This window comes from Mya arenaria, chromosome 11, assembly GCF_026914265.1.
Source record: "Mya arenaria isolate MELC-2E11 chromosome 11, ASM2691426v1".
Taxonomy (NCBI): Eukaryota; Metazoa; Mollusca; class Bivalvia; order Myida; family Myidae; genus Mya; species Mya arenaria.
This window is the reverse complement of record NC_069132.1, coordinates 59,101,600-59,240,172: the sequence shown is the minus strand read 5'-3', so window position 1 is coordinate 59,240,172 and position 138,573 is coordinate 59,101,600. Positions and strand designations below refer to the sequence as shown.

Below are 138,573 nucleotides of genomic sequence, written 5' to 3'. Positions count from 1 at the left end.
AGATTGAAAGAGGAAGATCGACGTTACAGTATTATGACTTGTCTGAAGGTACAAAACCCAGATGACATCAAATGGCTGGTAGACTAATGTGTAAGAAATTGAAAACAATCGATACTTGAATTAAGTGCATATAAATAGGTAATTTATCTACTCGTTATACTCTTTTTCACTAATTTAATAGGCATATTTACTCATTTATCGAAAGATACTTTCAATAATGTCACTGGGATATGAAGAGATAGTGTGTTATATCATAAATAATGTTAGTAATATATGAAGAAGGAACAAATACACGGCAAAAAAGAAAATCACAAAAGCATCCTATTCAAGCTTTATCAATTAACTGTTTGTTGTATTCATAGCTAACCAAAATCTCAAAACATGAAAGAATATTAACAAAATTTTTACGGATGAGAAATTAGGCAGGTAATTTAGCTGTGAATGAAAAACCTTCAAAACACTTTTTAAATTTATGTTAATGTTATTCATAGGAAGTTAAATTTGATGCCTATAAATATCCAATATTGTCTATCAAACAACAAAACCTTATGTAGCGGGTTGTGTTAATTTTACATGAGAATAAAAGGCATGCTATACATGATCGGTTTAACGAAATAAATTAGTTATTAGAGGATAGCATCCGATAGTTGATTTCAGATAGAAGACTGTACATTTTGTAAAAAGGATTGACTATGATATGTCCCAAGAACTTAATTTGATCGAAATATATTACAAATATGTATCTGAAATGGGGTGTTTATAATTAAAGATGCTGTAGCAATAAAACACAATGAACATTTATGGTAACAAGCGTTAGGATTTTCGGTTCAAAATAATGTGTTTATATTAAATGACACGACTGGTGGGGTGGTCACAATTATACTTAAAGCACAATTAGACATAGGGTTAGGGTTGCTTAAACAGCCATGCTTAAATATATTGAACGAACTGATATGCGTTTGTTCTGTTCAGTCATGTCCGACGGCCACTGTCGGATTTATTTTTCACTTTTTACAAACACCGCACATATGGATAGCACGTTAAACTCAAAATGGCTGGTTAATCAAAAAATAAGTTCATTCAATTGATGTCGTAATATAAGATATCACGCATAGAAACCGCATATGACAATAAGTTATCGATACAGTGTCAGTGAAAAATGTTAGTAAACACACTATGATTTATAATGGTAGATCTAAAGATAACACTCAAAATTCAACGAGCAGTTCGGAAATGCCAGACAAAAGTTTCATAGCGCAAAATGTATCAATAACAATTCATGAGAAACGTAAATTGGCACCAACAATAACGTTTAAAACAACACTAAATAGCTAATTTAATTAAACAAAGAAACGTAAACAAGTATAATTCTAGATTCATGTTTTATTGGCAATATCGGCAATACAAAAGCCGTTTGGATTAGATGTGCAAATTGAAAAGGTGCCAATTACAAAAAAAATCCCACGTATATATTAAACAGCGCTGAAAAAGATATCTACTTTATTGTACTATTTTACTATAAAGCAATTGCATCAATGCTTGCCGAAGGACGTAGAAAAACACTACTTACTAGCAATTTTGTACAATTTAAGTGGTTAAAAACTTTAAAAAGTAGCCACCCTTCGTAGATGACACAAAGATATACAATACTTGTAAATTATTTAGTTTATTTCTGATTGGTTATATTTATTTTCTGAAACCGAGGTTGTTCATGCATACAAATGACTCGTATTCCGCAAAAGAAAGTAACAAGTAAAACAGTTTTTTAGAAACAATCCCATAATATTGTATTGTAAACTGAAGTAATATTCATTTAACGTTACAAGCTTACACTCGAACAAACACTTGAAGAACGTCAAAAGGACAATACTATTATGCGAAGGACGATAACCCAAATGCACTGCGAGTCACTGGAAAGACCTAACCCTTTCGTTTAAGTTTAAATACATCAGGTCCATAACCTTTTTTAACCAGTGTTCAGGTACTTCTCAAACATGAGATAATTCAATGAACTTATAATTTAACTTTGAGTAGAAATTGATGTTGATATAACTTTATTTTGTATATTTGTTAATGTGGTGCTTAGTATTATTGATATGATTAAGTGTTAGTTTTAATTAAATGACAGAGAGTATAGTTTTTTATCATTTGGAAAAAGATTTTAGCAAATATTTATATTTTTCATTTTAAAATTAATAATATTTTCTTTGTTTTTACCACGATACCATGTTGGTTTTCATTAAGAAACTCTATGATCACAAAGTTGTATATCTTCTATTAGCTAATGCATACTGTTTTGTATTGTTATATATTCAAACAATAACTGCATGATAACTTTGAGAAGTTTCCGCATTAGTTACTCTTAATTGCATTTTCGTCTGCAGAAAGGGTCGGGATCCCTAATCATAGAAATACTTGAGGTTTACCTAGTAGTTTATCAATTTGTTTTGTTTTTTATAATGTTTCCCCAAGATAATGCATACTTTGATAAGATTAACTATTTACGTTTATACTTTATTTGTTATTGTTATGATAAGAGTGAGTTGTTCAAACAAACTAGTTTCACTCCCAAGTTAATTTACATTTTACTGACCGTTCCAGAGTGGTACCTAACAATACTTGATAAACATCATTAGCGTTTTATATATTACATAAGAAGTGTGTTGATTGTGGAGTTTTGTGCCGATGCGTTGCCGTGTGGCGTTAAACAGGGTTTATGTTTAAACTTTCGACTACTGTTCTTGTTTCTGTAGTTTTACATGTACATATTTATAAATGGTTGAACCATTGAAATCCATTTATGTGGCGAAGATGTTAAACGGTACATATGCTTTTTTAAGGCAATCTCAACTTCACAGGATTCGGTTTATTTGCAGAGACTTGGTTGTATCTCGTTCTCTCTACCATACACCGAGTAAGTAATGCTTTGTAATATTTTCTTCAGAGTAAAACGATCGGCAGAGAAGTTTAATGAAAATTATGATACATCTTTTATACTTTATACAAATAAGTCTATATTCAAATGATACTGATTTTTAAAAAGAAACACCACTGAACTTAACTAAGGTTTTAAACCTTTTAATGTATATGAATTTCAAAACTAAACAGAAGTTAAAGTGACGCCCCTATAAAGCAGAAGACAAAAGATCAGTGCACCGTAAAGCTAACTAATCGTTATGGTAATTAATGATGATTAGTGTTTGCCCTACATTGTCAATCAACCAGGGCCGCTAGATTTTCTTATTTGTGAAGAATCGTTAAATTATTTGTGTAGACGAGTCTTCAAGTTCAGGTAAATTGCTTTTCCTGTGCATGCACATGTAACCACTCATTCTGTTGTGTCCGTTAAGCAACGTGGCTTTTGCGAAAACAGTGGTCAGTCAATGTAGTCTATAGGGCTTAAAGAGCGTGCGTGTATTGTTTCCCACTGTTAAGTTTACTGTATCAAATCTGGTTTATCATTCACTCATCTATTTAAAATGTTCCTAGTGTATCCTTTAAATGTAAAGCTTTGCAATAGTTAATGTTGATGTTACCAGGCCGCCGACTAAATTGTTTCGAAGATCAAAAGCAAAAGCTTACTTTCTGCAAAATGATTTACCAAGCATTTTTTTTAAGCTAATACATATGCGTCAGCTTTTAGATTGCTGACTGATTGACTAAATGAAACAATTGCGATTGTTTTCTTCCGGAGTTTTTTTAAATGGTTAAATGTAAATCCCACCGCCCAATCCTGTTTGCAGTGACAAGAGCCTACACTTATAAAAGTAAGTTGTTATTATACGACATATTGAAACAATAAGATAATTATACCAATTTGTTCCCGATAAAAATGAAAATCGTATCCATCCGTGATATTTACACGGCACATGAGGGCGATAATGGCAATATTACCGAAAATAACTTGCCCTTGGACATCATTTTTACTAAAATACAACTGGCCGAAAAGTAGAAAAAAAACATTTTCACAAGCAAACCTTTTTATGCGAACTACTGGCCAAAGTGTTGTTTATTTATGGCTTTTAAACTTATTTTTTCTTAGTGTATTATTAACGGGTGTATTCAATTTAGATGATTAGCTAAAAATGAGCATTCTTGAGATATCACAAACTGGTTTATTCTTGTTGTACACCATGCGAACACCGTATGTGAACCGCATGAGCGCCGTTCCAACACAGGTACATTTTACGAGTTACATCCGAGCTCAATGTGAACTCTTCACGCATTGTGTGCGATGTCTCTGCGTATATTCTACTATTGCATCCTCCAAACTATCGTGCCTTGCCCGTCTTCATTTGACCATAAGTTCAAATATCACGGAGACTGTACAGATGTCAACAGTTGGTGGAATTGCAACAACTTCATAAACCGTACGGACATCGTACAGAAATGTGACCTAGGCATATAAGGTTTGTAAATTATTTCAGCGTGATGGCCAGGGTCATTCAGGCATAGTTTCTTTAAAAAAATGTGTATAGACTTGATCAACCCAAGCTCTCAAATACTTATACATCAAAATCATTCGAAATTAACAATACATATTTGAGTACATATTGACGTCTAATTTCAAAAACTCGTAAACATATTTGCTAGTATAAGTACTTATTACACAGTTAATGTTTTGGTAAGCCAATGCCATTCAAAAGCAATTAGTAATATCTTATTTGTTTAACCTTTACGGACATCTAACTAATGCAATACAATATTGTTCCAAAAAAGTACTTTTCTTAACAGGGTCAAATCAATCTCTCAGTGATAAAAATAGTTATACATATGTATTATTCAGAAACTAGTCATTATTGACCCTGGTTTGTGGTTGGTACATATTGGGATATCAAGGAGCAACTATTAACTTTTCTTTCAACTGAAAAGAAATGAATTTGTTGATCAATCATGAACTAAAGAATTTTGGTATTATTAAACAGTCTTAACATTCATTTAAAATTAAATGGTCATGAAATATCAACGTCCTTTAAACAACATTGTTTTCTCAATTAAAAAAGTCCCCATAATAAGATTTGTAATAAATCATAACAAAGGCTTACACATACATAATACACTTATAAGAATCTTAGTAAAACAACTTACATATTATACAAAACTTTAGTATAAACATATATGAAATTTGAGCATTCTCTTTTCTATATGTTTTATGTCCTATATCTAGATATATAGAACAGAGGGATACGTGTTTGTTATGTAGTTAAATACATTTAATGAGGAATAGGAGGCAAATGACATTATTTTTATTGCAATACAAGTGTTATAGCGTTTATGATCGCTCTTCAACAACAAAATGAAACAGTCAAACCGACGACTCAATACGCTAAACTGAAAATAGCAGAGCACACATCGCCCACGTGAGGCGTAACTTTTATTTCTTGTTCTTTCATTTCAATCTTCACCCGAACATTCTTGTTAAACAGCTGTCGCACGCAAGCAGGCATGGACTCTTCCGAAATTGTGTCAACAAAGAGCAATACAACAGGCTTGTTTACTATAATCGCATATTCAAGTTCATTTTTGCAAAATAGGCTTTCGCAGAAAGCATTTGATACAACTGCCAAAATGACTGCTGTGTCATTAAAACATCTGTTCACTTCGTCCATTATGCCGTATCCAGGACGAAAGTGTCTATCACCAATTCCGACAAATTTTAAACCTTCGCCTTCAATATCACCTACATTTGTCTTAAAAGTGTCCGTTAATAAAGGGTAGAGGTGTTCCAGCACTATCCCTGAATCTCTATCGCTGTATATAAGAAACGACAAAAAATTCATCTTGAAACAACCATTTTTGAGCTGTGTGAGGACAATTTTAGCTTTCCTTTTGGTGTTGTGTCTATTGAGCAATCGTTTTCCCAATTTGGCGGCCATAAAAGCTACAGATAACGTAGCAATTGTCAACGTTGAGATTATGATATATTTGATGTTAACGTTGCAGTCGTTTTGTAGCTTTGCATAGGTATCTTTGTTTATTGGCACTTGTACACCGTCTAACTGACATTTTAAGCGTTGATGAACAAAACATTCTGACATCAGCAACCAGTGGACAAAATTTCGACTGTTACATCTGCATTGTAACGGATTGGACTCAATGCGTAACTGCATTGACCCGTTACTTTTGTCGTTGATTCTCTCAAACCAACGAATATTATTATCGTTTAATACGTTTATGTCATTCTTTACTAGATCAATTACTCTGCAGGGAATTACAACTGTTTGATAGAACTGCTGCACATAATTATAACTTAAGTAAATCTCGCGTAGATGTGTGTTATATTTAAACAATGCCTTTGGAATGTATGACAACTTATTGTACGAAATATCCACAACTTGTAGATTGTGCAAATATGTAAACATTTCAGTAAACTTCTCCGGATTGGTTTCAAGCATAATATGCAGATTGTTGTGCGCAAGTAAAAGAGTAGAAATCATATTAATCAATAAATGTGGAGTATCGAAATATTCAAGGTCATTGTATCTAAGATCCAAATGTTCAAGTACGAATGTTATATTAGTTTCGATCTCAAAATAAATCTTTCTTAATTTATTTTCTTGAATAGTTAAGTTTTTCAGGGAAAATGTAAATCTTGATGAAGGGATGGTTAACGTGCAATTAAAAAGACTTGTTCCCCTCTGTTCGCTGTGAAAATCATTTGCGATTAATGTTTTCAAATGCTGTAAACGTTTCAACACTAGCATGATTACATATTCATCTATTTTGCAACGTTGTTTGTTCTCTGTTACCTGATGTTTCTCTTCTTGTGGTAAGACGCTTGAAAGAGGAATACGACCTGATGAAATATCAAGCGTGTGCAGTGATTCGTAAACCGTTTCGTCTCTCGGCTTTCCATAACAAAGGTTATAAACTTGCACATTTCTCAACGACAAATTTTCGAGATAATTAAATATCACGTTTGTAGGATTCACGTCAAGTACATTTAAAATATTGTCATTTGCTTCTAGATGGGTTAAATTGCGTCTTCCAAGAGCAGTCATAACACTCGAATTGAGGTTTATTGGAATATTTGCATATCCTTCAATACCGAAACCATTCATTAAAAATACCTGTAGCCTTGGAAATGAAGTCTTCGTTTGTAGTATTTTGGACAGTATATTAAATGAAAGTCTTTCATTGTAGGAAACATTTAGTTTAAAAAGATTCTCCAAGCCATTGAAAGCCCCGCTTTCAATTTGTTGGTCCATTATTACGAGACATCTTAGAACATGAACACCAAGATATTGCAAATTCTTCATTGTCAGAAATGATGCATTTCTGATGATCAAACTTTTGTTTGAGGTTTGTTCTATTTCTTGCCATGAAATATCAAGATTCATAATTTTGCTCCATGATTCATTATGAAATGTGTCCGACGATAAACCGTCTTCGCATTTCAAATTTTCCAGTTTCACCCGTGATATTCCTGTTGGAATGTATACTGGTATTTTTCCATTACACTCCATTGTATTTCCAATACAAAAACATTCCTGAACAACACAGTTTCTGATTAAACGTTTTGCACTATTTAGTCTGACGTGTTTCAAGCCATCAGAGTAGTCCGTCATGACCAGCATAAGCCAAAGGTAAGACGATACCATACGCAAAGACGCCATGTTCTTCTGCATGATTAACTAAATGAACATCTGACTGTTGAGTCTTAACTATCAACCTGTTATATTTTTTCCTGCTTTCAAACAAATATTTCAAAAGGAAAGTTATGTTTGATGTGAAACTCCCCTTTAGTTCCTGGTTTGAAAATGATAATTAATTGGTAGCGCTTACATGTACATACGTGCAGAGTTCGCATTTACAAGTACATGTGAATGTAAAGGGAAGCTAAGGTATGATCAAAATGTAACAAATTACATTCCTTACATTAACCAGCCATTTCGATCAGAGATCATAGTTCTACATAGCGAACAAATATGTGTCTTCAGATCTGTTAATTTTACATAAGTTATACCACTTGGAATATACATTGGAATTCCATCTTTGCACTCCATATAATGTGCGAAGCATATGCATCAATTCACTTCGCACTTATTTCCTTAGTTAACATTATATTCAGCCTCCAGGAAACATTTAGAGAATAAGGTGACACACACAAGCAACACAAAATTCGTAATCAGTTGTGGACCCATCATTTTGTCTATGTACGTATTTAAAAAACTTAAATCAGAAAGGTTAGAGATATATACCAGCAGTGTGAATGTATCCCATCAATGAGACTGTAAGAGGATGTTATAATTAGACGATACAGTTAATGTGTCAGTATTATGACTTGTATTAAGGGCCCGTGGGAAATTGAATAATTGGTAGACAAATGTGCAGTTTGTACTGGTTCAAAGCATATTTTTATGATTAAATAAAGTTCAAATAGATATAAATTGTCCAGACTAAATCTTTTTATGTATTTAATTAATTTTGTTGGAACATTCATCAATTCTCGGGCAACATCCATTCATTGAAAAAAGATTTTAAAAATAATGTTATGAAAAATGTGAAATAAATACAATAAACCGGATATTTAGGCCGTATAAGCCTTCTAGACCGGACATTTAACGCCATCTAATCAGTGCAATCTTGTTCATCAAGAATGGTGCAAAGAGATTTCAACTTACTATCTGCATTTCCCCATGACAGAACATGTGTATTATATCAATATTACTAAAGAAGTGAAGGAAACGGTGGAGGACGTGCACGCACATATTTCGGACGGACAATGCACAGACAGTGCAGTACACTATTTTTATAAAGATGTCCAATCCCACGTCGGCACAGACGAATGTAAAAGAACACATTAACAGCAGTACCGTTTACAATTATACCAATTTGATGAAAATAATATCGTCACGTTGGCTTCATTTCATTACGCCTTGTAAGGCCAATGTTACCAATTTGATTCTTATGATGTTGTAAATATGAACAATAAAATTTAAAGTATGTTGGCAATATACAATGCTTGTTGTTGTTTTCCAAATCATTCGCTTTGCGATTAAAAATAGCGTCTCATAAGCAGTCGTTGATCTCCAGTACATTCAGTAAATTTAATGAGTCCCAGAGCATCGAATTATCAGAGGCCATCTATTTATGCAATTTAAATTATTTAGCATGTCACTGACCCACTGCCCTGAATACGAGGTAGCCAATTTGTTAGATTATATTTTATAACCATTTTGTTATGTGCTTTGAAGTTAATAGATTTACCAATGAAATACAATTCATATTACACTTCGTTAAACAGTGAAATTGTTAATCTTATATTTTTAACTGTATTTAAGATTTAGCCCGTTTTTAGTCCAAATCAAACGTCAGTGCGCTCGTGGCTGGGTCACAAGTACTTATTTCCGACATTACGTTACGTTCACATTCAATTCGGCGTGCTTTTTTAACTTTTTGTTGAATAATTCGCATAATTATTTTATATATATATATATGTCTTTTTACAAACGTTATGGTCATCCTAGGTTAATAAGTACCGATGTTTATATTATCATGAATTCTACATTCATAATGATTTGCCAACTGCTCTATATCAATTACTGTTTAAAAGCCAAAGGATCAAAACCTGACTATATCATTTAAATGAGAAAATACCACCGCTTATTCGATACTACATTAGTATGAAAAAGCACACTGATCTTTTCTGACGATATCTTAAACAAATCTTCATTCAAGCATATAAAGCTTTGCGGGATTTTACGTCCGGGTTTAATCCGTATTTTTAATATTAATTCACTTCGTCACGGATATATTCGTTCAGTTCATTTTAGTGCACTGAGTGTATTTTTTCATATATTACAGAGCTTTTAAAATCATTTGAAATACTTTAAAACTATGCACTATTACACAGAATTTATTATCGAATGCTTAAAAGGTGATTATAAAGTTTGACATTAAATCAGTCGCGCGTCGACGAGACGCATCATTGTATTTGTTTGTATATGTATATTTTGTTTATATTTCCCAAAGGGCTACGATGAATCAAAAGGTGACTTTCGTGTGTTTCCGTTTAGAGACAGGAACAGAAAAGAGAATAACATGCAGAACGTGGAAGATAAAAACACCGTAATATCATATCTGTAGATTGTCTGTCTGTCTGTCTGCCTGTCTGTGTGTCTGTTTGTTACAGAAATTAATGCACTAAGGTTGTAAGACCCTAATGGTCATCAATCCAATCTATGATCAGCTTGATATTATCTGAACGTGTATCATTTACGCCAAAACAAGGAACATCGACGTTTTAAAGAAAAATCAATAGGTTCTGGAAGACGACGACGAAATTTAAGTTTCTAAATTTATGTGATTTTAAAAGAATGTTATAAACAAGCGTCTTCATATGAAACATATGTTTATCCTTCTTTCATTGCAGAAACTGTTCATCAATACAGCAAATTCCAGACGTTGCAAACGGCATCCGCAAAGATCCCGAGTTTCGTCAACTACCTCAACGGGTAGCTGTTCTTAGGAAGCAGATAGAAGATATGAAAAACGACAGAAAGAAATATAGTGCCTCCTTGAGGAAGACTCGAACAACCATTGTTGATGAAATCAAAGCAATCCGTTAAAAGATCAACGACAATCTTGACAAGATGGAGAATACAACCGTTCAAGAATTAGACAGTCTGGTAGCTCATCAGGAACTCTTCATTAAGAAAGATATGCAATCCTGCACTCAGATGCACGAAGAATTAAAGAGCATTATGGATGACATACAAAGCAAAGACTCATCAGGCGAACCACCCCTTTACATTGGGTTCAGAAAATGTGAAGAAGTAATCAAACAAACGAACGAAATACTGCAAAACATGTCAAATGTTGTCAAATACAATATCACTTTTCGTAAACATAATGGAATAGAAGATGTTTTGTCCTCGATGAAGAATTTTTGAGAGTTAAATGAATCGAACGATTTTGGTAAACAACCAGGAACATCGCTATTCCCCACAGATCATGTATTCGCTACCGAAGGTTACCAGGAGTACAACGTAAAGATTAGTTCAGACAAAAGTCTATGTATTATTGAAGGGATATCTGAACTGCCTGGTGGAGAGATTGTTATTACAGACAACAACAACATGAAAGTGAAACTCCTGGACCAGAAGTACAGGGTTGTCGACCACTGTGATGACCCCGACTATCCATGTGACGTGTGCCACATTGGCGGGAATGAGGTTGCCGTTTGTGTTAACAAAAAAAGTGATAGACGTGAACTTCATCTCATTAACATTACAGAAAGGTAAACTTGTGACTACGAGAGAATTAAGTTTCACCCATGAATGTTACGGCGCAGCTCATCACGGGAACAAGCTTTACATTTCCTCATACACCGCGCTATACGTCTATACGATGACGGGGCAGCTGGATAAGAAGCTGTATGAGGACCAGTCCGGTGATATCACGGTGATGAGAATTTCAATCAGCAACGCCGGGAGGACTATCTACAACATAAACCTCACAAACAATCAACTTATCACCCTGGACAACCTCGGCAACAAGATGGCCACATTCACTGATCCTGACTTGAAGGGACCTACCGGAGTACACGCGACAACTGCTGGACACGTGTTCGTCTGCTGTATTGCCTCCAACACAGTGCTGCAGGTTGACAAGGACGGAAAGACCAAGTTGGCTACACTGGCAAGGGAACAAGACGGAGTGTACTTCCCTAAAGCTTTGTACTTCAGCAGCCTTACTTCCTCTCTTGTTGTCGGTGGAAATAAAGACACGCTCCTCGTCGTCAATGTACGATGAATAACAATAGATCCACTTACAAGTGACAAAAGAGCTAATTAACAGAACTGTTGTTTTTTCTTTAACCGTTTTCGTTTTAGTATTAACACGGATGAAAATGGTTCAATATAATACAAGAATCATATTTGCTTAAAAATACATATACATTTGTATGTTACGTATTACGCTTCCTTTTTGCTTCAAGGTTATAAATTCTATCGTGCGCATGCTATTCAACTATATCACTGTTGATTTTAAAATGTTAATCACATATTTTATATATCTGGTATGAGTGTGTATGTATACGGATGAATTATTCTCTCTTTAATGTGGAAATAAATAAATATTTTACGGGTCGTTTTGTCCATGTGCCTTTAAAAAGCTTGTATACTTTTACTACACATACGAGAGAATCAGTTATATGTTTACTTTTTTCACTGGACACCCAGATCAACCGTTCATGCAAGGGTCGTCGTCATAGGTGGAAGAATCAAGCAGAGATATATTAAGTATAATGAACCTCGATCAATGTTCTTTTTTTCATTAAACGCGCACAATACAGGTTGATGCAAAAACATTTTTTTAAATAAAATGAAGAATTATGTTAATCTCATTTGACTGTATGATCAAATAAAAAAGGTGTCCAGTTAAAATAATATTAATCCTTAAAAAATATGTTGTTGTTTTATATTGATAGCTACGTGGCCCTTAAAAAGCGCTAGTCATCTGTACACGAATCATGTTGTTTTTTTAATCATTAAAGTCAAAAAGTGTTAAACGTAATGTTTTTTTAAAGGCTTTGAACTAGACCTTTAGAGACGTAAATTCTGACAAATATTTAGTAAGATCGGTTTAAATGTGAAGCAGACCATTTCATCTTTCTGCGAAAACGTTTGAAATGACGTTTTGCCCATCTAATGGCGGTTATATATGTTACGACAACGCACAACACCGTCATTTGGGACAATCAGAAAATTGAATCGTCGTATGACGTAACATATATTCTCGCCTTTTTGTCAGACTGACGGGCATGTACCCTTGACAATACGCACTTTTAACGTCATTTTTAACGTTTCTATAAAAGTCAATTGCTAACGACGGACAAACAACAAAAATCCAACAATCCTCACAACTCCACATGTGCTCCTTGTGCTCAGATGAGCTAAGAATTATTTCAATGTCAAGAACCACTGGTAATTATGCGATTGTGAAATGTATTCATGTCTAGGTCATCAGCTTATATATCTGGTTACCAGGGCAACGAAAGGAAAACTTTTGAAAATGATATTGTTTCCAAAAATTTCAACACAACATTAGTTTTGGGCAGTTGAACAAGAGGACACAGATGACTGATATAGGGTCATCATGGACGTCTTTCTTTGATTGATTCCATTCATCATTCCCGTATTTTTCAAAATGACAGAAAATCCGCTTAGGCCAACTAATAAGAGTAATACCTAATGCGTGTTGCATCGTTGAAGTGAAAACATCATAGAGAAGAAAGTTTGTGTGCCTTAAGTACATTTTGAATTTGGAAATCGTTAAAAACACCCCTAACTTGTTGAATTATGACAAGAAACAACCATTTAAATCGATATTTGTGAAAATGACAAAATTGGTGAAAAAGTTTATTTTTGTTACATTGTAATTAGTTAAGTAGCAAAAGCCGACGTTTCTTTAATAACAAAGATTAAAGAACACAATTTTTTTGTCATTTAAACATGTTATTAAATGAATCTTGAAAGAAAAAAGGCTTTTAAGATGTCTTATTTCGTGTAATAGTGTAAGCAAAATTTAATTTAAAATAAAATGTCTGTTCAATGTTATGTATTAAGAATTATATTTATATTTCAATGCTTCTTTATATTTCTGGATACGTTGTTTATTTCAGTACTCAATTTTTCATGTATGTATGACATGAGATAACTGACTAAATACTCGAACAAGATAATGTGTAGCCCTGATACTGATTGTTTAGTTAGTTAAAATGGTGAATAGTCGACGATATCCTCTTCGATTGACGTCATATCAAAATGATCAGTTTTCGATATAAATGTCAGACTTATTATAATCAATCTTAAGAGGTTGCTCTACTTCAGTCGAAACCCGTTGGCTCGATATGTCAGGGATCGTCTCAAACACCCGCAAATATCGAGCTAAGCGGGATTTCCTACTGAATGTATATTTTTCTTTGATTCAATAAATAAGTAAATGATACCTCAGAGTGGTGCTGTGAGGGGAACCGGAGAAACCGGAAAAAACCCATTTGTCCGGCTGGGTGAACATCAACAAAACTCCCATGCGCCCAAGCCGGACATCAAACCCGTGTCGCCTCGGTGAGGAACGAAAGCGCTTACCATTGCGCTAACCGGGCAGCTGATAAGCCCCGACTTATCTGGATGCTGATTGTTTTTATGAGTATCGATCGGCTGGTTTGACTTGCAGGCCACATCAAGTTGATTTAAAATTGTTACGTGTGTTGCCAGTGACAATACGCACATGTATATCAAGGCCCATAACTCTAGCCATTATTAATTGTCGACTATGCCCCTTGATACTTTGTCCTTTATACTTGTTCAATGCCTCTTTATAATTTGAAAGTGCAAAAAAACCTTATACATGGTCCTAACTTAATAATAGTTTGTGATATAAATATATTATATACATCGGAGTTGATCCATACATAATGAATGCGTTATATTGTGTTCTCTACCCAAACCTACAGTAAAAGCTCCCGATCAAAAAAGCCAAGGGCGGTACTAGGATTGGACGTAAGACTAAGAGGGGTCGTATCTTAGGGGCATCCCCTAGAGTGGGGTTTTGGGACACTCGACCTACAACGTTTTATTTTAATTTTTCTAGTCCGAAAGTGTTCATTTTGGGCGTATTTTATTACCTTTCCACTCCTAAATTGAAATAAAAAGTAAACTTGGACTATTTAAGGCGGGGGGAGGCAGATGCGCCCCCCCCCCCCTACATTAATCCGCTATTGAAGGCTCTCCACGCACAAATAGCTTCAATTATCTCTTCGTCTCTGTTTTCTCTTCCGCAACAAGCAACATCAGACCATTATCTCGGTCTGGTAGGTTTATGAGTAAATAGATCAGCAAATAATTCTACTTTCTGGTTACGTTAATTACAAAGGGAAATTTGCCACATATCAGTTACGCAGTTTAAACTTGTCACAGCAATGGCGGTTCTTAAATATGTGAATTGTAATATTTAAAGCTATGTTTTCTTTGTGACGGATTATTTAAATTGTCATCACCGTGGAATGGTTACAATGATATTGATTGTTTTAACACAGAATGGACTTTAAATAAACAGTTATTTCACTATAAGAACAAAACATGGCCTCCAAAGATTCATCTATTTACATGGGATCTGACCTGATTCACGACTATAGTTGCTCCAAGTGCGAGGAAAATGACCTTAACACTGAAGCACTGCACTTCTGTCCACAGTGTGAACACTATCTGTGTGGCAAATGTGTAAGAAATCATTGGGCGTATTTCAAGGAGCACGTTGTGTATGGACGTGGAGAAATTCAAAAGTGGGCGGGGTTCTCCATTGATATATGTGAACAGCATGGCAAAGAGCTGGAGGTCCACTGTGATGACCACCAGGAATTTTGCTGCAGTGTTTGTGTGGCCCTTAACCACAGGTGAGAGTTAAACCACGGGTGATTACCAGTCTAAATATAATCTTAACAATGTTACATGTAGCTGGACACCTTTTCTCTGCTTTTCACCATTCTGTGTGCTTGTAGGGTTTAACGATTTTAAAGGAAAATAAATATAATAGGTTTTATTGCCCATAAAGTAAAGAAAAAATAAAGTAGAAATGCATGCAATATTGCAGGAATATGTTGATAAACAGAAATGCATCATTTTCTTCCTTTCCTGAAATGGTGAAAGCAATTAAATAAATGAGTACATAATTTCCAGGCTGTGTAGCAGCACCAGTCACCTCTCTGACCTGGCCAAGGGCTTCCTGAAGACAAAAAGGTTCAAGCAGCTGCCAGCAGCAGTGGACAAGATGAGGAACAGGCTGAATGAGCTCAAGACTGATAGGATGAAATACCAAGACTCACTGAAAGACTCCTACAAGAACATCCTGGTTGAAATCAAGGCGCTCCGCAAAGAAATAAACCAGATCTTAGACAAGCTGGAGAAGAAGACAGTTGAACAGTTGGATAGCATGATGGAAGATTTAGAGAAGTCTATAAAAGATGATTTAGAAGCCTGTGGCCATATGGATGACCAACTCAAGACCTTAATTGAGAAGCTCCAGCAGGCAACTGGCAAAAACAAGGACACCATACCTTACATTGGATTCAGAAAATGCCAGTCTATACTGAGTGAAGCGAATTGTCTTGTGCAAGAAATAAGAGTAAAAGAAGAAATGAAGTTCAAATCTGATGAAAGTGTATTACCATTTCTGAGAAACCTAAAGCGCTTTGACATTGTTGAAAGTGTTTTTACTTATGTGTATAGGGTTCAGAGTTTAAGTCATTATAAGGTAAGAATAAAGAAGGACAAGAACAATTGCAGTATTAAAGGTGTATGTGGGTTGGCTAATGGAGAGATGGTTATTGCTGATTATAACAACCTAAGAGTGAAGCTTCTGAACAGGCAGTATGCGGTCATTGACCACTGTGATCTGCCTTCTACTCCTCAACACTTGTGTCACACCACAGACAATGTTATAGCAGTAGCTGTAAGTGACTTCACTACTATAAATGAGGTCCACTTCCTCACAGTGACCAAAGGAAAGATACAAGCAATGAGAATGTTCACCACAGACCATTGCTGTCATTCCATTGCTCACCACAAGGGCCACCTATATGTGGGCTCCAGTGATGGCCTGTACCTATATTCTATGGATGGAAGACTCCTTAAGACGATATATGAAGCCTTGTCTTGTGTAAGGACAGTGTACAGTTGTGCTGTCTCTCCTAGTGGGAAGAGAATATATGTTACAAATGATTATATCTCTAAATTATTAACACTTGATAAAACCGGTCAAGTGTTATTTACAGTAGAATACCCTGACCTAAAAAATCCAACTGGACTATTTGTCAGCCCCATCGACTATGTGTTTGTGTGTGGGCGGGGGTCTATCGCTGTTGTGCAGGTAGACAAGGAGGGGAAACAGAAGGTGGCCACAGTGGCAAGTGAGGCTGATGGCATTATTTGCCCTCAGTCAGTTTGGTTTAGTGGACAAACCTCAACTCTCATTGTTGGGAATTATGAGGATGACGACATAACTGTTATCCAATTGTGTTGAATTAGAACTACAGCATCAGATTCTGGTATGCAAAAACGAACCTTGATAGAAGATGTGTACGAGTGTTTCCCCCTTTGTTTAATCTAGTATGGTAGGCATTGTTTGTTAAATGTAAGCACTGTTTTCTAGAAGTTGTTATAAGCTAATAAATCATATCAACATTGTGTATTATTTCTTGTATAAATGTTGTATAGAAATGGAAAATATTATTTTTTGGCATTAATAATGTGTCGTATATATATATATTTAATGTATAAATATTCGACTAAGCAAGGACGTCTTAGCTATTTGTCTGCGTGGGATTTATTACTGTCTAATCGAATTATAGGATATCGAGCGGGAAACTAATTGCCTAGACTATTCGTGAAACTGTCCTCTGCTTTAAAAATAGTATTAAACTTTTAAAAAGGTCTCAAGGTTTCGACAATATTGTTAAATTTCATTTTTCATTGGTAAGGAATTGCTGTTGTGTTGACATAAAAGATAGTAAAACTGATTTGAACAAGCGGATCAAAGTGGGTAGGTGAGGGGAACACCTGGCTCTTCCCGAACCCCTCAATTTTCTGATTAACCATTTACTTCATTAATCGTAGAAAACCAGAGAATTTGAGAGTAGAATTATCCCATCCCTTATAAAACGTTTCAAGAGCCAGATTAATCCGGATATTTGGAAAGAGGTGGTGAAAGAACGTGTGCGTCCTGTAACGTCACTCCTAGATTCGCTACTTATATTGTCAACGAAATAGATAAATGTTTATTTATATTCAACAGAGTATAAAGGTATCCTATACAAAAGATGTGAAAATTTGACCCCATATTATTTTTTAATGAAATGAAAGTTAGCGTCGGTTGTACGGTTAGGACAGATGTCAGTGCAATCACTTCTCACCAAGGCAATCCTGGTTTGATTTACAGCCAGGGCGCATGTAAGCTTGGTTGGTGGCCATTAATTGGACAAGTGGATATCTCCGAATTCTCCGGTATTCCCAATGACAAGACATACTCTTGTGAAGCATAGAGCCAGTGAATCACTAGAGAGAACGTAGCAAACGTTATTATTACATTCTTCACAATCGATTTAAAAATAAATAATGTTTAAACTAAGTGCTTAATGTGTAGAAGAAAAAATCTAAACATTTTACCACGAATAATACGTGTTTTTTTCACATTGAAGAGTTGCAAATGTGGTCGTTCAATGAAATAAACAACAAATATTACAACGACTTAAGTCATTAAGTTTTCACGTCATCCAATTTCGAATATAGGTTATATTTATTTATTGAAAAAAATGAAACTGAAATATCAATTAAAATCCAGTAAAATTTGTCTAAACAGGCTTAGCTCTTAGTTTCGAAATAGATGTAATAACAATTCAGAAATCGTCTTTCGAAAAAAGCGTTTGTACGATACGCGCGATGTAATGGTTAAAAGACGTCGACTAAGCATGGATAATTGGATTGGTTTTGTAAATGTCTTATCGGATTGTAGGATATCAAGCAGGGGAATATGAGACTATTCGTAAAACCGATCCTTACCTCTACATAAGAGGTAGTAAATCGCTTTAAAAAAGTTTGTTATTCTTGTTTTCACAAGCGGATCCATGGGTTGCGGAGAGCACCCGGGTCTTCCGTTCACCCCCATATTCAAATTTAGAATCTCCAAAATTAAAACTTCATGTCATTGTAAGAATATGCCTAGATTCACGACCATGTACATTTTTATTCTAAATGTAGCACCAACCCCACAAATAAACTTTACAGCTTGAATAATCTGGAAGGTGTATCTCCTTTTATTCCAATTTTTAGAAACCGCAACTTGTGTTGTAAACGAAATAGATCTATGTTTATTTTTACTTAGCGTAGTATTAAGATGTCCTTTGTGTAGTGGTATGACTTGTTGTTGCCGGGTGACCTAGAATAAGTTTGGTATCAATTAAAACGTAAAAATTATATCAATTCAACTATGACACTAGAAAAGGCCCTTTTCACTTTAAATAAAATGCAGCATTGGTCGTTTCACTTCCGGTTTCATTATAATACAAGAACAAAAAACAACTTCACTAACTGTCAATTATTTAAATATGTACTAAGTATTATGTTTTAGGTGTTTTGTTTGCAATTATTTAATTTGTTGTATAATAAGTATGAGCGAGCAGATTTCTTTTAATTGGTATCAAAAATACAAAGGGTGACCAGGCATGAATGAATAAAATCCCGTTTTTAAAACATATTAAATTATTAACAATTTTGCTAAACAGGAATGTACCGTTTTAATAGTGAGTCTCCTCTTTACCTTTACCTCATTATAGCTTTACCTCATTATAGTTTTACCTCATTATAGTTTTACCTCATTATAGCTTTACCTCATTATAGTTTTTAGTTTTACCTCATTATAGTTTTACCTCATTATAGCTTTACCTCATTATAGTTTTACCTCATTATAGTTTTACCTCATTATAGTTGGTATATTTTTGTGAAAATTTAATAGGTTGTTTATGCACACACTTACCTCCCCTTCTGTTTAATTAATAGCTACGTGAATCTAGTGAACGCAGCTATGTCAAACGCCATCAGGTCGTCTGCAAACAGAATACCGCCAGGTAGAAACGGCATCCTCGGCTACTCACTTAGTGGTCTCATGTAATGTCAGGCAGCTTGGACACGATCTGCAGTAATCTTCTTCGCTGTATGCATGTCGCCTTTGTTTTTCTGGCCACTGAACGATGAAACAAATTTCCATCTGTTATTCTGATTTTATAACGAAACTTTAAATACCCCTGTTTACACTGTGAATCGACTACCCCAGAGAATCTTCCTCGATGTTGAGGGCGTAGAGAGTATCTATCCGTACTATCTGACACAGGCCAGAATCGGAGCGGCCTATATCCTCGTGTAGGAATTATAAGCTGGATAAATTGTCATTTGACTTTTTGTTTTGTTCCATGTCTTGGCGTTTACCATGTACCATTAAACTGGGTTTATGTTCAAATTTTTGGCTACTGGGCTTTTTTTTTCTTTCACAGGGTGTTTTATTTGAGTTTATTGAGATTTATGTGTCTGTTGAAGTAAAGAAACAACTAATTTATTGTCTCTTGAGTTATTAATTTACTCATACATTGTCAACATTTAATACGTTAAGATGTTTTAAACAAGCTTGTTATATTTTTAAAAAAAGGTAATCATAAAGTTTTAAAAGTACATGCTAAAGTATTCAAACAGTCTTCCAAAAATATGTAAGAGGACGTCGTAAAGTGTTCGAATATACGTCGTAAAAGGTACTAAAAGTAGTCTTAACGTGTCCAAAAAGTGTTTTTAAAATATAAATCTTAAGATGTGTAAGAAGTGTTCAAGTAGTTGTTGTAAACCACGTCGAATAGCGTTCAGAAAGAAGTCATTGTGTCTTCAAATGATTGTTGACGAATTTGTTAACATCCGTGGTAGAGTTAATATTTAAGACATATTACACCACTGAGGGTCATATGACATTATAAGGACCGGACAGTCAGCCACCGAAAGTGTATATGGACCGAGACGTCAGCCGAGGTCCATTCACCTTCGGGGGCTGACTGGCCGGTCCTTATAATGTCATATGGCCCGAAGTGGTGTGTAAATATTTGTTATATTATACCGAACATTTCATATTGCCATTCAATATTTTTAAAGCGCTTTAAATGTGTTTAATTGAAGAAAGATAATAATGTTAACTTGCGACAATTTTTCGCCGTTGTGAAAATATCAAGCCGCACTAACCAGTTGTATGACGTCAGCGGTCCATATAACGTTTTTGGCAAGGTCCGGACCGGCCAAAAATATAATATGGACGGATGGCGTCATAAAACAGGATGATTATTAGAATACAGTGATAGACCGACCGACCGTCTTTATATGTACAAAGAAGTGACACATTTATGTAAGGTATAATATATCGAAATATTTTCATGGAGTATTTAAAATGTCGTCTTAGAGTGTGCCATTGAACTGCACATAACCACATCCTACAACTGAATTGTGTTGCGCATAAATTACAGAATGAGTTATTGTATTTCTTCGAGTATTACTTACGATACTTTTTTCTAACTTATATTAGTAAAACAATCAAATGTGTAAATATTTTGAATATCACTGTGATTTAACAAGAATTTTATCATAAGCGCAATCCAGTATCCAGTATGGTGTCAAAATAAACGTTTCTAGAACATTGACAGGTATATTATCTCCTTCGCAACAGAGTTTGTTACTTTATCCCTTTAAAAACATCGTATAGTCTTCAAAAAGTGTTTACGAAGTATTCGTAAAGGACATCGTATCGTTTCCTAATAGTAGTTAAAAGTGCTTAAGAAGTTGTTGTAAATGTCGTCGGACAGTGTTAAAAAATAGTTATTGTGTGTTTAATAGATGTGTGTTTAGTTTGCAAAAAAGTGTCGTAAAGTTGAGATATACAAATAAGATCATAGGGTGTTTAAGATGTCGTCTTAGAATGCACCATAGAACTTCTTACAGTTGACTTTTGTTGCTTCGTGTTTTATGAAAATGCATTTTTTTCTCACTTATGTGGGTGAATACAATCAAATTTTACAACTGTTTGTATATCACTTTGAAAAACAAGACTTAGTACTTTAACGTAAGCACAAATGACGTATCCAGATCGATGTCAAAGAAAATAGTTGTAGAACACTGACAGGTATATGTTCTCCTTCGCCACAAAATGCATGTTTGTTTCTTTATTACTTTAAATTTATCATGTTTATATATTGACAACACATTTTTAAAGGGACAGTACTCCGTATGATGAAATAGCGAAAAAAAGTTATTATCGAAACTTACATAAACTTAGTATCAATGTGTACAATGCATTGACCCTTACTAAGTGAAGTACCACATTGATTACAATTAATTTATTTTTCGCATTTTTTTCGTATTTTTCCATTAAAAAATATAACAAGGTATGTCTACCTAGTAGAATTCATTCCTTATGCGTGATTGGCTAGTCGATGTTATCACGTGATATGACCATGTTAGGTATATAGCTTAAATATTCAAATTGTTTGGAGTAAGCCTCCGTAGCACAGTGGATACAGCACTGGACTGCAATTTTGGCGACACCGGTGCGAGCACGGTCTTCGACTAAAAAAAATTACATTTTGGTATGGGTTTTTTAAAAATTATGGTATCAAAAGTAAAACGTTTAATTGAATATTTTCCCTTAAATTGGTTACAGAATTATTTTTTGTGCCAATCTGGTGTACAGTCCCTTTAAGATTCAGTGTAGTACAAGTTCTACATTTTATAATTATCCCATGTTTTATTTTTACTGATGGTAAGAATGGGTTAACACTTTTTAATTACTACTGTTAAAATAGTTCATTGCTAGTGGATGAGGAAAGAATTGCTATAGCAACTGTTCAAGGATTTAAACTAGTTCATATGCGAATAATCTCGCACTTCTCCAAATATTTATTAATAATTTCAAACTAATGAACATATATATGTCTCATCTGTGATTTTATGGTGACTTGTTAATGAACCTATAAACATTATTCTCTAAATTCATGCTAAAAATTAATCATCAGACAAAATGTTTGCTACTTTACCGGTAAAAGGTGTTGCTGCCGGTCAATAGTCGTCTTTGAGTCCGATCGTATCAGTTGGTTTTAATTGGATTTATTGAAATATAATTTTGTTTTTAATTATGAAAATATCGGATTTATGGAAGATAACAGAAATATTTGCCTAAAGGATAGAAGAGTAGACAAACGTAATTATATTATAGATGGTTACAAATTTAAAATAAATAATTAAACGGTGTGTTTGCTGTTACACTAAAAAATGACAGGCGTCATTAGTACTTTTAAAACAAATTTTATACCAAAACTAACTTATGTTATTGATATCTCATAACAACTTTTTGGTTGAACACTAGCCATTACATATGTGTGAATAATGTGGAATTTTTTATATTTTCAGTTTTTATTTCTGACAGAGAAGCAACATACATAAGCCTTAGTCGAGAAGTTCTGGTTTCTGCACTAAAGCCTAAGTCGAGAATTTCTGGTTCCTGCAATAAAGCCTTAATCGAAAATTTCTGGTTCCTGCAATAAAGCCTTAGTCGAGAAGTTCGGGTTCCTGCACTAACGCCTTATTGGAGAAGTTCTGGTTCCTGTACTAAAGCCTTAGTCGAGAAGTTCTGGTTCCTGCACTAAAGCCTTAATCGAGAAGTTCTGGTTCCTGCACTAAAGCCTTAGTCGAGAGGTTCTGATTCCTGCACTAAAGCCTTAATCGAGAAGTTCTGGTTCCTGCACTAAAGCCTTAGTCGAGAGGTTCTGATTCCTGCACTAAAGCCTTAGTCGAGAAGTTCTGGTTCCTGCACTAAAGCTTTAGTCGAGAAGTTCTGGTTCCTGCACTAAAGCTTTAGTCGAGAAGTTCTGGTTCCTGCACTAAAGTTTTAGTCGAGAAGTTCTGGTTCCTGCACTAAAGCTTTAGTCGAGAAGTTTTGGTTCCTGCACTAAATCTTTAGTCGAGAAGTTCTGGTTCCTGCACTAAAGCTTTAGTCGAAAGGTTCTGGTTCCTGCACTAAAGTCTTAGTCGAGGATTTCTGGTTTCTGCACAATAACTCTAGTACATGTTTTGCTCTATCATAACTTTTGTTCAAAATATTGACAAAATATTTTTATCAACAGATTCGAAGAGAATGTATGTTTCCAAAAAGTATAAAAACATGCATAATTTGTAATCATACTTTCATATGGTAAAATGAGTTGAGATTGAAATTGAGATTTGATTTAAGTAATTTTGTGATATTTGGGCCAGAGTCAAGTGTCATATTTTTACCCTTTTTTGTCTTTATTGTGTCTTTATTGTGTCTTTATTGTGTCTTAATTGTGTCTTTATTGTGTCTTTATTGTGTCTTTATTGTGTCTTAATTGTGTCTTTATTGTGTCTTTATTGTGTCTTAAATGTGTCTTTATTGTGTCTTTATTGTGTCTTTATTGTGTCTTAATTGTGTCTTTATTGTGTCTTTATTGTGTCTTAGGTGTGTCTTTATTGTGTCTTTATTGTGTCATTATTGTGTGAACTGCTTAACATGAAATGAACTATGATCATAATGTTTTCTCTCTATTTCTGTTTTGTTTTTTAACATGCAAGATAGCAAACAAAGAAACATCTCCTATCGTATTATCATTGCGGGACATACAGTATTGACTATATTGCATTTCAAATTATACATACATTAGCAAATGAAACTATTAATATTGACAGGTTACTTTTTTGGCATTTTAGACTATCTTTAACAAAGAGGCATACACTATATCAATAAAGTCCGAGCTATTATATAAAACTGTTAAAATATCTTATATAGAATAATGAGACAGTATTGGATTTTAGGTATTCATTAATTAAATATGTTGTATGACCCGCATTCTACTTATTATTATGGAAAATATGATGATAATATATATTTGAAGTGCTTCAGGGAAACATTAAACTCGCGCCAAGAGGCCAATGTTGCCCTCCGGTCAAATCTAGAACATTGTTAAAGTTGAAAGATGGCTTATCTTAATAATTTATAATTACAATTTTATTGGTTTACTAATTGATTTGAGTTTTTGTTTAATAAATGTACGAAAACATCTTGGCAAACTTCATTGTGAGAGGTAACTGCAAGGTATTCATGGAACTATTTGCGACTGTCCTGTTTCTTCTGTCGGGTTAGTTATTTATGCAACTTTTTCTGAAAATGAATGAAAAATATAGTTTTAAATACTTGTGTATGTTTGTTATAAACTCAGCGATTATATGTGTCGTGTTAATTAATTAATCAACATAATATCTTCAACACTCAATATTTGTCCGTAATTGGTTTTATTTATTAGTATGTCTTTTACATGCTGTAGACGTGTTAAAAAGTTGTTTGAAAAACATTTTTGCCGGTTTAAATCTTTTTCTGAAACTAATTTGTTTCAACTTATAACTTTTAATTAGTTTAATGATTGGAAAGACGATACAAGTCTTGTTACAGAGTTTTGTATAACACAATTGCTTTAATACCTGCTAATATATAACAATCATTATAACCAATCATTTGTAAATAATCATATAACTATATAATATGTATAAGTAATGTACTTTTTGAACATATATTATTTATATTATTAACTACATTGTATGCCATGTCACTTATATCATATGTTAAATCACTGAAAAGTGGAATAAAAGAGAATATAATACAGATTGAACGTTTTGAAAAAATAATTTGCCGTTCGAAAATTAATGTTTTCTGCATTTTTTTCTCTCTATTAAAAAATAGTTTTGGAACGGAAATATGAAAATCTGCGATTTTTTGTCAACATTCTTAAATCACTGGTTTGCAGAGTTTTACGCCAAAAACAATCTCATTCCAGACAAAAAGTAAAAAAAGTTGGGAAAACAGTAAATCTGAAAAATTGCAGCTTAAAAGCCCTGATCAATGGAAGATATGCACTACCATCTTCGAGTTAATGAGTTTTTAAAAATGCTGATATGAGATTATCGATACGAAATGAATGGCTCACATTTATAGCGGCTGGCTGCGCGGCTGCTGACAAACCGGTTTGGGGCAGTATTCAATCTGTGGCAGACACAGGGTCGAATGACACCTCGCGTAACATCATTGGTGGGGAACCGGCTTTCAATGGGGAGTTTCCGCATCACGTGGCAGTCTTCCTGAACTCTGAGTACAAAAGCGGTGGAATCATACTTGACGAGCGACACGTACTACTTACTGCATACTCTTTCTACTCCAAAAGAAAAGGTCAAGAAAGGTAAGCTACATGTACCAAACATTATATGCTGAACATTATATAGCGGCCTTTCTATTCTCTCGAAAAAGGGGCTAATGTGTATAGCGAGGCGTTATATTTAAGTGTCGTTTATTTTATCCCAACGGTACCACGTAGCAGTTGTGTTTTTTTTAATTACGTAAAGTTTGTAAAGATGTCATAGCGAATTGATTTCTATCTCCGAATTCGAGGACGGATTTTATAATTTACTAGTGTAACACCGTTTTAACACATACACCGAGCCTTGTTTTGTATCGCTTTTGGGATAGCTTTGACATTGAAACAATAAACTGTTTTAAACAACGCCCAGTTACGTCCACATTAGACGATAGATTGAAGATTCGTCAGAAATGCAACATGTCTAATAAATTTAAAATTTTACTTTGGTTTTTCAGTGATATTAATCCTTGTCCTAACATGATCGTGGTCGCGCTTCTTAAATTTTGTAACAGGGTGCTTGTAATAACCATTCAGGCGCATGCATGCTTGCATTCATAATGGTTGCATGTTTATTTTTAAGCGGTAACTGGTGATTGGAAAGTGTTGAATACTCTCGTAGCATAAGAGTGAGTTTCGTATTTTGTTAATAGAAATGATAAGGGGGTGAGTCATCTTAATTTTGAAATCAACCATAACCATTTCCTCCCTTTTATCTTTCCTCGTGACTCTCTCAGTGGACCCATTCACCTCGTTGTATTTTCTTTAAAGATGCACTATTACTCCCAAATACGATTTACTTCAATTAATACATTTGTTTAAATTTACCAGTAAGGATGAATACAACAATGGTTCTTATGAAGGATTCCGAGTTGAATTTGAAAAACATGTGAAGAAAACACGGCATTTCTACCTTATGAGACTACAGTAGATCGCTGTAAATCTTTTAGCATTCATCAATCATTTAATATTTTTTGGTATCCAGCTATTAAATTCACTGTTAAAATCTTGTCATTAGTTATAAATATTTTCCATAAATGCATTATTAAGCTTGTAGTTAAAGATGTATCACTCATAAATTATGTTTGTTATACATGTGTTTGCATTGCTTTTGAATAAGAGTGCCACTTTAAATACTCCAACGGAGTAAATTTATTTCAACACCGCTGTACGAATCATTCATAGCGACATGGCCACAAATCTCTAGTTAAAAAAGCGCCAAAAAATCGTTCATATTATTTATTTTGTACACAAATCACATGCTTTTCGATATCAACCTATACTGCGCGTCTTTAATTCCGACCCCGGTAACATGTTTACGAATATATTTGTATGATATAGTATTCTCATTAACAATATTGACCTTTGAAACATGATTTCCGTTCGTCCAAGGTATCATAAGAACAGCCATTTTGAAAAAAAGGTTCAAGATTGGATACCAAGTTCGATTTGAAAGAAATGTCGTTCTGTCCAATAAGGTATAAACATCGTGTTTTCTTCACCTATCTTTCAAATCAAACTTGGTTACCTTCAAATAAAACATTTTATAACATAACTTACGGCGCATGAGTGATTTTACCCAAATTATGCAATACTTTTTATATATAACTAGTGCAATAACTATTCAAATTAGGTAACCGCACCGCAAAAAACATGTATTCATACGCGCTGTCAAAAATGTAAAAGAAACACATTGGAAACGATGTTTCAAAAGAGAAATCATGTCGGTTTCAACAAACTCAATTCCGCGAAAAACAAGGAATGGTGAAGAAGGCTGGGCTTAATCCAAACAAACACCTCCCTGACCAAGCGCCAGAAAATACCTCGCCCAGATTGAATGATAGCAATGTTCCTGCGATCCAGATTATTTATGCAAACAATAGGTACATAAACAAATTGCACCTATAAACAACTGTGGCCACATACATCCAAATCAACAAAAGGAAATGTCAAGGATCCTGTACTCCAGTTAAAATACCCACCCGTCTACTTCTTTGCAAAATTATCATTCTAGGCAGTTCGCCAACAACGCTCATGTTCACAAACTGTCACAGTCACTGATTCCACATCAACTCCCACTTTTTCTGGTGGATTTTACAACATTTATGGTTCTCCAATTTACGGAGGTAATGTCCTTGTGTACATCTATCAAAATCCATGCAGGATTTTATTTATGGAAATTATTAAACTAGTCATTTAAAAACGATCAAACCTTGACAGAGCCTCGATTTTATCGCTTTTAAATGAACTCCTTTAATAACTTTGATGCAAAAAAACACTCATTTAAGACCCCCTATGTAGTCATCCTTCTTGGTATAAACAATTGATGTAATTGTGGAAAATCTTATTTGGGAGGAAGCGTGCACCTTCAGGATAAAACTTTTATTATATATTTTAAATATGGACCTCTTAAGTATGTGAATTGAGCATGTCTACAAATATGGTAAGCCAAGGCGCCATGACCGTGTTTTCATTTATTCTTTGCCACTCGCAATGTAAACTTGGAAGATATATTATGCCGTAGCCGACCAACTTTGTTTCAGTGCCGAGGATTACACCGTCGTGGCTGGTATGTGGCGCACTGGAAAGCTGGACACGGGGTCACAAGTGCGGGGCGTGGTTGATTTCATCACGGTAATTTACTACTATCTGTATAGGGCAATGTTGCAACTTTACTTTCGCTCCGGTAAAACCATCACCATTCATCGAAATAAGATTTGTAAAATAGTTGATTGTTAATTACGTATTCTTGAAATAGCATTTGGTTTTCTTAACTATAAACAGTTATATTATATAATTTTGATTATTAAAGAATATGCGAAAGATTATGTTATTCCTTTTAAAATTAATTCAACAAAATCTGTTTCAAGTCATTTATAAAGGGCTTGTCACGGAACGATTTGTTTAAATTTATATCATGTGATATTTTTGTGTATTAGATTATTGATACTCATTTTATGTCTGTTGAATATGTTATGTCGAATGTTCTTACTGTATTTTAATGACTTGCGATAGGAAAAAAATGATAAAAGCAGTTTAGCAATACTTCTAATTCTCTACTTTATTTAAATAATGTTTTCTTCACATGATTATAAATTGTAGGGTTAACAGAACTTCAAAACTTTTATTCATCTGTGATTCTCTAAATGTATCAGACTGACTTATTATCAATGAAGTTGATTGTATAACAACAGTAGATTGTATAAAACTGAATAAGAGTCTGATAGTTTGGCTGCTGATAGTTCCATTTATTAAATTGTAAGATGTCGATGCCGTGTGACATCATGAAACTTTAACTTACCTATTAGTTTAATATTATTTATTTTTAGTATTTTGTTTCCTCAAGTTGATGTATACTTTGATACGATTCATCTTTCACGCTTTTACTTTGTTCATGATTGTTGGGATAAGATCGAGGTTGTGCACAGAAGCTGCTGTAAGCCCTCAGTAAATCTAAATTTTACTGACAGTACCCAGGCGGTACCTTACAGTCCTTGATAAACACACATAGTTTGTTTATATAGTGTATATATACTGTGATTCTTTGTGGAGTTATGTTATGTTGCTCCATGTTTCTAGTATGTGATTTTTTTGTGTTCTGTGTCTTTGGCGTTCACTCTGTGCAATTAAACAGCTTATGATAAATACTTTGGCTACTGAGCATGTTTCTGCAGTTTTTCATATGAATATTCAAATATATTGCATGCTGAAATCTTAAAAAAATATGTCATATAATTAGGTAAGTTTAAAATTTTGCACTTATTTCACTTAAAATCGGATGTTAAATGACATACTTTGACTTTATAATAAGTAAATTCAATGAGTACTTAAAATTATTACAATTATATCTAACATTGGTTTTTCTGTCATTTTATTATAATATTGGTCACTAGCCATCCACAAATCATATAGTATATGAGTAAATTATACCTGAATAATGCATTTTTTAAAGCACCCGAAGTGGAATATTGAGAGTTTCGCCGCGCCCAATATGGCCGTTTTGCGAGTGGATAGCGACTTCACCTTCAACCGATACGTTCAGCCTGCGACCCTTGTAAAAAGTAAGATTGAGCATGAAAAGTTGTTTTTTCTCCTGCCAAAATAGTTTTGCTGTTGTTCTTGTTGTTTTTTGTTGTTGTTGTTTTGGGGTGGAGGGGGGGAGGTATAATTATTAATTCATCGGGGACAGTGCGTTTTTGACCTCGATCTCTTTGCCTCTAAACGGGAGCATGTTAAAAATGGAAACTTCTATGATTGTTAACGTAGTTGTAGTTTTAGTTCAGTAGTTGCTCCCCTTCGATATAAATAAGTTTCTGCCTGAAGTATAATAAGAAATTCCTTTGTTTTAAAAAAGTGTCTTGAACTAATAAATCCTGTCTCTGTGAGTATGCCAACAACCATTGCAGATATACGTAAACAAAAAATTAGGGCAATCGCTTTGATAAAGGTAGAACCTTGGTTTCAAAACATGAACTCTGGATGTGTTCGTGTTGATGACATCTTTAGTGAGAAACCAATTAATGAAGCGTACAAATTCAACTGGATGTGTGAACTTAATCAATAAAAGATAACTATTCCAGTTTACTACTACTACTACTTCTACTACTACAACTGCTGCTACTACTGCTACTACTGCTACTACTACTACTACTACTACTACTACTTCTACTACTACTACTACTACTACTACTACTACTACTACTACTACTACTACTACTACTAATAATAATAATAATAATAATAATAATAAAACGCTTTATTTAACGACGGAACCTAGACATATGAGAACATATATTCTTATTTTCAATATGGCCTTCAAAGTAAGGAAACAAACGAAAAAGCATTATTCTTGAAAATAGGTCATCTGTCAATGTTAAAACTAGTAGATACATTTACATATAAAATTATTAGACATTCTGATAAGAAATGCTTTCATAATTAAACATTCACTCAATGGCACTCAAAGGACATGACTTTAAATCAAACATATACATATGTTAAAGAACATGTACAATAACTGATCATTCACACAATAAATGAAGCTTATTATTTCCTTTAAACGTTTTAAGGGTTTTCAAGGTACGTATATGTTAAGGAATGACATATTTGTAAGTACTAATACGTTTTGCATTCTGATGTTACTAAAAACAGAATCCCCTTTTTTATGCACTTATATATATAGTGATTGTAAATATATTCTACAATTATAACACAAACATATTGTCATTTGAACAAAAAGTGCAACATGTTGTTTGTTTCAGCACGTGACGAGGAAAGGCGCTTGCGAAAGATTGGCGACTGTGCCATGGTAGGCTTTGGTTGTACGAACTATGGTAAGAGTCAGGTGCAGCAGATTGAATAGAACTTATTAACATTTTGGCCTTGATCAAAGTAAGCGAAAGTGTTAATTGATTGGTCAATATTCATCCAAACATTACTCTTGACAAATTACATCATTTAAATATACAAGATTGCCGAATGTAGTATTATGCACTCGGCTGCTATTGTTTTACTTTAAACATAATTTTATCATTGTAAGACATTTCCAAACGATTGTGTCAATGGTGTAGAGTAATTGATCAACTAACAATTGACTGTATCAATAGCTGGAAATATTTAACAAATGCACGATTATTATATAATACATTATTGACCATGGCTTCCGTTTGATAATTGTCCCAGTTACAAAAAATGCATGAGAGTATGACCTTCAAAAAGCAGTGTTCCACAACATCTTATGTTGTATAATATTTATGTTTCATTATCTTAATCGATCTTGTGAGATTCCCCTTGTTGCTTTCCATTTCCGGTAAAAGTGTATAAACCGGTTCCCTATAACACTCGTTACTGCACAAGAAGTGTGTAATTAACGGTAACACGTATTGGTTTTTTGTCCAGGGAGCATTATGCCAACTATGGGGAAGACGTTACTAATGTTGTTAGAACTTGTGTCCAACCCATTTGCTTTTGTATACTCTATATCATTGTTGTAAATAACAATCACGTTGAAAGAAAAAAGGCAATAAAATATGTTTAAATCAAATCAAATCAAATCATTTCGCTGGAAAAAAAACTGTACAAATTTTAGCGGGAACGCAATTATATAGTAAAGATATAATATGTATAGTATTAAATGTATTGTTGGTTGATAAAAAGTGTTTCTTCTTCAAATGCGACCCTTTGAAATGTTACGGCTAAACGGATCAAGAAAGAACAAAATTTGATGTTATGATTCATGTAAAAATACATTCAAAATTTCGTAGAAGAGAAGACGTTCCCGAAAAGACTTCGAAAGATCGAGGAACTTACCCTTCCAAACTACCAAACGTGCAACGCCTTTGTAGAAAAATTTGGAGGCATGTCGACGAATCAGATGTGCTCCTACAATCCTCCGAAGAGCCTGTGCCTGGTGAGCATACATTACACCCCTACGTACTGTCTATCATTATTGTATAATTAAGCTATATCAAATAGACACGAAATGGTTTGCCTAATGTGATGACGACGCGACTACGATATATATCTATAACACTCAGTGATATTCAAAATAGTGTACACTTGGTGTATTACTTATATATGACACTATGTTACTAAACCCACGAAATAATTTATTCGGCTGTTCTTAAAATATATTTGCCAACTTTGCATGTTTTCCAGTTAGACGAGGGTGGAGCGTTGGTGTGCCGGAAGCCAAACACGGGCGATCAAGTGGTTATTAGTGTGGCCTCCTTTTTTATTGCTCCACCTAGGGAATTCGGGTTGACGTATTATTCGCGCGTGTATCGGTTCCGGAAGTGGATAAATAGGGTGGTAGTAAGGCTAGAAGAGAGGGCATAGGTCGCATATATTCAGAGAGTGAATAAGTAGGGCGGAAGGTACTGGTAGACTTCAAGCGAGGACAGACTGTTAACGACTGACAATCCTGCGACGCACAACCAACGCTAATTTTATTATCTGGTGTAAATCTGATATTGAAATGAAAATAAAAAGCAAAATCTCTAATTCGTCTATTATTTTCGTTTAATGTATGGAACATACTTGGCATAGTATTTACAAAAAAAATAACGATGGAACAAATACATCTTATATTTAGTGGAGTGTAACCTCCAAAGTTTACGGTATAAGTATTTGCTAACATAATGCCCTCAGCCAATCTACTTTAGGCATTATCAAATGAAACTGTCAACGTCCAATCCAATCCCTTATCAGCCATTATTGTTGTTGTTTGCGTGGTGAGCAGCGTTTTTTATACTGGCTGATATTTAATATTAGTTAAAGTTTTATCTCGTTATGTTCTTCCATTAAAACCAACATACTATTTTATCAGCGGATGACCTTTTACGGTCATTTGAACTTTAATCGAACTGACATGACGGATACATTCACAAAACCGTTATACAAACTAGTGGCGAAATATAGCTATACCCGCGAATTTTCACAATTACACTCGGTCGCCTTCCCGAAAACTTTAGACCTGTAAAGTTACATGTAAGCGTACACTAAACTCAATATAATAAGCATTTATAAAATAAACATATATGTTCACATAATAAATATGCATTTTCCAAACGCAAGGTTTTAATGTGACAGGCTTGGTCGAAATCGTATGGACGGACGAAGGGAAAACATTAGCGCATTGGTTTTTAAGAAATCAGCATTTTATAAACTGTGCCATAAACATTGATATAGCGAAACATCATGGAGTCAAAAAGCAAAATATATTTCTATACGATGTCACCTAATAGCATATCTAGATGGACGAAAACGCCAAAAGGAGAAACGTAGCCACAGATTGAGATAACACCAGTAAATATGACCGACTGTCATTTGGAATGAGGACGGTGTATGTTTACGTCAACGTCGTTATTTTGCAAATCTAATTTATTTTAGTCAATGTTCATTTGATGTATTTGTCTTTAAACAAAGGCCTATGTAGAATTTTGAATATTTTCAAAGACCATCGTATCGTACCGCCTTTTTCATTAATGTTTCAGATTTGTATGTTTATCTCTTTCGTTGAGAAATGTTTTTAGGTCATTGATGCAAAGATTATTGTATTTAAAGTAAATATTACAATTTTATCCGTGGCACTCACTCAGTATTTAACCAATAATTAGTTTGCAATATATTGTCGTATTCTTGTTGAAAAGATGATACATAAATCTAGGAAAGATATCCCACTTATCAATGACTCCCATCTCTTATTTAACTAACTGCCCTTTGCAACAAAAAAGAAATACAATCAATAATTTATTTCCCTCAATACAAACTGAACTTTCCAGGACATTATCACCCTAATCCCTGACAAGTTTTACGTAGCTAGACACACTTCCACCGGATCCACATTCATTATGCCATTTTCTAAGGTTACTTACCTAAAACATTGTTTATTGTTTATACTGATTCATTGCAAACACTGGCCTTAGACCGGGAAATACTTTCCATGAAGAGCTATGAGAATAATACACGATTCTTATTTGACATTGTTTTCTAAACATAGAGTCCCTCCGACTAGCAGCGGCAACTATGCACAATAATGCTGCTGACATTTGGAGAATTTGCCCTTGCAGCATTGCCAATTTGATCACTTAGCTTCCGATTTCATTTAAATATAAAGACCAAAAGTACAAACTCCAATAATACATTATGTTATTATTTAATAGATATTTCGTTTACAATTGAGTACCAAGCAAACATCATTCTTGCGAAACATATAAAAATGACCTTTGGGTAATAAGGCATTAACTTTCAATATTTTAATCAATATGGCGCTATGAAATATTGCGCTAACAAGTTCAACCGATACCTTAATATACATCTGAGTAACCTTTGTTGAAAGGGATTCATTTTACTCACCTTCATGAACACAAACCAAACAGAAGATCACAGATACTCATTTAAACACAACTTTGTATATCTTTTAAATCCAAGTAGCGTTACTAAAGCTTTTCATTAAACTAGTACATTTAAGTTATACCGTAACATTTCTTTTTTTAAAAATGCTCTAATTTGACCTGCTTTTGATAATGTTTTATCATTATACCAATCAATGTGTTTAAATTTCACACCAATGTATTGTTAACAATTCTCTATAAAACGGGAACAAATTTCTATAATTGACTTAGACTTAGTTATTTAACTTAAATATCAGTGTGATTCATCAATCTGAAACCGTATGGCCGCCAATGCGCTAGTAGAATAGTTTAAATACATGTATTCTCATGTTTTGAGGTCGTGGAAAGAACATTTAAGTTTTATGAATATCTTGGGATGTTATCCTATTTTAATACATATAAGACCAAGATCGTTTAACAGCCAAAGTCTTAACACACACTAAAAACATAAGCAAACACACACTGCTTATGAGACTCGTTTGTTTTGGGCAACAACAGATACATGGGGGTGACAACAAAGCAATAGCAAAACAACAAATGCTTGAAAAAACATCCGTACACATATCCGAGTGTCAAATATTCCGATCAACAATTATAAATAATAATCACCTCCAAACTGAGCATGTCAAGATTTTATCAGAATAAAATACATGGCTAAATAACCTTACGCCATGCATAATTTAGTGATAAGATCGAATATTTTCCTCTGGGTTACTAGCCGCCCAGGCGAAACTCCGTTTTTGTTTTTTAAATGGACAAGGAAACCTGTGTTCGTAACAATGCACGAAACAATTAATGTTTCTTAGACTAACCCTCCAAATATGAGATAACGAACATATCTCAACATGCTCCATTTTACAGATACAACTATGATTTTATCATCTTTATAATTCTCCTTCTCGCCTACATTTTACAATAAAATGAATTTGAATGTTTGAAAATTTCTTGATGTTCCCTAGACAAAATTCTCTGTAGAAATGACACGCAAACACCCTTTCGTGCCTTTCAATTATCACAATCACGTGACAAAAACTGCCTAAACCAGTTTTGAAATGGCCACATGGAGCAAAGGTTCTCACATATTTGTTGTAACGTGGATAACTTTATGTCTCAACACACCCTTAACAAAAACACACACTGCTTATGAGACTTGTTTATAGAAATAACGAAGCTTAGAACGAAAATAAAGCATTCAAATTCACTTGTCCTGTACATTCAAGTTACCAAAAAATTATTTATAAGCCTATGCTTTAATTAATCAGAAGAATCACATATATATATATGTATATATCCATCTTTTGCATGATCAGTCTTCCAACGACAATGCCTTTCAATACATATATCTGAAAGCCCTGCAACATTTGCTGCCGACGTTGCTCCACTTGCGCGCAAAGTTTGCTCCCTTATTTTAAACCTGGAGCAACTAAGGATAATTTGTTAACAATACATCCGCTAGCGCTAGCATAGCTTATCTTTTTTGTTTTCATGAATCAATGAAAGAACCCGTTTTGATTGAAACATAGGCCTAAATAAAAAATAATCTGAAGTACTTGACAAACGAGCCATTTCCATATAACGATTCAAAATAATGTAAGGACATGCGATGGTACTGCCCTTCGCTATCAATACTTCTCGACCCTCTCTGTAAACATCTGTCTTACTTGAATTTATTTTCACAATCAAATAATTGTTTTTAAACGTTACATCTGTAAAAAAAATTTGGACTTCAATATTACTCTTTTCGCAGCATCAGACAAATGCTTCACTGAATCGTTTGTTGGATCCTCTAAACCGTGTATTGAATGCACCCATTTTATGGCATATATTGCAGATGCTATAACACTTAATAAGACTTTCCTTTATCTAACAAATGAGTGATATATAAAGATACTACGATCGAATTTGCCGGTTTAGCACTTTACTTTTTCAAAACACAAAAAAGGGGAAATACACCCTGTGTATTTTTTGTCGTAGTATCCGCACGTGATTTCAATACAAATGCCGCCATGTTATTTGCTACACTCTGTGTCTCTGATGGGTGAAACCCTGCTCCAATCAAACGACCTTGAACTGTCGATCTTAAGTCAGAACCTGATGACAACGAATAATTAGATAATTAGTCAAAATTTACATTTTAGTGCTATCATATTGAACGGCAAAGGGTCTTTGGTAAAAAAAAGACATTGTTGCCATGTCCGCGACACACAACGCCATTTTACGGCAATATCCTGAAATCAGTAATATAAAACCTGAAACTGTTTCTAACAAAACATGACCAAAATGGTGCCGATGTCCAGTACGGTACAACCAATGTGATATTAGCCTTTTCTAGCTATGCACTGTGATCAATCTCGGTGGAGGAACTAACCAGTTATTGTCATTTTCCAAATCATGTAAAAGCATCAATCCCTTCAGTGCCAGGATACCACCACTTCAAATGAAACGCTTACATCTATTATTATTTGATGACGCCAAACGATTTCCCGTATATGGACCCCATATGCTTTCTATATAACCGAAACAACTATCTGAAATAAACCAATCATCACTATCGCCGCATTAACTCAACATAGCGACGTGCTCAATTTCTGTACGTGGAATCCATTCTGAAACTATAGTTATTTTGTTTTACTCCCAGAAATCATGTTAATCTGAAACAATAGACTGAATATCACACTTTTTTACTTCCATTTAACAAAGTTGCAAAATATTACCATTGCTTTGAACAAACCTTCTTACCGCTTCTGTTCCCCTCTTAGTGGAACTCCTTCTACTGCTCGCGTCAGAGAGCCTATTATCTCTTTATTCCGGGAGCCTACTACAGCTCACTTCCGGGAGCTTACTACAACTCACTTCCGGAGCTTACTACCGCTAACTTCCGGGACCCTTTTATCGCTCACTTCCGGAAGCTTTTTATCGTTCACATCCGGGACCTTAGCACAGTTTATATAGTTTCTTGTCTGAAAAATCAGAATGCCACAACGAGACATTTTCAGAAAGATGAGATTGTCTGATATTTGTTTTATATTTCTTTGTATTACCTTACAAAACAAATTGGCCTTTATGTATATACTGATGGATTGAAGGCTTACTAATGGCGCCTTTTACGACTGCTGTATTTTCTTGCAGCTAAGGAAGAAATCATTTTCTATGAAACTTTAATGACACCATATGATATATATATAATACTCATATGATACATTTCAACATAATGGCCGGATTCATATACTCTTCATGAAGGTTCAAGGTTACGAAATTAGGATCGGTGAAGGCCGATGCAGATGTAAACATGTACACTGAACAAAGTGTCAACAAAAATGGTAAAATAGAAAAGGACATGTGAGATACACCAATCAACACAAGATAATTCAAAATGCAATAGGATTAACACAAACCAAACAAGAGGCACAACGATTGGAGACACGAACACGAAATAGTAACAGCAATTTCGTAATTGTTAATAGTTGGGTTTGCGGTCAGTAAAATCGAAGTAAGAACACACTGTTTGTTTAATAACTGTGTGCAACATTGTTGGCTCTTTACTGTCAAAGACCATTCATTAAAAGAGAATTGTAGTATACTAATATAACATTTCTACAAGTGTAAAAACATGTAAGGGTTTGACCTCATTTTATAATACAATGACACACAAACGCAAACGCACGCACGCTTGCGGCGCGCGGGCACACACACACCACACAGCACGCGTGTTACCTTACACGCGATAACAGGTGCGAAATAGTTAAATTAAAGAACACTTGTTTGGAACGGTCAGCGGAGACATAATATGCTATACAAACAACAACAAAGCGATTGTATATGGTGCATGCTGCAAATCCAACAGTGAAAGTCAAAACGTCATATTACATAATTTAATAAACAAAATAATTGAATAACACTAAAATTATGCGACATTTAATTCATGGTTGTCGGTGAAATATCGAAGCTTATTAGCGATATAACAACAGTGAACATAGTTTCACTCCACGATAAGCAGTGAAATTAGCAACTTAAAGAACTTGTTTTAAAATAAATTGTAGCTTCTGATCTGCTGATATTCAGAACTTCACTTTTGGAACAGCAAATTATTCTGCAATCCTAATTTGATGAGTGTTGAAACGTTTTTTCTTGAACTCAAAGCGCGGACATTTGCCAGCATATATACTTACAATATTGGAGAACTAGTTTTCAAAAGTCGACGTTGGAACGGCAGTCAACGTCATCGGCGATATTAACTTCGCATAAGGCCTTTTTCATGGGCAGCCAGGTAGACAAAGGTAAAGCATTAAAGTTTTTATTAATAAAAATAACATTTCATATATATATAAGCAAAAGGAACCATTTAAACGCATTATCAGTGAAAATATACTTTTCTATGACATTGGTGAAAAATAAAATATATAACACTGAAATCCTTTATTAAGTTTGGCAAAAATCAGCTTAAGTGTGTCCTAATTGCTGAAATAAGCAAATGCGACAGAAATAGGTGTTGTGCATTTTATGTTCTGAAGCGCTAGCATAACGGTTTCCAATATTAGAAATCGCCTTCTCTATAACGTAGCCCTAATAAGGACATAACTCATCAGATTCATGCCACTGAAGTATAAATACTGTGAATTATCGTGGAACAAAACATGATTTTTATTACATATAAGTGTTTAATTGGCTCGCTGATCTCATGGAATTTGCCTTTCTCTCTCAGCATTAATACATTTGCAATTTACCAAGTGATTCAACAACAGATATGAACAAATCAAATGAAACGGATTACGCAGATTCGATATACACATTTTACGGAACCTACATTAGCGTGATATTTATACTGGGGCTGTTTCAAAATTCAGCTCTACGTGTTTATTCGCGATAAGCGACTTCATAAGTTTCACAACTATTTCATCGTTGCACTGGCAATAGCCGATGTTGGGATGTACCTTTGTGGACACTTTGTGGATGGTCGTGGTGTCCGCTCTTTATCATCGCTGGATTTTTGCAAGACAATGTAATACTAAAACGTTTGCTTGGGTATGTTGGACAACATAATATTTATTCCATGTTTATAAAAAATATTAATTTTCTGTAATAAATTAAGGAATGACCATTAATTGGATTTATGACCATTTTCATTGTTTTGAACCATATTTTAACAACGACTGAAGGCAACCCTACCATGTTATTTATATAAATAATTCTTGTCTCGATTTGTGCAAGATGGTATGATTGAAATACCGTTAACGTCCGTTAATGAATAATGAAATCGGAAAAGCTCGGCAATCTCTGGCAAACCCTTACGTTCTAGTTTCGTGAAACAGCCGAGCGTGATCCGATGCAAATATCAACAGTTCAATAAGTTTCTGCACCGCATAATGGTATTACTGGATACGTTGATATGTATATCTAACTTTAAACAAGTATACAGGTTAAATTCTATTTAATTCACCTCACTTTCTTAGAGTCACCCTCAGTCATCAACGAATTTGAGCCTATATTCGGTGACATTAATCCGATCATTGTATTTACAACAATTTGAGCAAAGGTTTCCAAATTGGAGGAAATATATATGTTGGGATTGTTTAACCTTCAGATTTCCGTTTTTGACTAAAAGTGCGTTTAAATCTTCTTTACAAGTTTACATGATTTATAATGTAGTCAAGCAATAACAAACATACAATCATAGTGTATGTTAAGGCGTATTGATATTATAAGAGATACAATAAATAAAAACCAATTACTTATATAACTTAAGTTGCCTTTCAAAATATGATCATTTAATTTGTCACTGGTCATTAATGCCTAATTTAACAAGATAAACAACGCAACCCAACAAGTATTAAACCTAAAAGTATAATTGGTATGTGCATAATAGTCCTGTTCATAATAGAACATTTTACGGAAATATCTTGAACGCAACTTATGTTATAGCCAATGGAAAGGTTTTTACACGCTGACGGCATACGACGACAACAAAGACAAAGTCATCTATGTTCTTACTCTAGACCTATTTTCTTTCGCAAATCAGACGAGCTTATAAACAACCCATTTTATTTCAGGTTGTGTAATATATGGATTTTCAACTACATGTTTCGGACTAAGTCAGATTTAACTGATGGCCTCGATTGCTTTCGACAGATACCTTACAATCGTTAGTCCCCATGGTTTGCGGTTTACAACAAAGATAGCTTGTATATTGGTGGCCGTGTGCTACATATACGGATGTGTTCGGGCAATGTTTCCAGGTAAATTGTAAAGTGATTATTTATGAAAGTCCAGAATATATGTCGGGTCTGTTTGAGGCTGCCATTGAAATCTTAGCTTTCTAACCGATCGAGCCAATGCGGATACCAAAAGCTATTTATTGGGGCAAATATTTAAATGTTTAATATGCAGTATGTAGTATCTTCAATTCCTCTTGCTGTGACAATGTGTGTCCATTTTTTTTCTTGGATTACTTGTGGAGTTTTTATTGCATAATTTTTATTTTGTAAACAATTACGCAATTTTGTTATCGGCTCTGGTTTACCCAAGACACGTCAAAGGGCATCCACAATGTTGTTTTGTATTTTCTGTTTGCTTGTGATCAGTGAATATGACTTTGCTATTCTGTAAAAATAGAACACCGCTCTGTACAGAGCTCATTGGCATAGACTTAGTTGGTTAGGTGTGGAGAATTGAAAATAAGTCCGCGATTCTGTAAAAATAGAACACCGCTCAATACAGTGCTAAAGAGCATTGACAGTGGTGCCCCTACCATCGATATCTCAGCATTATTTGAATACGTCGTATGAATATTACTTCTGTTTCTGAATCAAATCGTTTATTTCTTCGTTTTTTGGAAATTCTGTTTACTCTTAATGTTTATCCAAAACATCTATAATACTATAAATAGAGGATCTCAAAGGAGTGTCTATTTTGTATCAAATTTATGAAACGAATTCAATAAAAAACGATAAAAAACAGGCTCTGCCGAGGTTTTATCGTTTTCAAATGATGAGTTTAATTAATGTGATACAAAATAAACACGAATTTAAGATTCTATTTATAACATATCTCATTTACGGTCCAAATCTATGTCAAAATTTATTCAATACACTTCTCTTGTCATAGTGCGAAGTATTTACATTGTGTGTTATATGGATGCTTCATCCACAGGAAAGAAAACAGCCCGACAAAATAACTTTTTATTAACAATAAAAACATAAATCAGGTCTCAATTATTAACCGATTTTCAAAGGATTTACCTAAAAACAACAAAAATACATATTTAAATCCATTTAAATCAAGCAAATCAATAAACAGAGCAATGTCATAACTGCGTGACGTCAATAAAAATCACGCGAGTGTGTACATGTCATTTGGCGGTTGAAGTTAAAACAAACATAAGTCAGCTTCACGGTCGTTTTCAAAAGTGCGAATTCGCTTTGTAGCTGGTCGATTACAGCATGGATTTTGATGGATGTACACAAGGACATTACCTCCGTGAATTGGAGCACCATAAATGTTGTAGAATCCACCAGAAAAAGTGGGATTGGATGTGGAATCAGTGTCTGTGACAGTGTGTAAACTCGAGCATTGCTGGCGGACTGCCTAGAATGAGCATTTTGCAAGGAAGTAGACGGGTATTTTGACTGGAGTACAGGATGCTGGACATTTCATTGTGTTGATTTGGATTTATATGGCCATAGTTGTTTATAGATGCAATGGTTTTGTGTACCGAAGTTTGCATAAATAATCTGGTTCACAGGAACATTGCTTTCATTCAATTTCTGGACCATGTATTTTCTGGCGCTGTGATCAGGGAGATGTTTGTTTGGATTAAGCCCAACTTTCTACACCATTTGTTTCTTCGTGGAATTGAGATTGTTGACACCGATATGATTTCGCTTTTGATGTTTATTTACATTTTATTGACAGCGCGTATGAATACATATTTTTGTAATGCGGTTACCTAATTTGCATTGTTATTACACTAGTTATATATGAAAAGTATTGGATGGTGTTATATCACTCTTGCGCCGTAAGTTATGTATATAAGTATTATGTAAGTGGTTTTAGTGTAATACACATATCAACCAAATACAAATTGTGAACAAATGGACTTTGTCTTGTTTCCCAGATATTACTTCATTTATATTAAATTCTTGCTTTGGTTACAAATAGGAAAATACTAGCTATAAAATAGAAGAAGATCTTGAATGAAATTTTGTTTTGATAATGTCAACCACTTTAGCACCTTTTTGTAAAGCATGTGCTGAATGTATATTCCAAATGGCGCTTATCTATGAAAAACCTTTTAAGTTTGTTTATTTGGCAAACGATTGTTTAAACACCTAATTGTATTTTGTTATTTGCTATTTTTTCCCTCAGATCTATCGATTTTAAATAGTTAGAGATGTGCACTTCGTCATTCTACTTCTATTTAAAAATAGTTTAAGACGTAAATACAAGAGCCAAATAATTTAGGGGCAAAGATTTCAAAACCTTTGCTTCATTTCTTCCTTTGTATATATCTACAATTAAACCTAAGGCAACACCTACATAACTTTTCCTAGGACTGATTTTACCGCACCAATATTTCAGAAAATGCAATACATTTATATTTTTCTAAATCATTAACTGACTAAAATATATTTTTTTGTAAAGCCACGTTATTATTATTATTATTATTATTATTATTATTATTATTATTATTATTTTTATTATTATACCAGATTTGTTGAGCGCCCTTTTCACAAAATATACGTTCAAGGGCGCTTTACAATTAAACATGTGCCGTATCACAGATATGTGGAAATCACAAGAATGAAATATTTTAACATATTTAACATTTTCAAGTGAAACTCAAATCTTGTGGAAAAAAACACACACACAATGTCTTAAAATGCTACATGCGAATAAAATAAGCATAAATTTAAAAAAATAAAAATAAGAATAAGAAATCAACAACATGAAAAAAACAAATATATATATATAGTTACTGTAGTTCTGTATCGTAACAGTTAGTAGGGATAAAAAACAGTCACAGTTGTTATCTATACGTTGTAGGAAGTTTTGGAAAGGTGTGTTTTGAGAGCTCTTTTGAATGAATTAAGTGATGTGTCTTTTCTGAGATTGTCCGGGAGAGAATTCCATAGTTTTGCGGCAGAAATTTTGAAACACCTATCACCGTAAGAGACCATTCGAGATTTTTGTGGCACAAGGGTGGTTGCTGCACTTGCTGATCTCAGGTTTCTAATTGGCACGTAAACCTCTACTAAGTCTCTCATGTAAACCGGCGACTGCCCATGCAAGGTCTTGAATGTTTGAAAGAGTATTTTTTATCTAATTCTATCTTGTATTTGAAAACATTGAAGATCTTTAAGGATTAGTGTTATGTGTTCAAACGGGTTGTTTTCGCGCTGTATCACGTAATGAGACGTGCAGCTGAGTTTTGAACATTTTGCAGTTTGCTCGGTTTTGATTTTTGCACGCCATACAAGAGAGCATTGCAATTATCTAATCGTGATGTCACAAGTGTGTTTATAAGGGTCTTGGTGGCATCAGTTGTCAAATATGGAGAATGTGATCAATCTGTCGTATTTGGTCATAGCATGTTCGAGTCACCGAATTAACGTGCTGGTCCATGTGCATGTTCGAATCAAGCGTAACACCAAGGTTTCGAACTGTCTTTGGTGGTTTTATGCTCGAATCGCCAATTTCCAGTTTTAGATTTTCAACAAGTTTGGAGTGTTTTTGACTTGAAAAAAGAATTAATTCATTTTTGTCTGCATTCAATTTTAACATGTTTAAATTCATCCATGAGATGATTTATTTTAGGCATTGTTCAATTCGGGTGATTGGGAGTCGTCTGCATACAAATGGTGGTTTAGAGCATAGTTTTTACAGATATACCCGACTGGCTTAGTGTACATCGTGTAGAATTTTGGGCCCAGTACCGATCCTTGAGGAACACTGAATTTCATAAGGACCGGTTCAGAGAGTTTGCCGTCGATGCATACCGTCTGTTAGGTATGAATCGATCCATTGACGAGGTTTATCAGCAAATACAAAGTCAAATTCGAGTCTTTGAAGAAGGGTGTTATAGTCAATGGTGTTAAATGCAGCCGACAGGTCCAGCATCACGAGTACTGTGACATCACCTGTGTCTAGGGATTCGAGAATGTCGTTCTGAACTTTTACCAATGCGGTTTCAGTTGAATGAAATTTTCTGTATGCAGACTGGTTTGTTTCTTGTAATTGATTGTTTGTCAAATGTTCCTCAATTCTACTGTTTACCACTTCTTCGAGGTTTTTTGAGAGATATGGCAAATTGGAAACTGGTCTGTAATTCTTGAGTATGTTTTTGTCAAGACTAGGCTACTTAACAATAGCCATTTGTGATGCTTAAAATGATTTAGGCACGATTGAATTTCGTAGAGAGCTGTTAACAGTTTTCAGCAAAATTGGTAGAAGTTCGTTTATTCACGATTTCAAGAGCCGTATAGGGAGAGGGTCTAATTCACAAGACTTGTGAGCTGACTATTGAACAAGCTTTTTCAGCTCCTCCTCTGTTGCTGGAATGAAACTATCCATTCGCGCTGTATCACGTAGTTCTATGCGTCGATCTTCTGAAGGTACTGATTCACTCTGATGCTGAGATGAAATGTTTGTTCTGACTGTTTCTATTTTATCTATAAAGAAATAGCTGAACTCCTGTGCTAGAACTTCTGGTTTCTTACCCGATTAAAGTGCTACTTCGCTTGGGCCATTCAAAAGATGTTTCGTTATTTTGAACATTTTTTTCTTGGTCCCGTTCACTTGATTCTACTTTCTCTGAGTAATAATCAATTCTTGCCTTTTTTAACATTTTGTTAACGATTGCGCATTGGTTCCTATACATTAAATGGTCAACGTTGAGTCCTGTAAACTGCCATTCACGTTCTAGCTTACGCTTCACATGTTTGGCACCGTGCAGCTCCTCCGTGAACCAGGGACAAGATGGTCTTAATGGTATGGTTTTTGAACACAATGGCGCATGATTGTCTATTAAGGCTGAACGTTCACTATTGTATGATGAGACAAGAGTGTCTGCATCTGATGTACTCTGTGACAATTTCAAAAGATCGGATGATAAAATATCAGCTTTGAATGTATCAACCTCAATCGACCGGAGTTTCCTGTATGTTACAGTTTTCTTTACCGGAGGGGGTTTCGCGGCAAGCGCATTGAACATTACTGCGTAATGGTCCTAAGCTATTTTGCCAGAGCTATCTGATAATCCAGGATCGGTCACTACAACTGCAGATACTATGTTTTCCATGTCTCTGGTGATGACCACGCCTAAGGTATGACCGTGGACATGGGTTGTGCCTTTCATATGTTGATACATGCCACAAGATTGAAGCACACTGTTGAATCTGATGTTGTTGCGATCAGAAAGATTGTCCAAATGAAAATTCCGATCGCCGGTGATAATGACATTGTTGTCAATTGTGGCAAATTTTGATAAAAATTCTGGCAATTCGGTATCCAGAAAAAATCGTGCATTCAAGCCATGCTTCTTTGATGGAGGAGGTCTGTACTTAACGGCCGTGAGCAATGTGTAGTTGTTGATACCTACATTACACTCAATATGTTCATATGTTGAAAATATATTGTCACTGGTTGAAGCGACTATTTTAACATCTATATCTGATTTATAGATCAGGGCCACCCCTCCTCCCCGCTTACTACCTGGGCGTGGCACATGCTTGATTTTATACCCATCCGGTCCACTTAGACATGCTTTATTGATGGAGGTGCCTATATGCCTGTGTTTAGATCTTGCTTCGGCCTAGGACCGATGATATCTACATGTACATTGTAGTTAAGAATAGAATGCGGGTCATCGCATTCGGAAAAGTTTATTCACCGGAAAAAAACACTCTGAAAAGTCGGAAAAAATATTGATATGCTATGATGCAATGAAATGCTAATTGGGCGTACACTATCTATTCATAATGGTTGAAATGAAATTATAATACTTCATTTTATCCTACATTCAGTTTTTTTGGTGATTGTAGCCCGCTCATTACTTTATTTTCTATGTTTTAAATTACCTCAATCGGCTTTTTTTGACATTTTTATTGAGATTGTTAGTTTTTACTAAGGCTTTCGATTGGCTACAATTTATTATGTCATGTAATGCCGAATGAAACGGAAAGTATGGGATTATTTCTCAGTTTCCTCAGTAATTTCAGAATAATACCTTGAGCATGTAACATTACGCATATGCATATATATTTCAAAACAAAGCTAATATAAATCTGTTCACTTTGTCCACGAGGGATATATGTTGAGGGCATTAATAAAACACATGTACATCAAATATACAGGGAATAAATAGTATGTGTGTGATTCGTTCCAGAGGTATTTAACATTATAAAAAGAAGCCATAAACATAAACCTAATATAATATTTAAATTTATTCTGTTGGAATGCAATTTGTTTCGCATCCATACCCCTAGTAAGTAATTTAAATACCCCTAGGTCAAGTTTGAATTGTAGCGTAAATTTTACTAAAAATCCTAAATGCTTTTTTCGTGGCAGTGCATTTTTTATGTAACCAAAGCTCCAGATCAGGTTTTACATGATATTTGGAATTTCTCCATACCTTATAAGTAACTACTTTGGCGTAGTCCATATTTTAAGTGACCTATACTTTATGATATCATTGAAAAACTTGATTAAACTCTAAATGTTTTTGGAAGAAAATTATGAGCTAGCATATACCATCTTAATAATTATGTTTTACAATTACATGTCTATACTACCAAAAAGTTGCAGGCCGAAAGCCATTTAACGCTTTAAGCGCTTTGATTATTTGCGCTATAATCGCTTTATGATCGCAGACACTCCAGACAGTGACCCCGATCTCAATATATTTGATTACCCTAGTAATCAGTCGTCCAGCTGCTGGAAAAGTGAAAACATATTCCAGCGAAATGGAAAGGGTCATTCAAGCCCAGAGCAAATTAATTCGAAATGAAAATGGAGAGTCGGGTGATCTTCTTCAATAGTCTAGGTTTCAACTCATTGTTTAGTGTAAATGATGTGCGTAAAAAATTCCCTGAAACATTCCGCAATGCACATTATTTTAAATCTGGATTTCATCGAACAAAAAAGAGGGTTAGGGTTAGAAGTACTTGGGGTTTACCTATAAGTTTATTATTATTTGTTTTATTGATAAGTTTCCTCAAGTAAATGCATACTTTGATAAAATTTACTTTTTGCGCTTTATCTTTATTAAGGATTGTTCGGATAAGAGTGAGGTATGTGCACATAAACTGGTTTAAACCCCCAGTAAATTTACATTTAACTGACCGTTCCAAGGCGGTGCCTAACTATTCTTGATAAACATACCTATTTTTTTTATAGATATAGAATGTATGCACTATACTGTTTGTGGAGTTTTGTGCTGTTCTTCTATGTTTCTTGTCTGTGATTTTGTGTTCTATGTCTTGGGCGTTTGTCTAGTGGCACTAAACTGGGTTTATGTTTAAAAATTTTGCTACTGAGCTTGTTTCTCTAGCTTTTTGCAGGAATATTGTTGAGCTATTAGCCCTTAATTAATTCCAGTAATTTTAAGCCTTTTTTCAACTGACTTATAAAACATGGGATATTAATCATTGACCTTTTCTATACAAGCAATTTCATTAAAACCAACTGATTGCAACAACAGTATTACTTTTATTTCCCGCACGAACCCTTTCACATTCATCTCATTTGTGTATGTCTCATATAGTATTCAGCTCGAATTACAATTATTTAACAGCTTAAACGAGTTATTAACTTTTTTTCATTTATCTGTTTCTCCATATAGTGACAAATCATTCGTCGTTATTTTGACATTTAAAATCTGCTTGAGGAACATTTCATGTATACGTTCCAGACCATTTGCTAAAGCAAAACTTTATACCTCTTTGTGATATTGGGGCAAAGAAGGAACATATACGCAAAAAATTCAAAGTGTATATTTACATGTACATACCTTCCAGGTGTTTTTTATAGGTGCTATGATTGATGATACTGATGATGATGATGATGATGATGATGATGCTGATGATGATGATGATGATGATGATGATGATGATGATGATGATGATGATGATGATGATGGCGGTGGTGGTGTTGGTGGTGGTGTTTGTAATGGTGGTGGTGGTGGTGGTTGTGGTGGTGGTGGTGGTAGTGGTGATGATGATGTTGATGTTGATGGTGATGATGATGATGATGATGATGATGATGATGATGATGATGATGATGATGATGATGATGATGATTTCGATTTAAACTATATACGTTGCGTTTTTAGCGAAACATTTAAGGCAGTAAACATAACATGAATTTGTGATATTTTGCTGCAAAAACGAAAACAGCTGTTTTCTAAGAAAACCTTATAAATGCTTATAATAGAACGAACGACCAAATGAAGGAACAAATAAAAAAGAAAATCGCCCTCTCTCATTTTAAAAAAAGATACGTTGCCTTACCTTTTATTTTATTTGCTTCAAAATGTGTTTGTTTAAAATATCTTATTGTTTGTATCATTTAAAGTTGCACTCCCACAGACTGAACGTTTTCAAAACTTTTTTTTATTTTTTGTTCTGGAACGAGCCAATTTTTGAGACAATCCATGGAAACCAGTTATGTAAGATTGCTGACAAAAATAAGATCGCAGATTTTTATATTTAAGTTCAAAAATTGATATTTTATGCATATTTCTTAAATCGTTAGTAAATATGAAAATTTACGATCTGATTTTTTTTGTCAGCAATCCTATATAATTGGGTTGCAGATATTTACACAAAAACTTGCTCGTTTCGCTGTAGTAGCCTCCCTTGACTTCATTACACAACACTATGTAACACATTCTAATTCATACGCGCATTTGACAGGTGGCGGTAAATTTAAATCAAATTGAAACCGAAAAATAAAAAGGAATAAATAAATTTTCAGGTATGTAATAAATGGAATATTACGATAAAACGCTTTTCTGGTGACCTGCATCACGTCTCGTTCGGTGAGTAAACATGTATCCGTCTCGACCTGCGGTCGTGATACAGGTCACCAGAAAAGCATCCTATCATAATATCCCCAATGGATTCTTATTTGAAAGGAAATCAGGTTCATATTTAAAAGGCCCAGACTGTTTAAAGGTTTAATAATTGAGAGAAAAAAATGTGAATAGAACTATGATAAAGTTTCAGATAATGTTTAATAAAACCCCAACAGATTGCTTTATTAAACAAAAATGTACGGAAATGTCGAACAGTATCACTGACTGTACAACTCATTTTATAGATAGGCGCTAGATTAAGAATACTTTCGATTATGTTGAATGTTAATTGTTATTGCAATAAATCCATCTCTTTTATCATCTGTGGGTTAACATATTTTAAGAGAGTTAAGAGAAGTCATTTGTAATAAGACGCGTTGATACGTTTAAACTACTAAAACATGAAACATTCAAAATAATTACTTTCAGTTGTGTTGCATTTTGATCTTGCAAAGTTTTTTCATACTAGAGATTAACAGAAGCTTAAGATTAAGAGAAGTGATTTAGAAATACATTCACCTAGATAGGTTTTCAAAATTAAAACATATTGGGCCTTTAAAAGAATTGAACATAACGTGATTTTATTTGTACACTTTTGATGGATATACCTTTTTCTGTAAAGTAAGATAAAAAGGGTCACGGTGTATGCTCTAAAATTGTGAAGAATACATGTGTACAAGCATATTTACCTGAAAAATGTATTTTTATTTATTTTAGTATATGCCTGATTTCAGAAAGTCTGTTTAAAATGTTAATGAATCAGTTAATTTTAATAATTTAACTGTAAACATGAAGTTTGTCAAATGCAATTATCATTTCAAACACTTTTTTCATGTATTTCAAAACTTTTAATATATCATTGTTTAGATCATTATGTTTTAATAATTTAATAATTTTATGAAGCGAAATACATCCATAGTTTTCATAAATATCCCTCTGTATACACTATAATTATTGATAGCAATGCACAGGTTTGATTACATGATCTGGCTTCTGATGAACTTTGTTCGAGATAGTCTACCTTTAATCAATTTGATAACAAATGCTCATGTTACAGACCAAATAAGGTGATTTGGTTTAAATTTGACCAATCAAGGTCCATCATTCCCTGTAGATTGCATTGCTAGGTTAAAAGTGCACTCTCACAGATTTACCGTTTTTATAACTTTTTTATTTTTTGTCTTGGAAAGAGAAAAATTTTGCGTTAATATCTGCAAACCAATGATAAAAGGTTGCTGACAAAAGATCAGAGCGCAGATTTGCATATTTCCGTTCAAATATTAATGTTTTATGGCTTAAACCGTTACTAGCGGTGTAAGAACAATGCATAAACCATGAGTTTATGAATCTAAATATGAAATTGTGCGATCGATTTTTTGTCAGCAGTCTTATATCACTAGCTTCCATGGATTTTCGAAAATATTGGCTCGTTCCAAGACAAAAAAAAAAAAAATTGTCAAAACGTTCAATCTGTGAGAGTGCAGCTTTAATAAAGCGAGCTTTCTATTGATTAAAGTAAGCCAGGATAGTACGCCCGTACTCATTGTAACCAAGATTGCTAAAGATTAAATAAAATGCGCAAGTTTAAGAAAAGTCCATCTAGTTTTTGACACGAGTTAAACCATATCAATGCGAGCTTGATTAAAACATCATCAAGAAACTCTGATCAAGTTTCGCAAGATTTTGCAGCCTCTCATTTTTAAGATATGGCTCCTTTTTGAACTCAATCGATACTTTGCCATGGCCATATATAGGATGATAAAAATGTATCTCTATTGCATTGACAAAGTTTTACTACTAAGAGTTGGCATTGTGACCAAGTTATTGAACTTGATTGACACTTTATCAAAGCAACTGTTCGAATAAAAAAAAGAGGAAACACTGATGATAACTTGTATTGTAAGATAATGTACGGTTACGAAGGAAGCGTTGATCATTTTAAGATGCCAGTCATAATAAGCCACCTAAAACATGCTGCCTATCAATGATTGACAAAATGTACACGTACATAATATGATAAACAATAGTATTCACTATTTTTCGGTATTCAAATTGCATACGTACATAATGCAATAAAGTTTAAACAAAGATAAATACATGTACTAGATTTGCTTTCGGGTTATCACCTCAAGCTTTATCTCCACATGACTGTGCAGGATGTACTGATATGGTCAAAGTACGGTATTTAACAACGGTGAAACCGATAAAAGTTGAGCAAAATAAAAGGAATGATGTTGATCTATATGTTCGACATCAATGAAATTAAAAAAACACAATTCGGAAAGGACGTATGTTCGGCTATTTTCATAGTAACGGAGCTTGGTAAATTAGATGAACTATCAACGCTTGACTCGTTTCTCTGGGAAAGATGAAGGATCCGCCCGAGTTTTATCAAATCATGTCTCTCCGTCTTCAAGGGCGTTAGGTGACATCGGGGTCAACAGTTGGATGGTGAAGCGAAGAAGGAGAACTTTCCTCATGATAGAAGCAATCGTGACGATCACCCAAAATCTACAAGGATATAATTTCACCAATTTCCATTTCGGGAGTCAGACGGAAGGAACAACAACGCAAGGTTTAAACTCCGATATTGACATATTAACATGCTTTAACGACTTCAATATCATGTCCTCCTGGTCTGAATGGGAACCCGGGAGAGAAAACATGCTGATGGTGACACAACATTACCAACTGCATATGATTAGACAAGACACACCTGAACCTGTCATTATTACAAGTGATATTCTCGGATCAGTTAACAGGAACGGTCGGGCAGTACTTGAAAACACACATAGTAAAATTATCGCAGGGCTGTATTCAGTAAGATGGAATTATCCTATCTACTCCAGTGGTCCATCCCATAGTCTTTCTAAAATGGCTGACTTTGTGCATGCGTATCGGAGCAGGTCACTTCCACCTGAATGTCTCAAGTGGTTTGAGCGACCGAGGCCCGGCCACTGGCCGACACCGGAATTGTTTAGGGAAGTCAGGGAGTGTTGGTGTTTTTTAGTTCCTGATGGATACTTTGAAAGCCTTGACAAACATTTGGAATGGAGAATTTCTCCTAATCTAGTTGAGAGAGCACTGATGTTCAGTATGCAAACACTAAAGTTAAAATGTTATGTGGTTCTGAAGATCTTAAAAGCACACGTCATTACCCTACTTTTAGATGATCATGGAAAGCTGACAAGTTTTCACTGTAAAACTGCCCTGTTTTTCGCCGAGGAGAGGTTGCCGCCTGAAATGTGTAGAGAACATCGCCTGATGGAATGTATTGTTTACTGTTTAAAACTGTTGCTTGGTTGGACGAATACCGGTATGTGCCCGCATTATATTGTAGAAGGTGTGAATCTTTTCCATGGAAAATTTACCAATGGCCAATTAGCAAATCTTTCTCAGATAGTTTCAAATATCATTGACTGCCACTTGGCAGTACTAGCGTTCATACAAGCAGACGATTTGGGACACAGGATGGTAAGCACACATATTAGAACTCTTCGAAACATTGATGGGCGGCACTTATCGGCACACAATAGTTTATGTAGGTGGCTAAGTGTTTTTGCACACATTTCATTGAAGAGGCATCTTCTAGTTATCCTAAATCCAACGTCTGATTTGATGCCTGAACAACTATGTATATTCCTCTGCCAATACCTTCAAACGATGCGAACGTATGCACATTGTATGCCATCACTTGTTTGGAAACAATGTTTCCCCGTTGTTTCGAAACAAATTCTTAGTATTTAGGCATCAACTGTTGCGTCATGTTGCATACAAAAATGTTGTGGTGTTCCTAGAAATGTACTGTCTCTGTTTGAAAGTTCCCTAGATACGGATGTGGCGTCTTCAAGACTGAAGTTGGCTTCTTTTCTCGTCTGTTTTAATGAGTTTGAAAGGGCAGTGGATCTGCTGAATGATGTTGAACGTAGATATGATGACAGCGTGCAAGCTGTATGTGGGTGTAGAGGAATGTATCCATTTGATAAAGAGCTTCAGGAACTACTGTGCACTACCAGTCTTCCTGTTAACGAGGATGATCTCTTAACAAACAAAACCGCGTTATGTGTTCGCTACTTGAAGCAGGAGGTTTCATGTGCACCACCGATATTGCGCGAAGCCAGGATATCCAGTACAGAGACTTGTTTGAATATTTGTTGGGGAACTTTGTCGTGGTGGACGCCCTACCCTACCTCTACTACTTGCAGTACCTGACGTTCCGACGCCTCAGCCAGCGAGGAAGACAAGAACAAGCGTTTCGCAACTTTATCAATTGCTGCCTTAACAACAGGCGTCGTTCCCAGATATATCACCTGTTGACGTATCTCATACTGTTGGGGCACTGCTTTGAGATGGAGGGCATGCCGGAATGGGCGTTGCTATTCTATAACTTTTGCGTTGAAATGTTTCCTAGAAACAATGCGGCGCGCATGCGTATTGATAGAGTGTATCACGGCTGCGATGTTTAGGTATATCAATTTACATAACAGTTGAATAGAGATTACATAGATATTGCAAATTATTAAAACGTATGCCTTCATCCTGTTGCGATGGATAAAAAACTCCATTATTTTCTATTATAATTATTATCTATTTGAATTATTGTTGAACATAACGTTTATAAACCAGAAGGTCGTTGACCGATGTGACCGACGAAAGTACAATTAGAGATTGTAATTGGCATTACATTGATAAAACATTTAACCTGTAGCAAGTGTTATGAAGTTTACATACAATATAGTGTTGTTAACATTTGTGATGTATGATAATAAACAGTTAATACTAGAGAGCCAAGCTTTTTTAACTTTTTTAATTTCTCTCTGAGTCATTTCAAGAGAACAACTCTGATTTTTTGGCCAGATTCATATGAATTCTACAAATGACTGCCCCTGTTTTAATTATGTACGTCATTCATGGCCAAACCCTGTAGTTAAGTCTTGATTTAAACCAAGTTGTTATCAAGTTATAGCCAACTTAAAAGCTTTTGCGGTCACTATCAAAATTGGTGTATTTATCTATTTCATGATATGGTTGTTGAGATAGATAGATATATCTAGATATATTTACTTCAATATACATATATATAATACATGGAATACACATTATACATAAATTAAACAACATGTAAACGTTAATATACCACGTCAACTATCTTTACACGAAGGATATTACAGGACAGGAATTGTAAATCCCTTATTTTTATTGTCGTGCTTGCGGTATAATACATAATGCGTGACGTAGGGTGTGACGTAGTGCGTGACGTATGGCGTGACATAGTGTGTGACGTAGGGCGTGACGTAGGGTGTGATGTAGTACGTGAAGTAGGGCGTGACATAATGCGTGACGTAGGGAGTGACGTAGGGCGTGACATAGTGCGTGACGTATAATATGATATTATATCTTACATATATGTGTCCCTTCTTTGTATGTATAAATTAGATCGGTCCGTATATCACTGTATTTGGACCGGTTTAGACATAGCCAAAAATATCAAGTGGGCCAATGACTTCATAAAACTGATAAGTGTGGCTTGCATTTTTCACAACGGCGAACAATTGTCGCAAGTAAACATTACATTTTGTTCAATAAAACACATAAAAAGCACTCAAACATTTAAATCGTTTTTTAAAATACTTGGTATAATTCAAGAAATATAACACATCACTTCGGGCTATAAGGTAGTCAGGCCAGTCAGTCACCGAAGATGAATTGACCACGACCAACACCTCCGTCAATGTACACTTTCGGTTGTTAACTGGTCGGTCCTATTGATTAAGGAATGAATTGCGGGATTGATGTCATTATCGGGGTATGAACGCAATGGGCTGGTCAAAGTATGCGTGGAGTCCGAACACCAATAGAGAATTAGCTAATTCAAGAATTGTTCAAACAATACTTCATTTCATTTAAGAAAATCTTTCAGTAATCTTTTCTTACACATTCGGTAAATGAACCCGACTGTTACCGGAAACATTTTATCAAATGACGTCACAATGTCAAGAAAAAGGACAACGACCAATTTCACGCTTAAACGTAAAATTGAAACACTTGAAAACAATATATTTAACTTATCATAATTTAACACTTTTAAAAATATTGATTAATAATATACGGGACTTACGCAGACAATACAAACAATAACAAGATGAACAATTTATATGTAAAATTAATGTTATGCGATGAATTGCTATCCGAAGATGTTGAATTCATCAAATGTTAACCGCAATTACCGAAAGCAGTTAATTTATTAATTTAAGGAAATGAGGTTGAGGTGTACATATTGCCATATGACATATGTATCACAACTTCAGGTTATATTGCGCATGGAAATACAGAAACTTTAATATAAAAATAGACTTCTTGATACTATCATAATCATATCATCAAAACATTAACCCTTTACAAATGGTTCCATCTACGTATTCAGTGAAATCCTTCGACTGAATGAAAATACCTTGACCATGACTGCCCTGAAATTTAACCAAAATAATATGATTTCTGTTTTAACAAAGTTTAATGATTGTTGCAGACGAGCTACAAACTAACGATTTCTAGCTCACACTTCATCTTTATGTTTGTCGGAGACGTAAAGTCATTGATTTTGTCTTAATGATTCTTGAAGATAGAATTCATGGAAGTCGGCGCTAGGGGGAGTTGACAATGTTGAGTATATTATTGAATAAGTCTTATGGTATGGTTTGTTTGTGGTGTTTGCATTTGTATATGTGATGTTAGTTTATGTAATTGTCGATAGTTTATTGTCGTTTTGGCCCTTGCCTTTTGCCCCTAAACAGGGTTTGGATTTTGAATTTTCGACTACTAGGCTTGTCTCTGTATTTTCATTGAAATATTTAGAGTCTTAAACAAACTCATGCACAAACGTTAGCCGGTGCTTTAGGGGAAGGGTCTACAGTGTTGCATAATCCCTTATTGTCAATGAACATATTTAATCAACAGTAGCTTTTTTTATTTTGACAATAATTAATAGCTACCATTGAGATGTATCCAAAAATAATGCAGATAGTATTGCTTCGAAGTCGTTGTACTGTGAGTGTTTATTGTTACGTCGGAAAGCTCTAGTTTAATCATATTTTATTGCCCTTTTGTAAAGAATTATTTTGCATACAATTTACATGTACATTTACAATCAAATATAACAAAAAGAACAAATGGGTTGGGCTACAAGTTATTACAACATTAGTTTCAGCCCTTCCCAGGCGTCAATATAGCGTCAATGTCGTTTAAATCTCTATGATTAAACATAAATAGACAATAGAGATAACGTTAATTACTTTAGAAAAAAGAATTGGTTGCCACCAAAAGAAAATACAATGTAATAACATCCCAGACCGTTTATATCGTGATTGAGGGTGATATCAAAAGAAACGTTTCGTTAATTTTATGTACTTTAGAACTTCAATAAAAAGCACACTATTTTCATCGACTGTGTTATCTTCTATCCCAAATAATAATTTAGATGTACTTAAAGGATGAAATATTCGAGTATTTCGAAAAAATAACACGCGTTCTTCGCCGTATCTACTACATTTAAAGAAATAATGTTCTGCATCTTCTGTGCTTTGTCCACAGTCACAGATAGGAGTATCACGAAGAAAGTTTATGTGGAGATGTGCATTAAGGTTGCTACAAGCATTTCGGATTCTTGTATGGTGTATATTTGAAATTCTGTCCCCGACATGATAATATTTCGAAACAACTGTGCCTTTGTAAGTATCTTTTAAACGTGCCTTAAATTCGTTAAGCGTGTTACTGTTACGAAGGTGAACATCAAGCTGGTTCCACAAATCTATGGAAGATGGGATTGGTGATTTCGAGTAAATACTTAAACGTCTAGGTATGGTGACATAATTATGTCTGTTTCAAAGCGGATAATTGGTTGTTTGTTCAATTGTCTGTGGCATTTGTTCGCGAAGATACTGTGGCAAGCTACCGAACTTTTGACGATACATGAAAATTAACTTTTGCATTTCCCTGCGCTCACTTAGTGGAATCCAACCAATTTCAATTAAAAGTCTATGATTAGAAACTGATCGGGTTAACCCAGTTACTACTCTAGCCGCTTCGTATTGCATTTTTTCTAAACATTCCTTCTCATAGACGGCACAATTATCCCAAACTAAAGATGAATATTATCTCGATAGGGGTGTTTAAAATGCCGACGTCTAATGGGTATATTGTTTCAGAAATTTTTGTAACAGTAATTGTTTTTCTCGTTCCTCTGTGTCATGGATTTTTCATTATTCGTACTCTTTCTGCTTTGAACTATTTCTTTTTTAAATTTTTACGGGCTGACATTTACCATTTTATTCTCTGCACCTTATTGTAACATTGCATTTTGTTATCATAGCCTAACATTCTGTAGTATTAGAAGTGGAAGCTGAGTAGAGAGAGGATGTTGGTTACATTTACTAATGTAAGTATGGAGAGATTATTTTAGTCTTTTTTTATTCAAACACTTGATTATACTGTGTTTCTAGTATAGAATTGTGTATACTATTTTAGATATGTATTGACAGTTCAAATACAAATGAGAAACGAGCTGGGACGAACCATTTTCATTTAATGGGTCTAGAATACTGTGATTGATTGTTTTATATGATTTATATATTATATTGTAAACGTTAAACAAAGAGATTAACATGCCCCAGGGTATATATTTGCAGAACCTGTTATCCAGTCCAGTTGTGGGGATACAGATAAGTCTGAAGATTATTTATACATCTGAGAAATAAAACACATAAAAAAATATTATTGCGTTGTGCAAACATCACATCACCGACCGGGCAGCGAGGGTTACATAAGTATTGTGTACTTGGGATCGCCTATATTGCTCGACTCCTCCACATATTTAGGCTTCGAAGCAGCATATGTATATTGAATATGAAAATAGAAGGAAAATTGTTCGGGACCAGGCTTCGACCTCGAGGGAACGCCATTTCTCGAACGACCGCTAGTTCGAAATACCGCAGTTTTACTTTATTATAACATAAGATCTCAAGCTTAAACAAGTCAATGACTTATTGTCTGACAATTCATAGTCACTTTGGCGACTTATTACTCAACAACATTGTTCCGCCCCGTACAAAACAGCTTCACATGTCCGGATTTACCTCCATTGAAATAGAAGTAAAACCACGACTCCAGTTAAACGTTCATGCTGTTAATTATAAATTACACAATACTTATTCTCAACTCAGTCTCCAGTATTATATAGCATCACGTCTTGTTTTTCTATATTATATAGTTTAGATATACTAACCGAGTTGTTGTGTATCAGGAAGGGAGCGAAAAGCGAGGAATCGCAATGTCAGTTGGTGACTGTAGCAATAGTTGTGTTCTATTTTGTCACTAACCATGTTAAAAGTAAAGATGACGTATGACTTGTATTTAATTTAAAAATGAAATAAACAATGTTTTTCACTTTTGATTTTATTGATATATATAATCTGATAATTTGGTTCAAAATTATAACATCAAAATATATAAATATATACGTCAATCAAATGACTCTCTTTATCGGTAAATTACCGAAAACAAAGAATCCTTTTACAAGTTTAAACAGTTATATTCATCGTACTAAATTATCATTATTGAAATCAGTATTTGAATTCATGTTGGATGATGAACAATTGAGTATTTCATGTGTTCATCGTTATTAAAAAAACAGCTAATGGAATTGTAATAATTAAAAAAAAAATGCATTTAAAACAACGTAAATTATAGCAATAATTGTTTCGTAAGAATAATTTTGTTCAAGGACAGATAATCAGAAACTCTATTTATTTCATAACAAAGTTTACATTTAAGTGTGAAATGGTTTTTTTTATTATTTCATGGCACATGTTTATGTGACGAAAAGATTTGTATAGATTAAGTTATCATATTGTCTGTTATTTTCAGTTATGATGCACTCATGTTCTTATCTGCCTAAACATAGGCGTTTTAGAAGGATATGTTTGATATTGTTTGGTGATGCTGACATCACACTGTCCCGAAATTGACTTCAGACACACGATTAATGAATCGTTGAAATTCGGCTCGGATCGTAAAACCATCGGCGCTTTCGTGAGGGCATCTTAAGCCATCTTATGACCGTCGGCGGAGTTTCTCTAGCTCCGGCAGCAAATTTGATAGCGGTTGAAAAAAATTTGGCACGCCAAAATATTGCCCGAATACTTTGCACATGTTAACTGTCGTGTTGAATTCGTGTGCTCATTTTTCCCCTCGGAAGGCCATCGTGATGGTATCTGGTCAAATCGTGTCATTGTTATCATTAATTCGTGTGGTCAGAGCGAAAAGAAGGACACATGGTACACACAGTTTATCCCTGCTGGGTTCATGCTGTTAATGAGTGTACGACATCTGATCGTGATGGTATCTGGTCAAATCGTGTCATTGTTATCATCAATTCGTGTGGTCAGAGCGAAAAGAAGGACACATGGTACACACAGTTTATCCCTCCTGGTTTCAAGCTGTTAATGAGTGTACGACATCTGATCGTGATTGTATCTGGTCAAATGGTGTCATTGTTATCATTAATTCGTGTGGTCAGAGCGAGAAGAAGGACACATGGTACACACAGTTAATCCCTCCTTGTTTCAAGCTGTTAATGAGTGTACGACATATGGCATGCGTTTTGCCGTCGTGTCTGGTTCGGCTGAAATCGTGTGACTTTTTTAGACATTGCATTTGATTAGCTTTTGACCAAGTTCGATCGAGGCTTTCTTCGCGCGAAGTTCGAAATTCCTTATTCGTATGGCAATTTGGTATCTTATTTCGGACAGTATGATGCCTACATAAAACTTAAAAAGGGCGAAACAGTTTAACAAAAAATCCATTAGCATGATAATAAACTTCTCAAAAGAAAGACTCTTAATAAAAGTAATATATCACACTTTTTATATGAACTTATTTTTCGTATGTTCATGTATGTTATATGTCATAAGGAAACTAAACAATATTTTATTTACATCTGCAGAAAATTTGAACGAAACCAAATGATATTAATGCGATCTACCGTCCAGATATTAAGAGACACACTTGTTTGACAAGTTTTATTATTTTTTATAAATATATAACATTTTCATTTTCTTTACATAAAACCTTTTCAAGTTAAGCCAACATAATGTCGGTTCCCCAGGCATCACAAAATCTAAAAATCAAAGTGTTTGGGTTTTATTCCGTAACCCATGGCACAATACTTCAATTATATAGAGTGTTCGCTGTCAATGCTCTCCTTCTGGGGGCTCTGAAAAAGATATTGTTAATCATAAGGAGCCATTATCTCACAGCGTTTATCCTTCTATACTACTCTAATATCATTTTGCAAACAATTTAGAAAGTGAACTTCAATACAGCACTAAAATTATAAGGCTTTGAATCGAGTCTCTGCATTAATCCATATTATAAATATATCTATTGCTACTTTGCCAACTGGTCGTTTCTTATTGAGACAATATTAGTAAAAATACTAAGCCTGCGTTGATAAAAAAGTATCAGGTTGACTTAAGCGTCTCGGTAATTTGCCGATTACAGAAACCATCTGTAAAATTAGCTTTAGTGTGGATAGTTGCCAAAAAAGTACCAATGTGTGAATATAACACGGTATATGACGTATCGCATGCTCTCAAATGCTCCAACGCTCAACATAGTTTAGTCATCTTCACACAAATGTATTTTTTCATCTATTAATAGTAAAATGGCGCAGTCTATGCTGCTGAATGGGGTCGGTTCTTTAGTTTGTCGATGTATTGAAACACGTCTTCACACAAGGATTTAAAAGCTGGTTATGACAATGTAACATCTCTCAGTCTTTTTACTTCTTTTACTGTTACCATTTTTGTGAGTCTAGCAAGCAAATTGTTACACTCGCATAACACCTTGGTAATTTCAAACAGAATACAGCTAGATTTGATTTGTAAAAAAAAGAATTGGACATATTAGAAGTAGTTGATAAATCATGTCAAAATGGAATTCTAGTGGAGGTACTGCTATAGCAAATGAGTTTCAGTTTGATGAAGATTTCAATTATATTTAAAGATATTCGTAATTGAGTTTGAATTAATGTCGGAGGTAATGGTCATAAAGTATTCGTTAGATCCATCAAATGCCCAGAACACGTGTTGAACCGCCTGTCTCGCCCTTTCAAACTCACACTATTAATGCCTATGGAAAACGTGTCAGACGGCCTGCCCTGTAGTTTACATCGTAAGTTAGTATTCCCTTGGGAAAAATATATAACCGACTATCCGGTCCTTTTTCACACCAGTTCAAATTGCGATAAGACAATGTTTCGAACGGAATGTCCCGTCATTTTCCACGCCATCTATAACGTATATAGCGTGTCAGTCTGGCTTTCCGGACATTTCCTTCGCTAGCTAGTATTGGCTTTGGTTAGCCATATTGAAACGGTTTTCTGCAAACATTATATTACGTAAATATTTATTAAAATATGATATAACACGCACCCATTAAAACATTTATTAGGCTATAATTGTTTCGAACATCGTCCTAAGAAGAATATGAGGTTTCGTTTTGTTTAACTCGACCTCTGCTGTTTTGTTTTTTACGTACCTACATTTTTCATTGTTAATAATATTTTCCTAATTTAAACTAAATATTATTTAAAACTAACTTAAAAATATAAATTCAATGTATTTGACTACCAGCAAAAACATATTTTGTTCAGTTAAAGCGTACTCAATCAGTAAACATGCTTTAAAGTTTATTTAACTCAATAATCCGTTTAATCTATGTTCCTACCAGCATTTTGTTTCCTTTGTTGGATATAAAATACCGTTTACCTTGTAAGACCTGTTGTATTAATTTAAGATCGAAGTTGTATTATTGCTGTTTTTCAAAAATTATTGAGTTCAGAAAGTAAGTTGCAAACGTGATCTGCATCTGTGTGAAGGCCAAATATTAGCCTGTTACAATTATAATTTGCACTCTTGTCGTTCAGAAAATGATTTAAATATCTTACAATCGCACAAGGAAAACTATCAAGTTTCTTGAAATTGCGTAAACATCCTGTAAATCATCCTACAAAACGAGGCGACTGTTAAAGTCCCAGTATGTTTTAGTGACGCAAACTTTATGTGTTGTATGTGTATGTATCCAAATGGCTTCTTCTAACAATTTTGACATTTAACCCCGTAGAAAGATAAACATGCAGTTACAAAATATAGCAAATATTGTATAATCTAAGTATATTATTATTATAGCGCGCAGAGCGCCATTACGAAATTTGCATATCACCTGACTTTCTGAATAACTTAAATTCTTACTTGCCTTATATAATAATGATTTGCATTTTTTTTTCATTAGAAATATTTTGTTTACCGGAAGTGCATCTGAAAACACTAACGTTATCTTTATTTTACTCTAAATTATCGAAATTGCAGAAAAATAAAGTCATTGTATAAAACATACTTTGGTATTAATCGGAAACCACGCCAATACAAAAAAAAACAAAACAGAAAATAAATCACCTGAACCACTAGACCTTATGGACTACGATGCATTGTATAAAAGATTTGACATCTTGTTCATACATCATTAACCTCATGTGATTATGTAAATCAACCAAACACGTCTTCAAAGACGATATTTGAGCATACATCGATTTAACTTTGCTAAAGGGTTCCTGCCTTTATTACCTTAGTATAAACACTCCTAATGATTGGCCAAACTTAAATTTAGAGTGCACAAAAGTGTATTTTACAAACATATGATGCAGTACCTATGTGCATTTTTCCACTTAACAACGTTGATGCTATGCTCCGCTCACTAATCAGCCTATACTAAGGTCGTTGGTTTTCCCATACATTTATTATAAAGCATTGTGTGGACCTCAATAATTAAGGCAATATTTAAGACTCTATCAAAGTTATAAACCCACTTTAATTGTTTTATATTATTACTGAATCCTACGTGGCTATGGGACTTTAAACAAGCCATTTAAACTTATATTCAAAATATCCGTGTTTATAATTCATACTTTTTATACCTGCTGTAGTATTCTGGGTTTTTGTATTATAGCTGTGTTTATGCCAGCTAGATAGTATAGATATACTTTCATTATATTAAAGCGTGACCCGAATCTGTGTCAGGTACATATGTTTTCGAAAACATAATACTTTACAGTCTTGTCGTTCACAGAAAGAAAAATATTCATATTTCTTAAAATCACAAGGAAAGCTATCGAGTTCCTTGAAATGATGAAAACATCTTTTGAATCGTCTTACAAAACAAGACGATTGACCGACAAACCATGCTATCTACCACGCGGGTTTTAGATACAGTCGCATGAGAATAATACAGGCATATGTTATTAACATGATTTGGTTCAGGTGTTCTGCGACTTTGATTTTGCAGTGGCTTTAATGTGTAATAATGTCATAATCAAGTCCCTATATTCAGATACCATGCAGCTTTATCATCACCACTGCTTTCTGGGCTTTGAACATTTATTGTACTTTTAGAGTAAATATGCAACCCTGTCTTGTGTATAATTTAAAACGTACGAATGTAAGCATACCATCTGATGATGGGTCGAACAATGGGGCAATATACAGCTAGCTAGTGAAATCTGACTCTTTTGACCCACTTTATATCTGTTAAATGTTAATATCGCGTGAAAGTAAGAGCTACGGTGTTAATACGGGATATGTTTTTGGGTGAACGGGTGACAAATGTTAGTGAATAATTGCTTTATCATCTTACTCTAGCTGCAGTGAAAATAAACACTTGATCATTTTCACCCTGGTTTGAGATGAACGACTGTTATATACATAGTATTTTATGATGATAAGAGCTTTATGATTACTCTGTTTGTGATATCCTTATCATATAATGAGGTTAAGGTGACTTTATTAATTCATATTTATTAATTTAAAACTGTGTCTTAATTTATATTGCCATGTTAATTTTACAATTTTTGTTGAAAAATTATATATATCTATTTTCATATCTGAGTTTTACTTCCTGTTAAAACCCATCTTGAGAGAAGTTTATGTTTCTTAAAAAAATAAATATATTGAAATACAAAATATATTTCCATTGCAAGGCTTCTAATAGTTATCTTATTTAAGAAATAATGCATTTGAATGTTTTTGAATGTACAGAGACGGTGTACTGCTGTTAAAGATTGCAGGCGGATTCTGCGAATAATGGGTGCGTATTATCAACGATCGTACGAAAAATCGTATCGTAAGTGTTTACGACAGGTTTACGATTTTAGCTACGAGCGTCTTATCAAGCCTGTCGCAAGTATATCAGTATTTCGTAACCTTACGATAATCGTACGCATGCGCAGTTAAAGCGAGCTCTTCAAACGGAGGTATTTTATCTGATGTTTGGTGTCTGCTGTCAGTTTTCACTTGGACGTAAACAAGTTGTAAAAGTTCTGTCAGAGGATGTCTTTAAGCGGAAAAGAAAAGAAACGGGAGCCAAACTGGACGCTAGAAGAAAGAAATACGCTTATAGAGCTATGCCGGGCCAGTACAAACACACTCAAAATGAACTGGGGAGAAGTGGCTGACAGGTTTTTCCTTTTGTTTATTTGTTAACTTTCTTGTGTCAGTAGTTGTGAATCTGTTTATCGACACCTGTACATATATTAAAATGTATATGGATATGTTAAGGCTAGTATCTGTTCTGACTAGTCATAAACAAGTTTTATTTTCCTTAGTGGATTTGTATTAAATAAATTACTAAATTAAAATTGGGTTTTGTTTTTTTTTTTAACTGAAGATTAAAAGTCGATACTGTATATGTTGATTGAATTGCTGTTTTTGTTGTTGAGAATGGGAGATATACCCTAGGCATAATTATTTAATATATTAGCACATTTATTTCATACTCACAAAATGTTCATGATTAATATATACATATTCAATTCATTAAATTTGTTTTGCAGGGTGAACAGTATCGGGGGAAACTCCAGAGTCGCCCCTGAGGTTAAAAAGAAGTGGACTGATATGAAGGTACTAGATAAAGTAATATAACAGGTGATATGCTAAAGAAAATTATGTTTTCAATATAATTCATCATGTGCAGCAGACAGCTTGTTACAACTCAGATGAAAAACATGAGGGTATTTTGGTTTCATTAGACTTGCAGTGTGTCTTATTTACTGGATATTGGACTGAAATTAAGCAATATCCTAAAACTATAAGAATGGGTATTTTATTAACAACAAAACATTCTCTAAAAGTAACAATGAAGTAAAAGGAAACCATATATTAAAGCTGCACTCTCACAATTTTTGTCTTGGAATGGGCTGATTTTTGCAAAAATGCATGGAGTTATATAAGACTGCTGCTAAAAGAATTGATCGCAGTTTTTTGTGAGATTGAAAATTGATGTTTTATGCATTTTTCTTTACGCGTTAGTAACAGTTTAAGACATAATAAACCAGTCAATTGTAACAACGGACCCCCCCCCCAGGCCAGGGGGATAGCGGGGACTTTTTTGGTCCAGCCAACCCGAGGTGAAATCCCCGCCGGAGACAAACTGCTGGTAAAATCACCGTCAAATGTCACCGCATCCCTGACTTAAGACAGGCCCATTCCCTGTTAATTTTGGCGCAAAGACAAAACTACTCAGGGCCACTTGGAATGTAAAATCACGGCCAATTTCCACGGATATCCCTGGTATACCCGTGGATCTGGGGGTACAATTGACTGGTGCATAACATTAAACATATATAGATCTGTGAGTGCAGCTTTAACAAGTCAACTAGTATAATATTGTATAGATGCTTTCCTTAAATCTATATCATATCTAAGTTTCTTTTGCTTTATTTACTTGATTTAAATATTCTATCAAATTATTTGTTTGTTCTGCATAATATTTCCAGGTGTTATTTCATACTAATTTGATATGATGTTAAGTGTTTTGTTTACTTTGCCATAATATACACTATCATATATGTTATTGTTTGTTAAATTACAGAGCAATGTAAAGAGGAAGGCGCAGCAAGAACGGACAGAAAGCAGGCAGACAGGAAATGGGTTGAAGACTATAAATCTGGATTCTTGGGAGGAAATGGTTATTATAATAATCACCCACAATAAACAAAACGTTATCTGTTAACATATGAATCAATCCTATGCAAAAGTGCTTGCTATTAAACTGAAGATCCATTTTAAATTTATTGGAAGTGTATTGCTATACTGAAATGAAGCTTATCCTATGTATTTTCAGCTCACCAGAGCACGAAGTGCTCAATGTGAGCTATTGTGATCGGTTTTTGTCCGGCGTCAGTCTGTCAGTCAGTCCGTCCGTCAACAATTGCTTAAAAAACTTATCCTCTGAAACTACCTACCCAAATTCAATGAAACTTCACATGTTTGATCAGTTTGTTTTTCAATATTCTTTGAACAAATATCAAGCTATATTGATTACAAAGGTTAAACTCTCAGGTGAGCGATTTAGGGCCATTATGGCTCTCTTGTTATGGTTCATGCAGAATTATCAGCGAAAAAAGAGCTATATTTTTCTGTCTTTTAAATATCGGGATAACTGTGTATATTTTTTTTTCCTTCAATATATATCCCAGCCTCACTTCCATATCAAACAGAGTTGAGAATCAATTCTAATGATGTCCTATCTGGTATGATGCTGCGTTCACAAACAATTATGCATGATTTAGTAAAATTAAATTAACTGTTACTTATATTAATCTAAGTAATAAAATAAAGAGATGACATAATTATATCGCAATATATTATTCATTACATGAGCACCAGTGGTTGAAATTAACACAAGCCCTACAACAGCAAAATGTCTTTCGAGTTTTCTCAAATTCTGAATTTTATCTAGCAGGGCTTGTTAAAAAAAAAAAAAAGATGCCAAGCAATATCAGTTTGAATTTGGGTTTGTCAATCCAAAAGTCTAGTTTCAATGACTGAAGCACCATCAGTAAATGTTCCAATTATGATTAAGCCAATTGTGTGATATTGTTTTGCTGAATTAGAATATATAAAATATATTATATTTGAAACAGTTCTTTTCTTTTTAACAATTTGCTTTACAATGCAATTAAAAGTTTGTTGTTTGAATATAAGTGCATATGTTTCATAAAGATAATTGTTATTTTTTTGTAGTGGTATTTCTTACATTTAAAAACCTTTCAGGTATTGACAACCATTCTAAAGGTGTCAGTTGATGGCATTCCTGGAGGCGTGCAGTGCGGGGTTTCTTCAATCCAGGAATCGAATAAAGGTAGTGCCGTATATTTAAACCAAATTTAATGAAGGGACCCTAGTTAACATTCTGCGTTTAATGTCATTGCATTATATCAAATATATGTGTCGTATAACTACCACAAAATTATAAAACATGCCACAGGTTTGCTTCCAAAGTTTTCCATTTCTTCATACTTGTTTTAAAAAATGGCAAGTCATGTTATATCATACAAATTCAATTATACTATACATTTAAATTACCATTTGTTATTTCTTTTTCTAGAAGAAGAAGAAGAAGAAGAAAAAGACATGATCCAGGGAGCAGCAGCTAATGTGAAAGACCGCTCATCATCAGTAAAGTTTTGTGAGTTTTTTTCATGATATTCCATTACGGTTTATAGACATATAATATATTTGATGGAAATCTGTTTTTATCATTCTAATAAAATGATTTGAGCATTATAAATAAACAGATTGATCTTTACACAAGGTGATTTCCCCAGAATTGTATCAATGAAAATTTAAGAAAGTAACTATGTCAAATCAGTCTCCAGCATGAAACTATAACCTGCTTTTGTTGTCATTCTCTATGTTTAAAACTAATACAAAGATAATTTTGTAAATTGTGTCATAAATAAAATTTCTTAAAGCTGAGTGAGCACCGATGTTGTTTAAGTATTTAACTTCTTCTTGATTCTTTTAATGTCTTACCCATTTAATTAGACCATCTTTATTTAATGTTGTTTTTTTTCTAATTTCAGCTTCTTGTGATGCAACAGGGGGTTCCACATCAAATCTTCAACTGCGAATGGTGATGGCCCAGGAGCAACAAAACAGTATTCTGTCATCAATAGATTCTACATTGAAGAAAATGTTAGAATACCAAAAAGAAAAATCCGTTGACCTTCTACATTTTGAATATTAATTTAAGAAAACATTCATATAAAATTCTGTATCGGTTTCTTAGACTCATTGAAAATGTGTTAAGTTATATTATTCAACTGGCCACAATTTCTCAACACTTTTTCAATCAATGAGGTTACATAACTCCATATTATCCTAAATACAAGTTATGGCTCTGATTGACTTAGGTTAAAGTTTTAGGGCAGGTTAAAGTTTTAGGGCAAGTTGGGATTTTCACTTAAAACTCCAATACCATTCATTCAATTGACTTAATGCTTCGCACAGATGTTCAGAGCCATCACATAATGAGGTTAGATAACTCCATATTATCCTTTATACAAATTATGGCCTCTGATTGACTATGGAACTTAGGTTAAAGTTTTAGGGCAGGTTGGGATATTGTTTAATAACTTCTATACCCTTCATTCAATTGACTTAATACTTCACACAATTGTTCAGGACCATCAGCCAATGAGGTTACATAACTCCATATCCTTAATACAAGTTATGGCCCCTGATTGACTTGGGTTAAAGTTTTGGGCAAAATTATTTACGACCATATTACACCAAGAAACATAACTCATTTTTAAGCCTAAATACAAATTATGGCCCTTGAATTTAAAAAGAAAAATTAACTTCCTTTTAAAGACATATTTGTATATTCTTAACCACATTTTCATAATGGGAAATCAAGTTATTTGAATGACTTGCGTCATTGTTTTGGCGGGCTGGTGGAAGGGCAGCATCAAAGTCACCTTATGTATCGAATAATTTCAGTTAGGTTTGACATAAAGAGACCAAACTTGGTATTTTTATACGTTATTGTATTCTAAGTCAAAGCGACGTAGACGAGCGCGCTGTCTTACGACGGCTTTAAGAGACTTTAGACTTTGAATGGGAATTATGTTTATGGTTATCACAATTAACTCTTTCATTTATCAAAATTCAGTTACAGTATGTATTTTGGCATAAAAAAAATAAGCTTCGTACACCTGTTATGCTTCATAAGATGTTTTGAGATATTGGGGCCAGCTGTTTAAGAGTAAACTTTATGATATGTGAATTGCAATGTGATGTGATAGTGTTTGTGTAACTTACTGCCTTCATCTAAGATTTGAACTTATGTCCCTGAAGAGAAATTTGCCATGTATATAAAAGATTATTAATTTGTTTATTTTAGTTTAACATTGTAATAAATTCCACCAAGTGGGCACTAAAAACTATATTTTATGTTTTCATGAGGTTAAATATATTGCCATCTTACACTAAAACAAGCATGTTTTTATCATATGCCTGTGGGCGTTACATAATTTCGTAAGTGACGTCAATGAAATATTTATATAACCATTGGAAGTGATGTTCTGAAACATCAAATGTACAGTTGATTACAAGGAGAGGCATTTAAAGTTACTTTAGTTTTGTCTGTATGTACTCTTAATTCTTTGTATGTGTTGTATGATAAAAAGCCTGAACCTACACTCTTTTGTACAAAGTTTAGGCTTAGTGCCAAATTCGGATGTAATTGAAACTGAATGGGTGTTTCCTCAAAAGTGTAGAATTTAACTTATTCCTCGAAGTGAAAGTCAGTTTTTGGGCCCAGATGCATTTACTTGTTTATGTGTTGGTGCAATATTATATTTGCCTATGATGTTCTTAGCAAAGGTAATGCTATAAAACTAAAACTGTTATGAACTCCCTGTATAAAATGGGTGTATTATTCTGACATAATTGTTATATTGAATTGCAGTTGTGAAATAAATTGTTCTGTTTACAACACTGTGTTTATTGACTGAACGTTTTGCAATCAAATATAAACTAGAAAAACACTTTTTTGGCAAGTTAGGCATTATTAATTGAAGGATATGTACAAAGCAGAAATGATATTGAACGGCATTGTATTGTATCAATAGAAATGTATAGATGAAAGAATAATTAGTTGAGCTTTTAAGGTTAATTAGTTGAGCTTTTAAGGTTAATTAGTTGAGCTTTTAAGGTTTTTGATTTGTGTAAGTTATTGAATGTTATTCATTGAGACATCAGGAAATGCACATTGTTGCAGTGTGCCATTCTGTTGCCATAATTATGTTGTATGATGTTCTGTTTGTAATGTTGTGCATAATTGATTTGTTATTATGGTTAAAATGACATATGGGTGATATCATAAATATCTTAATGTCTTTTAGTTCTTATCCCATTTACCTGTTACAATTTCCAATGTACTGCACTTTTGCATAATGCTACTGTGATAGTCTAAGTTGTTGACATAATTGTATATTTGTTGTGATAAAGAGGTTTTATTTAGGGCTACCCCAGTAAAACATATAAAACTGGGGGGGGGGGGGGGGGCAATTATTTAAAAAGTGTATGGGTGCGTGTTTGTTTTGCTAATTTGAATCCCAAATTTGCTTCTGTAGGAGGGTGGTGTATTTAATAAGGGTGCCCCCATCCATGGGGTATATACTATCAATAAATAGCCCTTAAATTGCTCGTAAAAAAATATGTGATATTTTTATGTTGTTATGTTTATGTCATAATTTAAAGCCGAATTTTTCCTGCACCTGATTAGAATAGGAACTTGGGTAAAAACTAGGTATTTATGTAAAACCTCAAAGCTGCACTCTCACAGATTGAATCATTTGACAATTAATTTCATTTTCTGTTTTGGAACAAGCAAATTTATGCGAAAATGCAAGGAAACCAATGCTATAAGACGGCTGATAAAGAAATCAGATCGCAGATTTTTGTAATTAAGTTTAAAAAATATGTTTAAATTAATGCATTCTCCTTTAACTGTAAGTAACGCTTTTAGCCATAAAACAGGATTTATGAAACCAAGCTGATTGTTTGTCATCATTGTTACATTACTGGAATACAGATATAAGCAAACAAATTGTTCATTTAAATACCAAAACAAAAATAAAGAAGTAAAATACGGTAAATCTGTGAGAGTGCAGCTTTAAGAAAATGAAGAAATATTCTCCCAATTTCATACATTTAAACGCTTTAAGGTTATTTGAATGAACACATCTCTGATAAGTATGAAAATTGATCCTATTTGTTAAATAATTAGCAAATTATCTCAAATCTTAGGTTTGCAAAATTGCATGGTGGAATAAAAAATATGGCTTTAATGCGTTGTTTTAAAACGCCGTCTTGTTGTATGTTTACAAATGTGTTAACATTGCGGATATGCCAGCATTAAAAAGGGACTTTGGAAAACGAATGATTTGTTTTGGCATTTCTTTGTTCTTTGTTCCATTTTGACAATTCATATCAATTGCATAAATAACATATATGACTTGAATAACAGTTAATTGTAATACTTGTACAAAATGATCACTCTGTTAATCAGGGCAACATGTTCAGTCCATTTCCAACCAATAACTTCCAGGTAAAGGTCACAATACTGTATATTTGTTGTTTACTTTTACATCACTTAGTAAGTGCACACATTCATTTGTATTATACTTTGCATCATGTATTAACACAAAGCGATCACAAACTATTTAAATTAAAGGAAATGGAACAAACAAACTACGTTCAATTTCATACAAAAGTGTTCACAACTCGTCGTCGCAGTTCTTGCACCTGCAAGCATGGTTGTCCCATCCGGGCCTCCATAGCATCTTGGCCTGGGTCCACTACTTGGGCATCGTCCAGTGTCAGACCCCAATCCAAACACATATTGTGCAACCTGGCACATGCCATAAAAATTGCACACGACTTTTCGGGACTGTAACTCAACACACCGCCAGTTTTGTGGAGACATCTGTAAATTGTAAATATAATGGTGATGTTACGGATCGTAACAAGAAACAGTGTCGATTAAAATGCATTAGTAGATGGGCGAGTAAACATGAAGAGTGTTCAATTCTAAAATAAGGTTCAACTATAAAGTCTGTGTTCGATGGGGAATATGGTGGAAGGATTGAGATAACCCACCGAAACCTTCCTTTCAGGATTCCAAAACTCTGCTCGATAACCATCCTTCCCTTGCTCTGCGCGTTGTTATATCTTGCTTCAGCAGGCGTTACGGGATTAGCAAGCGGAGTTAGCAGGCTGGTAGTGAGTGGATAACCGCTATCAGCCAGCAGCATCCCTGGCCTCTCACTCTCCATGTGTTCCTGTGTTAGATAATGGACAAGAAGTGGTTTTAAAAATCAGTATGTCTTGCATTTCTAAGCAGAAAATAACGTGTGTCACGTAAACTGTCAAAATATGTGCACCTAAAAGTTTGAGGTTGGTTAATATTTAAAGGATAAACAAGTACAGTAGTCGAAAGAAAAGTTCTTAGTTTTGATGCATGGACCTATCATGATTCTAATTGTTTTTCCAAGGGTTTCCAAATAGATAAACAAATGCCAGCAGAACTCTTGTATATAATACATGGCTTACGTATTCAGTCATATAGCCATTACCTTCAACAACGAGGTGTTCATGACGGAAGAATCATGCTGCGACCCTGGCCACTTGGCGACAATGTCGATGAACCTAATATATAATAGGAAAAGGGCTAAAACGATCTCAAAATGTAATGATTAAATATTAAGGTCGACAATTACAGAATGCCGATAGATGATCTCATTACCTAGATATATAGGTAATAATCAAATAAAACGATTTACCTTCTGTCGTGGCTACATGTAGCCATCACATTTATAGCATGGAATCCTTTCCGGCATATGTAGGCTTCGCCACTGTCTTTCGAAGCAATGATAGGGACGAGTGTTCCGTCGACTGCACCTATATTAAAATACATCAAGTAAATAACAGATTGGTGTGCACCTTTCATCAGAGAATTACCTTTTCCCGTCGGACCATTTTTCAATTTCAATTCAAATTATTGAAATAAGTTCCTGTTTCATTTAAATATAAATGAGTACGAAATACTACTATTAAAAATACGAACTTTCAACCCATCAGTTAGTATGAATGAAGTCATATAGTCATTACTTATACGTATTGCCTACCTACGATATTGGCAATTTTGCATCTTTTGTAGAAGCCAAGTTTTGCTTCTGCCAATTCTTGTTGTGTTCTTGGAAATCTGGCAAAAGAAAGTGTTTCATTACTACTGCGTTAAACTCAAAACCTGTGATGTTTAAGGTCCATCCACACTGCATTGTGCATTTTACTAGTATGATGGCATATATATATATATAACGCGCTTCGTAATTTAAGGTATACGACAAGGGACAAAAACAAAAATAGACGAAGAAAGGTGGGGGGGGGGTATTGCACACAAATAACACAATGATTGAGTTATATCATTTAAGTACCTTACCTTATATTGTCAATATTTCGATTTACAGCGTCTACAAACTTATGCAACACCCTTGACGCTGTTTGCTTCGATATGCCGTGCAGGTCGGCTACCTCTGATAATAAATTTCCTTTAGACAGAACTCTAAGCCCAACCAGCACCTGTTACATAAATTAAGTAGTTTGCATTTTTACAGAAATATTAAATTTTAAAAAGAGCTTTTCGTAGCAATACATATTTACGTTCAACCCCTTTTTTCACTAACTTGTTTAGTACGTCTGCTTTATATGAAATGTATTTTTCCAATACCTTATTAAAAAAGACTATAGTGTATGATTACTGAAATAGGCTATCGATGATTCTCAATACATGACGTCATTGTTATTGACCTCATTTTATCTGGAACTTTATGGCTGTAAATATTTACATGTTTGAAGGATTTACGGTGCATTTCATTTTTTTGTGGCGAGCCCTGCTGATGTTTGCTGGACTCTACTTCTTACTATTACTATATTTCACAATTATCGGATAACATGGACAATGAAGGTATGTGGTTTTTGCAAAGGTTTATTTAAAATGCTGTGTCATTCTCATTTCGTTTTGATGTCTTCATTAAACTTGTTTTATTGCTCATATACATACAGTACAGTACATGCTACCTGTATCTTTATATTGCTCTACTTTGATACATCATTTATAATACTTATATCAAAGCATTGAGTTAATTCAAGCACTCAATGAAATTTTGAATAAATTATATAGATATAACTGACGGTCTTTTTTTTAAGAGTACCAGTACAGTTTTACCTTCGTCATAGACGATACCGATTGTGACCTGTTTGTAGGAGGTGAAAGGTCATTTCTTAGGTTATCTTCCAAATAAATAATGGCGATTCGTGAGAGTCTATATCGGTCCACAACCTCCACATCTGACAGATGATCTAAGGATGAAATGCGATCCTTAAAGGTGCGTTGTTTTCTTCTTCTTTGGTCGAAAACAAACAACGCCGCCATATTTACGAAATTTACGAGAGCGTTTCACCTGTCGTAACTTTAACGCACCAGTTAAGATAATCGTAAGTTTACGAATCTTAGTAAGACGCGGTTACGATCGAAAATTTGACGTACGACAAACTTACGATAATATTTGCGCGTACGATCGTTGATAATACGCCCCCATTAAATATAAAACAATACTTGAACCATGATAGAAATCATTGGCGGACGAAAGTAAAACGGTTCTATCTCCTTCCTTATCTTATGTCAGTTACAATATTTTACCTTAAAGCACTCCAACTGGTCACTAACACTCGTCATTGATTGGTAAAGTTCGATGGCAATGTTTATACCAGAGAGTGTATACACTGTAACAGTTTGTGACAACTTGGAAATTAACGTTTGATACACGTTTATATAAACTGTCATACACAGCCCCATTATATAGATTAATTACCCAGACGTCTTAAATTAAACTTTAATCTTCAAATCCGAAAGAAATTACTGCATTCATTCTGAAGCAGGCACGCGTGTATTGCAAGGTTTTGAAAGTTTCGGGGACTGAGCTTGTGAAAGTTTATAAATACAATATCATAATTGTATTGTTTATATAATGTAAATTATCAAATTCACACAAACAACTGTAGAGTGTACTTGTTATACTCTTATGTTTTGTTCCGTTCTGTTCCGGTGATATGACTATGCTGCTGCTTCTGCTGTTGCTACTGCTACTATTCGTACTGCTTTTGATGATAATTGATTCCTGGAAACCTAACAACCTACTTCTTAGAGATATTCCACATTGTTTTATATATCATGTGTTACTAATCCTAACTGACGTATCAAACACCCTTAAATAAGATAGAGAGAGGGTAAAAATAGGGACCATTTTGAGAAAATATGAAAGCACGTATAATTGGGGAGTCGTACTTGTTTGACAGCGTATTCAGTACTACGATAGCAATATTTGAGCTTTAACCTTATGAACACGGGTGTCACCCCAGGGGCAATATCAGTCTTGGTACGTTGGGCGGGGCATAGTTTAGTTCAAACCCGGCAGGAGCCAACCTAATTCCGTATCTTGCACCATTGTATAGCAATATCACACGGGTCAACCGTTTAATGTCCCTCCCGGAAGACGTGGGGCAGGTATCGAACATGCGACCTCTGTGTTGCCAGGTTACCTCGTCGTCAAGGATCAACTATAATTGGTAACAAACCAACGCCCTAGGAAATGAGGGGTGATATTTTAACAGAACAGAAGTTTATTTCGACTTATGCAACAAAGCATCTCGTCAAACAAATATATACAATTAAAGAAAATGTTCATGCGATATTTTAACGCTACACCACCTAATGTGCGATCGGTCTAGTTGTGTTCGCCCCTACACCCCAGAGGTAAAGAGTACGAGCACCACCAGTGAAATTGGAGGCGATACTTTAACACTACATCACCTAATGTGAGATCGGTCTAGTCATGTACGCCCCCTCACCCTAGAGGCCGTTGGTACGAGCACCACCAGTGGAATTAGGAGGTGAAACATTAATATCACACCACCTAATGTGAGGTCGTTCTAGTGGTTTCCGCCCCCTCACCCTAGAGGTCATTGGAACGAGCCCTATCAGTGAAAAAGGAGGCGATACTTTAATACAACACCACCTAATGTGAGATCGGTTTAATGGTGTTCGGTCCCTCACCCTAGAGGTCATTGGCTCGAGCAACACAGGGGGAGGGGACGTTCTCTGGGCCTCTGACAAGGTCATCAGTCTTGGTTTTTACCATTAGAGCGGATTATATAATGATTCACTTAAGCGTAGAGAAGTCTTTAAAAGTAAGCTTAATAAATGAATTTAAAATAGACCACCAATATTATAATGACCAACCCTTGAAAAGTGACACTTTTATTTACACTGTATCCGGCGGTAATTTGTTTACTTTTCAATCAAATTGAAGATGTGTCTTCGGTATATGACGGATAGGCAGGCATCTTATATCTCGAAATGTTGGCAATTATTAAATAAAATGATATAAGCGATATGATTAGAATGTCGATGCAATGTCATAAGCGGTTTTCGAGGGTTTACAGTAATGATTTTCAATTGTTTTATTATGAAAACTATAAGAAATGTGTCTGTTTAAAGATTGTCGTTCATGTTTTTTGTCTATAAAACAATGATTACAGTTTGATTGCAGTTTATTGTCAAGTAGTGACGTTGTATCTGCCAGCATTGACAGTTCTAATATATTTGGTTTCATTTTGAGGTTCAGAGGGGCGCATCCGACACCCCCACTCTCTAATAAAATTAAGTAAACTTTTAAAGTCTATGAAAGATAGATGCTTATAATATAATGTTATAAATAGTCAAACATTTTTTTTAGGAAATGGGCGTCTGGGCGGTCGGTATCCCAAAACCCCATCAAAGCGCACATCTAGTCTCAAATCCTGGAACCCTCATTGTATTATGTTACTCGACGTAAACTGGTTTAAGATTTGACTTAACAAGGGGCCCTTGCCTTAGAAGAAAACAAGACACCCCTCCCCAACCCCCTTTAGAACCCTAGAAAAATAGTAAGCCTAAAACCTATTACGGGTTAGCTTCTTCGAGAAAATGTTGTTCATATAGTTATCTATAATGGCACATTCTATTCTGTTCTGATCAGTAATATATTTCAACGTGCAATTTCAGGGTCGGCTCCCGCCGTACAAGCCCCTGACTCCATTATGTGACATCCAAATACTATTTCACAGTGTATTAGGCCTTATAAAATGATAAAAGAGATTCCATACGCAACTGGATACTTCTTTGTTTAGCCTGCGCTACCTGAAGTACTGGGTTTACATCCTTTTGAAAATCAAGTACAATATACGTTATTTAAGACATTAAGATACATGCGAGTGAATGGAACAATCAATTAAAACTTAGACCAAGGACTTCGACAAACAATTTGTTATACATGCCAACGGCAAATCAAACAAAGAAATTTGAAGAGCAAGATTGGGTGGGGATATCTTATCACACACCGCCACTACCCCGGGGACCTATCAAAAGCCCCCTCAATGATGACAACCCCCCTGATAGCAAACCGCCCCTCCCCCGGGGACTTATCAAAAGCCCCCTCAATGGCGACAAACCCCCTAAGAGCACACCGCCCCTCCCCCGGGGACCTATCAAAATCCCCCTCAATGGCGACAATCCCCGTAAGAGCACTCCGCCCTTCCCCCGGGGACCTATCAAAAGCCCCCTCAATGGCGACAATCCCCCTAAGAGCACACCGCCCCTCCCCCGGGGACCTATCAAAAGCCCCCTCAATGACGACAATCCCCGTAAGAGCACTCCGCCCTTCCCCCGGGGACCTATCAAAAGCCCCCTCAATGGCGACAATCCCCCTGATAGCACACCGCCCTTCCCCCGGGGACCTATCAAAAGCCCCCTCAATGGCGACAATCCCCTGCGAAACGATAGACATTTCAAGCCAAACATTTACCTTAACTTATTTTGACTCCCACACACCCATAGAAACATCCAAAGAAGATTTAATTGCGTAAAACATTAAACCCCATTTATCCTTATAATCAATAACGGTGACCGAAATATTGTTGAACAGCATACAAGAAATTAAGGAAATAAACCACTAAAGCTCGAAATGGGGTGGGGATACCTAACGATACCCTCCCCGTCCCCACATACACCCCCTCCCCCTCTCTATCTCTCTCGATGACGACTATCCCCTGCGGCTCGGCACAACTCTCAAACCAAATCCCAAACCTATCAAGAATACACTGACCGCACTTGAGATTGCCAGAAAACTATTTGATAATCGTTTGGGGACGGTAAGGGAACATTCAAGTGGAATTAAGGAATAGTTTGATATGGGAACAATTTATAGGTCAATTACATATTTTGTACAAAATTAGCTCTCACTGTCTCGACTGGCCACCGGTTTCTATGGCTCGGTACGAAATGCGGGTTTGATCTTTAAAGGACCCTTGAACACAGAACTAATTATTGTGTCTTTGAGAATGAAAACTCGAAATCGCTTTTTATGTTTCTTCTTTATTTTAGGACAAATATAATTTCTTCTGTTTGTGTGAGTGTTTTGTCTAGGGCTATTTCCGTACAGTATATTACTGCCGGTTACTCCATCTAAAAATCTACTTCTGAATAGAATAAATATACTATGAAGTACGGCAGCAATTAAATAACAACTTACACATTTTAAATGTGGCAAAATGTTTGTTGCTTAAAGGTAGCCACACGGAGGAGATAATGTAATATGCAGGGAACCCGTGTGCAATTCCATAACTTGTATTCAGAATTAGCCCCTTGGTTCTTTATCAAGTCCGGTGTTGTATGCGTCCGTCCCTCACTCAAGAGGTAGCGGGTTTGATCATGACCAGCGGTACTCTCTCATGGCATGTTAAACACCAGGAACGGTTTCTACCCAGGAAACGAACCCGAGGGATGTTTATATGAGAGTTCAGCTGTACTCACAATTGAGTTTACATAAACTAAACTATGGTGCCTAGAACACACCAGCATGTGAAACACTGGTATGATCATCCCATTCTTAGACGTGGAGCTGCTCATCCATGTGTGTTATATGTTTTTCGTCGTCCATGTGTGTTACATGTATTTCGTTGTACACTTTTCTCCTTTATGCTTATTTTCCCCTTTAGTTTTAATGTCAAGCATATTTACGGAAGCTACCAGAATAGTTGATCGTATCCTTTAATGACGCTGTCGTGGCTTGGACCCGCGACTGCCTTCATACAATGACGTCACTCTACCGCCGAGCTACAAGTTTAACTGTTCACGTCTTTAAATGATGCTGCCGGGGTTTCGACGTTACTCTATAGTCGAGATACGTTTCAGAAATCCTATGATTAAACATTTGTGCTACATATTTCTTTTATATGACTAAATGTGACTTTAATATTGCATTGGATGCTTTTTATGAAAGAGTGAATTCTACAACTGATTCAGCTTTTCCCAAGTCTAACGTGTTTCGCACAATACCAAAATGACCCAGGCCCAGACACGTCTATTATCTAAGATAAGAACACACTCATCTATTTTAAGGTATTTCCAATATTTTGAGAATAAGAAGATCTTGTATTGATAAATTATGGCCGTACATATATTACACTCAATAGTTAAGCCCGTCTCTTATCAAGCTCTTAACGTGTTTTAGTGCTTTTACGAATTTTGATAAATGAGGGCTTCTTAAAGGAGAGAATTTGATTTCGAGAGGCTTACAGATTAATTCTGAAATGATGCGCTTTTCTGAGCGTTTTTAAGTAGGGAGACAATTATGCAGGTTTTAGATTTTCTTTATTTCAGAAAAACACAATAAGTTTATTTCCGAAAATCTCGTTTGCTAACAAATCTTATATAAACAACAAAAGAAGTGCTTCATTTAAAGTTAACATTTTTCGTGCAGAAACTAAACGTTCATTTTAATTCTTAATTATAATTAGCTAATAATTGACATTTTTTTGCTATCATTTTCAGCATTAAAGACGATTCGCTTTAGTGTAAGAGAATGATTTTAGATAGAGGCACTAGGTTTAAGGCCTAGCACAGCAAACACACAACGTCAAGACATGAGCGATAACACTGATAGAGGCACTAGGTTTAAGGCCTAGCACAGCAAACACACAACGTCAAGACATGAGCGATAACACTGATAGAGGCACTAGGTTTAAGGCCTAGCACAGCAAACACACAACGTCAAGACATGAGCGATAACACTGATAGAGGCACTAGGTTTAAGGCCTAGCACAGCAAACACACAACGTCAAGACATGAGCGATAACACTGATAGAGGCACTAGGTTTAAGGCCTAGCACAGCAAACACACAACGTCAAGACATGAGCGATAACACTGATAGAGGCACTAGGTTTAAGGCCTAGCACAGCAAACACACAACGTCAAGACATGAGCGATAACACCGATAGAGGCACTAGGTTTAAGGCCTAGCACATCAAACACACAACGCCAAGACATGAGCGATAACACTGTTAGAGGCACTAGGTTTAAGGCCTAGCACATCAAACACACAACGTCAAGACATGAGCGATAACACTGATAGAGGCACTAGGTTTAAGGCCTGCACATCAAACACACAACGTCAAGACATGAGCGATAACACTGTTAGAGGCACTAGGTTTAAGGCCTGCACATCAAACACACAACGTCAAGACATGAGCGATAACACTGATAGAGGCACTAGGTTTAAGGCCTAGCACAGCAAACATACAACGTCAAGACATGAGCGATAACACTGATAGAGGCACTAGGTTTAAGGCCTAGCACAGCAAACACACAACGTCAAGACATGAGCGATAACACTGATAGAGGCACTAGGTTTAAGGCCTAGCACAGCAAACATACAACGTTAAGACATGAGCGATAACACTGATAGAGGCACTAGGTTTAAGGCCTAGCACATCGAACACACAACGTCAAGACATGAGCGATAACACTGATAGAGGCACTAGGTTTAAGGCCTAGCACATCAAACACACAATGTCAAGACATGAGCGACAACACTGTTAGAGGCACTAGGTTTAAGGCCTAGCACAGCAAACACACAACGTCAAGACATGAGCGATAACACTGATAGAGGCACTAGATTTACGGCCTTGCACATCAAACACACAGCGTCAAGACATCAGCGATAACACTGTTAGAGGCACTAGGTTTAAAGCCTAGCACATCAAACACACAATGTCAGAAAACAGAACAGACAGTATGCTAAACATTATTGGGATGGGAGATAAATTAGTTAATTGGTACACAACCCCAAACTTTTTAAGAACTAAGTCGCTAACTTGTCCCTACACTCTTATAAAAGGGGTACCCAAAACCAACGGAGATGAACAACAAAACGAATCATCGCCATATATATGTGGAAAATCTAACAACATTTTTAGCAAAGCAAAACAATGCGTTTCCAACGATTCAAAACAAGACACAAATAGAAGACAATTCAAAAAACAAATTATCCAACGTAATGAAACATTATTTTTATTATCGCGTAAACTTACGGACAAATTCTAGGCAAAGGGCTTGGTTTCTGTCATAGAATTAAATCGCATGATAAAGTTAAACATGCGAAAGAAGTAATTTCGATATAAACGGCGTCTACAATATAATGAATATTTAGCTTATTTATATCAAAATGATGAACAGAACAGTGCAGAACAGAATTTTATTAGACGTATACCATCAAAGTACATAGTCAAATGATATCAAACACATTTACAAATACGAATGCAACAATTCACATAATTCAAAACCGATGTAGGTTCAATACAAATAGAAATAAATAGGTTGTCATGAGCAAATGCAAAATAATGCATTCATACATAATGTGGGGATAAACATATTTTACTAATTATCATAAGTAAGGGAAATTCTATGTTTTACAAATTCTTTAATATATGTTGACAGTTTAAATATTGTATTTTTATTTTCAGATTTTAACAATTCTACAAACTTATACATGCTTGGTCTAATGTAAAAATATTTCTTAATGTACTTTCTTCTCATATCAATATAACAAGGACAAATTAATAAAAAGTGATATTCATCTTCATGTGACTGTAACACTCTTAAGAATAACGACAACATCAAATTTCCATTCTTTAAACAGATGTCATCAACATTTACACCACCTAGCGGAAGAGATGTATATCCTGATTTCTACATAAAAGCTATCACGAATGCAATTCTGCATTCTGTGAAACCTTTTCGCCCGAAATTTTGAAAATGCAAATGCAATCGCTTAATCAAATACCATCGTTGTAATAGACATGGACAAAAACAAAGAAGAGGTCAAGCGTCAATTGAACAACGATACGTATGATATAAAGGTTGACGAATATCAACATGATAATACGAAAAAGAACATAAAAGATTATGAAGGGGAGATAAAACGACACACTGCCGATATCAATGGACAATTAGACATTTTCCCATCCACTATTCGGACTCTAAAATTCTATATATTACCGAAGACACACAAACCTCCTGATGACGATCCCCCGCTTTGATTCCCGGGTCGACCCATAGTATCTGCATTCAATTCCAGCACAGACAATATATTCAAGTATAAAGACTTTGTTTTAAATCCTTTTATGCAGAGTTTACCATCACATATTGAGGACCCTACACATTGTATAAACAAAAGTAAGAATATCAAATTGGAAAAAGATTCTTATCTAGTTGCTCTTGATGTTTTGTCATTGTACACGAATATTCCGCATAAAGTCGGTATTGAAGCATGTTCATTTTTTCTAGAGAAAGATACTGGAAATCGGAATATTAGTGCGAATAATATCACCAAATTGTTAAAAGTTGTACTTCAAACCAAGTGTTTCGACTTTGACAATGGAAGAATTTTGCTAACTTTTGGTATAGCTATGGGCAGTCCTATGGCTCCATAATATGCCTCCCTATTTATGGGTAAGTAAGATTTTTTAAGTTCAGTAACTTTGAAACCAGATTACCAGATACCAGTTTGATTAAGATTTATGAATGATATATTTATGATTTGGAATGGATCACTAGAGGAATCTGATTGTTTTATAAATGCTTTAAACAAGGCCCATCCACGTAAAAAGTTTGCACATTTTATGTCAAAACAATCTGAATAATTTTAGATGTAACGATATCTAAAGGCGATTACGGTGAAATTATAACATATATATTCTGTAAGCCAGATGATATGTATTTATACTCTATTTACCCTATGTCATGTACACGTGGCATTCCGTATAGCCAGGCTTAACGCTACATACGTATTATCTCAAATGATAATATGTTTAAGTTATTTCGAAGAAATTCATTACCCTAAAGATGTCATAGCTGATGGTTTGATGCTAGAAATATGCCACAGGATGACGCGTTATGCTGTAAAAAAACAAATGCTAAATCAGTCATGCCATTTGCAATACCAAATATAAGTGATATTATAGATAAGTATTGGGACCTTTTGATATTTTCTGATAAATAAAATATCAGATCTCTCTTTTTTTGGCTTATAGACGCCCTAGACATATGTAGGACTGTCTAATAAATAGTACTCTAAACACTCAAACGTGTTCAAGACGTTAAGATGTTAACATTTTGACTCTTTCAATGCTAGTTCACATTTTCATAGTAGCGTCACAGGTTTAACCTATGATTGACACTTTGATTCTTATTGTACATCTAGCAATGTAATGTATCTTATGTTATGTCAAAAATGTAATATTCAATATGTTGGACACAATAATCAATATGCGTCACGCGGAATGAATTCACATAGATTTGATATCAAAAATTGTTCAATCAACCCCGTCAAATGTTCCTATCATGCTGCTCATTGTCAGATTTTTATTTTCTATCCATAGATGTTGTTAATAACAATCAAGACCGCCTATTTAACATTCCGTTAACTTAAAACGATCTTGCCCAACGGTATAAATAATAACTTTTATATGATACTTCACATAACTACATGTTTGCCTATTACAATGCTACTTGAAATAGGCTATTGCATCACTTATTATTAATCAACTATTACCACATTGACGAGATACGGGGAGTATCGCGGTACCAATACCAGACAACTGAATACAACATATGCCAAACCTCGCTCAATATCGACTCAACTCGGCCAATATAGGAATTAAGAAATGGACAATTTGCATTGGCTGTTTAAACTCGCCTAATATAAGAAATATGCTGGGAATTATTTTAAAAGGAAGCCATTTTGTCTTCCGTTTTCTGACTGTTTTGAAAATTATGTGCTTCGTATAAACCTATTTGAAATACTTGAACCTAGTAAATACTTGAACCACGTTGTACGGTTTTATATCACAGTTGTATTTTACACGTTGGTGGATTTTACGACAAAATGTGGACGATGAAAGTGTATATATATTACTAATGAAGGCGTTATGCTAAAAGGTTTAAGATAGTAAACTTTACGTGTTTGTGTGGTTTTATTTTATACATATTCAAGGAAATAATGTTAACTTAACAACTAAAACAAGAGCGTGAAGAGTGTGTAAATATATTTCAATATGTATCCATAATAATTAGGGTATGTTTGTTTTCTCTTAGATATATAGCTTTAAAAGCATACATTGTTAATTTTCTATTTTCGTTGATTTTTCAAGAGATATATATCGATTCAATTTATTTTTTTCTTTTATCAGTGTAGAGCTTACATTTAAAATCAAAATGATTCTTATCTTCGAGCACATAACACAAAATATATTTTCATTACTGTACATGTAAGAACTAAATACTTATGACATCTACCTGTCTCTACCTATAATTTGTGTGCAGATTATGTTATTCACGATAAGGCGATTCTGTATTTTGCAATATTAACGTCACTTCAGTAAACTGGATCTTAAACCTTGACACACATATGCTCCAGCCCTACTAGACTCTGCTAATTTTGGGCTCCAGATTTGTATAAAAATATCTTTTACTCTCTGCTTAAAGGCATATAAATATAGAGCATTTTTTCCAACACCATGGTTCAACCATATATCATTAAATACAGCTTTGTAATGAGCCTCATACAATATATACCCACGATTTACATTTCGTGTGTCTGTCTAATTCTACACACATTATATCAAACATGATTCCAACATATTTGATAGTTTGCTTATTACTTTTTTCAGCAGGTATCTAATAACATGTACAGCATGTTAACGTAATAATGAAGTTCTACCTAGCTCACTATTTTGATCACGGGAATGACGAGTAAATGAACCCAGACAAAATTGCGACGAATTATAGTATAAACATGATATTAAGACACAATGATATAAATCCGAGTTTACCTACCATTCATTTTGTTTAGCTTCGTTTAGAATATTTTATGGCCATATGGTATATAAACAAAATGCGTATTTATTTAAGATGATAGCTTATCGTGACACTCAACCTGATATCAAACCACGTGACTGAACTGGGACAATCTGAATTGAAACATAAATATGAAAAACAGAGGATTGTGAAACGCGGATTTATTCAGTGCACAAGTAAGTTTGTTAAACATTATTTATTTATGTCAATAGTGATGATGACCATTCGCATTTTCTAAACAGTGGTTACTTTTTAAATGAACTTTTAAACACGAGATTATAAAGGGGTCGGATACTCCTTGAATACATAATGAAAACGAAAGTAGTTAGAGGAAAATGTTACTCACAATTATCTCCTTAAAACATTCTCTTAATATATGACTGTAATACACAATGCTGTTATACACAACGGCCCATTAAAAGCTATATAAGTTTTGCAACCAGTTTGTTTTATTAATGCCTTGACTTAGAGGCAATGATTTATTTCTGATATGCGAGATAGCAATGAGAGATACTCGCGGCTACTTACGATTAAACAGGGGGCGGATACGCCAAAGTGGGTTACACACATGGATGCATGCACATACATTATAGCTACATTAAATTGAAGTATATTATTTGTTTGTCTCATCGGCCTATATAGCATACATTTCCATGAACCTAGATACATTGTTATGGACCAATATAGCCCAAAACAAAATTTATATGCACTTATATGGCGTGCAGGTTTATGTACCTATATAGCCTATACATCGATTCCCAACATGTCCAAGGCGATCCATAGCATACATGGCGATGCATCTATTATCTGACATGTACATTGGCCTATATGTCCTGTATATCGATTCCCTTCATGTCCAAGGCGACCCAAAGCATACATGGCGATGCATCTATTAATCTGACATGTACATTGGCCAATATGGACCATTTATCGATTTCCATCATGTCCAAGGCGATCCATAGCATACATGGCGATGTACCTATTAATCTGACATGTACATTGGCCAATATGGACTATTTATCGATTTCCATCATGTCCAAGGCGATCCATAGCATACATGGCGATGTATCTATTAATCTGACATGTACATTGGCCAATATGGACCATTTATCGATTTCCATCATGTCCAAGGCGATCCATAGCATACATGGCGATGTACCTATTAATCTGACATGTACATTGGCCAATATGGACTATTTATCGATTTCCATCATGTCCAAGGCGATCCATAGCATACATGGCGATGCATCTATTATCTGACATGTACATTGGCCTATATGTCCTGTATATCGATTCCCTTCATGTCCAAGGCGATCCATAGCATACATGGCGATGTACCTATTAATCTGACATGTACATTGGCCAATATGGACCATTTATCGATTTCCATCATGTCCAAGGCGATCCATAGCATACATGGCGATGTACCTATTAATCTGACATGTACATTGGCCAATATGGACCATTTATCGATTTCCATCATGTCCAAGGCGACCCAAAGCATACATGGCGATGTACCTATTAATCTGACATGTACATTGGCCAATATGGACCATTTATCGATTTCCATCATGTCCAAGGCGATCCATAGCATACATGGCGATGTACCTATTAATCTGACATGTACATTGGCCAATATGGACCATTTATCGATTTCCATCATGTCCAAGGCGATCCATAGCATACATGGCGATGTACCTATTAATCTGACATGTACATTGGCCAATATGGACTATTTATCGATTTCCATCATGTCCAAGGCGATCCATAGCATACATGGCGATGTACCTATTAATCTGACATGTACATTGGCCTATATGTCCTGTATATCGATTCCCTTCATGTCCAAGGCGATCCATAGCATACATGGTGATGTATCTATCAGTCTGACATGTACATTGGCCTATATGTCCTGTATATCGATTCCCTTCATGTCCAAGGCGATCCATAGCATACATGGCGATGTACCTATTATCTGACATGTACATTGGCCTATATGTCCTGTATATCGATTCCCTTCATGTCCAAGGCGATCCATAGCATACATGGTGATGTATCTATCAGTCTGACATGTACATTGGCCTATATGTCCTGTATATTGATTCCCTTCATGTCCAAGGTGATCCATAGCATACATGGCGATGTACCTATTATCTGACATGTACATTGGCCTATATGTCCTGTATATCGATTCCCTTCATGTCCAAGGCGATCCATAGCATACATGGCGATGCATCTATTATCTGACATGTACATTGGCCTATATGTCCTGTATATCGATTCCCTTCATGTCCAAGGCGATCCATAGCATACATGGCGATGTACCTATTAATCTGACATGTACATTGGCCAATATGGACCATTTATCGATTTCCATCATGTCCAAGGCGATCCATAGCATACATGGCGATGTACCTATTAATCTGACATGTTCATTGGCCAATATGGACTATGTATCGATTTCCATCATGTCCAAGGCGATCCATAGCATACATGGCGATGTATCTATTAATCTGACATGTACATTGGCCAATATGGACTATTTATCGATTTCCATCATGTCCAAGGCGATCCATAGCATACATGGCGATGTACCTATTAATCTGACATGTACATTGGCCAATATGGACTATTTATCGATTCCCATCATGTCCAAGGCGATCCATAGCATACATGGCGATGTACCTATTAATCTGACATGTACATCGGCCTATATGTCCTGTATATCGATTCCCTTCATGTCCAAGGCGATCCATAGCATACATTGTGATGTATCTATCAGTCTGACATGTACATTGGCCTATATGGACTGTATATCGATACCCTACATATCCAAGGTGATCCATAGCATACCTGGTGATGAACCTATTTATCTGACATGTACAGTGGCCTATATGGACTGTATATCGATACCCTACATATCCAAGGTGATCCATAGCATACATGGTGATGAACCTATTTATCTGACATGTACAGTGGCCTATATGGACTGTATATCGATACCCTACATATCCAAGGTGATTCATAGCATACATGGTGATGAACCTATTTATCTGACATGTACAGTGGTCTATATGGACTGTATATCGATACCCTACATATCCAAGGTGATCCATAGCATACATGGTGATGAACCTATTTATCTGACATGTACAGTGGTCTATATGGACTGTATATCGATTCCCTACATATCCAAGGCGATCCATAGCATACATGGTGATGAACCTTTTTATCTGACATGTACAGTGGCCTATATGGACTGTATATCGATTCCCTACATATCCAAGGCGATCCATAGCATACATGGTGATGAACCCATTTATCTGACATGTACAGTGGCCTATATGGACTGTATATCGATTCCCTACATATCCAAGGCGATCCATAGCATACATGGTGATGAACCTATTTATCTGATATGTGCATTGACATTTATATGTAGCTTCTCCTTGGTTTGGTATATATTCCTTAAACTGAAAGTAGTGTATTTAATTTTACTAAAAAAATGAACCGAAAGGGGCGTTTAGCCTTAAATTAAGACAAGATTACTTTTGAAAGCAAACCAAACACAAAATTAGAGGCACGCAAAGTCGCAAGACATGAAACATTTGTAAAACAAATCACATGAATTCCGTTAAGTGTATTTTAGGGTAATCGTATAGACACTGTCGATGAAAGCTTAGGGCAAGTGTTAAGATACGCATCTTAGGACTGACCTTGTGTGCGATATTTTCAATGTATCTTTATTCCGCCTGATAACAAACCGCATGACTGAACTATCGTACTTAGAATATGCTCAATTATAAACAATGCTTTCCAAATTTCGGATATACTCATTGCAAAGTTAGTTTAGTACATTTAACGTAAGCCTGGCAAAACTGTTTTTGAATATTCGCATTTTATTCAAAATATTTGGAAATGTTTAATATACTTTCAACATAAGTGACAAAAAAGGGGGTTGATACATTAAAATAAGGAGAAGAGTGAATTATTTAAATACATCAGTGATCTGGTAAAACAGGACCAAAAATATTTGTTCATCCAAGTTTACTAATTACATAAATCCATTCCCCGCAAAATCAAATATTCATGAAGTGTTCTCATTCGTGATAAGGTAATGGTGACGATTGATTAAAGACATTTGATATTAAGATGAGTCTTGGCTACTTGGGAATAGAAGCTGATCCATTAACGCGGGTTACATGTATGATAGACAAAAAATGGGTGAAGATTAAGAATATTTTGAATTGCAAATGTATTTCAGAAGTTTAAACGGGTTTATTTTGCGAAAAGATTCGCTATTAATAGCCTTTGAATAAGTAAATAGTAAAATATAGCATATTTAATGTATGTCAAAATAGTATTAAAAATATCAAGAGGCAATATATCCTCCAAATAGCATTAACATTTTACTCAACAATTAAATCAACATTCTTTTACGTGCTGGCATGTTGATAGTTTATTACTTCTATTCACTGAAATATATTCGTTTATATTTCGAACCTCCGTTTGTTAGATTGACTTAATATGACCTTATTGATTTCAATGTCCTTTATAGATGACACTTGTGAGATTTAAAGTGTATCCACAAAAGAAAAGAATATATAACTTTATCGTTTATCAAAAAGCAAAAAGTAAATTTGTACTAAATGATTGAATTATTTGAATAACAAGCAAACACTCACAGCAATGTTATCTATAAGACACTTGGTCATAAAATGGAACACTCATATGACAAGGTTTTAACCTCAAGCTATACACTACATGATAACAATGTGGTATAAAAGCCGTCGCATTAAAGTACTTTTATACTCGAAATTGCCTTTACTAGTTTAACGTGATATTTGCAGTTTGATATTTATATGATGTTTTTCAAAAACAAATCGGAAAAGGTGATCTTGATACTGACCCGACAGTTGATTTAAGAAATGCTTAAGGTGTAACGCTTAAAAAATGATAAGAATGTTTCCGATTCCATTTTCATTGCCTGATTGACTCTGGCTGTCCATCCGTATAAAATCATGTATTCATTCATAAGCTTTATTAGTCAGCACTATTGCATAAGTTTCATCCTCATAGACACTGGAGCTTCATTGTTCTCCGACTATCAGAGGTTTTATATAGATGCTCCAACTACTGAAATCAAACGAACCAACCCATCAACATTAACATCAAAATGATAGGGCTAAACATCGGCACGGCATAGGCAGAGCTGCAAACTAATGGCAACGAGTTTGGTACTATATCACTTGAAGTATTCAGTTAGTTGTGTACACACAATTTAATAGCTACAAGTTGCAAGGTAAGAGCTCTGTCGGCTCTTTTCCGCTCTGATTTAAGAATTAACCCCATTATATTAGAAATTAAATTCGTTTTTCAAACTTCTTCCCCAACAAACCTGAGATTTGTAAGAAATACATCAAATCTAATTAACACATAACTATGAAACAAAATCATATACACCTGTATTTCAAGCCGTTCTTCAGATCTGGTGACATTTGTAAAAACAGCAAAATGCCTACTGTCACATTCATTGTCAAAACGAAATATAATCATAGGGGATAAAGCGCATATAATCTTATCTGAAAGTGTAAGGGATATTTAACGCCCTTATATTTGGTCTATAAATACCAAATAACCGAGTTTCCTATAATCACATCTCCCAGTTTAAGTGATATTTACGGCCTTGAATTGGGTCTATGATAACCCTCAATGAATCAAGACGCCTATAATCCCATCTCCCAGTTTAAGTGATATTTACGGCCCTTATATTGGGTTTATAATTACCCTCAATGAACCGAGACGCATATAATCCCATCTCCCAGTTTAAGTGATATTTACGTCCCTTATATTGGGTTTATAATTACCCTCAATGAACCGAGACGCATATAATCCCATCTCCCAGTTTAAGTGATATTTACGGCCCTTATATTGGGTCTATAATTACCCTCAATGAACCGAGACGCATATAATCCCATCTCCCAGTTTAAGTGATATTTACGGCCCTTATATTGGGTCTATAATTACCCTCAATGAACCGAGACGCATATAATCACATCTCCCAGTTTAAGTGATATTTACGTCCCTTATATTGGGTTTATAATTACCCTCAATGAACCGAGACGCATATAATCCCATCTCCCAGTTTAAGTGATATTTACGGCCCTTATATTGGGTTTATAATTACCCTCAATGAACCGAGACGCATATAATCCCATCTCCCAGTTTAAGTGATATTTACGGCCCTTATATTGGGTCTATAATTACCCTTAATGAACCGAGACGCATATAATCACATCTCCCAGTTAAAGTGATATTAACGGCCCTTATATTGGGTCTATGAATACCCTTAATAAACCGAGACGCATATAATCACATCTCCCAGTTAAAGTGATATTAACGGCTCTTATATTGGGTCTATGAATACCCTTAATGAACCGAGACGCATATAATCCCATCTCCCAGTTTAAGTGATATTTACGGCCCTTATATTGGGTCTATAATTACCCTTATTGAACCGAGACGCATATAATCACATCTCCCAGTTAAAGTGATATTAACGGCCCTTATATTGGGTCTATGAATACCCTTAATGAACCGAGACGCATATAATCACATCTCCCAGTTAAAGTGATATTAACGGCCCTTATATTGGGTCTATGAATACCCTCAATAAACCGAGACCCTCGCTAAACCGAGACGCATATAATCACATCTCCCAGTTTAAGAGATATTTACGGCCCTTATATTGAGTCTATGAATACCCTCACTTAACCGAGACGCGTAACTTTAGGTGTACCTCATACAAGCGGAATAAATGTTTTTCTTGAAAAAAAATGGAATTCCACAAAAAGAGCTGATGTAAATGGTTCATATATTGCATCGTGAAGTTGCTATCTGTTTATGAACTCCAATGTGTATCGACGTGTACATGGACTTCAATGTGTATCGAAGTGTACATGTACTTTACCGTGTATCGTAGTGTACATGAACTTCAACATGTATCAACGTGTACATGTGCTTCAACGTGAGTCCGTGTACATGAACTTAAATATGCAGCTACGAGAACATGAACTTCAAAGTGTTTCGACGTGTACATCGACCTTAACGTGTAGCTACGTGTACATGAACTTCAGCGTTTATCGACGTGTTAATGGAATTAAACGTGTAGCAACGTTGTATATGGACTTGAACGTGTATCGTTGCGTACATGAACATTAACGAGTGTCGACGTGTAATTGAACTTTATGTACATGGACTTCACTTATGTCTACATGAACATGAATTTACCGTTTAACCAAGTGTACATGAACTTAAACTTGTAGGTATATGTACATGAACTTTAACGTTTAGCGACGTATACATGGACTTAAACTTCTTGGACTCAAACATCCTTCAGCTTGTAGCTATATGAACAAGTTCGTCAACGTTAACTGCTTGTAAATAAATGTTCTTCAACGTGTATTTACGTGTACGTGTAATTCAATATGTATCTGCGTTAATTTGACCTTCAATGTGCAGGCTTTTGTTTTTGAACTTTAGCGCTAAGCTACATTTACATGAACTTTAACGTTAAGCTACGTGTACATGAACTTTAACGTTAAGCTACGTGTACATGAACTTTAAAGTTATGCTACGTGTACATGAACTTCAACGTTAAGCAACGTGTACATGACATTTAACGTTATGTTATGTGTACATGAACTTCAACGTTAAGCTATGTGTATATGAACTTTAACGTTATGCTACGTGTACATGAACTTTAAAGTTATGCTACGTGTACATGAACTTCAACGTTAAGCTATGTGTATATGAACTTTAACGTTAAGCTTCGTGTACATGAACTTTAAAGTTATGCTACGTGTACATGAACTTCAACGTTAAGCAACGTGTACATGACATTTAACGTTATGTTATGTGTACATGAACTTCAACGTTAAGCTATGTGTATATGAACTTCAACGTTAAGCTACCTTTGCATGTACTTTAACGTTAAGTTCTGTGGATATGAACTTCAACGTTAAGCTACGTGTGTATGAAATTTAACGTTAAGCTATGTGCATATTAACTTTAACATTAAGCTACGTGTGCATGTACTTTAACGTAAAGCTATGTGTATATGGACTTCAATGTTAAGCTACGTGTGCATGAACTTTAACGTTCAGCTACATGTGCATGAAATTTAACGTTAAGCTACGTGTACATGAACTTTAATGTTAAGCTATGTGTATATGAATTTTAATGTTAAGCTATGTTTATATGAACTTTAACGTTAAGCTATGTGTACATGAACTTTGACGTTTAGCAACGTGTGCATGAATTTCAACGTTTATCTACGTATGCATGAACTTCAACGTTTAACTATATTCGCATGCATTTCAACGTTTATCTACGTGTACATCTTCTTCAACGTTAAGTTACGTGTGCATGTCCTTTAACGTTTAGCTGCGTGTGCATGTACTTCAACGTTAAGTTACGTGTGCATGTACTTCAACGTTTAGCTGCGTGTGCATGTACTTCAACGTTAAGTTACGTGTGCATGTACTTCAATGGTAAGCTTCTTGTATATGTACCGGAACATTAAGATACGTATGCATGTACCTCAACGTTTAGCTACGTGTACATGAACTTCAACGTTAAGCTACGTGTGCATGAGCTTCAATGTAAGAAAAAGTGTGTATGCACCTCAACGTTTGGCTACGCGTGCATGTACTTCAACGTTAACATACGTGTTCATGTACCTCAACTTTTATCTACGTGTAAATGTTCTTCAACGTTTAGCTGCGTTTGCATGTGCTTCAACATTAAGCTACATGTAAATGTACTTTAACATTTTGAAACAAAATGCCTTAAATTTCACTTCCCTCCTGCTTTGTGCAACAAAATGCAGTTAGTTCCTATTTCTGTATCAAATATGCATTTATCTCTCCTCCTACTTTCGTGTCCAACAACTTGTAGTTGTCTCCCCTCCTTCCATATTCAACTAAAAGAATGCACTAACTGTATCAGAATAACCTGCATGTTTAAGTGTACATGTGTAAATATATCCTTGTTTCATACGAATCTTTCGTCACGTTAAATATCCTGACAGTATTGTTAAAGCGCATGACGACAGTCTTTTAAAAATGTTATTATAATTACGATTGTGTCACTAGTTTTAAAGACGTGGTTAAATAATTGAATTTACGAGAGTAAAATAGAAGGTATGAAAACTTTAGAGATTTCAAAGACATGATACCAAAGGTTCGGAGTATTTAAAGCAATGTAAACACGAACATACAAACGGGAACCAAACACACCGATATCACCGATACCTCAAGCCCTTAAGTGGGCAACGAGAGAGGTACAACACTTTATCTAAAATCATTCAAGTTCCTTTTTATTTCTTTTTGACAAACCAACATTTACATTATACACCATGTATGGTTCTAGCCTATATCCGTTCTCTGAAATGTTTTCAATGCTTTGAAAGAATTCAAGCAATCAAAGCATTTTAATTGATATACGGTATTATTACCATTGCATATCTAACAGTTTATCTGTTTATACAATTTGAGCCTTTTATGCTCTGTGTTTATCCTGTGTTTACGTTTAATATAAAATTGCTACTCAATATCATTCGATTGTATTTAAAAGGCGTAAACCTTGAAATTGTAATGTTATATGGAATACGTAAAGGTTAAACAAATCTATGGAGAGAAGTTATTCTGTGTGCATTTTATAAGAATAAGAACAGAGAATTTTCTTTTTCAGTGAGTAAAGTATGCTTGCACGTTTCGTATTATTGTAAATTTTCGTAAACACTATGGAATAATTTAACACGGTCGATATCTCTTAAACCATCGTCTCAGTGTATATATTTGTGAACTGTAATTGGCATAATATCTTGACATTCAATAAGCGAGGGATAATGATTGGTATTGCAATATGTTACTACCATGTTCGGGCTTGATTGTTTAGCTCGACGGTTTTTGTCGTTGCTTGCGTTGTCCATTGTTGCTGATAATTCTTTTATCGAGTTTGGTATATTTAAATGCCACTGGTGTCAAATAACTACTTTGAAAGTCAAAGTTTTAACTACAAGCCATGCTCTCTTTCGTTGATTGAACTGAAAGGCTATCTGACAATTATCATGAAGAACCTATATTTATTAGATTAAAGTATTGTGCAAGCCATAATCTCTTTCGTTGATTAAACTGAAAGGCTATTTGACAATTATCATGTAAACCTATATTTATTAGATTAAAGTATTTTGCCAATGTCTCAATCAGCCAAATTACTTAAACATGATTAATAGTTCATCTTGATTGTTTCACGTATTTGTCTTTGAAAGTCACAAAATATGTATATATATCATGTGTTCTTGTTCCGGAGTAAAAACGCCAAACGCTGACAAGGTTTGCCGGGTTATCAGCAACACAGACAGAGCATACTGCATTTCGACCTATTTGTGCTTGTATTGAGAATGATATTAGTTCTAATGATATACATTTGAAACATATTGATTAGCAAAAGGAATGTTTTATATGATGTATTTGAACAAAAATCAAACATAAAAAGTGACATAACTGGTGTGTATACATATATAAACGTGAAGCTTAATTTTTAATATAGAATGCTGAATACAAAATGTCAAGACACAGATATCATCACCTTCATATACTTATTTAACTTGTTCACCACTGTTCAGGTAATGTACACAAAAGGTTAAGAGGTTATAATATTGTATCGCTGGAACGAGAAGTTTTTGCACCGACGAAAACCATAGCAACGCCTTTTCATTTGTCGTTGGTTTGACACAAATCCTTGTATAGTGGTTTATAAATCGATGTTTTCAACGATACTCATACATCAAATTCGACGCATACGTCTGGAGTTTTTTTAACAAAACTTGATAGATATTGAACCATGTGACCCTTTAGACTGAATCCGTAATCATTGCTGGGTACTACGCTTATTTCTGCAGTATCTCTAGCATAACAATGCGACCCTTTACAGTGACACCGTAATCATTGATGGGTACTACAATTATTTCCGCAATTTTTCAAGCATAACCATGTGAATCCTTTACAGTGACACCGTCATCATTGCTGGGTACTTCGCTTATTTCTGCAAATTCTCTAGAATAACCATGTGAATCCTTTACAGTGAAACCGTAATCATTGCTGGGTACTACGCTTATTTCCGCAATTTTTCTAGCATAACCATGTGAATCCTTTACAGTGACACCGTATTCATTGCTGGGTACTACGTTTATTTCCGCAATTTCTCTAGAATAACCATGTGAATCCTTTACAGTGACACCGTAATCATTGCTGGGTACTACGCTTATTTCTGCAATTTTTCTAGCATAACAATGTGAACCCTTTACAGTGACACCGTAATCATTGCTGGGTACTACGCTTATTTCTGCAATTTCTCTAGCATAACCATGTGACCCTTTACAGTGACACTGTAATCATTGCCCATGTGACCTTTTACAGTGACACTGTAATCATTGCTGGGTACTACGCATATTTCTGCAATTTCTCTAGCATAACCATGTGACCCTTTACAGTGACACCGTAATCATTGCTGGGTACTACGCTTATTTCTGCAATATATCTAGCATAACCATGATTAAACAGCAGCTCGGAGATTGTGTATATAAGGTATAGATTTATTCACCGATATTAATATTCATGCATAGATCTTTTGAAATGTTCGGTTCACAGTAAAGAAATCCAAAATTCCAATACATAACGAACAATAAAATAGCAATGAATGAATCCTTCGGTTTAATCTTAAATGCTTTACAACCCTTGATCGATATTTCTTATTGATGAATAATCCTGGTATAAATCGGTTAGTTCGTACCATGAAATAATTACTATGTATTAAATGGCACAATCTTTACGTAGTAGTTTCGTTCAATTGATATGACAAGGACATACTGGAATCACTGATTCTACTTTCCAAAGTCTTGTTGTGCAGGGTTGGTGTCTTTTTGCATGTATCCGTATAGTTCTGCCTTTTACATATTGTATAGTCAAGGTTCTTCTTAATATCTTCTATATAAAGTTGTTTTTTTTAAACAAAACAACATTTTTATTAAAATATTAACTTTGACAGGTTTCGATGCAAAACAATTGAGATATATTAAATGTTCAATTTTGAATGGAAATCAAAATATTGAGTTTGAACAAAAGTAAATAGAGGCGGGACTTATACATGTCAAATGAACCTATGGGGTAGGATTTGAGTTAACAGTAATGAATTATAATACCAATGTCATACACTGCATAAATCAGTAAGCAAAGGCGGGTACAGGGGTGTTGGGAGGGGGGGAGTCAATTAATAGGAGAGAAAAGTAATAAAATACGCCAATGACAAAACCTTTTGAACTTGAAATTGCTCAAATGTAATTGGGGGAGTAAACCCATTCTCTTGCCAATACTAAATACCAGATTATTTTCGTTTCGGTGGGAGGGGCGCTTGTCAAAAGCTTGCGCCCCTAAGTTACACTCGCTCTAACGTCAAATTCTGGATGCGCCCCTGGTATATCATTTAAGGTAATCGATAATCTGATAATCACGTTAAAGGACGACAAGGGTTAGTATTTCAACAAAGATATATTTATATGAAGATTCGTACTATACAGTTGATGTTTAATTAATCTGAACCCTAACCTTAACCTTTTATGAAGATTTTAATTCAGGCTTTCTCATGATTGATACAGTTTTACCTAATTGGATTGTAAATTCAAAGTATGGTTAAATGGTATCAACGTGAAGCCTGCTGGCAAAATTAAAGAGAAGAGCATCGTTCATTTATGTTTGGATTATCATAATTATCTGTCAATTTAGAAAAAAAAATGAAGGTCATATTTTTTCTGTATGAATTTAAATTTACATTTTAGATGATTATCTTTCATAGTTCACTGTTTTTATTTGTTTGGATTGCAACGATTTTTATAACATACGAGTAGAATACAAATCCCAGGGGCCCGTCTTATAATTGAACGTTGATCGTTACTTTAACCTGTAAGAATTATATATGTTGCACGGTTCTAATTTGTTTTGCTGTTTATATCACTGACGTAAGCCTTTACAAATGCATATCGAAATCACGCAAGTAAAACATGATCACTTCACAGTATGTGACAAGGGCTCTTGCGCTCGAAAAGGGAAACTGTACATATAATGGCCCTACATGATTGACACATACGGAACAGCGACAATAGTGTACTTGAATAGCAAACTGACAGCCAAACATGTGGAATGTCCGTATATTAACTTCAAATTACGTTATTTAAGGTTGCTTGTTAAAAAATCAATTTGAATAGTTTATTCAAAATATAATGTGTATACATTCATAGTCTAAGGCAATTCATAATAAAACAGTTCTCCAAGGATTGAACCAGTCGGCTTGTACTACAAGTATAGATAAATGATAGCAGCTTTAAACGTTCGAATTATTTGCTGGTATTTAGATATTAATAATGTTCTTAAGTGTAGTTTAACCAATATATAAAAAGATCACGCGTTACCCCTGATATTAAATATGACGAAACAGAAAATGTAACAAGGAAGTTACATGCACGTTTCATGGGGAAGTTTTTGTGAAGCCCGATTATTACCCGTTCTTTAATTACAGCTATTGATTTGTTAATGCCAGTGTATCAAACTTGATTGTGAGAATGAATTGCATTTCGAAATTTCAATATTCGATTTTTAATTTTTTGCACTGCCAGCAGTGTTTTAATAACATATGATTCGTTAAAGGCTGCAATCGGTAGAATAACGTCAACTACATGCCGCATAAGCAGAAAATATATAAGGAAAATAACTAAAGTGTTTTCAGCAATAAAATTTAGACCATTTGTGCAGTTTTGCAAATTCATTTCAATGTTTTTCCCTGTGACCTGTTGACCCACCATCTTATTTGTTTAAACTACATCTGTACCATGTGTTTTAAAAACAAATATAAATGGGGTGCTTTGATGACCTCAACCACTACAACATTTCACAATACTCAGTCATGGTTCAATCCCTAGTTGTATTACCATAATCCAATAAACTCATTCATTCTCATAAAAGCAAAGACAAATTTCACTCAGGTGAAGTCTAGTCGTCGAAACTAAACGACATGGAACTTGACACACGATCTATAAACACCTCATACAAGTAAACAAGCACCGCAAATTGACTGTTATGTTAACCCTTGCTATTTTAATAGCAGAATAATGATGGATCATGTATTGAATATGTCTGCCTTGGGACGGTTAGTGAAACACGAGAAACAATACCCATTTAACCCGGTCTTGCACTGGTGGAAACAAACATACAAAAGCTATCTAGAGCTATTACTAGATGTATTTAATTACCCAACTAAACCACCCTCTTGAAATAAGAAGTATAACTGGAGTAATGTATGTCCCTGTAATGCCCCGCGTCGGTAAAAAGGCGTCAATCAAGTAAATGGTCCTAAGTTATCATATTTAGAAATATGGATTATAATATATGTGAAATAAGGCATGGACTTTTCTTTTTAAGTTTTAAAAACATAGCCATTTTATATAGAATTGACTGTTATGTTAACTGTTGTGGTAGTAATTGATCATGTATTGAATATCAAGTATAACCATCTATAGTATTTGCTTAATCAGTGTAAGAAGACAGAGGGAAAATATATATAATAATGTTTCTTTTGTACATTTGAATTCAATACCTCTAAACTTATAGTTATTGAAAGAAGTAACAAAATAAATATAAGAATAAACAAAGGACAATAACTCTACTTAAATCATTAACAAATAATGGTTCATCTGGACAACACTTCTCCTGAACACAGTCTTTATGTGTATGAAGTTTGATGTCAATACCTCAAAAAATATGCGGAGAAATGAAGAGAAGAAGCTCAGAACAGGGTGAAGGACGAACGGGACATGAAATTTCGATATGAATATGGAGTAAGAGAAGGAGCACAGGACGTGGTGACGGACGGACGGGACATGAGATTTCGATATGAATAATGAATTAGAGAAGGAGCCCATGGCAGGGTGAAGGACGAACGGTACATGTGATTTCGATATGAATATGGAGTAGGAGAAGGAGCTCATGACAGGGTGATGGACGGACGGGACATGTAACTTCGATATGACAATGGTTTATTTACACTTATATACATGGACAATATAAGGCATTGGTTTTACTCGAAATTATTTATTTTACTGTGCTTTTTTTAAGAATTGTAATATGAAAGATCGAACTGGTGAATAACTGGTGAATAAGGCTTGGGATTTTTCAGGCATGTACTTTAGAAAGTAAACAGATACTTTTGTTTAACGAAACTGATTAACATATGCATACAAAGAATAATTGAACTGCTGAAAGCGCTGGTGGACTAGGGCTTCCTTTAGGGGAATGTTGGTAACAGTGTTCTAAGCATTGAAAAAAGAATGGCTCATACCACAAGGGGGCACTGTTAAATGGGCTAGATTAAGCATAAGACTAAAAAAGCGTGCGAGCTGCATAGAAAATGGTTAAAGCGTCGTTAAGGTGGCGGGATAAAATCGTCAAGGTTCTTTTGAATTTCTCAATGCTGTAAAATCATACTTGTACCATTGAATTTACATGTCTGGCGTATGATAACCAAAATACACATAGTACTATATTTCCAAACTATAAGCATTATAACTTATGTAACCAAACCTTACACATGGAGATACATATTAAATACATCAATGGTAGACACCTCGTGGTTTTAGTCAAGAAGATTTTTAAAGACTAAATTATTACATAAGTATAACAAACAAGAGCCCACAGGGTCAGGATAGAACAATTCTGGTAAATAGCCACTAACTATATGAGGCTTCATGTATATACAAATAATTATAAGTCGTCGCCTTACGCATTGGGAACATTTTTATATACTCAATATATGCGGTGTCATTATGACTTTTTAAAACGGCTTTCCAATAGCAATTACCCTGCCTATTTGTTACAACCGTTCATCCGCCTTTTGTACATGAAAAAATGACATGCGACGTCATAGTCACTTGTGAAGGTGGATTCTTTAAAGTAATATACCTGGTTTTGTGTTCCGTCCGTCCATCTGTCCATTGAACATATATTTAAGAATTGCGGCGTCTTTAGGACTTATAAAATAGACTAAAAATAATTACCCTATTTATTTATTCCGTCCGTCTATCCGTCGTTTGCTTAACACATGCGTTGATATCAATACATTTGAAAACGACTCTCCGGTAGTAATTACCTGGTCAATTTGTTCCGCCCGTCTTGTAAAAGAGGCTTTCAAATAGTAATTACCCGGTTAAAATGTCCCGTCCATCAATCCATCGTTGTACATGTCTCAAGACATTCGGCGTCATTCGAACTTGTTAAAGGGGCTCTCCCATAGTAATCGCCCTGTCTAGTTGCTCTGTCTGTCCATTTGTCGTTTGCACATGTCTAAAGACATTCGGCGTCATTCGGACTTGTTTAAGGGGCTCTCCCATAGTAATAACCCTGTCTAGTTGCTCTGTCTGTCCATTTTTCGTTTGCACATGTCTCAAGACATTCGGCGTCATTCGGACTTGTTAAAGGGGCTCTCCCATAGTAATCATCCTGTCTAGTTGCTATGTCTGTCCATTCGTCGTTTGCACATGTCTCAAGACATTCGGCGTCATTCGGACTTGTTAAAGTGGCTCTCCCATAGTAATAACCCTGTCTAGTTGCTCTGTCCGTCAATCCGTCGTTTGAACATGTACAAAGACATGCGGCGTGTTTCGGAATTGATTAGTCTAGTTTCCGGTAGTGATTACACTGAAGTTGCTGGCACTTGCCACCTTTAGTGTTAAATGTGTGTGAAAATCACTGTAATACTTCAATGGTGTTATTGACTTTATCCGTGTCCGGCCATAACGCTACAGGTCCTAGCAGTTCGAATGCAAGTTTGTAATATGTGCTGAGCGTCCTTGCAATAATGACAATTTGTGGTGAAACACAAGATATTTAATGAATGAATGACTATCAGTGATATATAAAGCAAAATCATACAAAACCACCTGAGGCTAGTTTGTGTTGAGAGGCTGAATAGCTAATAAGTGAATGACGGGCAGTGAAATAAAAGGCAATAACATTTTATGTTATATTTGCCTTCATAGTATGAGAAATGCATAATAAATGTATCATTGGCAGTATGTCACATTTGGCGTAATATGTGATCAGCAGGAAACATGTTTCCTAAGGTTATTACCCTGGTTGATTGTTTAATCTATATATATATATGCATCTTAATAATTTCATTATGCGAAGCGAAGTCTCTCTCAAAACATTAGTAAATATGAGCCCTGGTAATCACTCTTTCACTTCGTATTTCATTATTATCCTAGTTCGAAAATGCACTGATGACAGAGTTTCTGTTAAATCTTTGTATTGAGATCAGTTATTGATTTGGTTTCAAAGCATTTGTTGGAATCCTTAACTCATTGTTTGGATTTTTGAGTTGTCGACATTTAGTTTGAGACACAGTTTTTATGATATTCTAAATTTTCATAGAACATCGTATACTTCCACATTTAACATGGTCAGATTAGTTCATGCAAGTTCAAATTCATTTTAAATCGATATTAAGCCTTAATACGTTCAGACATGCGGTAATAGCCCGACATATTTATTTTATGTATCCGCATATCTTGTACTCCTCTTAATGACAATGTTTACAATTATAATGCTAATCAATAATATCTAGACCGCTGGATCGTAGACCAACAGATCGACGGTGGTGCTATGCCATGAGTAATCGTCAATATATAAAATTGCATGTGCATCATGTTTAAAACTCAAAATAAACACTTCTTGTAACAATTATCTATTTCGGTGACATAAAGTGAAAAAAATTTTTTCGCTATTTGAAAATAAAAAGGTATTCTTTTCTTTTAAACTTGAAAAAAACACACTTCAAAGACTTAATGCTTCAATTGATGGCAATATGATTTTTTTTATAGAATAGAACATAAATATATAAAAAAATTAATATATTTAAAAAAAATGTAAATGATTGGATTTTAATTTCAAGATTGCTCTTTCAAAAAACATCTCTCTCATTTAGTTGCCTTAGTGCTTCTCTTACATACAAGTTAAAAACTAATAACGTTTAAAAATGAATGATTGGACAATATTACAACCCGGTGACATGTTATCAAAACTATTTTCAAATAAGTCTCTGCATAAAGGCTATGGAAATGAAAACATCTATTAATCATACTGGTTGAGAAGCAGTTTCCGACGGAAAGCAGTTTCCGACAAATCGCTTTTTCGCGTACTTTCTTTAGATCTTCATAAAGAAGGTACTGTAATTCAACAATGTGGTAACTAGGCAATCAAAAGTTGAAATTCTTACCGAGACACGTAAGTAACTTTTATCATTATTTAATGTTTAATGTTTATTTATCATTTTGTACACAAACTTGCACGTGGGGGAACGGCACGCGCCGCGTATTGCGCATGCGTGTGAACCTAATTTGCATATCTATGAATAGCTACAAGGTTTTCCTTAATTGACTTATACAAACGATGATCATTGTGTACATATTTGTGAACACTGGTGTCATGCTTGTTTCGCACCTACATTCACTTAAATGTATATAACACAAGTTTCCATCAGAAATGAATAAAAAAATCATTGATATTCAGTCTCTGCCTGATTTCGAGTATGAATTGAATTTCGTAAATTTTAAGGTTTAAATTCTTCGTAAATGCTGAAAAATTAAATAACATTTTTCTTATTACAGTCTTATATCTAGTTTATTAAATAAACGGATAATAAAAACACACAACAGGCACCTTAAGTATGCCCCGCATTCAAATTGTCGGAAACTGCTTCTCATCACAAGCTAATCAGAACAATGTAAGTACCCTCTTTGCGCCCCTATTAGATACACTATATGTGACGTCACACATGTAAGAAATATATCGACAATAGCAGCTTGAGCTGTAGTTATATAAAATGTGAACAATTTTAGTAGATATTTAAACACGTATAAATAATTCAATAAAAACGTTTAAAAACTGTCGGAAACTGCTTCTCAACCAGTATATCTTTGATGATAATATTATCCATTTGACTCGTGTTAGCGAATGAAACATGAACCAGGATTATTTCGAAACCCAATACAAATAAACATTCAGCCGAATAGCGACAAGCACTTGAATTTATCTGATATGAACCCTTTACAGCTGATGTTGAAATGTTAAATATGCTCAATACCTCTATGAATTGTTCACAATATGCATGTAATTGTTTGTTGAATAATTTATTTCGTATGTATTTGATTTGCTAGCCTTAGATCTTTAATGCCATATGCAAACAATAAGTGATACACAAACGCAAATGTAACATATGTATGGCTGTTAATATTTAGATAAAATAAGTGAATTTACAAAAGTCGTGATAAGCAAATACAAGATATTGCGTTATTCACGTAATATTATGGTTAATTGTTTTATTATTTGTTTTGTTCATAGTCAGACTATGAAAGACTAAAAACTAAGTCTTTTATAACCAAGAAAAAACAATTGCAATTTTGCAACATTTAAGTCGGTTTTAAAATTCCTTTTTTAGTGAAAACTGATTTTGACAGGGATTTTCTAATACAGCATTTAAGATATATCTGTGAATCCGATTATTTGATGTACAAATCTGACCAAGACATACTGAAAGTTTGTTCACACAAGCACGTTTATAAATAATCATAACTACAGCGAGTCACACTCATTCGATGAAACCCGATAGGCCATACATACACACACCGACACCCATAATAGTGCTCTATAAGGCAAGTCTAGGTACCAAATATTGCTGATCCTGGAGTTCAGCGTATCGCGTATCACGTTTGTGACTCCCTAGAATCTAGAGAACTCCATCCAAAAAGCCGGAAAGTTAAAATCTGGAAGAGTGTTTTTCAAAATCACATTTTGATATCATGTATGTACTTCGATATCGATTCTATATAAATACTTTGCGCATCTCTTTACTCATATAAGGAGTCATTCCTATTATATAGACTTTCACAGTTGTCTTTTCTAGTAGAAGATAGCGCAAGAATGATTCATTCCGTGTTATCGGCTAAGGAAAACCAAACATGTGTATCGTTTTAGTAAAACTTTTACAAACAAAACATCCTGCGTGCATAGTCGTCAACCGTCCACGTCCTAGTTAAATGGAACATATATTTGATCGATAAGATAAAAAAGGAAACTAAAACTATTTCAAGATTTCAAGCATTTTGAATAGTTTATTGCAAGATCAACTACCTGACTGAAGATCGTGGTGGTATAAATGCCAATATTTACCGAACTTCATCGCTCCACCCTACCACACCTTCCCCAATCTCCCAAAATCCCCCACCCATTCATTGTCCAAGTAAACTGCATAGAAAAATAGTAATATGTTACACAAGATTGCACTTTTCCGACTTAGGAAAGCCGAAGATGTTCAGGTAGGAGAGGAACTCACAGCCCTTCACCACATAGAAACCAGAAATATTCTTGTTCTTTGGAAGGAGGAGCACGCCAAATGTTCCGCTTTTGTAGTTTGGCGTAATGTCCCTTTAGTAGATAATTGGTTTTATTATTTGAGTAAATAAGATGTTCGCATATTTATTCTGGCTATAATAAGGGCATTTGATAGCCATTTCGCACTAAACACTTAAAAGCTCGCATTTGTATTTGATCTTCTTAATCATTAGTTGAAACCGGGCTCCACCAAGCCTACCATCTTTAACACTTAATGTTAGTTATGAATTGCGTTAATGCAATATATATTTGTACACAAACTAGGTAATATATGACTGCTTTGACAAAAATAAATTACATAGAAAATTGCCATATAGTAAAACTTCTTTGAGAGTTGATTAAATGATATGTATGCACTACGATAGCTGATACCTGACACGTCTCGTCAGTCTCTATACAAGATAAGGTCCACAACATTTTATTCAAGCATTCCTCTTGTCGGTTTTGTGTCATTTATATTAGAGACACTTTCAGTGTAGACATATAAATATAAAGACTGTTTGTTTTGTCTGAAACAATTAAGCAAATGACCAATACATTAAGTATAAAGCATTGAGTTGTAAAACTGTATTTGTTATATTTGAGAGGGCCCTGGGGTAGCTTGTACAAACAACAATGGTATAATGATTTAGTCGGAGATATGTGATTTATTTCTCGTGGTTAGAAGCATGTTGCATAGCAATATATAAGCCCTTCTATAGTTGTGGCTCTAAATACTTAGTAATGGTAGTCTTCACTTACACTTTTCTGATAGATTCAATGTTGCCAAATTGTAAGTTAAGACACTCGAGCGTTCTTAAATTATTGAATTTTCAATTGTAAAGAAGAAAATGCCTGTTACGATAGCATGAAGAAGTACTAATACACTTGTTTATTTAATATTGCTTAGATTTATCATTATTATATATTTTGTTATTCAAAATAGATGTTTAACATTTATGAATTATATCAATTTTGTGTGGCCTTTAAAGAAAGGGGATATTGTATTGTAAAATGTCGAAGAAAAGCATAAAATGTTTTCAAAGGTCAGATGTTTTAAAACATAGTTCATTTTTTTAAGAAGTTGTTAACATCTAAATTAAATATAAATAGCTTTTACCTAATTCTTCGATTCATTTAAGTTAATGTGAGACTTCCAGGAAACAAAATCAAGCACCTTAACATAAATAAACTTCCATGTAATGGCTTTCATTGAATGCCATTTTTAAATAGTGAGGTTTCTTGGCTAATTCATTATATGACACCATGGGATGTTTAAATGTTCTACAATATCCAATATTTTGTAAGATAATCAATACAGATAACTGTCAGACGATCCTGTTTTATAGATAGATCACTCGTCTTTTGCTTTTGTTAGTATAACCCAATATGGAGTTTGGTTGTTTAAAATGACACTCTTATTCCAAATCAATATATGCACATATATAACAAACATCAATTTTGACTGATAAACCTTTAACTACTTACTAAATAATACATTTATGGAAAATATTTATGACTAATAACACGTTTGTAACTCTGTATTTAATAGCAGAAAACGCAAAAATATCAAATGATTGGTGAATGCTAAAAGTTGTAATGTGATCTACTATAGTCCCATAAGATAGAAATACCGTATTGTGTGCACATTTCCTTCAAATTAAACTCGGTATCCTTCAAAAGGACAATTGTTTTCGACATTAATTTATCATTCGTTATTTGATTTGGAAAAATAAAACAATAATATTAATTGTGTTAATCTTAAGGAGTGCCTATTTAAAGGCGCCCAATATAGGTGTATGAAACACATATTTATTTATTTTTAATTTAATACTTTATCATGTCTAACTCATTTGATTTTAATGATACAAATCAAATTTAAAACATAGATGACTATATTATAAAATGGAGTATTATTTTTGTCAATTTCATAGGCCTTGAATTCAGCTTATCGGTGTTATATAATAACATGAAGAAAAAGCGTTGAATTTCAATTTATCAGGGTTTTGGAAATTTAAATTTGATCGCTCGAACATTGAACAAGTAACACAGATGGCTTAACTCATACGTTGGGACTTAGAAGGCCAAACTGTCCGAGCGCTCAAACAAGTTAAATCTGTTTAAGAGCTCAAATAAAATGATTTAAATATTGTTGTTTTGATTGGTTGATAAGAAGTGGTTGGTTCAAGAAATTACACCAGTTGTCAGTGTTAGACGTTTTCTGAGCGCTCAGACATTTTTATGGAAAAGCAATTTGGGCACCCTAAGCCTTTTTCTGTCATGCCATTTGTTTGAGCGCTCGAATATTTTCATTCAAAATCAGTTTGTTTAGGTGCCCTTACACTTTTTCATTCAAGGCATTTTGTTTGAGCGTTCGATCATTTCCCTGTAAAAGCAGCGCCCAAATATATAATATAAAAATAATAAGACTATCAACTTTGAGTATTTTATCTATTCGAGAGTAACCCAGAAACAGATGTCATTTTGATTTTTAGTAATTAAAAAAACCAATGTCCTTATTACCAGTGTCTCATGTATTCCCCTCTAGCTACTAAGCCATTTTTCTTTCAAGTACACGTCAAAGCGGTCTTAAATTTCAGTAGTGTTGACACCTGTGGCCTTCATACCATACAATATACTATATGTTATTTAAAAATGCGGTCGTCTGCATTATAACGCTATTTAAACCCTCATTTGTTTTTTCGCCATTTGTCCTCTGCTTAAAACTAATGCTAATACTTATACTCTGCTATCTTAAACGAGCGCTTGTGCAATGTCAACCATGTAAAATGTTCATGTAATAATATAATTAACGATCAATTTCGAATCGCTTCAGTTTATACACCAGTTGTACGGTGTCGGGTTCATTGCTATACAGTTTAACAATATGGTAAATGTTACATACTTGTTAACAACTTTCAAATACATGCAAAGTGGGAAAACTTATTCAATATATCTCATTATGTTAGAATAAAAAACACTTTATATTTAATAATTCAACTGAAAATAAACACCGATTCAACTGATTAGATTATTTTGTTTAACTGATGTGGTAAAAAAAGCACCTTCCATGGCCAAGAGTGTAAAAAAGGTTCATCCAAAACAATGCGATGGGTGTTCTGCGGAAACACCTCGTTTCCACGAAACACTCTTGGTCAGATGGGATGAACCGCTCAGTCATGAAATATAATTATAATCATTCTTATCTTAATATTTGTTTATTGCAGATTGAGAGGAGGATAGGGTAAAGGGAAACGGGCGGGAAATATGGGTGTTTTCGACAGTCCCGAGGCACAAAACTGGCTTCGACAGTGGCTGGCCGTGTTCATCACCAGGGAAGCTATATTGCCTGTTGTAAAGTCCGAGGCATCACATTTACATACAGACATTCTAGGGGCGTTACAAGCGAGCGTTTGTTCACAAGACCACGGAAGAATAACTGACACTTCGATACTTTCTTGTCGTTTTCATGACGAATTTCGTGATGAAATCAAACGACGACATAAGCAGAGACCGTCTTGGAAGAACGCCACGACTGACACTTGGCACAATGACGCATTTTCAATCGCCAAGTTGTTTATGCAGCCCTCGGGATATGACGACAAAACCAATTTTGACCAAATCGACTTTAATGGAATTGCAGCATTCATGTTTAACTGCAGACGTTTTCCAGCAGCTGTGCAGTCATCATCAGATCAGGTATGAAACGAATGAATTCTGAATAATATACTGCATTTTCAATGTAACGGGCTTCGTTTATATCGTGTGGTTTTCTCTTGTGTGCATAAATACACAAGATTGCCGTATGAGTTTGTTTGTTTGGGGTGTCCCTGAAGGTTCTAGGGAATTTATGAAATGAATGCATACACATACATGTATATCTAAGATTAATATATACGACTATCGTGTTATGTATGCTTGGTTGTGACTCTGTACCCTATAGCAGAGCCATCGTAAATTATTAGTATATTAGTCGTGTTCCTCTAGTTCGTATTGCACAACTAACGTACTTCGACATGATACACAACGTCAAAGAACAACAAACAAAGCAGTTAATATCGTCATTACCGTTTGGCTCACGACCTTTGAATGTCAAGGTTTCCTTAAATCCACAATAATATCAGCTTTAAGACAAATATTCTTCAAAAATATTGATCCACCAAATCACAATTATAGATGCAAAGCTTTTGATTTCAGGCTCGTGCTTCTACCAACAAGATTCGGCACATGCCGGATAAGTGTTCAAGTGCCCTGAAAGACCAGGCCACCACAAAATTTATAGATGACTTGTCTACACTACTGAACGATCCAACGTTTAACACGGATAAAGAGGTCCAGGAAGCTCTTAAACAACTCGATGAGGTAATGATTGTCCAATTTCACTCACAAATGCATATATATATATATATATATATATATATATATATATATATATATATATATATATATATATATATATATATATATATATATATATATATATATATATATATATATAATTAACCGTGTTAAATAAAGCTTCCTGCATTCTATGTTGTAAAACAGGCATTATGATACTCAAATCGAATATGCTGAGTAGAGGATGACACATATTATTTAAGAAAATAATAATAATAATAATGAGTTAGAGTACAGAAATGTTAACAATTATATTGGTGAGGTAAAGACTCATAAATATCTAGTTTGACGAAAAAATGCCAACCCTACAAATTTCATTTTAAAACTTATCTTGTAGACGCATATAGAAATCAAGTTTTATTTAATATATGAACAAATGTTCTTCTTAACCCGTCTGATAGCCAAACGATCTTATTTTGGCAAACATGCATATATTCTAATTTATCTGCTGTCTATCTATGTACACTGCTCATGAAGGACACACTATAAAGGTTACATATATATATATATATATATATATATATATATATATATATATATATATATATATATATATATATATATATATATATATATATATATATATATGTAACTTCCTTCATTATATTATCTATTTTTTTCAGCTAAAGACTATCCTCCCTGAACTGGTCGGAGATCATTGGAAATCTATTATTGAAGGTATTGCAACTAAATGTCTTCAAGATATCCATGACTTAAGCAAAGATGAAAAACACTCATGGCGTATAGAGGCAGACAAGAAGAGAGCTGATTTTCAGTTTCTCGGTGACAGTATAATGTCTAATTTAGCATCAAGTAGTGAAAACGCCTTGTGTGATATTAAGAAAACATTAGAAGTTTCACTGGAAACAATAGCTAATTCAATTAAAAATGGGATAGATATAATCGAAGAATATATTGTGAAAGGTGAACGAAAGATCGATGCAAAGACTGAAAAGGGGGAACGAAATCTATCGGAAATGACCGAAACTGGGAAACGAAATATTTCTGAGAAGACTATTAGAGGTGAACGCAAGATCGAGCAAAAGACTGAAATAGCAGAACGGGAGATCGAGGTAAAGACTGAACTAGGAACACGAACGATCTATGAAAGAACTAAACTAGTTGAAAGGAGGATCGAGAAAAAGACTGAAATAGGAGAACGAAAGATCGAGGAAAAGACTGATATAGGGGAACGAAAGATCGAGGAAAAGACTAAAAAGGTTGAACAGGAAATCGATGCTAAGATAAGTCTGCTCAATGAGAAAAGAGGCAATCTTACCAAAGCAGGTAATTTATAAACCTCATAGAATAAATGCTGTACGTTAATGTTCGCCCTATGCAGTTAAGTTACAGATGCAATCTGCCAAATTTTCAACCACATTTGCCGCTTTCTTCGTATAGCCAATTGCTTTTGCTTAGTGTACTAGTATTTTAAACCCACAGTACTTTTAATCGCTTAAACAGAAATGTCTCACTATTTGTCTACAATTTACTTGTTTTTGCTTTGAATTCGTTCAAGATTAAAACTAAAATTTCAGAAAAATGTGTTAGTATGTTTACAATTATCTTATCTTATTCACTTAATTCAATTCTGTAGAAACATTTACATTTGTGCTGCTATATCGTAGCTCTTCATTAGCAATCAGTTGCTACATACATAGTTTCCCTAGTGCACAGTCTCGGCCTAGAAATGTAATATAACACGTGTGATACAATTCTAAAATGTTTCAATCAAAATTCTGTTATCTAAATATTTTTAACCAAAGAAATCGTTTTTATATAAGTCCCGGCACCATTAGTTTACAAAGGTTTTTTTTAATCATAAAACTGAATCAACAGAAATATATTCATTTTGCGAGACTATCTGTGCTTACTTTAACAAGTTGAAAACTAGTTGCGTTATTGGTACATTTGTGTTTACTGCATACAATATGTTTTTAAATAATAATAGCATTTTATTTAATGTCAACAACCATAACCGTGTAAATTTCACGACCATTTTCTTTTCACACACGGCAATTATTCATCTATTAATATAAATAACATAATAGTATGATTATATATTTGTTGATTATTTGATTTTCAGATTTGAGAAAGGAGCTTTATAAACTGTACAAAACAAATGCAAGCACATTGCGTATTCGGCTTGACATCGATGAGACAGTTGAAAAAGTATATGAAGAGCCTAAATTTACTGTTAAGGAAAAGAACAAAGAGTATGATATATCTGAATTGAATGACATTTTTCGAAACCAAGACGGCATACTGGCTAAAACGATATATGTTGAAGGCGAGCCCGGCTCGGGAAAATCTTCTTTGTGTAAGATGATCGTTCATGATTGGTGTGAAACAAAACATGATGAAAGGAATGCAACCGAAGGACACGAACTTTTAAGTCAGTTTGAATTTGTGTTTTACATAATTCTCCGTGAGGCAAAGAATGAATGTCACGTAAAGCAAATGATATTCAAAAACATCATAGACAGGATTGGATTAGACAAACAAAGCACAGACGAACTGCTAGGAGAAGTTTTGAAATCCAACACTTGTCTGCTACTGCTTGATGGTCTAGACGAATGGCAGCACCCTGAAGGATGCCATTTAGATGAAAGAATTCCCCATGTCGAAACAAGATGGAAAAACTGTACCATACTCATCACCACAAGGCCATACAAAATGGCTGAGCTGAAAATAAGCCGCTCTCGGATTGGCAAACACGTGATGTTGAAAGGAGTGTTGAACCCAGAAAGGCTGGTTGAGAAAGTAGTATCTATGTTGAATGATTTTTACGACAGAGGACAGTCCCAGGATCCAAAGGGCTCAAAAGTACCACTGAATCACACAATATGCATCACTGAAATACACACAAAAAAAATGTGGCATTTCAGTGAATGTCCAATCATGTTAGTTCACATCGTTTGGCTTTGGTACAAGGGAAAGCTTTCGGTTGATATGAAACAGTCTGAACTTTACGGAACCTTGTTGAATGAACGATGGATGGAATCCTGTGGCAAGAGAGAATCAGCTAGATCCAAATACATTGAGGTGATAAACGCCCTGAGCGAAATAGCCTTTCAAAACTTATTTTCTGAAGACGAACAAAGTACAATTGTTTTTGAAATAGATGAGGCGAAGAATCCGAAATTCGAAAGTCAAAAGTCTGCGTCGCTTGAATCTGGCATTATATCCTGCTCCAATGTTCCAGGTGATTCACCGCAGTACCACTTCTTGCACAAAACTGTTCAAGAATACCTAGCAGCGATGTTTTTATCAAACGACTTTGAAAAGTGTTGTTTGCATATAAAACAAACATACACAAACCACAGAAGAGAAAGTGGAAATAGCTTGTCTAATGTTTTACTTTTCCTCTGTGGTTTGAATACAAAAGCTGCTGAAGAACTTGCAAAAGCAATTAACGAACTGTTTTCTGACTTTTCCGATAAAAATGGTTTTGATAAACGGGAATTAAATAGAAATCAGGACATGATCATCGAAGGCCAAATAGAGCTAGACAGGAGTGATCACTTCGGCAGGAAACTGTGCTTGCAACACATCTACATTCGTGAAAGTGTTTTTTTCGTAAATGAGAAGAAGATAGACGTCTTAGAACAACTGATTAATCCATCATCCATAGTATCACTGCATATATATGGGGACGCCCAACATATATCCAATTTTGCAAATAGTATCGACAGTAATGCCCTTGATTTAGAGAATTACACAAGTCTTAAGTACTTACACCTGCAAAATTTACACTATAAAGATGTCACTGGTTTGAACTTGTATAATTTAAGAGAATGCGATATAGAATTCCACAGTTGGCACGGTCCAACAGCACAGCACCTCATACATACATTTTACCACTGTGATATTGATAGTTTGAAAAATATAAAAACACTTAAATTGTCAAATGTGAAGGGGTTTGCCTTCTTACGTCAAGTTCCAGAACAAAAAGAACACCTTGATTTACGAGGCCTTGAAAACTTCACCAATCTTGGATTAAGCAATCTGGCTTACTCAGACGTGGTGAATCTACAAACCTCCAGATTACACTACTTACGATTAAAATTCAATGAGTTACAGCGAGCACCACAGCTTATGTCAACGTTATCAACACATGGAACATACCAGGTACCTAATTTGTTTAACATGGTGTATAAGATTGACTTTGACATATATCTAAAACCAAATAAATGTTGTATATAGGCGGTAAAAAGGAGTTATTTCAATAAAATTGTTTACGTTTATTTTGAACGATGCTTTGTATCCATTTGTGTATTTTCTGGATAGTTTTCCAACAAAGAACATATATGTTGTTATCCGAACACTTCAAAGTATTAAATATTTCATGATTTAATTGAAATAAAAATACACAAGAAACGCTTTAGCAAACTCGACCAAACACTGCACAAGTAATATTGTGTCATATACATGACGCCACAACGAATTAGCGTTTTATGATAACACGATTTTTGTATCAATTTTGGAAACCGATTTTCAAGATTGGTTGTTTTATCCTTAAACGTTATATCCACAAATGTCATACATCCAAAGACCAGTGTTTTGATATTTGAAACACTTTGGGTGTAGGCGTTTTTAACATATTCACTAAAGTTAGGATTTGTGGACACATAAGTATAAAGCACACTTATCCAAGTGCACAACTCTAAATATTAAACATTTGTACACATCTATATACACATGAATAGAAAATACTAGTAATTTTAGCTCATATTATGAATTATTGCAATTTATTACGAATGTTATAATATGCGACGTAAGTTGAGTTGACATATTTTTACTGTTTTATGATTATATATAGTTTTTTTATGTATTCAATTTAAAATATACATTATTATTATTGTGTATATAATGAAATTAACGCGTAGAGTTATTTCCGGTGGGTTTATGTTGAAATTTAAACAATTATCTTATAGCATAAGTTTTGAACTGTGAATGAGCTCTGGTTGGTGTGTACCATGTAAGGATCATCAAAATACATGTGATGGGAAAGTGCCCTTTACGGGAGTAAATAATCATGCCTGTACACGGATAAAAACTAAAGAGGACCTGGTGGGATTAAGCACCTCACGGGTATAGTCATTCCGTGTGTACGTGTACGTGTGTGAGTGTGTTTGTGTGTATAAATGAAGGATGGCAGCAAGAAATTGTTATTATATATAGGATGAAATACACCAATTCGGAAGTCTCTACTCATTGTTGCATGACTTTTGTATTTTAATAAACACATGGCCGTGAACTTAAGCATGGTTTTACCATCTCTGACAATTGGCTACCTACCTTATAAATGGGTTTTGAAGCTGAATGGTTTGTTATTTCAAAAACAGACTGACCTTCTTATTAATGCCTGCAGTTTGTTCTTGTTTATCGGATATTGTCAGTTTACCAAATACACACATTTACATCAACCATTTTTTGTTATTAGGAAAAATAATAATTGTTGTCTAACCTTGTTAAATGTTTAGTACCCAAGTGTAACTCTCTCCCACTAAAATAGTGATTGGGGGAGGTGGAACTTAACCTTGCATGCATTGCCTTGAGCAATTGACTAAGCAATAAGTATGACATGTATTTAGTGGCATCTTACCTATTTGACCATAACATTATTCTTCATCCACCTCATAGACCGGCATTACAATTGAACCCGCGTCACGGACACCCGTCATCAACTTAATTATGTGACAGGAATGTTTGATGATTAACGTTAATGCTATTAAAACATTGGGGCATAAATGATATAATTATTTGCAATTTTATGATATCTTATTGAAAATAATTGTTGAACATGAATACAGACCAAATAAATTTGTAAATATACAAACAGCATCCGGTTTATTTGCAAACTGTTTTATTTATTTTGAGACACAAACGTTCAAAGTGACCCAATGTGAGTTTGGATATTATACATTCAACAGTTTCAGTAAATGTATTTTATACTAGAAGATAAGTAAACAACACAAACAATTCAGACAAAAATCACAAACTATATTTTTTTATGAAATCGCTTTTCCATTTAAGGAAAATTTGTAGGTAAATTATTGAAGAAAGTGTACTTTTTAAATCTGTTATTGGTGTCAATTTAATTATGTGTAGTCTATGTTAAAAAATAAATGTTTGACTGTTGACTGAAAATCTCTGCTGCCATTTTCCTTTTCGTATATAATCTTATTATTGCATCATTGCAAATGAGGAACCAAAAAACTGTACAATTGCAGTTGATGTTCGTTTACTACCAATATAACAACTGAAGTATGTAATTGGTCGTTAATTGATGAACGTGTCAAATTAAATGCCAACTTTCTGGTGTTTTCTGGAGGTGTTTACGATTTATTCTGTATCGCATACCACCAACGTCCAAAAGAAAACGAAATTACTTGGCGCTTAAATAACGTAATGAAATGTCTTCAATGAGATCACTTTTGCCTTCATTCACCTTATTGTAGTCAAAGACATTGTCTAAGTACGCGGTTATGGATCTATGGATTATGTTGGGATCTAAGAGTGTCCCATCGCATCATTGTGAGGACTACCATTATTCTCTAACAACTTGACACATATTTATGGGTGTGCACATCCAGCAGGAAACCAATATTTACCCCATGATAGACGAGACATAAACAAACGCTAGATACGAGTTAATTTAACACAAGATACACAACTGGGTAAATCTAATTAAAATATTGAGTAAAATAGCTAGATATTTGAAATAAATAAAAACTGCAGTTCCATTAGTTTGAGCAATATAAGACCGTTCATGGACCGATTCGGTAAGTATCTAAATGTATTTTTGCATGTATATAAACATAACGACTGTCACATCTGTTCCAATGCCATACCAACTTGATTTATTTGTTCTTCATACCAACATCTCTGTAAAGTTTGTATGATTAAAGAGGCAAGGGTGAAGTTTAAGAATGAACTCGTTTTGGTTTTGTTCAAGTCTAACAGCAAATTCCTGTCGTCATAACGTTTATATAACAACTGAATTTATTACGTTATCAATATTCCAATAGTATTATAATAATTATAACAGTTATACATAGTTTCAAATTCAAGTTTTTAATCCTAACTGTTTAATAATCAATGCTATTTATAATAGATTGCTTGGCTCGTCTGTTTTCTTATGTATAACTCAAATGTTAATAGTAATGTTCATTTAATTTATATATTTTTATTTGGCGCTATTCCACATGCATCTCTTATAGTCGATTGTTTGGTGAAAGTCCGCAATTATCAAACATAAACTACTCATTTCTTCTTATACACGTGATGTAGCCTTCGTATTATCAACTATGATCATTAATAGTAATTCCGTTATGTTTCATGAATTAACTCTAAGTTATTTACCCACTTGCAGTTAAATTTAATATATTTCTTGCGTTATCATTTGCCTGGACGCAAAAGGCGCTGATAAACTATGGATAAAACCCGTGTTTTAAGACGCTAATCTTGTCACAGAAATTACCGTTGTCGGAATAACAAAATAAAAGGTTCTGCTGACATCATTTTGTCGGTTTAAGAATATATGCCCTTCATAGGATCCGATTTAAATATAACGTCCGAAATTGAAAGCTTCACTACATATTGTAATTTATTTCAATGCAACCATAATTAAGTCGCCATAAAGTATAACACACGATATGAAGTCCATTTACATCAAACAATACTTTCATAATAATTTCCACAAAAGGTTGATATGTAATAATAACAGAGTAATTTATTAAAAAACATGTTTTAGAATGGGTAAACTTATATCAATACTACGTTTCATATTGTACCTTCCATTTCACCAACGGAAAATGATCAGAGAAGTTTGCCCTTAAATACCGTGAACATACTACTGAAATCCGTATGCCCCTTCTCAAAAATTTAAGCAGAATCTTATGTAATATTAATTACTTATTCATGAAATAACTAGAAGATTCTTGAGCTCTCTTAACAAATCCTGATAAAGTTTTTGAATATCAAAGAGAAACACTTATGTTAATGAATTTATTAAACCTAACAATGAAACTTGACTATTACAAAATAAAACACTGTATTTAAAAGTGGTTGAACATTTCGCAAATCTTATATATGATTAATTTTAATCTGTGATGATTGCATTTACACATTTTTTGGTAGTTATCTTTAAAGTGTAGATTGACTATAAAAGTGCGAAATTAGGTTGCTCGATGTAACATGTGTATTTATTTCTCTTGACCTTCAAATTTTCCAGGAATACTTCTTGTGACCTTTTAAACGTTGTTTCGTTTTTTTTATAATTTTGAAAATATTTTCATTTTTATTTTTTTGAGCTTACCTTTGTAAAACTGTAAGTAAATTCATTATGCTGTTGTTTAAAGTTTATTGCTTGTTTCCGTTTACCTTTTGCGTTTGGTGGTCTGAACCAAATGACGTCAAAAAACAAAATTAATATTCAATACAAACTTAATAATGTTAATGATTATAGAGAACATTAGCAAAACAATATACAATTCGTTAATTATAATGTTAAACAATACCTTACATAAATGCGTTCCTCCTTTTTGTATATCAAGTTGATCAGTCAGGGTTAACCCTAACCCTAACCCTAACCACTGAAGTATTAATTCTGGTAAGTGCGCGATTTTCACAAAGGCAAAACACAATTCAGAAGTAAACATTATAAGTTTTGTTCAATGAAAAATCAAAGGCGCTTTAAAAGTAATAAATGGTAATATAAAGTGTTCGGTAAAATATAAGAAATATAACAAAACACAACTAACGCCTCGGTCCATGTACACCTTCTGGGGTTGACTGACCGGTCCTTATAATGTCATATGACCCTTTTGCGATGTGTATATTTCTTAAGTAGTGCACTTAATTTACGGTATCACAACGTTTTATGAAACAGAGAGGTTATTTTGGCTGAGGCTGTTGTAATACTGTTATCTCAAACCAATTTCAGATAAAGCATATTTCATTAATAGTCTTGATGACGAGTTAAATTTAATAGTTGAAGTTACAACAGTATCAGTTCATTGAGACCTTATAAATGTTAGTGCATATGATAGTTTTACTTATTCTTTATAGTTAATAAGTTAATAATGGCTTTGATGAGTCATCTTTGTGAGTCTTTACTCCTAGTAATATTGTTCCATTGATCATTCTAAGGCAGTAATCTCACCACTGTACATCTAAAAAGATTAAGTATTTTGACAAGCCCAGTAGTTGTGTTTGATTATCTTATAACCAGCGAATCAGATTTGTTATGTAGTTCTCGATAAAAGTAAAACAAACGTTATTCTATTGTCAATGTCTTTTACATCAGGATGTAAAACACCTCTTCTTAATGTTTACTTATATGTGTTGTAACCTTTGTGTACATTATCATTATTATTATAGAAATTAAAGCGCAAATGTTATGACATATTTAAAGTTTTTTTTATAAAACAATAGCGTTTTGGAATGTGTGGTTAATGACTAGAAAAAGCAATGAAACGATTTAAAAAAAGGCCACTTTTTATGACTGTTTAATTAAATTACACCGGTCCACAATACATGACTGTTTTGTTAAATTTCACCGGGTAACAATAACATATTGATTTGTTATATAACACCGGACCACAACACATAATTGCTTCGCTAAATAACAACGGGCTACAAATTAACACTGTTTTGTTAAATTTCACCCGATCACAATAATTTTTGCATCAATTTTCACAAAGGTTGAGTAAAAATTTATGCAACACCCGAATCGGTTTGTAGATGAGTTAAAACAGGTAAAATAGCATAACATAGGAACTGTCTTGAGTCGTCATATAATAAATAATGTTAACGAGCTCCAGAATTGCTAAAAAACATTCCTTCGAATTTCAAAATTTGTATATAAAATGATGACCAGTGTCAAAGCATGTGCATTTTGATATAATGTAAAATATAACAAATACTACCTACTTGTTTCACCTGCGCGGATGATGAGCCGAGTTCAATATAGCAATGCATTTTTTCCGCGATGCATGCATTGTTGAAGGTAGTACAAGGAAGAATTTAAAACCAAACATGTATCGACTCGTTTTAATTCCGGCAATAAGTAAATAAACTGAGGTTATATCAAGTGACAATAACAATCCGGTAACAGTCACAATATAAACACTTTATTTTAAAATAATTTTGCTTTCTTTGAAATTCTTACGTGACACCAGGTTACGTCATAGTTTGTTATATATTTGTGACGTCATTTCCTGTCTAAGACAGAAGGTACCAAAATATTATGTTTGCAACATACATTTAGAAAAAAAAACATTTTCTCTCAATAAATTATCAAAACAAAATGAGAGACTTGCTAGAATATTAGCATTTGTTATCAATTAAATTGATTATAAACATTCGTACCGATTATTTCTTTGACCAAATTAAATTGAGCAATTTCATAATAAACATGTTTTGAACATAAATATACGTGATGGTTCTGTTTAACCGAGAACGAACTAGGGCGTGTCATAAAATAGATAAATAGTATATGTGAAACAATTATACATGAGACGCTGTTATGTTGAATAGAACAACTCTTGAACATTAATACACCTACAGTTCAATATTTTGTTAATAGTAAGTATGAAATCGGATTGTATACAATAACAATCAAAATTCTTCATAAGAGTTATAAACAAAATTTCATATGCAAATTGTTCAACTACATATATGTTGATTATACTATTTCAAATTGAGATGAGACAAGTTGATGGTTTTGCTAGTTGGCTTGTTACTGTACTTATTTTGGCATTCATGAACAAAAAAAACACACAACACTTTAGCATATTGTAGCTTAAAATATTATTCAACGCTGAGATGTTGTAATCCGCTATATGCATTTTAGAGATCTTTCTGATTTATTTTAAACTAACATTGGACTAAATGAAGATAAGGGTAGTATATAGGCGTAATCGACAGTCCCAAGACACAACAATGGCTACGGCAGCTAAAGGCCGTGTTCATCACGAGGAAAGCTATTTCGCATGCTGTAAATTCCGAGGCAGTTAAATTATATACAAATATTATTTCGCTTAAGAGAATATGTCAGTGACCACAAGAGCACGGAAGAATATCCGACATGGCGAATTTTTTTGTCGTATTATGACGTATTTGGTGATGAAATCCCATTCCAACATAAGCAGAGACCGTTTCGGAAGAACGCCCCGTCTGATACTTGGTACAGTGACGAGTTTTTAAGCTGTCCTCGGGCAATGACGAGATATGACGAAACGACCAGCTGTGAACATATCGACTATAACGAAATTGCAGCCTTCATCCATAACTACGGACGTTTTCCAGGCCACAGTGGAGTAATATATGAACTTGAAGACTGTTGGTTAATATTCTGTTTTTTTTATATTGTGGACTTCGTTTGTGTCTTGGTTGTCTTTTAGCAACTTAACAACGCTAGGTTAGATATTCAATCCATTAGAACCGAAATTCACTTCTAAGATAAAAAAAGAAAGTCTTGATGAGAACAGCGGCGTGCTTACCAAAGCAAATCACTTGCAGACTGTACTAATATGAACATGTTCATGTTTACAAAACGGCATATATCTTGTAGAATATAGTGCTAGGCTTTGAATTTATTGTTGCAATCTGCCAAATGTTCTTTCACGTGTTTTCAGCTTTCTCTCTTCTGCCAATTGCAATTTCCTTGAACTGTTTTAAAGTCAAAACTTTAAATGATCTTACCCCAACGATCTCACTTCTGATTCACAACTTCATGCATGCTGCTTTGTAACGTACATGGATTTAATAGGCCTCTCCATCAACTTGCGGCCGTACATATTTGGTTAATACCCCTTTAATGTAAGAAATATTTGCAATTATCTATAAATTATTATTTTTATTCATTCCTACAAAACAAACATATCTGTACGATATTTTCGTCACATCACTGTATACTCCCCATGTTTTTCTCACGCTTGGTAACACTTTCTTTGCAATCAGAATCTCCACGATTCTTCAAGCGTATAAATACAAACGATGTTAACGTTATAATCTAATAAGAATTTGCGCCAGAAGTTTACAAAACAGGTTATACGTGTATGATATGATTCTTAATTTAAACCAAAAGTAATACTTTATCTTCATGTTGCACGATTTCTTGTTTATATAAGTTGTATAAATTGGTTGCGTTACTGATTCAAATAATTAAACACAAAATGTATGAAAACTACACACAGTACGCTAATAAAAACATACCAATAACTATTTTCTATCTTCTACATTACTAAATACTAATTACCAGAATAATTTCGTACATTGACATAAACATAACATTATTAGATACGACCCTCTCCCATGATATTATACCTCTGTCGATATGTATATGATATTTTATATTTACAATTGATAAGTACTCATTAATTATTTATTTTCAGATTCCATAAAGGAGCTGTTTAATTTATGTGATAATTCTATAAGCACAGTGTGTGTATTTGGCTCAACACTGATTAGGTAACTGAAAAGTTGTACGAAGAGCCTCACCCTACTCTAACGGAAAATGACAAATACAAAGCGAAACATAGCGACAGCGAAGTACTTGATTGAGAGAATTTCAAGTGTTTAAAGTACTTAAATATTAGTCAAAACATAAATTGTCCTCAAGGAATTTATGAGAATGCAACATACATTTTAATACTCCCCAGCAAGCTCTTGAACTGGCTACAAGAACAGAAGGTGATATTCATGTGTTTGACAGTTATATTAAGAAATATGACTACAACATGAAGGAAAAAATGTATTTGTTTGACTCATTTGCACTTTAAAGCTGCACTTTCACAGATTGAACGTTTTGACAACTTTTTTTATTTTTTTCTGTCTTGGAACGAGCCAATTTGTGCGAAAATCCATGGAAACCAGTAATATAAGACTGCTGACAAAAAAGGTAGATCGCGGATGTTTATATTTAAGTTCAAAAATTGATGTTTTATGCATTTTTCTTAAACCGTTAGTAACGGTTTAAGTCATAAAAAATTAATTTTCGAACGGAAATATGAAAATCTATGATATGATTTTTTGTCAGCGATCTTATATTATATTATAAACTAAAAGACTCTGACATATAGAACTTTAGCTAACATGGGTTATGCAAATATAGTACATTGTTGTGTATACAAGTTAAGGTTATATAATCTAAGAACTCATATTAATTTTCACATAATCTCCTCGTAATAAATGTTGTTGTTTTTTTCAATTCAAACTGAGATTTTTTTCTTGTTTTTGCAAATATAGCACTTTGTTGTCATGTAATGGGCAATTAAGCCAGTGAGGGTACTTTTTCGTTTTGCGCGTTTATCTCCCTTAGTTAGAATTAGGCCATTTCTGCGATGAAAATGTGTTACTGCGAAATTTGTATTTTCTTTATAATTAAGGATAGTTTTGGGTTACCCACAGAGTAAGTTCCTATTTAATTCATTCTATTATTATTTGATAAATCATTTCCTTACGCTGATATTTTCTACATTTTATGTTATTATGTATTTTTCATGTTTGTTTGTATGCAGGGGTCATACTTGTAAATTCTCGTTTTTCATTTTAACTACTAATAAGTGTTTGCTATATCATTTAAGTATATTTGAAGTTTCTAGGCATTAACTGCATTAATCTAGCAGTCCAGATTTAGACTTTTAAAGGAAAAATAGGCATTTAAACTAAGTAAGCTTGTCTTAGTAATGTAGCGTAACCGCATAGTTGCACGATTACCGCCCTTTGTTATAAATTAGCCATTTGTGTAGCGTAACCGCATAGTTGCACGATTACCGCCCTTTGTTATAAATTAGCCATTAGCACTTACAAAGTTAAATGTCTGGCGGTGTATTTCAAAGGTTAGTTTTACATTTTATACTTATTTATTCCATACAAATATTTTATTAGGGACAATAATTATTAAAGAAATCATGTTAAACATTATTAATTAACCGGGAGTTGTTTTCATAAAAAGTATAAGTAAAAATAAAGCTGTCTCCCTTCATGTTTTCGGAAAGTGGAATATACCCGTTTTTCCCATCTTAACAATGAACTCGTCCGCCCGGTGAGTATATAAGCGCGTTGCTCGACTGAAAGATTCATTCTGTGTTTGACCGCCGTCGAGGTAACATCAAACAGTTAACCAGAAATGGTCTTTTGAAGGCAAATAATTAGAGTCTTGACCTTCTGGCTGTTTATTATTGAACACAGAGCATTGTGACCTGTGGTATAAAAAGGCACCAGGAACTTGACATCTATAGGGTTATCTAGCGTTCCAGTTCAAGTAGCCAGTTACATAGAGCATTGCGATCTAGTCTGGTGAATGGAGCTGGTGGCTAGAAACTCTAGTAAGCCTCCTACCTGACACCTGCGTTGGCCACAGAGCATTGCGATCTGCGCGCTGACAAAGGTTAAGATGTTTTGCATCGCAAATAAACAAGCTCCCGTAAGGTTGATTTTGTTTTAGCCCACCAATCATTTTTCGAATTTGTTTAAATCATAAGGCAACGTAGCCTGAGGAAAATTTATATAAGAGCGATCCATATAGGCTCTACGACACCGATTGAACATACAGCCGGCATGTTACAGTAACTATATTTTTTCTGTAGGTAATTTTGCTTGTTTTGAATATAATTTTTGTTTGTTGTAGATTTCTACCTTCCCCTGGGAAGTTTGTATTGGAATAAACATAAAAACATTACAAGCACATTGTAATTTTTAATTAACGTTGAATTCATATCATTAAAGTAAACATGAATGATAAAACATACAATGTTGCGGCCTGGGAGTGAATGACCGATTGAATAATGGAATGAATAAATCATTAAGTCGTGTGGTTAAGTCGTGTGGTTAGCTCGTGTGGTTAAGTCGTGTGGTTTAGTCGTGTGGTTAGCTCGTGTGGTTTAGTCGTGTGGTTAGGTCGTGTGGTTAGCTTGTGTGGTTAAGTCGTGTGGTTAGGTCGTGTGGTTAAGTCGTGTGGTTAGCTCGTGTGGTTTAGTCGTGTGGTTAAGTCGTGTGGTTAGATCATGGTGTTAAGTCGTGTGGTTAGCTCGTGTGGTTAAGTCGTGTGGTTAGGTCGTGTGGTTAAGTCGTGTGGTTAGGTCGTGTGGGTAAGTCGTGTGGTTAGGTAGTGTGGTTAAGTCGTGTGGTTAAGTCGTGTGATTAAGTCGTGTGGTTAGGTCGTGTGGTTTAGTCGTGTGGTTTAGTCGTGTGGTTAAGTCGTGTGGTTAGCTCGTGTGGTTAAGTCGTGTGGTTTAGTCGTGTGGTTAGCTCGTGTGGTTTAGTCGTGTGGTTAAGTCGTGTGGTTAGCTGGTGTGGTTAAGTCGTGTGGTTAGGTCGTTTGGTTAAGTCGTGTGGTTAACTCGTGTGGTTTAGTCGTGTAGGTAAGTCGTGTGGTTTAGTCGTGTGGTTTAGTTGTGTGGTTAGCTCGTGTGGTTAGGTCATGTGGTTAAATCGTGTGGTTAGGTCGTGTGTTTAAGTCGTGTGGTTAGCTCGTGTTGTTAAGTTGTGTGGTAAGCTCTTGTGGTTAGGTCATGTGGTTAGGTCGTGTGGTTAAGTCGTGTGGTTTAGTCGTGTGGCTAAGTCGTGTGGTTAAGTCGTGTGGTTAGCTGCTCGTGTGGTTAAATTGTGTGGTTAGCTCGTGTGGTTAGGTCATGTGGTTAAATCGTGTGGTTAAGTCGTGTGGTTAAGTCGTGTGGTTAGCTCGTGTGGTTAAGTTGTGTGGTTAAGTCGTGTGGTCAGGTCATGTGGTTAAATCCTGTGGTTAAGTCGTGTGGTTAAGTCGTGTGGTTAAGTCGTGTCAAATGGCATTAGCACTGCAACGCCATAACATCAGCATCAAAATTTGAAAACAAAAACTGTACAACATACCGATGTTTATATGCAATTGAATTACAATAGCAATATAGATGTAGATCAGATGATATATTCCTTTACAATAATGTAACAAATGTGTATTTCATTGATAACTTTGTAGTCATACATTTTGTTTGTTTGTTTTGGGTATTTGTCAAATCTTCAGTCGGTATGGACATAATTTCTTTTTTCAAGTGTTTTGTCAATTCATATTATGTCAAATAATAATAAAAATGTTTTTTACATATAAATTATGATATATATATATATATTTATAAGTATTGTCATTTGCCTTTTTTCAGGAGAATTCCAAAATGAAAACAGATAAAGAACAATTTTAATATAGTATCTTTATATTTTGTTTACATCCGTGAATATTTTTGATTGGTGTGTTTACTTATGGAGCCAAAGGTCCGTATTTTGAAATTATAATACAGCATCAAATTAACAGGTGTGAACAGCAGTGATATATTTATTGTAAGTTGTTAATTTCGTAAGGAACGACAGGGATCGAAAAACGATAAAACAGACAAGAAACCAATGTTAGAAATTGTCTTTAATGAACTCTCGAAGACTCAAATTTTAGCACCTTTTGAACTAAAGTAGACTATCCAAAACGAAGTACAAGAAGATTAATGCATTATCAACCCAGTTAAATGTGTAGTAATATAATACAGGAAAATTATATAATTCGTTAAAGTATAAAGCCCTTTATTGATATACGAACGGTGTGTGTGTTTGCGTGCTGTCTGCGTGCGTAAGAGCGTGCGTGAGTGCGTGTGTGAGTACGTGCTTGCGTGAGTGCGTGCGTGAGTGAGTGAGTGCGTGCTTGCTTGAGTGCGTGCCTGTGTGCGTAAGTGCTTATGTAGGTTTGTGAGTGCATGTGTGCGTGTGTGAGTACGTGCGTGCCTGCGTGCGTTAGTGCGTGCGTTAGAGTGTGTGCGTGCGTGCGTGCTTACGTGCGTGCGTTCGTGTGTGCGTGTGAGTGTGTGTTAGTTTTATAATATTTTATTGCTCTTTTGTAAACAGTATAAATTACATGCAATTTACACGTTATTTACACGAACACTTATAATCAAATCGAACAAAAAGAACAAAATGGTTGGGCTACAAGTTATAACAACATTAGTTTCAGCCCTTCCCAGGCGTCAATATAGCGTCAATGTCGTGTAAAATCCATTATTAAAAGTTACTAGAACAATGAAAAAATGTTATTTACTTTAGAAAAGAAAAGAATTGGTTACCACAAAAGAGAAAAAAAAAATACTAACATCCCAGACCATTTATATCGTTATCGAGGATGATATCAAAAGAAACGTTTCGTTAATTGTATGTATTTAAAAACTTCAATAAAAAGTACACTGTTTTCATCGACTGTGCTATTTTCTTTCTAAAATAATAATTTACTTAAAGGATGAAACATTCGAGTATTTTTAAAAAAAAATAACACGCGTTTTTCACCGTATCTACTACATTTAAAGATGCACTCTTACTCCCAAATACGATTTTCCGCAATTAAAACAATTGTTTAATTTTCCCCCAAAAATGGATATATGTCGAAAACAATTATTCTTATGAAAGATGCCGAATTTAATTTGAAAGAAAGGTACAGACAATACGGTATTTCTACCTTATGACACGATGGAAGATTGCAGTACTTACTTAAAACTTTTAGCATTTACCAATCATTTAATATTTATATATTTTTATATAGTATTTATATTTATATATCACTCGTGTTATCAGTAATTAATATTTTCCATAAATGCATTATTAAGTAATAAGTCAAAGGTTTATCATTCAAAGTTTATGCTTGTTATACATGTGTATGTTTTAATTTTGAATAAGAGTGTCACTTTAAAGAAATAATGTTCTGCATCTTCTCTGCCTTGTCCACAGTCACAAATATGATTATCACGAAGATAGTTTATGTGGAGATGTGCATAAAGGTTGCTGCACGCATTTCTGATTCTTGTATGGTGGAGATTTGAAAGTCTCTCTCTGACAAGATATTATTTCGGAACCATTGAGCATTTGCATGTATATTTTAAAGATGCCTTAAATTCATTAAGCGTGTTACTGTTACGAAGGTGAACATCAAGCCGGTTCCACAAAGCAATGGAAGATGGGATTGTTGATTTCGAGTAAATACTTAAACGTCTAGGTATAGTTACATAATTATGTCTGTTTCGAAGCGGATAATTGGTTATTTGTTCAAGTGTGTGTGTGTGTGTGTGTGTGTGTGTGTGTGTGTGTGTGTGTGTGTGTGTGTGTGTGTGTATTTAGCTATTATTTTGTGGAATCAATTACTTTATATTACTATAATTTAGCTTATTGATACATTGTTAACATTCTCCATATAACAATATGATATCTACATAATATTGTTTACTCTATTATCTAAAAGTACCATCTTATACACGTTGAACACATATTATGACATTTGTCTTTTCTTTGTACGAATACTGTAACGAGATGCTTTATGCATAAGTTGAAATAAAATCTGTTCTGTTCTGTTCTGTTCTGTGTGTGTGTGTGTGTGTGTGTGTGTGTGTGTGTGTGCGCTTGTGTGCGTTCGCGCGTGCGTGCGCGCGCGCGCGTGTGTGTGTGTGTGTGTGTGTGTGTGTGCGTGCGTGCATGTGTGTGCAATATTATTACGATTTGCGTTGTTTATTATAGCGGAAAAACGCTTTCTGTTGACTGTTCCAATGTGGTAAACCAATTTAAGCTTTTGCATTAACTTGCAGAATTATGTGTAGTACATTTATGCTAATACTAATATATTTATAATTGATATACCAATAGTGGAAGGGTTTTGAAAAGCAAGCAACACTGGATAAACAGCATTGTTAAAATAAAAATTTAAATTATCAAAGTACGACTAAGTGTCTTGGAATTTGAAAAAAAATATGCCCTGTTTATATTTGTTAATACACAAAGAATACCCTGTTGTTTTAAAACAATTATTATTATTATTATCATTATTATTATTATATTACTATGATCATTTATTTTATTATCATGATTATTATGATTATTATGATTATTATTATAATTATTATTATTATTATTATTATTATAATTATTATTATTATTATTATTATTATTATTATTATTTTAATAATCATTATTATTTATCTATTTTTTTTACTATTATTTTTATTATTATATTTTTTAGTATTTTTACTATCAATATTATTATTATTGTTTTTATCATTATTGTTATTATTATTATTATTATTATTATTATTATTATTATTATTATTATTATTATGATTATTTTAATAATTAGTATTATTTGTCTTTTTTATTGTTTTACTATTATTATTATTATTATTATTATTATTATTATTATTATTATTATTATTATTATTATTATTTCATTACTATTATTATAATTATTCTTATAATTCTTATTATTCTTATTATATCTATTATTGTTATTCTTCTTCTTCGTATTATTATTATTATTATTATTATTATATTATTATTATTATTATTATTATTATTATTATTATTATTATTATTATTATTATTATTATTATTATCATCATTATTATTATTATTATTATTACAACCTACTATGACTACTACCAATACTAGCGGTAATACTTATTCAAGAAACATGTCATAATTATAACAAAACATCATTTCACAGAATGAGCGGGAAGGACTTTTCTCTCATCTGAAGGACTTATCTCTGGAAAATATTCGCATGTCAGAGGAACAGTTCAGACGATTATCTCAGTCTTTCATAAAAGCGGGAGGTACGTCATTGGTGTTGTTGGGGTGTTCTATAGAACCGGAAGATGATGTACCGCAGCCTCAGAATGAATGCAAACAGCAGGTAGTATCATCTGAGTGTACAACACTCATTTGTATTGGGTATGTTACCATCACAGTAGAGGTGTTTATTGGTCTTATTGATTACGTGACCAGATGCAGTCAATCCGTGAGATGTACCTTGAACTTCTTCACCCTGCAATCAAACTCTGCTGTTGAACAACCATCCTTACCGATGTTGGGTCCACAGCCTATCTCAGCTGATTATACCACGGAGTTGAGACTATCTTTGATTGAGATGTCAACAGAACAAATTTGTCAAATCATCGGTAGGATTAATCAACTCGACCATTCAGTAACATTAACATTGAAGTGGTGTACCGTAAAATCAGACGAGTACAATCCGCTGAGGAATCAGATGGTGCCTCCTCCAAACACGTCACTAAACTATACCAAACATATTACGATCAAACGCATGAACATATCGGAAACATTGTGTTTGTATGTTGCTTCCAGTGCAATTTATTATGGATACACGTGTAAGATATCATATTGTGATATACTGCCCAGTGAAGTGCCGCATGCAGACAATCTTCACTTTCCCCAGATGGCTGCCATCCACTCACCTGCTCAAACAGCAAAACTCAGATTTAATATCGTATCAATACCACATGACGTAGTTAAGCGTCTCGCCTGTCAAGCGGCAGTATCTGGACATTTGGTTGAGTGTGTGTTAGACAAGTGTTATGTAGGGCTTCCTCCGGAAGTCTGGTCATTGAAGGAAGAGATGGAGGGAGACCCTGCCATTCAGCTCGAGAAATTCAAGTTTGAACCAAACAACGACGAGTTTCAATCTTGGCGACTAAAACGTTATATGCCTGGCCAAATATGGAACATTCGTTTTAAAACAACCGCAAAGAAGTAAGTGAGTTTACGTTATATAGAGTGTGGATATGTATTAAAATTGCCATTCTAGCCTTTATTTAAAGCTGCACTCTCACAGATTGATCGTTTTAACAACATTTTTATTGTTTGTCTTGGAACGAGTCATTTTTTTGCGAAAATCTATAGAAACCAGTGATATACGACTGCTGGCAAAAACTTAAATCGCAGACGTTTATATTTAAGTTCAAAATGTTATTTTTTATGCATTTTTCTTAAACATAAAACATTAATTTTCGAACGGAAATATGCAATTATGCAATGGGATTTTTTGTCAGCAATCTTATATCATTAGACATAAAAAGTTGAAAAAACGGTAAATATTTGAGAGTGCAGCTATAAGTACGTAAAACGGTTACACTTGCAATAACCACTCAAAGCCTTTATTCAAATACACTCGAATCTCAGTGGCTCGATATTCCAGGGACCGGCTAAAATACTTCGAGCCTCGAGTGTATCGAGCCAAGCGGGATTTCTTACTGAATGTGTATTTTTCTTTGGTACATTAAAGAACGTCTTGTTTAAAACTCATTTGCTATTTGCTACGTTATATCCGCAAAAGAAGAGTATTTATTGGAAATAGTTATCGTAATGTTTGCGACATGACGCGTTTGATACTATAAAAATATCAATTTTATTTTATTTTTTTGGAATTAAACTTTAAACACATATATGCGTAAACAATAAACACGCAATATTTATAGGTTAGGTTATACCGGGTCCTTTTCTAGATTGATCAGCATTTGACATTTGTATAAATACAAATATATATATTTGGAGAAACTTTCCGAGCATTATTTTATGTAAATGACGCTTTTTAAAAAGATTTGCGGATGTAATGATACAATTTTGACGTTTGTACACGAGCCAATTAAAATCAGAAATTAGAGTAATAGCATGTTTGCTCAAACTGTTAACCTACTTAAGTTTGATACTAATTATGATTCCGATCAAGCAGTTCTAATCGATTATGGCATTGTGCTAATTGTGTGATATTCTTACATGAGCCCGCGAAAATGACATCGAGCCACGCAAACAAAACACAGAGTCCGTAGGGACCGCGAAAATGACATCGAGTGAGGAAACATATCGCTACTCACGATATCGAGCCATACTATCGGTAACGAGTAGAAAACGGTCCTTTTAATCCAACGAGTATATCGAGCCTTGCAATATCGAACCAACAGTATATCGAGCTATGCAATATCGAGCCATGCAATATCGAGCCATGCAATATCGAGTCAACGAGTATAACGAACCATTCAATATTGAGCAAACGAGTATATCGAGCCATGCAATATCGAGCCAACAGTATATCGAGCTATGCAATATCGAGCCATGCAATATCGAGCCATCGAGTATAACGAACCATGCAATATCGAGCCAACGAGTATATCGAACCATGAGTATATCGAGCCAATGAGTATATCGAGTCATATAATATCGAGCCAACGCTTTAGCCATGCTGGAATATCCCATCTGGCACCCCATGCCATATGAATTACGCGCAACCCAAGTTCTTATTGATTTCAATGTTTTGTTAATAAAAAGGAAATTGTGTCATTTCAATAAAGAGCATATAGATGAATAAGTATGGAAGGATCTTCTTGATATAAACAGTGATCTTAATTGACTACGGGTATTGATATCATAAAGAAACGCCGCACGCGCGTTTTGGTGAATTGTGCAAAATGCAGTTTCTACATCAATATTTCTATAAAATAATAACTGTAGGTATGCAACCAAAAATAATCATGATTTTTCCGACAAGCCTCGTTCGCGACTTAAGCGCATGCACTCTGATCGGATATTTCAATCCGGGCCGGAAACACATGATGGATAGTATTAGTAATGACAGTGAAAGTGACGCAATCGTTGTCTGTAAGCCTGATGCCCTACTGGTTATAAATATGCTAATGCGTCGGGCGGATTTAAAAATAAATAAAATTATTCCAAACAGCCAAACACTATAATGTCGTTTAAAACTATGTTTTATTTTAAGGATGAAACTCAGTTTAACTTCTGGGGTGGTATTCAATTTGCAACTTAAGTAAATCTTAGGGTCATACATCATTTACTTCATTCACTGTATTGGGCAGTTATAAATAACAAGTCATCCGATTAGCTACATCGTTCTTAAATCCAATTAGAAAAATAATGAATACCAGATCAGATGTTTCATAGTTTAGATACACACTGATCTGAAACGACTTAATAAGCTAATAATGATATAACTTGTTTGTTTGAAAAAAAAATAAGTATTCTTTAAAAATAAAACGGATATCAAATTCTAACCTAGCTGAAATGTTTCTCTCGATTCAGGTCTGCACTCGCAGAGTCCACTGCAGAGAAGCCCGAAGTTACGGAAAGTACACGCATGTAGGACGTCGGAATGTTTGACAACGTGAGATCACCACGGAGAGTTCATTCATGCTAAGTGTTATTAGAACGTTTTACACAATTTGTGCCTGCATGGCGGCTTAGAGTTCAATAAGGCAAAGTGTAACGAGCACAATTGCCATTTCGGAGATTTAGAATTTAATATGGCAAAGTGTAACAAATGAATCAGCACAATTGGTGCCTGCAATGGGGATACTAGAGTACACTCATGCAAAGTGTAAGAAAAACAATGTACACAATTTGTGAAACTGAACGTATTTGAAATTTCTTTTGTAGATGCTTTAATTGCATATTCATTTTAGCATACATTTCTGTAAATACTCTCGTCATTTGATAGTGTTTTTTCACAAGGTATAGAAATGTCCATTTTCTTGAATCATATGTAACGTTTTTTAAAAGAACGTTTGAAAGATACTTGCTTAGTTTCTTGTTGATAGAATGATGCAAACATGTGTTATAAATTATAACAACACAGGCACATACGATGAAAACAACCATAGACTTCGCCCTCCTCGGATAAGTATATCCAATAATTCAACCATGCTAGAAATTCTTATCTTGCCCACGGGCGAGGAAAACATGCCGGTATGGAACTCCTTTTTAACGGTCACCACCTTGTAATTACCTCCCTTGTTGAAGACAGTCGTCTGTTACATCATTGAAACCTTGTCTTGTAGCAATATTTAGAATGCTAATTAACTATTTCTCGCTTCAAATGTCACCACAAAAAGGTTTTCACGCATATTTTAAGAAATAATGCTCCACTCTCCTCCGAACTATTGGACTTGTAACATGTAATCTGAATCACTGCGAGCATATCCATGACAACCAAGTTTTGTTTAACTGGGGTGGGAGAAAAAGCATCTACCATAGCCGCTCGTGTAAGATAGGTTCATCCCGACCCTCGCACAGGGTGTGTTTTAAACATCGTTTCCGAAAAACACCCTACGCTCGGATTGAAGATATTTATAATATTTCCCATTTGGCCCCCTCTATTAGGAGTCACCTTCTGCCCCCTTTATCAAGAGTTATATGGTGTATTTTGTTCCCCTTGATCAACAGTTATCCTTTCCAATTAATCCCTTTAATCAACTGTTATCTTTTCCCTTTGGTCCCCTTTATTAACTGTTATATTTTACCTTTTGGCCACTTTATTAACTGTTATCATTACCATTTGGCCCCTAATCAAAAGCTGTCTTTTATATATGCCCCCACCCTTTATCAAGAGTAATCTTTTTAATTTGGCCCCCTTTTTCAAGAGATATCTTTTATATTCGACCGCTTTTATCAAGAATTATCTTTTCATCAATTTTTATTTATCAGAAATGATCTTGTCCATTTGGCCCCCTTTTTCAAGACTTACCTTTTCCATTTTGCCCCCCCCCCCCCTTTATCAATAAATGCTATTTTTTCTATGTGGTCCCCTTTATCAAGAGTTATCATACATATTTTATTTTACCTCCCCCCTTTATCAAAAGTCGTCTTTTTCATTTGGTCCCCTTTATCAAGATTTATCATTTATATTTGCCAGCCCTTATCAAGAGTTTTTTTTTCATTTGGTCCCTCTGTATCAAGAGTTATCATTTATAATTGCCCCCCCCCCCCCACTTTAATCAATAGTTGTCTTTTCCATTTGGCCCCTTTATCAAGAGTTATCATTTATGATTGCCCCCTTTTATCAAGAGTTTCAAGAATGCAACTGTCCATTTGTCAAGAGTGAAACGTTCAGTGGAACAGCCATACATTTGACTTTGATTATCTTATAAATGAATCACTCTGATGTAACAAAGACGCCATTTGCAATACTTGTTTTTGATATTGATATGTTTTATTTACGTTATTGACTGTATGATGTATGTGTATTCTTGATTAAGTAATAACCATAATGCTTGTAAAGAAGTTTTATCGTTTTGAACGTATTATGAAAAATAGTTATCATTACTTATTTATTTGAGTTTTACCTGTTTATTATTTGGATTCTACATAATCAATAACAATGCATGTGATACCCACGTTGGTATTCACCATTGCTTTCAATAACATCCCAAGGCTGACATGGGACATTTATAACAATACAAAACTTTCAGATAGAGATATGATAAATTGAACGATTGAACTACCTCTCTTTCCTAGTTTCATAACTACATTCAGCTATCATAGAATAACAATAGTGTGTTTTAAGATTACATCTACAGTATGTAACATTGGAGGAAAGGAAACAAGCGAAAGCTTGTATAACATGCTGTCTGCTATATACATTTTTCCATGATTGAATTCATGACGAAAAACTTTATGAAAAACTGAAAGCAATCAATATGTACACGTTTCATTGGAATTTACTTATTAAGAATATCTCTGTATATACATAAACCTTTGTTATTCATATCAGTTGTAGTATTCCCATATAAATAGGTACATTGTATGATGTTTTGTATTTTGCTTTGTATAACTTGTGTATATAGTTATTGGATGAGTTATTGTTTTCTTAAAGTGAAAGACGCATTGTTTTATTGGTAAAGAATTGAATTTATAACAAAAAAAAATCATGAAAAACATGACACCATTTGTATTTTGCTTTGTATATTTTGTTTATATAGTTATTGGATGAGTTATTAATTTCTTAAACTGACAGACGCATTGTTTTATTGATAAAGAATTGAATTTATAACAAGAAACTTCATGAAAAAACATAAATGAATCAGTATGTGAACGTTTCCTGAAATTTCCTTTTATGGAAATTTCTGCATATTAATTTAAACCTTTGTTATTCATATCAGTTGTAGTATTCCCATGTAAATAAGTACATTGTTCATATGTTCAACTTATTAGACGGTACATGTACGTACTGATCATTGTATGATGTTTTGTTTTTTGCTTTGTACAAGTTTTGAACATAGTTATTGGATGAGTTATTGTTTTGTTAAAGGGAAAGACGCCTGAACAAATGAAGTTGACGGTACAAGAACGTGCGTTAAATCTTTTTGCTTTTCCATTGTAATGAGTATAGTGTTGATGTATTGAAAATATAAAACGTCACATGAAAGAAGGATAATGGTGTCTGTAATTCATTTACATTTCGTAAGTTAATTACTATACTGTTCAATTACTGAACGCAGTCGACGTTACATCAATGTATATTGATTGACACAATAGGTGGCTGATATGTATTTGCTTTCCCAAATTGTAATTATTGTATTTTTCAATTACTGAGCTAAATAGACGGAACATGAACGTTAGGTAATGGTGTATGCAATTCATTTACCTTTCCCATGTTCATTTCTATTTTGTTCAACTTGTTGAACTTAGTAGATATAACATTGCAGTCCATTTATGGTGTCTGTAATTCATTTACTTTTCAATGGTTATTTCCTATATTGTTAAGTTTATAAACTTAGCAGATGGAACATTAACGTAAGTTAATGGTGTCTGCAGTTTATTAAATATTCGCATATTAGTTACGATATTGTTCACTTATTGAAATAAGAAGACGTAATATTAACGTAGGCTTATGGTGTCTGCAATTTGTTAACTTTTATAAGTTAATTACGATATTGTTCAATTACTGAACGTAGTAGATGGAACATTAACGTAAGTTAATGGTGTCTGCAATTTGTTTTTCCATATTACTTACGATATTGTTCTCTTATTGAACAAAGTAGACGTACTATTAACGTAGGCTTATGTTGTCTGCAATTTATTAACTTTGAATAAGTTAATTACGATATTGTTAACTTATTGAAATAAGAAGACGTACTATTAACGTAGGCTTATGGTGTCTGCAATTTATTTACTTTTCATAATTATTGCGTTTCGACTTGAGGGTGTTTTAAAAAAAGGCAAAGGTTTTTTATTTCGAAATATGGCCAAATTTTAACTGTCTAGGTCGCAATCGTGTGCAAGTTTCAGAATGATATAAGTGCTTTTTTATTCAGTCTTATACAGTTTATAAAAGAAAGATATAACTTTATTGGATAAAGTCAAATATTCCCAATAGTGAATTAAATATCCATGCTTTGGAAGCTTTCAATCACCCTTATTGTTTATAGAAATGTTTTAAAATATAAGTACTGCAAGCATGCTGTGTTAGTGACCTCTGATATAGACACAATTCATGGATGAAGAATTTGAAGTCTATGTATGGACGATGTGTAATTATTCCGTTTTGTATTGAGTGGAATAGTGAGTTTTAATTCTGTGTATTGATAGTGTGTATTTACTTTTAGTGTGATGGTGTGTATTAACTCTGTGTTTGGGTGGCGTGTAATATCTTTATGTGTGTATGGTGTGAATTTGTTCTATGTATGAATGGTGTGTAATAACTCTATGTGTGGATGGTGTGTAATAACTCTTTGTATTGATATTATATAATAACTCTATGCATGAATGGCTTGTAAAAATATATTTTTTGGATGGTATGTAATAACTGTATGTATGGATGGTTTATAATATCTCTATTAAGATCGTGATTGGTAACTCTATATGTGCATGGTGTGTACAACTATATGTGTGGATGGTGAGTTTCAACTCTATATAAGGGATTATGTTTTATCACTCTATGTATGGACGGGTGTAATAACTTGCATGGAATCATTGTAATAATCATATTTTATGGTGTGTAAAGACGCTTCTAAATGGATGATGTGTAATAATTTTATGCGTGGGTGCTGGGTAATAGCTCT

General features: G+C 34.4%; 3 protein-coding genes and 1 long non-coding RNA gene across 4 annotated transcripts; 2 read left to right on the top strand and 2 right to left on the bottom strand.

The window, feature by feature from the left end:
• The first annotated feature begins 65,018 nt into the window (after nucleotides 1–65,018).
• On the top strand, nucleotides 65,019–69,831 carry LOC128209963 (uncharacterized). Its single transcript, XM_052914240.1, has 6 exons — nucleotides 65,019–65,300; nucleotides 65,676–65,742; nucleotides 66,713–66,808; nucleotides 67,897–67,984; nucleotides 68,231–68,311; nucleotides 68,709–69,831. The coding sequence occupies exons 1-6, from the start codon at nucleotides 65,173–65,175 to the stop codon at nucleotides 68,870–68,872; spliced, it is 624 nt and encodes a 207-aa protein (XP_052770200.1). The 5' UTR covers nucleotides 65,019–65,172; the 3' UTR covers nucleotides 68,873–69,831.
• A 2,565-nt stretch (nucleotides 69,832–72,396) lies between these two features.
• LOC128208655 (putative nuclease HARBI1) lies at nucleotides 72,397–73,501 on the bottom strand. The gene is made up of 4 exons (XM_052912204.1): nucleotides 73,476–73,501; nucleotides 73,269–73,341; nucleotides 72,793–72,974; nucleotides 72,397–72,619 (listed from the first exon to the last, which is right to left on the bottom strand). The coding sequence occupies exons 1-4, from the start codon at nucleotides 73,499–73,501 to the stop codon at nucleotides 72,397–72,399; spliced, it is 504 nt and encodes a 167-aa protein (XP_052768164.1).
• A 67-nt stretch (nucleotides 73,502–73,568) lies between these two features.
• Nucleotides 73,569–74,170, bottom strand: LOC128207606 (uncharacterized). The gene is made up of 3 exons (XR_008256734.1): nucleotides 74,135–74,170; nucleotides 73,821–73,897; nucleotides 73,569–73,593 (listed from the first exon to the last, which is right to left on the bottom strand). It is a non-coding gene; the product is annotated as an uncharacterized LOC128207606 (long non-coding RNA).
• An 11,897-nt stretch (nucleotides 74,171–86,067) lies between these two features.
• On the top strand, nucleotides 86,068–135,265 carry LOC128208654 (uncharacterized). Its single transcript, XM_052912202.1, has 7 exons — nucleotides 86,068–86,164; nucleotides 109,753–110,224; nucleotides 110,723–110,887; nucleotides 111,547–112,210; nucleotides 113,010–115,054; nucleotides 130,428–131,473; nucleotides 133,817–135,265. The coding sequence occupies exons 2-7, from the start codon at nucleotides 109,793–109,795 to the stop codon at nucleotides 133,875–133,877; spliced, it is 4,413 nt and encodes a 1,470-aa protein (XP_052768162.1). The 5' UTR covers nucleotides 86,068–86,164; nucleotides 109,753–109,792; the 3' UTR covers nucleotides 133,878–135,265.
• The last annotated feature ends 3,308 nt before the right edge of the window (nucleotides 135,266–138,573 follow it).

Coding starts and splice junctions, on each gene's coding strand:
- LOC128209963 (XM_052914240.1), top strand. CDS start 65,173: ATGTCTTTAAGCGGAAAAGAAAAGAAACGGGAGCCAAACTGGACGCTA. Junction 65,301..65,675: donor TGGGGAGAAGTGGCTGACAG/GTTTTTCCTTTT, acceptor TTTGTTTTGCAG/GGTGAACAGTATCGGGGGAA. Junction 66,809..67,896: donor TGGATTCTTGGGAGGAAATG/GTTATTATAATA, acceptor AAAACCTTTCAG/GTATTGACAACCATTCTAAA.
- LOC128208655 (XM_052912204.1), bottom strand. CDS start 73,501: ATGGCTACATGTAGCCACGACAGAAG. Junction 73,342..73,475: donor ACATGTAGCCACGACAGAAG/GTAAATCGTTTT, acceptor ATTATATATTAG/GTTCATCGACATTGTCGCCA. Junction 72,620..72,792: donor ATCCTGAAAGGAAGGTTTCG/GTGGGTTATCTC, acceptor TACAATTTACAG/ATGTCTCCACAAAACTGGCG.
- LOC128208654 (XM_052912202.1), top strand. CDS start 109,793: ATGGGTGTTTTCGACAGTCCCGAGGCACAAAACTGGCTTCGACAGTGG. Junction 110,225..110,722: donor TGCAGTCATCATCAGATCAG/GTATGAAACGAA, acceptor TTTTGATTTCAG/GCTCGTGCTTCTACCAACAA. Junction 115,055..130,427: donor CAACACATGGAACATACCAG/GTACCTAATTTG, acceptor ATCATTTCACAG/AATGAGCGGGAAGGACTTTT.